At 45.7% G+C, this 122,691-nt stretch overlaps 1 long non-coding RNA gene across 1 annotated transcript; it reads right to left on the bottom strand.

Annotated features, from left to right (window-relative positions):
• Nucleotides 1-62,506: 62,506 nt before the first annotated feature.
• Nucleotides 62,507-111,819, bottom strand: LOC143809251 (uncharacterized). Its single transcript, XR_013222174.1, has 3 exons — nt 111,208-111,819; nt 68,113-68,265; nt 62,507-62,781 (listed from the first exon to the last, which is right to left on the bottom strand). It is a non-coding gene; the product is annotated as an uncharacterized LOC143809251 (long non-coding RNA).
• Between the last annotated feature and the right edge of the window lie 10,872 nt (nt 111,820-122,691).

Here is a 122,691-nt window from a genome sequence, read left to right as displayed (position 1 = left end):
TCGGTCTCCGAGTTAACAAGTTGTAAGCAAAACAAAAGTGTAAAATTTCAAGAATGGCTGAAAATTTTAAAATTCAAATTTACTTGTACTAACAAGCACTGTCTGGCAATACTCATTTATGAAGATGGGAATAACCCTGACACATGTGGGAACACGGAATCCAATAGATTGCTAACAGAATTGACATAAAGTGGTCTAAACTATGGAGTAGAGATGAGCAAACTCGAACAGTAAAGTTCGGGGTCCATACTGAACACCTACTGTTCAGGCATGGACCTCGAACACAGACTTCACCAGAAAGTCCGTGTTACTGTTCAAGTTCGGACCCCACCCCCCAAACATGCACATGACAGCGCGGAAAACAGTGCCTCTGATTGGTGGTAAAATTATTACCGCCAGTCACACATCCACGGTTCCCACGCTGTCAAATGACAGCGTGGGAGCAGGCGGAGGCTGATGAGATTATTCATCAGCCGGTGCCTGCGTTCTAAATAAATAATTAAAAAAAAATTCTGTGGGTTCCCCTGTATTTTTGATAACCACCCAGGCAAAACTGACAGCGACCCTCAGCTGCCAAGCTGTAGCAAGGCTGGTTATCAAGAATAGAAGGGTCCCCACGCTGTTTTTTTAAAGATTATTTAAATAAATAATAAATGGCGTGTGGTTCCCCCCATTTTTGACAATGAGCCAAGCTAAAGCAGACAACTGGGGGTTGGTATTCTCAGGCTGGCAAGAGGCCATGATATCCCCCCATCCTCCAAATAGCAGTCCCAGAAAAGCCACATCTATTCGATTCACCAATTCTGGATCTTTGCTCGGCTCTACCCACTTGCCCTGTAGCGGTGGCAAGTGGGGTCCATATTTGTGGGGTTGCTGTCACCTTTGTATTGTTCGGTGACATGAAGCCCATGGGTTAGTAATGCAGAGGTGTCTATAAGACACCTATCCATTACTAATCCTATAGTTGTATGGTAAGTAAAGACACAGCCAGAATAAAGTCTTTTATTTGAAATAAAAAAAATACTCTTTTCCCTCTTTATTTAAAAATAACAAACACAGTAATACTCACCTAGCGCCCATTTCATTGAAGCCCTCGTCTCCTATGAAAAACAACCATATCCCTCACCTGTCTGTCGTTCTGTCCCACGCCATAATTTATATTTATATCTGGGGATAAACAGCTTTCAACCTGGACGGTGTCATGATGCGACTGTCCAGGCTGACAACCACTGATGAATGAGCTGCTGCAAGTGCAGCATCAGTGACTAGCGGTAATGTCATTTGAGGTTACTACGGGTTACTGAGACTACGTTCCCAGCCGGTGGTGATCTTCAGTGAGATCACTGCTAAAGTGAGAAAAAGTCTCACGGTACAGTGCTGAGCTCAGAGACTTCACCGGGAAAAATTAGAGATTTCTCCCGGTGAACTGCGGTGAACTCACCTCTGCACCGTGAGACTCTTCCTCACTGTGTTTGCAGTAATCTCACTGGAGGTCACCGCAGTTCAATGGCCCTGCTGGGAACGCAGTCTCAGTAACCCGCGGTAACTTCAATTATGTCACCTGTGTTCACTGATGCTGTGTTCGCCTCAGCTCATTTCTCAGTGGTTCTCAGTTTCTACGGCCGCATCTCTTTTTTTAAATTCAAATAAAAGACTTTATTCTCTCTGTGTTTTTATTTACAATACAACAATAGGATTAGTAATGTATAGGTGTGTTACAGACACCTCTCCATTACTAACCAGTGGGCTTGATGTCACTGGCCAATACAAAGGTGACATCAACCCCACAAATATGAACCTCACTTGGCACCGCCCCCCCCCCCAAGCCAGAATTTAAATTTAAATAGATGTGCCTTTTCTGGGTGACTGCGGGCTGCTATTTTTAGGCTGAGGGTGGCCAATGTCCATGGCCCCTTAACAGCCTGAGAATACCAGCCCCCAGTTGTCTGTTTTATCTTGGCTGATTGTCAAAAATGAGGGGGACCCCACACCATTTTTAAAATTATTTATTTAAATAATAAAAAAAACGGCGTGGGGACCCCTCTATTTTTGATAACTAGTTTTGCTAAAGTTTACAGCTGAGGGTTGCAGCTTGCAGCTGTGAGTTTTGCTTGGCTGGTTATCAAAAATACAGGGGAACCCACACCTTTTTTTTTTTAATTTATACTTAGAATGCAGGCACCGGTTGATGAATACTCCCACCAGCCGCCGCCTACTCTCGCTGTTATTAACGGCAGCAGGTGTAGGCTGATGGGAGCTGTAGTTCCCAGCTGATGCCAGTGACAGGAGGTAAAATTTTACCTCTGATCACAGCTGCGGGCTCACGCTGTTCTTTGACAGCGTGGGAACCGTGGCTGTCTGATTCATTACCTTCGATCAGAGGCAGTGTTTTCCACGCTGTCATGCTTATGACAGCACGACAAGCACTGGATATTCATACCCGCAATTCAAGTGAATGGGGTCTGGGTACTGTTCTGGTACCCAAACCCAATCTTTTTTTTAACTGTTCGGCCGAACTCGACGAACCTGAACATCCAGGGGTCCTCCCATCTCTACTACGGAGCAGAGTCTAAGGCTGGTCATACACATTAGATAGTTGTCAGCCAATCACACCAATATATATGCACGCTCATGTAACATGCACCTCAGTAACAAGATTGGAGCAAAGGTTCTCATACAATTCGGAATTTAGAAAATGGCGAAACCTGCTTCGCCCATGTACATGGGGGACTACCAACTGCTCCCATAAACATTATATAGCTCTCTGGTCCTGCCAATTTCAGCAGGTTCTAAACACATTTAACACATTTAACTCTTTATACTTAAACCCCCACCTGCCTCTCCAAAGTGGCCTAGATTTTCCCACAAGGAATTCACGGGTCACTACCCCTGGAGTAGTCTTCATTAACAATGGCTGAGCATTGTAGAAGAGCATGATAAACTAAATCGTAGTACCAAGAGAGTAGTTGGCATACATAGTTTTCCATGGTCAGGGCAGGCAGAGTTCTTTCACAATGTGTTTTGGCTCGGCTCACCTTCGGAGGTGGATCTATTAGGTGCTCAAGCGAGGTAGTCGTGGGCGAGTTGTTGATCCCACTCTACAGACTACACGTGTCCCCTTCCCGGTGTGCTGCTATGTGTGGGGTGCATCACATTTACTTCTGGCCTGCCGGCATCCATTGGCTCCAGGTTTTCCTGTTCTGGAACCTTGGCAACAATCAATCCGGGGGACACAAGATTTGTAAAAACAATCAAACTTTTACTGGAACGGGCATATAGGATAAGGCCCAACAGGTTGTCGTCTTTCCCACAGGTAACGGACAGAACTTCAGCCCTTGTTCTGGGTATAGGTAGAGTGTCCCTCTTGCTATCTTCACTAGCACATGAAGTCTTTTCCACCAGTAGCAGTGCACCCGGATTGTAACACCTCCCTCCTCATATAGTCTGAGTCCATCTTTCCCTGTAGCTTCACAGGCTGAATGCGCCCAAGGGCCCAATATCCATTTTGAGGTTCCCCAGGCTGGCAGACCTAATCACACGGAAGGTATTTTTGGCAATCCACTGCCTCAAATATTAGGCCCACGTTGTCCCTGGCAGCCCAATGCGTGAGACCACTGTTGTCACTTCACACTATTGTCCTGCACTGAACTGTCACTTCCTGAACATGGCACTAACTCTCCGTTCCCCCTTCACAAACTGGGCCTGCCATTACAGTTAACGTTGCCCAGGCTAGGCTGCATCTCCAGTGGGTGTTACTTTTGACAACATTGCTTGCATGAATATAAAATACATTTAACCCCCTATAGTATCAGGGAGCAGACCATCAGCTCTACCACTGATACAGATCCTCCAAGGTCCAGGTGGGCACACGGACCACAGGCGTCAGTGCAGTAGGCAGGTGAGACACGTAGGACTGGAGTAGTTGAAGGACTGGAGTAGTTGAACGACTGGAGACTGCAGGCAAACAGGAAACTTGGAAGCAGGCAGTAGAACCACTCAAAGGCTACAAGACAGACGACTGGGAAGCATGCTGTAGAGGCACTGAAAGGCTGAAGGCAGACGGGAGACCAGGAAACAGGTAGCAGAGGTACCGGAAGCTGCAGGCAGAGAGGACTTAGGAACACTGAAAGTCCTAATACTATGACAGATGTAGGTGTCTTGGTAGACCTTATACATGCCCAGGCAGACAATCACATGGAAAGACGATGGTCCACCTGCAAAGCCCAATGTGGAGGACAACAGAGTTTAGCAGACCAGGATCAGGGGAGCAAAGCTCAGATACAGGACAGGTGGGTAACACAAAGGAATACAGGCTGAAGGTCAGGGCAGGTGGAGGACATGTAAAGATGGTCTGGAAACAAGTCAGAAGAAAAGCTCAATCAGAAACGTCACACCTAAGAATGTCAGCAGGGGATTACAGGTTCCTCTTTTCTCTGCGTATCAGGCTGCTTTCACACATCAGGTTTTTTGTTTCAGGCGAATTCCGGCTCTTCCGCGAAAAAATGGAATTGAAAACCGGAGAAACCGGATCCGGCTTTTCCCCCGTTGAATATTATTGGCGCCGGATGGCCCAGCGTTCCTTACGGTGTGATGCCGGATCCGGCGTACATTCGATTCTGGCATCTTGAAAAAACGTCTACTGTAATGTTTTTTGTCTCCGGCGAAAAAGCCGGAAAGGCCGGATCCGGCCTTTCCGGCTTTTTGCAACAATGCATGTCTATGGACGCCGGAAAGCGCCGGATCCGGAAAAAGTCAGATCCGGCGGCCGTATCCAGCTTTTTACACTGAGCATGCTCAAAAACCTATGGTCAGCCCCCTGGACTATATATAAAGCAGGGCCATGAGGCCTTCATCCATTTCCAGCCAAAAAGCAGAAAAGCCAACACCCTGCCACACCCTGCCAAGACGGAAGGAGCCAGAAACCTGCCAGAGAGCCTGAATCCTGCCAGAGAGCGTGCCAGAGAGCCTGAATCCTGCCAGAGAGCCGAGAGCCTGCCAGAGAGCCTGCCAGAGAGCCGAGAGCCTGCCACAGAGCCGAGAACATGCCAGAGAGCCTGCCAGAGAGCCGAGAGCCTGCCACAGAGCCGAGAGCCTGCCAGAGAGCCGAGAGCTTGCCACAGAGCTGAGAGCCTGCCAGAGAGCCTGCCACAGAGCCGAGAGCCTGCCAGAGAGCCTGCCACAGAGCCGAGAGCCTGCCACAGAGCCGAGAGCCTGCCACAGAGCCGAGAGCCTGCCACAGAGCCGAGAGCCTGCCGGAGAGCCGAGAGCCTGTCACAGAGCCGAGAGCCTGCCACAGAGCCGAGAGCCTGCCAGAGAGCCTGCCACAGAGCCGAGAGCCTGCCAGAGAGCCTGCCACAGAGCCGAGAGCTTGCCACAGAGCCGAGAGCCTGCCACAGAGCCAAGAGCCTGCCAGAGAGCCGAGAGCCTGCCAGAGCCGAGAGCCTGCCAGAGAGCCTGCCAGAGAGCCGAGAGCCTGCCAGAGAGCCTGCCACAGAGCTGAGAGCCTGCCAGAGAGCCGAGAGCCTGCCAGAGAGCCTGCCACAGAGTTGAGAGCCTGCCAGAGAGCCTGCCACAGAGCCGAGAGCCTGCCAGAGACCCGAGAGCCTGCCACAGAGTTGAGAGCCTGCCAGAGAGCTTGCCACAGAGCCGAGAGCCTGCCAGAGACCCGAGAGCCTGCCACAGAGCCGAGAGCCTGCCAGAGAGCCTGCCACAGAGCCGAGAGCCTGCCACAGAGCCTGAGTGTTGAGTGTGTGTGTGTGTGTGTGTGTGTGTGTGTGTGTGTGTGTGAGTGTGTGAGTGTGTGCGTGTGTGTATCTATAATGTATTTTTTTATGTTTCATTGTAGGAAGCTGATGAAGCTGACTCCCCAGTAGAAGAGGTGCTCCCCGAAGAAGAGGGAAGGGGTGGAGAAACACATGGAGAGGTCTCACAATTGGTATGTATCTGTCATGTATTGCGGAAACACACCCTACACTACACACAAAACATAACACGAGATACTTACAACAAAACACATAGAAACTGATACTTTCAAACCTCACACAACACATACAAAACTTATTATAGATATCACATGGCACACAACACATAGAATGGCTACCAACAAGCACATAATTTTTTTTATTTTTCTTCTAGAGTTCGGAATCTGGTGCCCAAGCAAGAGGTCCTTCCAGTGGCTCCCAGGGTCGTCGGCGTGAATCTCGTGGCGGCCGTCGCCGTGTAGGTTTTTTTTTTTATTTTTTTGGGGGAGGTTAGCAATGTTTCAAATTTGGTGTGAATTTTTTTTTTCCTCTTTTCAAACAGGTTTCACGGCGTGCTCCAGATTCTGACGTGAGGAGGTCGGCCTTGATATTGACCTCCTCATCGATCTTGTCCGAGACAGGGAGCCGCTGTGGAACATGGCTGACCGCCGCCATGCTGATCTCTCAGTGACCCGTCGACTCTGGGAGCAAATCTGCCGTGAACTGATACCGAGGTGGGAGGACCTTGATGTTCGGGCCCAGATTCAAGAACGTAAGTATCCTCAGTTCAGTTTTGGTGATGCATTCTAAAATGCTGTTTCTAACCAAGTTGTCTTTCTCCTTTTTTAACAGGTGAGCAGATTGTGAAAAGGTGGGTGTCGATCAGGGATCGCTTTAAGAAGGAGTTCAACAAAGAGATGCGGGCCCCGAGTGGATCTGGAGGACGCAGGAGCACGTACAAATATGCAAGGGCCCTGTCATTCCTCAGGTCAACGATGGTCACCCGAAGGTAAATATTACCCACCACATGCACTAATTTCAATTTCATAAATAAAAGTATGCTCGAGATGCATACACTTCTGGTAACGATGCGTTCAGAAGCAAGACAGTCACCGAACAACACTTTTTTTCAGTCGGTGCTTGAGCAAATGGAGACGCTACTTCTCAGCAGATGCAAGTAATGGAATCCTGCCAGTCTACTCTAGCGCTCATTGCCTCTAGAGCAGATAGTCTTTCCAACCATCCTCCAACTGGCCCCCCTTCCTCAACTGTCCATCACTACAGCCAGTACCATCCTCCTGACCCGTACCGCCAAACTCACCGTGCCCCATCCCGCCCACCTCACCATCATCCACATCGTGCCCCGTCCCAACAGCCACAACACTTACAGCGTTTCCGTGCCCCTTCCCACCAGCCACACTACCAGCCCCGTGCCCCTTACCACCATCCACACTACCAGCCTCCCGCACGTGACCCTTCCCACCAGCCACACTACTAGCCTCCCGCCCGTGCCCCTTCCCACCCATATGATGATCCCGACCCATACAACTTCCCATCTACTTCATCCTCGCCTCCTCTCCCTGCCCACTTCCAACAGCCTCTATCACCCTCTTCCCAAACATCTTCTCCACACATCACTCCTTCTGCCTCCCAAACCTCACAAAACATTACCTACACCCCTCCATCCTACCAAATTCCTAACCCCAATCCCACTTTCTTGTCCACCCACTCAATAGCTTTCTCCACTCCTTCACCCCTAACTATGGAACATTCCTCACCACCACCACATTCCTCTCTCCGCACTCCCACTGTCGAAGTGTCCCTATCCGACAGTCCCTCCGACAGTATCTCCACCCCGACGTATGAAAACATTTAGTTACCTGTATGTTTTTTTGGTTGTTTAATAATGTTAATAAAACTTTTTGGTTGAAAACTCTCTTGTATTTATTAATTAGGTACAAATAACACTTTTGTTAAACAAGGTTTATTGGTAACAGCTAAAGTACTTTGGGTACAAACCAAACAGATACACATCTTGGTTAAAAATTAAAATCAAACAGGTACCCAACATTGCTAAAAGGAAAACCCAAACAGGTACACAACATGGGTAAAAGGTAAAAACCAAACAGGTACACAACATGGGTAAAAGGTAAATACCAAACTGGTACACAACATGGGTAAAGGTAAAAACAACAGGTACACAACATGGGTAAAGGTTACAGTTATTACTAGGTACATACAAATTGTTTAAACTCTCTCATCCTGCCAGTGTATTCTTCCTTGGGGTGAAATAAAATATTCTGCAAAGTGATCCCGTATTCTGGAAACTGTGGCAGAACTTCTGTATGTTTGGCTGCTATAATCCATCAAGGTGGTTTCGAAAGAGTGGTCCTCAATGGAAAGCTGTTCCTTGGATATAACATAATTGTGTAGGACAACACACGCTTTCACCACCTCATCCACAGTGTCTGTCTTCAAGTTAATGGATGCCAGTAGAACTCTCCATTTGGCGGTTAGGATCCCAAACGCACACTCCACCATTCTCCTTGCTCGTGTGAGTCTGTAGTTGAAAATTCTTTTAGTATTGGTTAAACCACGGCCGGAGTAAGGTTTCAAAAGATGCTCGGAAACTTGAAAAGCTTCATCCCCAACACATACAAATGGCATTGGTGGCTCAGAGGTTTGAGGCAGTGGTCTTGGGGGGGGGGGGGGGAATTTAAAGGTTTGTCCATATAAATGCCGCCCCATACAAGACAGTTTGAAAACTTGCGAATCATTAGAACGGCCATACGCCCCAATGTCCACCGCAACAAATTTGTAATCCGCATCAGCAATGGCCATCAGCACTATGGAAAAATACTTCTTGTAGTTGAAATACTGAGATCCAGAACCAGCCGGTTTCACAATACGGATGTGTTTCCCGTCCACCGCACCCAAGCAATTGGGAAACTGGCACACTTCCAGGAATCTGTCAGCTACTTCCAACCATGTCTGCATTGTGGGATGTGGAATGTATTCTTCATGCAGAGTCCCACAGTGCACGGCAAGTGTGCCTCACTATTCCTGATATGGTTGAAATGCCCAGTCTGAACTGAAAATGTAGTGAAGACAGGGATTCACCAGTTGCTAGGAATCTGTGGACAAAAGCAATGCTGAAATTACTGCAAATTCAAAATATCAACGAAAGTGCCCTACAAGAGTTGATTCAAAAAGAATGCTTACCGAAGAGTGACCATCAGACGCTCAGCCGGGGTAATGGAGAATCGGCAATAGGTATCACTCCTTCTTATCAGATGTTCAACCCGCTCCACCAATATATCAAAGTTCTCCGCTTTCATCCGAACATAGCTGAAAAACTTGTCAGGGTCACCTCGAAGCTCCATATACAAAGTGGAAAAGACTCCCCGGGTCATTCTCTGTGCCGTGATGGGGTGGATCCACAAACGGCGTCGTCGCAGACGCATGACACGCTGTCTCTCTTGCTCTTTCTCAATAACAATTGCTTTCAATCGATTCGCCTCTGTGATGAAATCCACGTTGTTCTGCAGAATTTTTGCAATAATGCCGTCCATCTTGCTCTGTATCTTGTTCCTCTCCAACCCGTCACAGATGTTAGGAACACTGTATATATAGTTTTAAAGCTGGCCAAACACCGTTTTGCCTTTCAGGGGGCGTTTTTAAAAGCCAGATCCGTAAAAAAACGGAAAGAAAACCGGACGAACCGGATGACAACCGGATGAGACGGATCCGGTTTTTCGCCGGATCCGGACACCGGATCCGGACACCGGATCCGGCGAAAAACCGGATCCGTCTCATCCGGTTGTCATCCAGTTTCCAAAAAAAAAACGGATCCGGTGATGCGGCGCGACGCCAGAACCGGCATCCGGCAAAAAACCTGATGTGTGAAAGCAGCCTCAGCCATTTAGGTAGCTAATACGAAATGAAAAGAACACTAGTTACTCTCTAACTTCATTATGGATAAGTTCAAATTAATTCCCTGAGAGTTGTGAAGAGCCATGGCTGCAGGGAAAAATGCATATGCTCAATTATAGACCCGTGAAATTTTATACATATTCTATCCACATTCTCTTACCTTTATGCATAAAATACCTTTAGAATAGAAATGTAAAAGTGTTTTCCAAGAGTACATATTAATGAACTACTAAGCATTTTGCTAACGATCATATGTTAATAAATTATGATTCCAATGTAAAATTACCCCTTTTTATGTATCACTAGGGGAAATCTGCAACCAGTCACAGTTTTTACATTCAGCAGTGCATCCATGCATGGATGCAATATATGGACTCACTATGTCCATTCTGCTGCATAGAGATGGATGTTAATTTAGGGACACCCCTATTCTTTGACATTCCCATGCCCTAATATAACATGTGAATAAAGGTTGTAATGATGGCAGAGTCCCTTTATATGGTTATTATACTTAGAATCGGTGCATAAGTCAGTGCTAGATGCAAATACATAAAACTTTAATATATCCTTTTAGGGGAAAGTGGCCTTTGACTGTCCAGCAGTATGTATTTCTCCTTTGTCTTGACTGCAGTCTTTCTCAGAAACCTCCTTAGTTACTAAAATCTTGTGAAGCAGCAAGGAGACAGAGAGGAAAGGGAGCGGTTGCAGTTTCTTACTCAGTGTTTTTCTCAATCAGGAAAGGAGACAGGAAGGAGGGAGATGCGGCTGCAGTTTCTTACTGAATGTTCTTGTGGAACAGCAGGATAGACAGGGAGGAGGGGGATGCAGGTGCATTCCCTCACTCAATGTTCTTATGGAGCAGCAAGAAAAATGACAGGGAATAGGGGGATGCAGCTGTAGTTTCTTACTCAATGTTCTTGTGGAGCAGCAGTAGAGCTAGAGAGGGGAGTATATGGCTGCAGCGCCTCACTCAATGTTCTTGTGGAGCAACAGAAGAAACAGGAGGGGGATGTAACTGTAGGTCCTTACTCAATGTTCTTGTGGAACATCAGGAGGGACAGGGAGAAGGGGTATGCCGCTGCAGTTTCTCTCTGTGTTCTTGCTTTGCAGCAGGAAGGACGGGGAGGAGGGAGATACAGCTGCAGTTTCACACTCAGTGTTCTTGCTTGAAAGCAGGAGGGAAAGGGAGGAGGGGATGCAGCTGCAGCTTCTAAACTCAATATTCTTGTAGACCAGCAACAGAGAGCAACCTTCTGAGTTGGCTCAGAGATACTATTTGCAGTTTATGCATGTTATACCCAATATTTCTGGCACCAAACTTTGTAATATTAGATACACTATGGTCAGATTGGTTAGATTTTAAGTTATTTCTTAGTTATTGTACATCTGTTTTGCGGTAAACTGGATGACAACCAGTATGGCCTATATTATAAGTTTCTTAGTGGTTGTCATGCTGTTTTTTTTTTTTTTTTGTATTCTGAATGGCACATTGTCCAGCTATGCTGTGATGTGTAGAGCATGTATCACTGTGTAGGTCGATTTATCTGGAAGGAGCCTAGGGCGATTGAATAACATCTCCTATGGGAACTATAATTGTGGGCATGGTGCTCATCATCCACATTTTCCCGTTACAGATATTAAGTAACTAATATGGCTCCAGAGTTCCTAATTACTGGCATTTTCTTTTATATTAGTGGAAATGCTACTTAACTGTTTATGTATACATCACTAACACTTCTAAAACAGAACATCATGTGATTTTCTGCATAATTTGCATTTTTTTGCAAATAGTGCTTATTAATTACTTATTGCTTAGTGTTGATTAATTACTTATATCTTTCTAGAGGTCTGAGCATAATTTTTCTGTTACAGACCCCCAGCAGAGACTAAAGATAGCTTCACACTTAGCGACGCTGCAGCGATACAGACAACGATGCCGATCGCTGCAGCGTCGCTGTTTGGTCGCTGGAGAGCTGTCACACAGACAGCTCTCCAGCGACCAACGATGCCGAGGTCCCCGGGTAACCAGGGTAAACATCGGGTTGCTAAGCGCAGGGCCGCGCTTAGTAACCCGATGTTTACCCTGGTTACCAGTGTAAAATGTAAAAAAACACAGTACATACTTACCTTCGCGTCCCCCGGCGTCCGCTTCCCTGCACTGACTGAGCGCCGGCCCTAACAGCAGAGCGGTGACGTCACCGCTGTGCTGTACTTTTACTTTACGGCCGGCACTCAGTCAGTGCAGGAAGCGGACGGCGAGGGACGTGTGACAGACATCAGAGGGTGAGTATGTACTGTTTGTTTTTTTTACTTTTACGATGGTAACCAGGGTAAACATCGGGTTACTAAGCACGGCCTTGCGCTTAGTAACCCGATATTTACCCTGGTTACCATTATAAAACATCGCTGGCATTGTTGCTTTTGCTGTCAAACACAACGATACACGGCGATCTGACGACCAAATAAAGTTCTGAACTTTAACCAATGAACAGCGATATCACAGCAGGATCCAGATCGCTGCTGCGTGTCAAACACAACGATATCGCTATCCAGGACGCTGCAACGTCACGGATCGCTAGCGATATCGTTTAGTGTGAAGGTACCTTTAGAGACATTCCCATCTTAGACATCTATGACATATCCATGGGTTGTAAATGTCTGATGGATATCGGTTCCACCTGTGACGCCCACATAGGGAGAAAAAGTACAATCTTTAACTTTTTTTTTCAAACTTAAAAACCATTTTATATTTTAATCTTAATTTTTTTTTAAAGTTTTTCTAAACTAATGGTCACCTAAGCGACATCGTTCCTCTCTCTGGTCCCACATCATTTATTTACTAATTTCCATAAAGACGTCACAAGAACATCACAGAAGAGCGCAATATATATTATTTAACTCATGCTTTCAAGTGTATACTTTTGTAGCATGACTCATAGTTTTGATAGGAACTATTTAGGGTTTCACTACTTGAAACTAGTTGTTTTATATACTACCATGGCATTTTAATTCACCGACTCGAGTGTTTTCTATTCATACCAATAAAGAAGAGTTTTTGAATCGTCGTGGAGCTGGATTTTTCTTTCTTTGCAACTATCCTACAATACCCATTTATGAAGATGGGAATAACTCTTTAAGTCATTAGTAATCTTTAAAAATCACTGTGAGGACACCATATTTATTCTTAATTATGCCAGACAATATTGTTCAGTAGGTCAAGGGACATGAGCCATTGTTCACATGAGCCTTTAAGTTGACTCTTGTTGTATGTTAATCTGTGGAATGCCAGCTAATTATGTATTGTATCAGCCCCTGCAGTTTACTAGTCTACACAACTTAAGGTACCGTTACACTAAACGACTTACCAACGATCACGACCAGCGATACGACCTGGCCGTGATCGTTGGTAAGTCGTTGTGTGGTCGCTGGGGAGCTGTCACACAGACAGCTCTCTCCAGCGACCAATGATCAGGGGAACGACTTCGGCATCGTTGAAACTGTCTTCAACGATGCCGAAGTCCCCCTGCGCTTAGTAACCCGATATTTACCCTGGTTACAAGTGAACACATCGCTGGATCGGCGTCACACATGCCGATCCAGCGATGACAGCGGGTGATCAGCGACCAAAAAAAGGTCCTGATCATTCCCATCGACCAACGATCTCCCAGCAGGGGCCTGATCGTTGGTCGCTGTCACACATAATGAGATCGTTAGCGGGATCGTTGCTACGTCACCAAAAGCGTGACGTTGCAACGATATCGTTAACGATATCGTTATGTGTGACTCAGCCTTTAGAGGACAAATATGCATGTTCATTGAACAATAGGACAATGAGGGATTACCTGCCCCACATTCCTCCAATCCTGTGGGAGAATGCCATGAATGTGAGCTGTGGGTATAAAAGTGGCCTGTCTCCCTCTTTAGAGAGACTGTACAGGATATCAGCCCAAGGAACCATGACTCCAGTTGGTGGAATACAGATCTGCTCCACTGTCCATTACTGATCCCATGAAGACGTTGGGAGAACCCAGGTTGGGACTGTATAATATGATGTTACCAGCTGGAAATACGCGCTACGGTAGTGGTATTCATTATCTGTAGGAGCTTGGGCTGTGACTGCAGACTATACCAGCAGGAGATACGAAATCTGTGGGCCAACCCAAAGTTGGGAGACTGTTATGATCCGGTGACCTTGGAGCCGCATGAGACTTTCTCAGGACTAGGTGGAACCTGTACTGACCACAAACCCTAAACTGTCACCGCAACTAGAAGTAGCCGTGGGGTGTACCTAACACATCCTAGACACCTCGACACAGCCGGAGGACTAAATACCCCTATAGATGGAAATGGGAATTCTATCTTGCCTCAGAGCAGAACCCCAAAGGATAGGCAGCCCCCCACAAATATTGACTGTGAGTATTAGAGGAAAGACACACGCAGGCAGAAATCAGGATTTAGCAAAAGAGGCCACGCTAGCTAAATAGGAAAGCATAGGACAGAATACTAAGCGGTCAGTATTAAAACCCTAAAAATATCCACAGCAGATAATACAAAAATTCCACCATCTAACTAAAGACATGCAATGTATATCTGCATCTCCTGAGAATCCAACTAGACTGAAATATCCAAACACAGTCTAAGCTGGACAAGAAAAAACATTGAATAGTACTGAATTGTAACGCACACAGCAAGTGTGCTGTAGAAACAAAACCAGACACTTATCTTTGCTGATTTGGCAGCAGGGCTGGAGGAACCAGAGATGCAAAACCTCCAAGAACAATGGACAACTGGCAAGGGCTAATGAATCCTGCACACCTTAATATCCCAGTCAGAGCTGCAATCAGCAGGGACACCTGCCCAGGATTGCAACCCAGGGACAACTGCATTACTACCAACAACCACCGGAGGGAACCCAAGAGCAGAATTCACAACAGTACCCCCCCTTGAAGAGGGGTCACCGAACCCTCACCAGAGCCCCCAGGCCGATCAGGACGAGCCAGATGAAAGGCATGGAACAAATCAGCAGCATGGACATCAGAGGCAAAAACCCAAGAATTATCCTCCTGGCCATAACCCTTCCATTTAACAAGGTACTGAAGCCTCTGCCTCGAAAAGCAAGAATCCAAAATCTTCTCAACCACATACTCTAACTCCCCATCAACCAACACAGCGGCCAGAGGATCAACAGAGGGAACAACAGGCACCACATATTTCCGCAACAAAGATCTATGGAAGACATTATGGATAGCAAAAGAAGCCGGAAGGGCCAATCGAAAAGACACCGGATTAATGATCTCAGAAATCCTATAAGGACCAATAAAGCGAGGCTTAAAGTTAGGGGAAGAAACCTTCATAGGAACATGACGGGAAGACAACCAGACCAGATCCCCAACCCGAAGCCAGGAACCAACACACCGACGACGGTTAGCAAAACGTTGAGCCTCCTCCTGAGACAATACCAAATTGTCCACCACATGAGCCCAAATCTGCTGCAACCTGTCAACCACAGAATCCACACCAGGACAGTCAGAAGGCTCAACCTGCCCCGAAGAAAAACGAGGATGAAAACCAAAATTACAAAAGAAGGGAGAAACCAAGGTAGCCGAACTAGCCCGATTATTAAGGGCAAACTCGGCCAATGGCAAGAAAGCCACCCAATCATCCTGATCAGCAGACACAAAGCATCTCAGATAAGTTTCTAAAGTCTGATTAGTTCGCTCGGTCTGGCCATTTGTCTGAGGATGAAATGCGGAAGAAAAAGACAAATCAATGCCCAGCTTAGCACAAAAGGCCCGCCAAAACCGAGAAACAAACTGGGACCCTCTGTCAGACACAATATTCTCCGGAATACCATGCAAACGAACCACATGCTGAAAAAACAACGGAACCAAATCAGAAGAGGAAGGCAATTTAGGCAAAGGCACCAAATGGACCATCTTAGAGAACCGGGCACAAACAACCCAGATGACAGACATCTTCTGGGAAACCGGAAGATCAGAAATAAAATCCATTGAATATGCGTCCAGGGCCTCTCAGGGACCGGCAAAGGCAAAAGCAACCCACTAGCACAGGAACAACAAGGCTTGGCCCGCGCACAAGTCCCACAGGACTGCACAAAAGAACGCACATCACGTGACAAAGAAGGCCACCAAAAGGACCTACCAACCAAATCTCTGGTACCAAAAATATCAGGATGGCCGGCCAACACAGAACAATGAACCTCAGAAATCACTCTACTAGTCCATCTATCAGGAACAAACAGTTTCCCCACTGGACAGCGGTCAGGTTTGTCAGCCTGAAATTCCTGAAGAACCCGTCGTAAATCAGGGGAAATGGCAGAAAGGACCACCCCTTCTTTCAGAATGCCGACCGGTTCAAGGACCTCAGGAGAATCAGGCAAAAAACTCCTAGAGAGGGCATCAGCCTTAATATTCTTAGAATCCGGAAGATACGAGACCACAAAATCAAAACGGGAAAAAAACAAGGACCATCGAGCCTGTCTAGGATTCAGCCGCCTGGCAGACTCGAGGTAAATCAGATTTTTATGATGGGTCAAGACCACAATACGGTGCTTAGCTCCCTCGAGCCAATGTCGCCACTCCTCGAACGCCCACTTCATAGCCAACAACTCCCGATTGCCGACATCATAATTGCGTTCAGCGGGCGAAAACTTACGGGAAAAGAAAGCACACGGTTTCATCAAGGAACCAACAGGATCCCTCTGAGACAAAACGGCCCCTGCCCCAATCTCAGAAGCGTCAACCTCAACCTGAAACGGAAGAGAAACATCTGGTTGACGCAACACCGGGGCAGAAGTAAATCAGCGTTTAAGCTCCTGAAAGGCAGAGACAGCCACAGAGGACCAATTCGTCACATCAGCGCCTTTCTTCGTCAAATCGGTCAAGGGTTTAACCACACTGGAGAAGTTAGCAATGAAACGGTGATAAAAATTAGCAAAGCCCAAACATTTCTGAAGGCTTCTGAAGATGTGGGTTGAATCCAACCATGAATGGCCTGAACCTTAACCGGATCCATCTCTATAGATGAGGGAGAAAAAATAAAGCCCAAAAAAGAAACCTTCTGCACTCCAAAGAGACACTTAGACCCCTTCACAAACAAAGCATTATCACGAAGGATCTGAAATACCATCCTGACCTGTTTCACATGAGACTCCCAATCATCGGAAAAAATTAAAATGTCATCCAAATATACAATCATGAATTTATCAAGATAAGTCCGGAAGATATCGTGCATGAAGGACTGAAAAACAGATGGAGCATTAGAGAGCCCGAATGGCATCACAAGGTATTCAAAATGGCCTTCGGGCGTATTAAACGCAGTTTTCCATTCATCACCCTGCTTAATACGAACAAGATTATATGCCCCCCGAAGGTCAATCTTAGTAAACCAACTAGCCCCCTTAATCCTAGCAAACAAATCGGAAAGCAGAGGTAAAGGGTATTGAAACTTGACCGTGATCTTATTCAAGAGGCGATAATCAATACAAGGTCTCAAGGAGCCATCCTTCTTAGCAACAACAAAAAATCCTGCTCCCAACGGTGAAGAAAATGGCCAAATATGTCCTTTCTCCAAAGACTCCTTAACATAACTCCGCATGGCGGTATGTTCAGGCACAGACAGGTTGAAAAGTCAGCCCTTAGGAAACTTACAGCCTGGAATCAAGTCAATAGCACAATCACAGTCCCTATGCGGTGGAAGGGAACTGGACTTGGGCTCATCGAATACATCCTGAAAATCAGACAAAAACTCTGGAATTTCAGAAGTGGAAGAAGAGGAGATTGACATCAAAGGAACATCATTATGAACCCCCTGACATCCCCAACTAGTCACAGACATAGACTTCCAATCCAACACAGGATTATGTGCCTGCAACCACGGAAAACCCAGCACGATAGCATCATGTAAACTAGATGGGCATTTCCTGAAGGAAATACATGGTGCTTGAACAGCGCTGCCAGCTGCCAATGAACCTCAGGAGCAAGTCTGGCATGCAGGGCCCTGCCCCTGGGAATCCAATTTGGCCCCTTGGTAGCCACTTTGATGTGCGGGGCCCCTTGTTAGCAACTTTGGCCCCTTGGTAGCCATTTTGGCATGCAGGAATCCTTGGTAGCCACTTTGGAGCACACAGTCTCTCGGTAGCCACTTTGGCCACATCCTCTTATATACAGACATCACTCCTCTATACAGACACCACTCCTATATACAGACACAACTCCTACATACAGACATCCCTCTATATACAGACACCACTACCATATACAGAGATCCCTCTATATTCAGATACCACTCCTATATACAGACATCCCTCTATATACAGACACCACTACAATATAGAAGACATCCTTCTATATACAGACACCACTCCTATATACAGACATCCCACTATATACAGACATCCCCCTATATACAGACACCACTCCTATATACAGACATCTCTCCTATATACAGACATCCCTCTATATACAGACACCACTCCTATATACAGACACCACTCTTATATGCAGGCACCTCTCCTATATACAGATATCCCTCTATATACAGACACCTCTCCTATATACAGACATCCCTCTATATACAGACAGCACTCCTATATACAGACATCCCTTTTTATACAGACAGCACTCCTATATACAGACATCCCTCTTTATACAGACACCACTCCTATATACAGACATCCCTCTATATACAGACACCACTCCTATATACAGACATCCCCTATATACAGACACCACTCCTATATACAGACATCCCTCTATATACAGACACCACTCCTATACACAGACATCCCTCTATATACAGACACCACTCCTATGTACAGACATCCCTCTAAATACAGACACCACTCCTATATACAGACATCCCTCTATATACAGACACCACTCCTATATACAGACATCCCCTATATAAAGACACCACTCTTATATACAGACATCCCTCTGTATACAGACACCACTCCTATATACAGACATCCCTCTATATACAGACACCACTCCTATATACAGACATCCCTCTATATACAGACATATCTCCTATATTCAGACATCCCCCTATATAGAGACACCACTCCTATAAACAGACATCCCTCTATATACAGACAACACTCCTATATACAGACATCCCTCTATATACAGACACCACTCCTATATTCAGACATCCCTCTATATACAGACACCACTCCTATATACAGACATCCCTCTATATACAGACACCACTCCTATATACAGACATCCCCCTATATACAGACACCACTCCTATATACAGACATACCCCTATATACAGACACCACTCCTATACACAGACATCCCTATATATACAGACATCTCTCCTATATTCAGACATCCCCCTATATACAGACACCACTCCTATATACAGACATCCCACTATATACAGACACCACTCCTATATACAGACATCCCTCTATATACAGACATCTCTCCTATATACAGACATCCCTCTATATACAGACACCACTCCTATATACAGACATCCCCCTATATACAGACACCACTCCTATATACAGACATCCCCCTATATACAGACACCACTCCTATATACAGACATCCCTCTATATACAGGCACCACTCCTATATACAGACATCCCTCTATATACAGACACCACTCCTATATACAGACATCCCTCTATATACAGACACCACTCCTATATACAAAAATCCCCTTATATACAGACACCACTCCTATATACAGATATCCCCCTATATACAGACACCACTCCTATACACAGACATCCCTATATATACAGACATCTCTCCTATATTCAGACATCCCCCTATATACAGACACCACTCCTATATACAGACATCCCTCTATATACAGACACCACTCCTATATACAGACATCCCTCTATATACAGACATCTCTCCTATATACAGACATCCCTCTATATACAGACACCACTCCTATATACAAACATCCCCCTATATACAGACACCACTCCTATATACAGACATCCCCCTATATACACACACCACTCCAATATACAGACATCCCTCTGTATACAGGCACCACTCCTATATACAGACATCCCTCTATATACAGACACCGCTCCTATGTACAGACATCCCTCTATATACAGACACCACTCCTGTATACAGAAATTCCCCTATATACAGACACCACTCCTATATACAGATATCCCCCTACATACAGACACCACTCCTATACACAGATATCCCTATATATACAGACATCTCTCCTATATTAAGACATCCCCCTATATACAGACACCACTCCTATATACAGACATCCCTCTATATACAGACACCACTCCTATATACAGACATCCCTCTATATACAGACATCTCTCCTATATACAGACATCCCTCTATATACAGACACCACTCCTATATACAAACATCCCCCTATATACAGACACCACTCCTATATACAGACATCCCCCTATATACAGACACCACTCCTATATACAGACATCCCTCTGTATACAGACACCACTCCTATATACAGACATCCCCCTATATACAGACACCACTCCTATATACAGACATCCCTCTGTATACAGACACCACTCCTATATACAGACATCCCTCTATATACAGACACCACTCCTATATACAGACTTCCCTCTATATACAGACACCACTCCTATATACAGACATCCCCCTATATACAGACACCACTCCTATATACAGACATCCCTCTATATACAGACACCATTCCTATATACAGACATCCCTCTGTATACAGACACCACTCCTTTATACAGACATCCCTCTATATACAGACACCACTCCTATATACAGACATCCCTCTATATACAGACATCTCTCCTATATACAGACATCTCTCTATATACAGACACCACTCTTATATACAGACATCCCTCTATATACAGACATCTCTCCTAAATACAGACATCCCTCTATATACAGACACCACTGCTATATACAGAAATCCTCCTATATACAGAAACCACTCCTATATACAGTCATCCCCTTATATACAGACACCACTCCTATATACAGACATCCCTATATATACAGACATATCTCCTATATTCAGACATCCCCCCTATATACAGACACCACTCCTATATACAGACATCCCTCTATATACAGACACCACTCCTATATACAGACATCCCTCTATATACAGACATCTCTCCTATATACAGACATCCCTCTATATACAGACACCACTCCTGTAAACAGACATCCCCCTATATACAGACACCACTCCTATATACAGACATCCCCCTATATACAGACATCACTCCTATATACAGACATCCCTCTGTATACAGACACCACTCCTATATACAGACATCCCTCTATATACAGACACCACTCCTATATACAGACTTCCCTCTATATACAGACACCACTCCTATATACAGACATCCCCCTATATACAGACACCACTCCTATAAACAGACATCCCTCTATATACAGACACCACTCCTATATACAGACATCCCTCTGTATACAGACACCACTCCTTTATGCAGACATCCCTCTATATACAGACACCACTGCTATATACAGACATCCCTCTATATACAGACACCACTCCTATATATAGACATCCCTCTATATACAGACATCTCTCCTATATAGAGACATCCCCCTATATACAGACACCACTCCTATATACAGACAACACTCTATATACAGACACCACTCCTATATACAGACATCCCTCTGTATACAGACACCACTCCTATATACAGACATCCCCCTATATACAGACACCACTCCTATATGCAGACATCCCTCTGTATACAGACACCACTCCTATATACAGACATCCCTCTATATACAGACACCACTCCTATATACAGACTTCCCTCTATATACAGACACCACTCCTATATACAGACATCCCCCTATATACAGACACCACTCCTATATACAGACATCCCTCTATATACAGACACCATTCCTATATACAGACATCCCTCTGTATACAGACACATCTCCTTTATACAGACATCCCTCTATATACAGACACCACTCCTATATACAGACATCCCTCTATATACAGACATCTCTCCTATATACAGACATCTCTCTATATACAGACACCACTCTTATATACAGACATCCCTCTATATACAGACATCTCTCCTAAATACAGACATCCCTCTATATACAGACACCACTGCTATATACAGAAATCCTCCTATATACAGAAACCACTCCTATATACAGACATCCCCTTATATACAGAGACCACTCCTATATACAGACATCCCTATATATACAGACATATCTCCTATATTCAGACATCCCCCTATATACAGACACCACTCCTATATACAGACATCCCTCTATATACAGACACCACTCCTATATACAGACATCCCTCTATATACAGACATCTCTCCTATATACAGACATCCCTCTATATACAGACACCACTCCTATAAACAGACATCCCCCTATATACAGACACCACTCCTATATACAGACATCCCCCTATATACAGACACCACTCCTATATACAGACATCCCTCTGTATACAGACACCACTCCTATATACAGACATCCCTCTATATACAGACACCACTCCTATATACAGACTTCCCTCTATATACAGACACCACTCCTATATACAGACATCCCCCTATATACAGACACCACTCCTATAAACAGACATCCCTCTATATACAGACACCACTCCTATATACAGACATCCCTCTGTATACAGACACCACTCCTTTATGCAGACATCCCTCTATATACAGACACCACTCCTATATACAGACAACACTCTATATACAGACACCACTCCTATATACAGACATCCCTCTATATACAGACACCACTCCTATATAGAGACATCCCCCTATGTACAGACACCACTCCTATATACAGACATCACTCTATATACAGACACCACTCCTATATACAGACATCCCTCTATATACAGACACCACTCCTATATACAGACATTCCTCTATATACAAACACCACTCTTATATACAGACATCCCTCTATATACAGACACCACTCCTATATACAGACATCCCTCTGTATACAGACACCACTCCTATATACAGACATCCCTCTATATACAGACACCACTCCTATATACAGACATCCCTCTTTATACAGACATATCTCCTATATTCAGACATCCCCCTGTATAGAGACACCACTCCTATATACAGACATCCCCCTATATACAGACATCACTCCTATATACAGACATCCCTCTATATACAGACACCACTCATATATACAGACATACCTCTATATACAGACACCACTCCTATATACAGACATCCCGCTATATACAGACACCACTCCTATATACAGACATCCCCCTATATACAGACACCACTCCTATATACAGACATTCCCCTATATACAGACACCACTCCTATATACAGACATCCCTCTAAATACAGACACCACTCCTATATACAGACATCCCTCTATATACAGACACCACTCTTATATACAGACATCCCTCTATATACAGACACCACTCCTATATACAGACATCCCTCTATATATAGACACCACTCCTATATATAGACATCCCCTATATAGAGACACCACTCCTATATACAGACATCCCTCTATATACAGACACCACTCCTATATACAGACATCCCTCTATATACAGACACCACTCCTATATACAGACATCCCTCTATATACAGACACCACTCCTATATACAGACATCCCCCTATATACAGACACCACTCCTATATACAGACATCCCCATATATACAGACACCACTCCTATATACAGACATCCCCCTATATACAGACACCACTCCTATACACAGATATCCCTATATATACAGACATCTCTCCTATATTCAGACATCCCCCTATATACAGACACCACTCCTATATACAGACATCCCTCTATATACAGACACCACTCCTATATACAGACATCCCTCTATATACAGACATCTCTCCTATATACAGACATCCCTCTATATACAGACACCACTCCTATATGCAGACATCCCCCTATATACAGACACCACTCCTATATACAGACATCCCCCTATATACAGACACCACTCCTATATACAGACATCCCTCTATATACAGACACCACTCCTATATGCAGACATCCCTCTATATACAGACACCACTCCTATATACAGACATCCCTCTATATACAGACACCACTCCTATATACAGAAATCCCCCTATATACAGACACCACTCCTATATACAGATATCCCCCTATATACAGACACCACTCCTATACACAGACATCCCTATATATACAGACATCTCTCCTATATTCAGACATCCCCCTATATACAGACACCACTCCTATATACAGACATCCCTCTATATACAGACACCACTCCTATATACAGACATCCCTCTATATACAGACATATCTCATATATACAGACATCCCTCTATATACAGACACCACTCCTATATACAGACATCCTCCTATATACAGACACCACTCCTATATACAGACATCCCCCTATATACAGACACCACTCCTATATACAGACATCCCTCTGTATACAGACACCACTCCTATATACAGACATTCCCCTATATACAGACACCACTCCTATATACAGACATACCTCTGTATACAGACACCACTCCTATATACAGACATCCCCCTATATACAGACACCACTCCTATATACAGACATCCCTCTATATACAGACACCATTCCTATATACAGACATCCCTCTGTATACAGACACCACTCCTTTATACAGACATCCCTCTATATACAGACACCACTCCTATATACAGACATCCCTCTATATACAGACATCTCTCCTATATACAGACATCCCTCTATTTACAGACACCACTCCTATATACAGACATCCCTCTATATACAGACATCTCTCCTTTATACAGATATCCCTCTATATACAGACACCACTCCTATATACAGACATCCCCCTATATACAGACACCACTCTTATATACAGACATCCCTCTATATACAGACACCACTCCTATATACAGACATCCCTCTATATACAGACACCACTCCTATATACAGACATCCCTCTATATACAGACACCACTCTTATATACAGACATCCCTCTATATACAGACACCACTCCTATATACAGACATCCCCCTATATACAGACATCACTCCTATATACAGACATCCCTCTATATACAGACACCACTCCTATATACAGACATCCCTCTATATACAGACACCACTCCTATATACAGACAATCCCCTATATACAGACACCACTCCTATATACAGACATTCCCCTATATACAGACACCACTCCTATATACAGACATCCCTCTAAATACAGACACCACTCCTATATACAGACATCCCCCTATATACAGACTCCTATATACAGGTCAGAGTTGTGGGTCACTTACTTTTCACACACGGGGCCAGGGGGGGCACTTACTTTTCACACACGGGGCCGGGGGGCACTTACTTTTCACACACGTGGCCGGGGGGCACTTACTTTTCACACACGGGGCGGAACTTAGTTTTCACACACGGGGCCGGGGGGCACTTACTTTTCACACACGGGGCCGGGGGGCACTTACTTTTCACACACGGGGCCGGGGGGCACTTACTTTTCACACACGGGGCCGGGGGGCACTTACTTTTCACACACGGGGCCGCACTTACTTTTGCACACGGGGCCGGGGGCGCACTTACTTTTGCACACGGGGCCGGGGGCGCACTTACTTTTGCACACGGGGCCGGGGGCGCACTTACTTTTGCACACGGGGCCGGGGGCGCACTTACTTTTGCACACGGGGCCGGGGGCGCACTTACTTTTGCACACGGGGCCGGGGGCGCACTTACTTTTGCACACGGGGCCGGGGGCGCACTTACTTTTGCACACGGGGCCGGGGGCGCACTTACTTTTGCACACGGGGCCGGGGGCGCACTTACTTTTGCACACGGGGCCGGGGGCGCACTTACTTTTGCACACGGGGCCGGGGGCGCTCTTACTTTTGCACACGGGGCCGGGGGCGCACTTACTTTTGCACACGGGGCCGGGGGCGCACTTACTTTTGCACACGGGGCCGGGGGCGCACTTACTTTTGCACACGGGGCCGGGGGCGCACTTACTTTTGCACACGGGGCCGGGGGCGCACTTACTTTTGCACACGGGGCTGGGGGCGCACTTACTTTTGCACACGGGGCCGGGGGCGCACTTACTTTTGCACATGGGGCCGGGGGCGCACTTACTTTTGCACACGGGGCCGGGGGCGCACTTACTTTTGCACACGGGGCCGGGGGCGCACTTACTTTTGCACACGGGGCCGGGAGGGCACTTACTTTTCACACACGGGGCCGGGGGGGCACTTACTTTTGACACACGGGGCCGGGGGGGCACTTACTTTTCACACACGGGGCCGGGGGGCACTTACTTTTCACACACGGGGCCGGGGGGGCACTTACTTTTCACACACGGGACGAGAGGGTGTCATAGTCACTTTATTCTGATGTTTGACTTTGATAAATGATCATGTCCTAAAATGGACACCGTACATTTGCATAGCTGCCATCTTTGGAAGGTCAAGTTCGGGGTAATGGAAAGTTCGCCATTATTTCCTATGGGAAATTTTTTTTTTAAAATGTGATTTAAATAAAATCTACATATCGGATCGACTATAAAAGTCATAGCACACCTGTCCCCACCGAGGCCTTCGAAACGCCGCCTGAACGGGGTCTCTGCGCCGAGCGGTTCGGGCCGCATTAATTGCGGAAAACGCGGAGAAGAAGAAGAATAAAATATAAGAAATCGGATTACAATATGTTGCTTGAACCTAGGAGGGTTCAAGCACCATAATTATGCAACACCAGAAATCGACAATCTTCCTGATGGGCTGGCGCCATGCACATGGTCACCTGTGTCCAGAACTGGGGCTTATTTTTAGCCAAAGGTGTAGCATCAATGCCCTTTACAGGAATAGGGTTCTGCAAGGACTGCAAGGGAAAACCACAATGCCTGGCAAACTCAAAGTCCATTAAGTTCAAGGCGGCGCCTGAATCCACAAACGCCATGACAGAAAATGATCATAATGAGCAGATCAAGGACCCAGATAATTAAAATTTAGGTTGTACAGTACTGATGGTAAATGAACTAGCGATCCTCTTTTTACGCCTAGGGCAGACTGAAATGACATGAGAAGCATCGCCACAATAAAAACACAACCTATTCTGACGTCTGAATCCCTGTTGTTCCGTTCTAGACAGAATCCTATCACACTGCATTGACTCAGTCATCTGCTCTGAGGACAACGCCACAGCGAGCACAGTTCTGCGCTCCCGCAAATGCCGATTAATCTGAATGGCCAGAGACATAGAATCACTCAGACCGAAAGGCGTGGGAATCCCCACCATAACATCTTTAACGGATTCAGAAAGACCCCTGAAAATTGCCGCCAAAGCATCATCATTCCATTTAGTCAACACAGACCATTTTCTAAATTTCTGACAATACAATTCTGCCGCTTCTTGACCCTGAGACAGGACCAACAAGGTCTTCTCCGCTTGATCCACAGAATTTGGTTCATCATATAATAATCCTAAAGTCTGAAAAAAGGCGTCTACATTAAGCAAAGCTGGATTCCCAGATTCCAGGGAAAATGCCCAATCCTGAGGATCACCACGCAGCAGGGAGATGACAATTTTAACCTGCTGAATGGAATCACCAGAGGATCGAGGTCTCAGAGCAAAAAACAGTTTACAGTTGTTTTTAAAACTCAAAAATTTGGACCTGTCCTTTTGTGAATTCTGTTCTCGAACTCCCTCCGGTGGTTATGAATGGTACTTCGGCGAGTTCTGTCCATGGACTCCCTCTGGTGGCTGTGAGTGGAGCTGCTGGTTCTGAGGTTCTGTCCTCAGCTGACCTCGTTTAGTCCTAGGCTGGCTGCTCTATTTAACTCCACTTAGATCGTTACTTGATGCCAGCTGTCAATGTCCTAGTACTGGTTCAGTTTGCTCTTGGATCTTTCAGGTGACCTGTCTACTCCAGCAAAAGCTAAGTCCCTGCTAGCTTATTTGTTTACCACTGTTTTCTTGTCCAGCTTGCTATCATGATTCTGCCTTGCTAGCTGGAAGCTCTGGGATGCAGAGTGGCACCTCCACGCCGTGAGTCGGTGCGGGTTCTCTTTTGCACACTCTGCATGTTTTTTTTGTAGTTTTTTATGCTGACCGCAAAGATATCTTTTCTCTCCTCAAGTCTGTTTAGTTAAGTCTGGCCTCCTTTGCTGAAACCTATTTCATTCCTGTGTTTGTGACTTCCATCTTAACTCACAGTCAATACGTGTGGGGGGCTGCCTATTTCTTTGGGGAATTTCTCTGAGGCAAGTTAGGCCTTATTTTCTATCTTTAGGGGTAGTTAGCTCTTAGGCTGTGAAGAGGCGTCTAGGCAGAGTCAGGTACGCTCCACGGCTATTTCTAGTTGTTGTGATAGGATTAGGGGTTGCGGTCAGCAGAGCTCCCACTTCCCAGAGCTTGTCCTGTATTACTAGTTTGCTCATCAGGTCATTCCTAGTGCTCCTAACCACCAGGTCATCATAACAGTACAGCTGGCCCGGTAAAGTGTTAATGTATCTCAATAGAGGGATAAAGGAAGTTCTGAGACCATTTTTTTTTTTTTTTCTCCTCTGCAGCGTGTTTTGTTTTTCTTTTCCCCTAAATCTCTGGGTGGTTCAGGACACAGGTGTAGATATGGACATTCAAGGTCTGTCCTCTTGTGTGGATCAACTCACTGCAAGGGTACAAGGCATTCAAGATTATGTAGTTCAGAACCCGATGTTAGAACCGAGAATTCCAATTCCTGATTTGTTTTCTGGGGATAGATCTAAGTTCCGGAATTTCAAAAATAATTGTAGACTGTTTTTTGCGTTGAAACCCCGCTCCTCTGGTGACCCCATTCAGCAAGTAAAAATCATTATTTCTTTGCTACGTGGCGACCCTCAAGACTGGGCATTTTCCGTTGCGCCAGGAGATCCTGCATTGCGTAATGTAGATGCGTTTTTTCTGGCGCTTGGGTTGCTTTATGATGAACCAGATTCAGTGGATCAGGCAGAGAAAATCTTGCTGGCTTTGTGTCAGGGTCAGGATGAAGCGGAGGTATATTGTCAGAAGTTTAGAAAGTGGTCTGTGCTTACTCAGTGGAATGAGTGTGCTCTGGCGGCAATTTTCAGAAAGGGTCTTTCTGAAGCCCTTAAGGATGTTATGGTGGGATTTCCCACGCCTGCTGGTCTGAATGAGTCTATGTCCTTGGCCATTCAGATCGATCGACGCTTACGTGAGCGCAAAACTGTGCACCATTTGGCGGTATCTTCTGAGCAGAGGCCTGAGCCTATGCAATGTGATAGGACCTTGACCAGAGCTGAACGGCAAGAATACAGACGTCAGAATGGGCTGTGTTTTTACTGTGGTGACTCCACTCATGCTATCTCTGATTGTCCTAAACGCACTAAGCGGTTCGATAGGTCTGCCACCATTGGTACGGTACAGCCAAAATTTCTTTTGTCCGTTACTCTGATTTGCTCTTTGTCATCCTATTCTGTTATGGCATTTGTGGATTCAGGCACTGCCCTGAATTTGATGGACTTGGAGTTTGCCAGGCGCTGTGGTTTTTTCTTGGAGCCCTTACAGTATCCTATTCCATTGAGAGGAATTGATGCTACGCCTTTGGCCAAGAATAAGCCTCAGTACTGGACTCAATTGACCATGTGCATGGCTCCTGCACATCAGGAGGATATTCGCTTTTTGGTGTTGCATAATCTGCATGATGTGGTCGTTTTGGGTTTGCCATGGCTACAGGTCCATAATCCAGTATTGGATTGGAAATCAATGTCTGTATCTAGTTGGGGTTGTCAAGGGGTACATGGGGTGTCCCATTGTTGTCAATTTCGTCTTCCCATCCTTCTGAAGTCCCTGAGTTCTTGTCAGATTACCGGGATGTATTTGATGAGCCCAAATCCAGTGCCCTACCTCCTCATAGGGATTGTGATTGTGCTATTGATTTGATTCCTGGTAGTAAGTTTCCGAAGGGCCGACTGTTCAATTTATCTGTGCCAGAACACGCCGCTATGCGGAGTTATGTAAAGGAGTCCTTGGAGAAAGGGCATATTCACCCGTCGTCGTCACCGTTGGGAGCAGGGTTCTTTTTTGTGGCCAAGAAGGATGGTTCTCTGAGACCTTGTATAGATTACCGCCTTCTCAATAAAATCACCGTCAAATTTCAGTACCCTTTGCCGCTACTGTCTGATTTGTTTGCTCGGATTAAGGGGGCTAGCTGGTTCACCAAGATAGATCTTCGAGGGGCGTATAATCTTGTGCGTATTAAACAGGGCGACGAATGGAAAACAGCATTTAATACGCCCGAGGGCCATTTTGAGTACCTGGTGATGCCATTCGGGCTTTCTAATGCTCCATCTGTGTTTCAGTCCTTTATGCATGACATCTTCCGAAAGTACCTGGATAGATTCATGATTGTATATTTGGATGATATTTTGGTCTTTTCGGACGATTGGGAGTCTCATGTGAAGCAGGTCAGAATGGTGTTCCAGGTCCTTCGTGCTAATTCCTTGTTTGTGAAGGGGTCTAAATGTCTCTTTGGAGTTCAGAAGGTTTCATTTTTGGGCTTCATTTTTTCCCTTTCTACTATCGAGATGGACCCTGTTAAAGTTCAGGCCATTTATGATTGGACTCAGCCTACTTCTGTGAAGAGCCTTCAGAAATTCCTGGGCTTTGCTAATTTTTACCGTCGCTTCATCGCTAATTTTTCTAGTGTTGTTAAACCATTGACTGATTTAACCAAGAAAGGTGCGGATGTGTTCAATTGGTCCTCTGCGGCCGTTGAGGCTTTTCAGGAGTTGAAGCGTCGTTTTTCTTCTGCCCCTGTGTTGTGTCAGCCAGATGTTTCGCTCCCGTTTCAGGTCGAGGTGGATGCTTCTGAGATTGGAGCAGGGGCTGTTCTATCTCAAAGAAGTTCTGATGGCTCGGTGATGAAACCATGTGCTTTCTTTTCTAGAAAGTTTTCGCCTGCTGAGCGCAATTATGATGTGGGCAATCGAGAGTTGTTGGCTATGAAGTGGGCGTTCGAGGAGTGGCGACATTGGCTTGAAGGAGCCAAGCATCGCGTGGTGGTCTTGACGGATCACAAGAATCTGACTTATCTCGAGTCTGCCAAGCGGTTGATCCTAGACAGGCTCGATGGTCGCTGTTTTTCTCCCGCTTCGATTTTGTGGTTTCGTACCTTCCGGGTTCTAAGAATGTGAAGGCTGATGCCCTTTCAAGGAGTTTTGTGCCTGATTCTCCGGGAGGTCCTGAGACGGCTGGTATTCTCAAAGAGGGGGTAATTTTGTCTGCCATCTCCCCTGATTTGCGGCGGGTGCTGCAGGAGTTTCAGGCTGATAGACCTGACCGTTGCCCAGCGGAGAAACTGTTTGTCCCTGATAGATGGACTAGTAGAGTTATCTCTGAGGTTCATTGTTCGGTGTTGGCTGGTCATCCTGGAATCTTTGGTACCAGGGATTTGGTGGCTAGATCCTTTTGGTGGCCTTCCTTGTCACAGGATGTGCGTTCTTTTGAACAGTCCTGTGGGACTTGTGCTCGGGCTAAGCCCTGCTGTTCTCGTGCCAGTGGGTTGCTTTTGCCCTTGCCGGTCCCGATAAGGCCCTGGACGCATATTTCCATGGATTTTATTTCAGATCTCCCTGTCTCTCAAAGGATGTCGGTTATCTGGGTGGTTTGTGATTGCTTCTCTAAGATGGTCCATTTGGTGCCTTTGCCTAAGTTGCCTTCCTCCTCTGATTTGGTTCCGTTGTTTTTCCAGCACGTGGTTCGTTTACATGGCATTCCGGAGAACATCGTGTCAGACAGAGGTTCCCAGTTTGTTTAGAGGTTTTGGCGGTCCTTTTTTGCTAAGATGGGCATTGATTTGTCTTTTTCTTCGGCTTTCCATCCTCAGACAAATGGCCAAACCGAACGAACCAATCAGACTTTGGAGACATATCTGAGATGCTTTGTTTCTGCTGATCAGGATGATTGGGTTTCCTTCTTGCCTTTGGCTGAGTTCGCCCTTAATAATCGGGCCAGCTCGGCCACTTTAGTTTCGCCTTTTTTCTGTAATTCTGGTTTCCACCCTCGTTTTTCTTCAGGACAGGTTGAGCCTTCGGACTGCCCTGGTGTGGATTCTGTGGTGGACAGGTTGCAGCAGATTTGGACTCACGTGGTGGACAATTTGACATTGTCCCAGGAGAAGGCTCAATGTTTCGCTAACCGCCGTCGCTGTGTTGGTCCCCGACTTCGTGTTGGGGATTTGGTTTGGTTATCGTCTCGTCATGTTCCTATGAAGGTTTTGTCTCCTAAGTTTAAGCCTCGTTTCATTGGTCCTTATAAGATTTCTGAAATTCTTAATCCTGTGTCATTTCGTTTGGACCTTCCAGCTTCTTTCGCCATCCATAATGTGTTCCATAGGTTGTTATTGCGGAGATATGTGGCTCCTATGGTTCCCTCCGTTGACCCTCCTGCCCCGGTGTTGGTTGAGGGGGAGTTGGAGTATGTGGTGGAGAAGATTTTGGATTCTTGTATTTCGAGATGGAAACTTCAGTACCTAGTCAAGTGGAAAGGTTATGGTCAGGAGGATAATTCTTGGGTGGTTGCCTCTGATGTTCATGCTGCCGATCTTGTTCGTGCCTTTCATTTGGCTCGTCCTGATCGGCCTGGGGGCTCTGGTGAGGGTTCGGTGACCCCTCCTCAAGGGGGGGGTACTGTTGTGAATTCTGTTCTCGAACTCCCTCCGGTGGTTATGAATGGTACTTCGGCGAGTTCTGTCCATGGACTCCCTCTGGTGGCTGTGAGTGGAGCTGCTGGTTCTGAGGTTCTGTCCTCAGCTGACCTCGTTTAGTCCTAGGCTGGCTGCTCTATTTAACTCCACTTAGATCGTTACTTGATGCCAGCTGTCCTAGTGTCCTAGTACTGGTTCAGTTTGCTCTTGGATCTTTCAGATGAACTGTCTACTCCAGCAAAAGCTAAGTCCCTGCTAGCTTATTTGTTTACCACTGTTTTCTTGTCCAGCTTGCTATCATGATTCTGCCTTGCTAGCTGGAAGCTCTGGGATGCAGAGTGGCACCTCCACGCCGTGAGTCGGTGCGGGGTCTCTTTTGCACACTCTGCGTGGTTTTTTGTAGTTTTTTATGCTGACCGCAAAGATACCTTTTCTATCCTCAAGTCTGTTTAGTTAAGTCTGGCCTCCTTTGCTGAAACCTATTTCATTCCTGTGTTTGTGACTTCCATCTTAACTCACAGTCAATACGTGTGGGGGGCTGCCTATTTCTTTGGGGAATTTCTCTGAGGCAAGTTAGGCCTTATTTTCTATCTTTAGGGGTAGTTAGCTCTTAGGCTGTGAAGAGGCGTCTAGGCAGAGTCAGGTACGCTCCACGGCTATTTCTAGTTGTTGTGATAGGATTAGGGGTTGCGGTCAGCAGAGCTCCCACTTCCCAGAGCTTGTCCTGTATTACTAGTTTGCTCATCAGGTCATTCCTAGTGCTCCTAACCACCAGGTCATCATAACACTGTCCCCAAAAAACAAATCAGGAGTAGGAATCTTAGGCTCTAAAACTGGAGTCTGAACAATATAATCAGAAATACCCTGTACACTAGCAGCAAGCTGGTCTACACGAGAAGCTAATCCCTGAACATCCATGCTAGCACAAGACTCCTCAGCCACCCAGAGAAAAAGAGGGAAGAAAAGACAAAGCAGGCTACAGAAAAAAAAAAGGCTCTTTCTTCCCTTCGTCTGAGATGCATTTAACTCATTGTTGGCCAGTTGTACTGTTATGATCCGGTGACCTTGGAGCCGCATGAGACTTTCTCAGGAGTAGGTGAAACCTGTACTGACCGCAAACCCTAAACTGTCACCTCAACTAGAAGTAGCCGTGGGGTGTACCTAACACATCCTAGACACCTCGACACAGCCGGAGGACTAAATACCCCTATAGATGGAAATGGGAATTCTATCTTGCCTCAGAGCAGAACCCCAAAGGATAGGCAGCCCCCCACAAATATTGACTGTGAGTATTAGAGGAAAGACACACGCAGGCAGAAATCAGGATTTAGCAAAAGAGGCCACGCTAGCTAAATAGGAAAGCATAGGACAGAATACTAAGCGGTCAGTATTAAAACCCTAAAAATATCCACAGCAGATAATATAAAAATTCCACCATCTAACTAAAGACATGGAATGTATATCTGCATCTCCTGAGAATCCAACTAGACTGAAATATCCAAACACAGTCTAAGCTGGACAAGAAAAAACATTGAATAGTACTGAATTGTAAAGCACACAGCAAGTGTGCTGTAGAAACAAAACCAGACACTTATCTTTGCTGATTTGGCAGCAGGGCTGGAGGAACCAGACAGAGATGCAAAACCTCCAAGAACAATGGACAACTGGCAAGGGCTAATGAATCCTGCACACCTAAATATCCCAGTCAGAGCTGCAATCAGCAGGGACACCTGCCCAGGATTGCAACCCAGGGACAACTGCATTACTACCAACAACCACCGGAGGGAACCCAAGAGCAGAATTCACAACAGGAGACAGTGGGTATCGCCTGGTATGGGGGCAGTGGAACTAATGGCCCGGGTTGGGATCTTGTGTACTGGGGGCATTGCATTATGCCGATCTACCCAGAGTTGCTGTAAGACCGTGGTCTCCAGGAATAAAAATAGTTACATCGTTAACCTGCCTAGGTGATTATTACAATCCACAACCTTAAAATCCCCTTTGTAAACAATCCTGTTTTTGAAACCTATAGTGCTCTCAAACTAGTCCTCCGTACATAGTTATAGCTGTCTTTGGCACGCTTTCTGTATAGTTTAGTACCACGTGATTTCCCAGGATAGACTTTGTGATTTGGTAAGTGGGAACCATAAGGCTGTGTTCACATGCTGCATATTTTCTGCAGCAAAAACTTGCTTTCTTAGCAGTAAAAACACAGTACAAATCGCTTGTTTTTCATCCTTTTTGCTGTGTGTTTTTAACCATGGTTTTTGTTGCTGATTACATGTGTGATCTGTCGAAAGTGCATGTGTCTCGCATAACGTCCATGGGGGTCATGCAGATCTCACTGCTGCCACCAATATGTCACAGCTAAAAGCCATGGAGGTCACGCAGATCCCACCACTTACCACTTTGTCATAGGTGACACCGGATAGAACACACAAATCTCACCACTGCCACCAATATGTGAGGGAAACACAACTCTGCTTCCTCCAATCATCAGGACAATTCCACAATTGGCTGACAAGTGATGGACGAGACCGTGACTGCTTCCACTACTAGGCCAGTTATTGGAGAATTCACAGTGAACGTATGGTATATACACCTCTGTCTATCCAATGCATGAATATGTATACTCCAGTACAGTCACTGCCAGCTCCACAATAACACAAAAAGGAACCAATACTAGTTGCCACCACCAATCTTTTATACAGGCTGATTGGACACCCATTACAGGTAGCGTATAATTTAAGCGGTGCGGTTTACAGAGCAAGAGGAACAGAGCTTTTAAATGTTATTTATTTAATCCAAAAAGATATGCAGTGTTTATAAAAATATACAAAGATGATACAAAATGGGAGCAAAACAATTCTTTATATACAATTACATACACTAAAAAGAAATAATGAAAGAAATTTACTAAACCTGATATAACAGAAAACAGTGGATGGAAGCATTCCAATTGGGAATATGGACCGCCCTCACAGCAAACTATGACTTCCACAACGAACAATGACGCAAACCTGAATACTGCTTTTTATTAGCTCCAGTTTATGCTCACATATCTCTCCTTGATGAGCTTATGTGGGGGCTGTTTGTGAGTTGTGCTCAACCCTTCAGAATTTCATGAGATCCTCATCTTGCAGGATATCTTCGCTCTTGGAGGATCCAGGTAATAGGTATTGTCTTCATATTTCTTACCACGATTTTACTTTTACATATGGATAAAACATCACCTGTATAGCATCAGCTATCGGACTATTATTAAGTTGGAGGCGTTCTAACGGCCTAACAGTGATGTGAGTGAATGCATTATGTTTGTCCCTTCTCTATGACGCCTAGAATCTATCTCCTATAAATATCGGATCAATGTAAAACCCCAATATTCGTATCTAGACAACAGAGACAAAAAGTCTGGAACACGCTCAGAAAAATTGTTTGAAACGAGTATACTCCTACCTTGAAACAAAGGAATCCCCTACACTTCTCCACCTCTACATAAACAGATCTCAAGCTTACTGTATTTTTTCCCAGCAGATATCCTGTTTTAATCACCTGTTCACGGCAGGAGGTTTGTGCTTCAAAGGAGGTTGAAGCATAATCTCTCTTTCTATTTCCCCTGCTTTAATTAGTTTCACCCTAGCTATAATTAGTCCCACTTCAAAGGAGTTTGGAGTGTCAGCTCTTCTCTAGTTATGATTAGTTTTCTCTCTTCCCCATATGCTCAATGTAAGGGGGACATGTCCCCTCCCTGCAGATGTCTTATGGATTTTTATTTTTCTATATGACAACAACATATTTAATAAATTTAGTGTTATTCACCAAAAACGCTGAAGGAATTGACATGCTGCAGATTTAAAAAATGCTGTGTACATGGGATTTCAGAAATGTCATCGCTTTTGCTAGTACTGTAAAAAGCAGCTTTTAATCTGCAAAAAAAGCAAGGTGTGAACATAGCGTAAGGGTGATTTTTGTTGAAATCCCCATTCCCCAAAACATGCTCTTTCAGTGTCAGCTTTTATGTGTCCAACTTAGAAAAGTTGCATATTTCATAGGTCAAATCAGCCAAACTTTGTTTTAATGTTATGATAGTTGAAAGACAGATTTGTAAATGGAGTTAAATGAAGATTATTTGCGCTAGACTGGTCCTCCGTCTAAATACCACGTCAGGAAATCTGTTTGGATCTGTAGTCTCCAGCTGGTATAGAGGCGGCTCTGTACACTGTCTGCTCATGCAGGTGCCATGCTCTGCGACCTGTCATCAGCAGCAGCCCTCGCGCTTCTCAGACTCCAGCATGGCGCATACTCTATGAGCACCCGCCTTCTGCTAGTGAAAGCTGGAGATGGGAAAAGCAAGATGGCACTTCTAGCCTCAGGCACAGACTCGGGGAGAATGCCGAGGCAGCTCCAGTATAACATATTCTAAACGAAGTATTTCATTGGAAAAATATGGCACATCCGCACTGTAATACATCGCTCATTCTGATTATACTCATAGGCATATATGAGGCTGTCGAGTGTGGGTGAGGAGGCTCGCAGCCAGTCCATGTATGAGGGTCCATACTCTGATCGCAAAACAGAGATGTGTGAACCCAAACCTAAGTATACACCAAGAGTTGTAAGATGTTCAAAAAATTAATTCATAAAAACAAGCTGGCTTCATAAAACAAGTTTTTGTTTCATCTGGCTTCCCCTCTAGTGCACTCCCAGGTTTGTTTGTTTTTAAGCACTATGCAGCAAGGATGGAAAATTGTCTGAGAGTGGACAACCTCTTTAAGGGCAGGTTGCTTGGCAGAAGTTATAGCTGTAAATGACTGTCCTTATTCACTCCTTAAGTACAAAATCAAAACATATTTAACATATTTTTTGCATATTTGCCTCCCCACATTTTACGGGTTTTTAGACTATTTTGTGATGAGTACTTAAGACCTTTTTTTAAAATTTTGCAGCATTTTTTTTTCATCTCACTAGCTTTTGATTATTATCTTTTTAAAATCTGCTAATAAACTAGTACATTATGCCTGTGCATAATAATATACTGGGGCATCTGTTAGGGCACACTTAAAGTATGTCCTCACAGGGTAGCCCTGGGAGCCCCAGGCATTTCGTACAAAAGGGTAAAGCCAGATGACTGTGTCATCAATGTTTACAGCAAGGTAGAAATGGAAGGCCCTTGTAGTGAAATAAATTACAGTCCGTTCAAAAGCAGGCTGTAAAATATAGCAGGTTCACAGGGTGAGGTGGATGCCCTAATCCCGAGGTCCGGGTGGGCACATGAGCCACGGTTGTTGATGCAGCAGCTATGTTGAGCACGGGGAACACAGACAGCTGAGGGACTAGAAACCGCAGGTAGGTGGAATGCTGAAAACCGCAGGCAAGCGGGAGACGTCCAGGAAACCACAAACGAGCATGCAGACACGTAGAAGGCAAAATAAAGTTTTAATAAAGTCCTAGAAACCGCAAGTGGTCAGAAGAAGAAAACCAAAAGTTTTAATAAAGTAATGGAAACCACATCAGGCGAGATGCTGGAAACAACGGACAGGTAGAATACGTCTAGGAGACCACTGGCAAAGAGGTGGGATCCTGGAAAATGAAGGCAAGCAGGAAACATCCAGGAGACCACGGGCAAGCAGGCAGGATGTTGGAAACTTCAGGAAGGTGGGAGACATCCAGGAGACCACAGACAGATTGAGAAGTTACTGAACACCTCAGACAGATTGCAGAGTTACTGAAGAACGCAGGCAGACTGGATACTCAAGGACTGCAAGCTGCAGGCAGACAGGGGGCATTATGGAGACACAGATAGGTAACAAACAAAACTCCGGAGTAACAAAAAAGTCCAAATACCATGGAAGCTGTAGGTGGCTAGATAACATTCTGGAAACCACCGCACACGCAACAGATGTCCTTGAAGACTAGGAACTGGTAGGAGACCAAACTCTGAAGTAACTAGAAAGTCTGAAAGCCAAGGAAGCCGCAGGCAGATAGGAAAGGTCTAACAAGCAGGGCCGGACTGGCCATCGGGCACTTCGGTCCAGTGCCAGTAGTGGGCCACTGCACATCGACTCACTCCCCCCACCAGCGCCGCCACATTCAACTATACTGGCGTCTATGACGCCGGTACAGTTGAATGCCATGATGGAGGAGAGAGCGTCTGCTGACGCCCCCTCTCCCATCATTCCCTCCTCTGCCTCTGACACTGCGGTTGCGCGCACTCACTGTGTGCCAGGCAGTGCAGCAGCAGCCGCCGAGACAGGAGCAGGGAGCAACGCGGGCACAAGGAGAAGTGAGGAGTGTTTTTTTGTTTTGTTTTGTTTTGTTTTTACTGAACTGTGGGGCCATTCTCGGGGGGGGGGGGAGAGATGCTGACTGTGCTGTATACTACTATGTGGGCTGTGCTGTATACTGCTAAGTGGGCTGTGCTGTATACTACTACGTGGGCTGTGCTGTATACTACTACGTGGGCTGTGCTGTATACTAGTATGTGGGCTGTGCTGTATACTACTACATGGGCTGTGCTGTATACTGCTACGTGGGCTGTATACTGCTACGTGGGCTGTGCTGTATAGTGCTACGTGGGCTGTGCTATATAATGCTACGTGGGCTGTGCTGTATATTGCTACATGGGCTGTGCTGTATATTGCTAGGTGGGCTGTGCTGTATACTGCTACGTGGGCTGTGCTGTATACTGCTACGTGGGCTGTGCTGTATATTGCTACGTGGGCTGTGCTGTATACTGCTATGTGGGCTGTGCTGTATACTGCTATGTGGGCTGTATACTGCTATGTGGGCTGTGCTGTATACTGCTACGTGGGCTGTATACTGCTACGTGGGCTGTGCTGTATACTGCTAAGTGGGCTGTGCTGTATACTACTACGTGGGCTGTGCTGAATACTACTTTGTGGGCTGTGCTGTATACTACTATGTGGGCTGTGCTGTATACTACTACATGGGCTGTGCTGTATACTAGTATGTGGGCTGTGCTGTATACTACTACCTGGGCTGTGCTGTATACTGCTACGTGGGCTGTATACTGCTACATGGGCTGTGCTGTATATTGCTAGGTGGGCTGTGCTGTATACTGCTACGTGGGCTGTGCTGTATACTGCTACGTGGGCTGTGCTGTATATTGATACATGGGCTGTGCTGTATACTGCTATGTGGGCTGTGCTGTATACTGCTATGTGGGCTGTATACTACTATGTGGGCTGTGCTGTATACTGCTACGTGGGCTGTATACTGCTACGTGGGCTGTGCTGTATACTGCTACTTGGGCTGTGCTGTATACTGCTACGTGAGCTGTGCTGTATACTGCTACGTGGGCTGTGCTGTATACTGCTACGTGGGCTGTGCTGTATACTGCTACGTGGTCTGTGCTGTATACTGCTACGTGGGCTGTGCTGTATACTGCTACGTGGGCTGTGCTGTATACTGCTACGTGGGCTGTACTGTATACTGCTACGTGGGCTGTGCTGTATACTGCTACATGGGCTGTATACTGCTACGTGGGCTGTATACTGCTACGTGGGCTGTATACTGCTACCTGGGCTGTGCTGTATACTGTTACGTGGGCTGTGCTGTATACTGCTACGTGGGCTGTGCTGTATACTGCTACGTGGGCTGTGCTGTATACTGCTACGTGGGCAGTGCTGTATACTGCTACGTGGGCTTTGCTGCATACTACTGTGTGGGCTGTGCTGTATACTACTACGTGGGCTGTGTTATCTGCTATGCGGGTTGTGCTATATACTATGCGGGCTTTGATATATACTATGGGGGTATATTCTATTCTATGGGGGAGGCTGTGTTATATACTCTGGGGGGTATATTATATACTATGGGGGAGGCTGTGTTATATACTATGGGGAGGCTGTGTTATATACTATGGGGGACCACATTATATATTATGGGGAGGTGGGCTGTATTATATTCTATGGGGGGCTGTATTAGATTTTATGAGGGATGATTGCATCATTCTCTTTGATGGGGCTGCATTATATTCTATGGGGAGGTGGGCTGTATTATATTCTATTCAGGGCTACATTATATTCTATGGGGGGCTGTATTATATTTATATTCTATGAGGGATGATTGCATCATACCCTGAGGGGGCTACATTAAACTATGAGGGGGGCTTCATTATTTTCTATGGGGGGTTACATTATACTCTGTGGGGTGGCTGCATTATACTCTGTGGGGTGGTGGCTGCATTATACTATATGTGGGCTGCATTATACTGTATCGAGGACTATGGGGAATACGTTATACTATATGAAGAACTATGGGGTGTATTATACTATGGGAAGTGAATTGTACTACATGGATGACTATGGCGGGGCATTATACTATTTAGAACACTATGAAGAGTGTATTATGCTATATGGATGACTATGAGGAGTGTATTATACTATGTGGAGGAAAGAGCAGTGTATTTTAATATATGGAGGACTATAGGGAGTGTATTATACTATATGGAGGACTGTGGTGCACATTATAATATATGGAGGACTATGGGGTGTATTTTACTAAACAAGTAAAATGCTGCATATTCAGATTGTTTTTGCTGTAACAAAAATCATTATTCTCAGCAGCACATCGCCGGTGTAAACTGTAGATGTGCTGCTGATAACATGATACTATATGGTGATCTGTTAGGGTACCGTCTCACAGTGGCACTTTGGTCGCTACGACGGTATGATCCGTGACGTTCCAGCGATATCCATACGATATCGCTGTGTCTGACACGCAGCAGTGATCAGGGACCCGCGCTGAGAATCGTACGTTGTAGCAGATCGTTTGGAACTTTATTTTGTCGCTGGATCTCCCGCTGTCATCGCTGGATCGGTGTGTGTGACACCGATCTAGCGATGCGTTCGCTTTTAACCAGGGTAAACATCGGGTTACTAAGTGCAGGGCCGCGCTTAGTAACCCGATGTTTACCCTGGTTACCATCGTAAATGTAAAAAAAAACAAACAGTACATACTCACATTCCGGTGTCCATCAGGTCCCTCGCCGTCTGCTTCCCGCACTGACTGTGAGTGCCGGCCGTAAAGTAAAAGCAGGTCCCTGGTTACCCGGGGACTTCGGCATCATTGGTCGCTGGAGAGCTGTCTGTGTGACAGCTCCCCAGCGACCACACAACGACTTACCAACGATCACGGCCAGGTCGTATCGCTGGTCGTGATCGTTGGTAAATCGTTTAGTGTAACGGTACCCTTAGTGATCTATTAGTGATCGTTCTGTCCCATCATTATTCCTCAGCTGGTGGAAAGAGGCCGGGAAACAAGCGTTGAACAACTTCAGTATTGTCGATCAAACTCATTTAGCGGCCTGAACTCAGCGCATGTAAATACAACTGAAATGCTTTTGTGTGATATGCAATATGTTAGCATTTGGGGCCCCATTATAAACTTTGCCTAGGGCCCCACTTTGCCTAAAACCGGCCCTGCCTACAAGTGTACAAAGATATTATACAGTCACCATGTGACAAGTGGGCCTGTGTAACTTCAAATGCCAGGGCTGAATTTTAGTCCCTGTCCGGCCCTGCTAACAAGTCTTAGAGCAATATCAAGACAGTTGTGAGTGTTGGGAGGCCTTTTATAGGCCCAAGAAATACAACACATGGGAGCACACTGTGCTACTTGCAAAAAGTAAAAGGTAAAACTTGGAGCACAAAAAAATCTCATGGACCGGGGTACGTGTGGTAACACAAGCTTTTTGCAAAGCACAATCTCCTCATCATGTTGAGGGGAAAACTGTTCAATGTTCCATAGAATAAACTGTATTCACCCTAAAACTCCTGCAGTCTTCAATGAGAGAACATAATTTGTGAGATATTTGATTTTTTTTTGCATGTTCTTCTTCAAGGAAACTTTTGTATATTGTAGTATAAAAGTTTGCTAAATGCATGCCCCCAATTAAAATGAATTACATGTGTATTAAGGATTTCTATGTACCATATAAAGTTATTTACTTGACCTCTTAAAGAAAAAAGTAAGATCAACAATACAAATCCATGGACACCTTTATATCTTCTATCTGTTATTGCATTCCTGACAAATCAGTGTTTTAATTTACAATGCAAATGAGGCGTTAAGTGCTCTGGGCGTGACAAAATACTTCCTAACCTTCTGCCTCCTTAAGTCCTGCCCAGCTTGATTGACAGCTCACTGTTTGTGTGACTTCTGGCTCCAGGCACAGAAATCAGACAGTGAACTATCAATCAATTTAAAGAGGCTGTGCTGTGCGGGGAAACGAACTGGGGAGGTGGAAACTTCGGAAGTGCTTTGTCACGCCCAGAGCACTTACTTAACACCTCATATGCATATAAATTAAAATGCTAACATCTTGGGAATGCATCAAGGGATAGGAGATACAAACATATAATTGGATCTAGCTTTCAAAGACCTGCATGCCGGTTTGAGGGGTGATGTTTCTGGCAGAATCCATTTAACCCCTTAATAACCTATTATGTATGTCTCCGTCAAAGGACCTGCCCCTGCCTTTGATGCGGGCTCGCACTACGAGCCCACATCTATGTCTGCACATGATGACTGATTTAATGATCCATTATGTGCCTTTAACAGCCTGTTACTGTTAACCAGTTAAATCCCGCTGTCAATCTCTGACAGTGGGAGTTAACACGCATGCGTCACTCATCCCCCCTGAGATCGTGATTTCAGCTATTCATAGTCCATAATAGTCCCCTTAGGACAGAGGTGTATCTAGCCTTTCCTGCACCTAGGGCAAAGGATCAGTTTGGCGCCCCCCCCCCCCCAACCTGCCCCATTTGAACCTTAACTCTATTGAAACTGTATGACCAAGCCAAGGTACATTCCTGAATCCCCATTATGTTAAAATAGATACCAATAAAAGTAAAATTAATTGAGACAGCGGTAGGTTGTGTTTTTGAATATCCATATTGAATCAGGAGCCCCATATAATCCTGCATAAAGGTTAATAATGGCCCCATAAAATCCTCCATAGACACATTTGCCCAATATAGTGCTCCACAAACGTTGATTATGGCCCCATAAGATGCTCCATAAATATATTTGCGCCATGTAATGCTACACAAACGTTAATTATGGCCCCATAAGATGCTCCATAAATATATTTGCCCCATATAGTGCTGCAGAAACGTTGATTATGCCCCATAAGATGCTCCATAAATATATTTGCCCCATATAGTGCTGCAGAAACGTGGATTATGGCCCCATAAGATGCTCCATAAATATATTTGCGCCATATAATGCTGTACAAACGTTAATTTTGGCCCCATAAGATGCTCCATAAATATATTTGCCCCATATAGTGCTGCAGAAACGTTGATTATGCCCCATAAGATGCTCCATAAATATGTTTGCCCCATATAGTGCTGCAGAAACGTTGATTATGCCCCATAAGATGCTCCATAAATATATTTGCCCCATATAGTGCTGCAGAAACGTTGATTATGCCCCATAAGATGCTCCATAAATATGTTTGCCCCATATAGTGCTGCAGAAACGTTGATTATGCCCCATAAGATGCTCCATAAATATATTTGCCCCATATAGTGCTGCAGAAATGTTGATTATGCCCCATAAGATGCTCCATAAATATATTTGCCCCATATAGTGCTGCAGAAACGTTGATTATGCCCCATAAGATGCTCCATAAATATGTTTGCCCCATATAGTGCTGCAGAAACGTTGATTATGCCCCATAAGATGCTCCATAAATATATTTGCCCCATATAGTGCTGCAGAAGCGTTGATTATGCCCCATAAGATGCTCCATAAATATATTTGCCCCATATAGTGCTGCAGAAACGTTGATTATGCCCCATAAGATGCTCCATACAGACACTTGACCCATTTGCTGTTGCTGCGATAAAAAAAAAAAATCACATACTCACCTCTCCGTCGCTCAGGCCCCCGGCACTTTCAATATTCACCTGCTTCTCGTTCCAGCGCCGCTCCATCTTCAGCACTGACGTTCAGGCAGAGGGCGCGCACTAACTACGTCACCGCGCCCTCTGACCTCAGCGTCACTGCTGAAGACAGAGCAACGCCGGAACGAGAAGCAGGTGAATATCGCGCAGCGCTCCCCTCCCCGTTATACTCACCTGCTCCTGGCGCGGTGCAGTCCCTGCTTCCCCGGGGCGGCGCTGCAGCTTCTCCCTGTACTGAGCTGTCACCGTTACCGCTCATTACAGTAATGAATATGCGGCCTCCCCATGGGAGGTGGAGCCGCATATTCATTACTGTAATGAGCGGTACCATGTGCCCGATTAGTATAGGAATAAGCTGGGGCGCTGGGGAACCGGAGATCTGCAGGGACCGCGCCGCCAGGAGTAGGTGAGTATCTCAGTGTGGGGGCGGCAAAATGCCGCCGACGAGGAGCCTTCTTGGACCGCCGCATCATCAGACGGCCCGCTGGCGCCCCCCTGTCGGCTGCACCCGGGGCACATGCCCCGGCTGCCCCCCCTGGATACGCCACTGCCTTAGGAGACTTGAATCTGCGATTGTCTGAAAGCAGCTTCAAGTCTCCTAAGGGAACTATTAAATGACGTAAAAAGTTTGAAAAAAAGTTATTAAAAAAATGAAAAAAAGCAAGTTCAAATCACCCCCCTTTTGCCCCATTAAAAATAAAAGATCGAAAAATGCACATATTTGATATTACTGTGTTCGTATAAGTCCGAACTAACAAAATATTAAACAAATTAATCCGATCGGTAAATGGTGTAACAAGAAAAAAAAATCAAAGTTCCAGAATTACTTTTTGGGGGGGCCTCTGCAACAGTGCAATAAGAGGCGATCAAAACATCGTATCTACCCCAAAATGGTATAATTAAAAATGTCAGTTCAGGGCGCAAAAAATTATCCTCACAGCTGTAGATCGCTAAAAATGAAAACGTTACGGGTCTCGGAAAATGGCGACACAAGTGAAATTTCTGAATTTTCTTTTCACCACTTAAATTAAAAAAACCCTATACATGTTAGGTATCTGTTGTGAGGCAGGTTGTGATCATATGGTCGATATGTTTCCCCCCAGGATGCAAACAGAGTCTTATTAAACCCGCTGGAGTGTTTTCTGTTCACAGCAGAACGCCTGTGAATCACAAGGCAAAATAAAAGAGAGTGGATTGGGTCCAAGTAGCTGACCCAGTCAGATTTTCAGGAAAACCCATCAAGGGCTTTTATTTTTAGAGTGATTTGCGTGTTTGGTAGTGGGGTGAATCCCTCTCTCCACTCTGAGGTTTTGGAATTAGCTCTATGGCCACGATTCCATTTAGATCTGTCAGTTTTGCCTTGGGTGACTCAGTTTGGAGTTTTCAAGCTGCAGAGCAGGAGGCTCTGTACAACCCAGGTCTGTGTGGAGCTAACACAGAGCCAGGGACTTAAAGGCGGCTGATGCACCCAAGCGGCACGGCGGTGTCAGGTTTTGAACACGGACTGTATTTCTGGAAACCCGGCAGCAATCCAGAGGATATCACTCCTATGTGTGAGTCTGAAAATAAAGACACTGTTTATGTTGAACTTCTTGTGGTCCCTGCCTATCTGTTTCACTGCACCAACCCCGCTGCACTACACTGTGTACTCATGCTGTCCTGGAGAATCATATTGCCTCATCAGTTTTACCATATAGTGAATATGGTAAATAACAAAAAAAAACAACAAGCAATTGTGGAATTGCACTTTTTTTTGCAATTTAAACTCACTTGGATTTTTTTCTCATTTTAGAGTGTGTCACATGATAAATGAATGGGGTTCAAAGTACAACTCGTCCTGCAGAAAACAAGCCCTCATACGGCTATGTGGACGGAGAAATAAAAAAAAGATATGGCTCTTGTAATAATGGGAGGAAAAAATAAAAGGGCAAATACAGAAAATCACAAGATCAAGAAGGGGTTAAAGCATGGCTACTAATCTAGGTAAATTATCAGAATAAGCCATCACATGTATGTAAATCTATATATACAGTATAATTATCCAATCAACTACCAAGAGCCTACTGCCCCATATAAAGTCATGACACTTATTGCTGAACAAGTGTAATTTTATTAATGCATAACATACATCGATAATAAATACATGTGATAACAAAAAACAGGGATGAGGATTAGGTAAATAACTCAGAAGGACAACCAGCCACATGGGAATATACACATAATGTAATGGGCATTTTGAATATAAATAACCCTGACGGTTAGAATCGCCCAAGCTGTAAAATATACTGCTGGATGTAGGTAAGAAGGAAGCCAGGGAAAGGCCAATATAGCTAATAAAAATAGCAGCAAATAGTAACAGCCAATATGTGCTCTGCCTATCCCAATCGCTCCTAAGTACCTCTAATATTGCAGCAATGCCCATAAAGTGCATAAGTGATTAAAAGCCATAGCGTCTATTGGGCTTACCCATGTGTGTTCCAATGTGGTCAGTGTCCAGCGGAAGGCCCCGACGCGCGTTTCGCGTGATGTGCTTCTTCGGGGGGCTGTGTGGAGACTGAATGTGTGATGGTTAAATAGGTGCATGCCACTGTAACAGCCAATTAACACGCGACCTGTGCGGCGCATGCCGGAGGGACCCCACGCTATGCACGCGACTCTTCCGGCCATCACAGCGGCGCACAGAAAGGGAGAAAAGCTCCCGTGACGTCAAGAATCTGCGCGATGCTGCTGTGTGATGCCTTAGGAGGCGCGGCCAGCCGGAGACCCCACCACGCACGCGCACCATCGCGGTTGCCATTTTGGATGAGGGAAGCTGTTCGGGCACAAGCATAGAACAAGCGGCAGCAAATATGGACCCAAAAAACCAACGGTAAATCATGAACGGTGCATTTGCGAGATATAAATTAACTACACTGCTCGTTGTATGCCCTATTACATGCAAGCAGTGTATATACATAGAGAAAAAACATATGTACCATTACACACAGAAGTATAAAGCATAAAGTAATGGTGTATAACATGTAATTGCGGCCAAAGTGGAGATAAGTTTCTTTCTCATTACGGCAATCATGGTGGAAAGATCCCCATATGATGGCAGCTCCAGGTGTCGAATAGTTGCTCCCATGCATAATTCTTAGACATCTCTTGAACTGATGCACCGAACATAAAAGTGTAGATGTAAAAACACAGTAGATAGATGACAAACCAATCACTATAAAAAAGAAGGGGGAGGTGAGACAACAGAATAAATACAACATACACTAAATTAAAAACACAAATAGAGAATGAGGATTAATGTACAACACGACTTAAAGGAATGGAACGAAAGACAACTTCTCATTCAGGCCATTAGGGGCCATTGTCCCCAATGACACTATTCATCGACACTCAATTTGTGATAGTGTTTTCTTAAGGTCAGCCGGCAGACAAGGGAGGGAATGTGGTGGTCTGGCCTACGGTGAAGTATGAAAGGGAAGCTTTTCGCCAGCTCCGGGATCGGGAGGCGTACACACTGCTGACTACCAACCCAGTATCTGGCTACTCCGGTACTCTATTTGCCATCTTGGATCGGGCCCTGACACGGGGGATCATATCAAAAAAAGTGTTTGATGGCTTAATGGTGCAATATCCTGTGATTCCTACCTTCTACCTGCTGCCGAAGGTTCACAAAGATGCGTTGGAACCCCCGGGGCGTCCGATTGTCTCTGGCATGGGAGGACTATGCGACCCGGTTTGTAAATTTATCGAACACTATTTACACCCATTGGTGGAGTCGCTCCCCTCCCATGTCAGGGACACTACGGACGTCCTGAGGAAACTCAACGGTCTCACACTAGAACCCGACATGGTATTTGCAACGATTGACGTCGAGTCTTTATATACTTGTATTAAACATACGGATGGGTTGGAGGCTGTGGAGTTCTTCTTACGCAGCAGTAACATGGACCCCCTGATGTGCACTCTGATCCTGGAGCTTCTACATTTTGTATTGACTCATAATTTTTTCACGTTTAAAGATCGATATTACTTACAGAACCGCGGCACTGCCATGGGCGCGGCGTGTGCGCCCTCGTACGCTAACCTCTTTCTCGGTTTTTGGGAGAGGGAGGTTTTTGGCGAGGGGGCATCCGCCGCTTCCCATGTGCAGTGCTGGTATCGGTATATCGATGACGTGTTGTTGATTTGGCAGGGTCCTGAGTGTGGCCTCGTGGACTTCATTCGTGGACTAAATCACAATAATCGCAATATCCGCCTTACACACAGGGTAGCTGTGGATAATATAGATTTTTTAGACATTAAAATCTGCAGATGCACAGATGGGGAGATACAGACTGATGTTTTCAGAAAAGAAACATCAGTCAATGCTCTGTTACATTCTACCTCAGCACATACTAGGGCCACTATACGTGCCATACCGATTGGCCAGTTTCTTCGTATGAAACAGATTTGTTCCACGGATGGGGTTTTTGAGTGCCAGGCTCGGGATCTTTCCTGTCGCTTCCGGGATCGGGGGTACAGCAGGAGGTCCATTAAAAGGGGATATCTTCGAGCCAGAGGTACTCCCAGAGATCGGTTACTCTGCGGACCTCCCAGGTCGGTCCCTCAACAAAGAGATCAACCCTTGAGATTTATCTCCACATTTAATAACAAATGGGACGACATTAGGGAGGTTCTGCAGAGACACTGGTCTGTACTAAAAACAGAACCCACCCTAAACAAAATTCTGCCCGACCGTCCTCTTATGACGGCCAGGAGGGGGAGGAGTATCAAAGACCAGCTGGTGAGGAGCCACTACAGCCCAACCATCCCGAGAATTTTTGGAGCAGGACCACCGAGGTGGGGCTGCTACCCTTGCGGGTCTTGCAAAGCATGTAGTAACATTGTACGGGCTACCACGTTCTCGGCAGCGGGTGGGGGTAGGGAGTACAGGATTACCAGTTACATCTCTTGTAGTACCACTTATGTGGTCTACTATGCCACTTGTACATGTGACCTCATTTATGTGGGTCTGACTTCACGTGAACTCCGTGTCAGGGTCCGTGAGCATGTCAGGGATATTGTGTCAGCTAAGGAGGTGATTGATGTCTCGGAATTGAAAACACTACCGAGGCACTTCAGGGCATATCATGACTGCAACCCAGGGGCACTTACTGTTCGTGGTATTGATAGGGTCCACTCGGGTATCAGGGGTGGTGACCTTAAGAAAACACTATCACAAATTGAGTGTCGATGGATAGTGTCATTGGGGACAATGGCCCCTAATGGCCTGAATGAGAAGTTGTCTTTCGTTCCATTCCTTTAAGTCGTGTTGTACATTAATCCTCATTCTCTATATGTGTTTTTAATTTAGTGTATGTTGTATTTTTTCTGTTGTCTCACCTCCCCCTTCTTTTTTATAGTGATTGGTTTGTCATCTATCTACTGTGTTTTTACATCTACACTTTTATGTTCGGTGCATCAGTTCAAGAGATGTCTAAGAATTATGCATGGGAGCAACTATTCGACACCTGGAGCTGCCATCATATGGGGATCTTTCCACCATGATTGCCGTAATGAGAAAGAAACTTATCTCCACTTTGGCCGCAATTACATGTTATACCATTACTTTATGCTTTATACTTCTGTGTGTAATGGTACATATGTTTTTTCTCTATGTATATACACTGCTTGCATGTAATAGGGCATACAACGAGCAGTGTAGTTAATTTATATCTCGCAAATGCACCGTTCATGATTTACCGTTGGTTTTTTGGGTCCATATTTGCTGCCGCTTGTTCTATGCTTGTGCCCGAACAGCTTCCCTCATCCAAAATGGCCACCGCGATGGTGCGCGTGCGTGGTGGGGTCTCCGGCTGGCCGCGCCTCCTAAGGCATCACACAGCAGCGTCGCGCAGATTCTTGACGTCACGGGAGCTTTTCTCCCTTTCTGTGCGCCGCTGTGATGGCCGGAAGAGTCGCGTGCATAGCGTGGGGTCCCTCCGGCATGCGCCGCACAGGTCGCGTGTTAATTGGCTGTTACAGTGGCATGCACCTATTTAACCATCACACATTCAGTCTCCACACAGCCCCCCGAAGAAGCACATCACGCGAAACGCGCGTCGGGGCCTTCCGCTGGACACTGACCACATTGGAACACACATGGGTAAGCCCAATAGACGCTATGGCTTTTAATCACTTATGCACTTTATGGGCATTGCTGCAATATTAGAGGTACTTAGGAGTGATTGGGATAGGCAGAGCACATATTGGCTGTTACTATTTGCTGCTATTTTTATTAGCTATATTGGCCTTTCCCTGGCTTCCCTCTTACCTACATCCAGCAGTATATTTTACAGCTTGGGCGATTCTAACCGTCAGGGTTATTTATATTCAAAATGCCCATTACATTATGTGTATATTCCCATGTGGCTGGTTGTCCTTCTGAGTTATTTACCTAATCCTCATCCCTGTTTTTTGTTATCACATGTATTTATTATCGATGTATGTTATGCATTAATAAAATTACACTTGTTCAGCAATAAGTGTCATGACTTTATATGGGGCAGTAGGCTCTTGGTAGTTGATTGGATCATTGTATTTGGGGAGTTTGCCCCCCCGTTTCCCGTGCAGAAGTGCTATGGGCACGTCCTGTCACAGGGTTTGTTTGAGTACATTTTACGTCCACAGATTCGGTTTTTGTAAAGTGTTAATATCTTTACTTTGTATTTTCACAGCCTCTCCCACCGATCGCATGGATCATAGAGCCCGTGAACAAAAATGGCTCACTAAATTGGATGAGGTTTTTGGTGATAACTCATGTGTGGCTTTTAAATCCAGAGAAGTAGAGGATTCTGTTACAAAACTCAAATTTTTATTAAACAAAAAAACACGACTTTGGTGGAATAAGGCCTTTTTAGAACGTTATATCAGCAAAGGCCTAATCCCGAGAGGGTTGCGGATTCAAGTATTCCCGTCATTTACTATGGCTGATGAGCTCCTTAGAAAACAATGGGAGGAATTATCATCGAACTGCTCTAGAGGGTATATGGAGTTGTTGGTGAAATCAAACTCGACCTCTTTACAAGAAGTAGAGAATGAGATCAGTACCATTCAGGAGGAATTTTTTGGCACCCTCTCTGCGGATGCTAAAACAAAATTACACGAGGAATTAGAGGGAGATTTTCAAAAGTGGGAGAAAGATATCGTTGCATCAAAGACAAAAAAGTATCAACGTGATGTATTGGACTATAAGAACGGTCAGGTGTATAGATGGAGGAAGAAACAGGCCATTCAGACCAAACCGCAGTTCTTTCTCATCCGCTTCATCTATGGATGAAGAACTAGCGGGTGCAAGTCACTCCAGTAATACCCTAAATGAGAGATTGGGACTGGGTAAACCCGGAAATTACAAAGGGAAGAATAAGCGTCGTTTTACTCCACCCCAATCCCGGGAGAAAAAATCTAAATCAACAAATAGCCTGGAGGTAATTAACCTGTCTGAACGAGTGTTGTCTGAGGATCAGATACAGGTTCTAGGTCTAGGGTTAACCTTTGTCCCCACTAACAATTTTAACTATTTTACAGCTATGAAAGACACACAACTTTTTTTAAGGAAGGTCATTCTACGAAAATTGCATGCGAAACCTTCTGACACGTTTAACCCTGACACTTCCCTGGAACAAGAGGCGTTGGAGGCCTTGGAGGGGCTTGCAGCAGAAAACGATCCACCAGCCACAGGTATCTTCCCCGCTTCCGTTATGCCTAGATGCACCACATTCCCTCCCTTTTCCTTGTGTCCCCAGATCGATATTTTCAACAAATTGGTATTGGAGGATTTTTAAAAAATTCCAAGGGATAGGAGGGGTGACAATTTGACGTTTGCACAACGCCGGGCCCTTAAAGAATTGGGGTCGATGCGTGATGTCGTGATTAAGCCGGCAGACAAGGGAGGGAATGTGGTGGTCTGGCCTACGGTGAAGTATGAAAGGGAAGCTTTTCGCCAGCTCCGGGATCGGGAGGCGTACACACTGCTGACTACCAACCCAGTATCTGGCTACTCCGGTACTCTATTTGCCATCTTGGATCGGGCCCTGACACGGGGGATCATATCAAAAAAAGTGTTTGATGGCTTAATGGTGCAATATCCTGTGATTCCTACCTTCTACCTGCTGCCGAAGGTTCACAAAGATGCGTTGGAACCCCCGGGGCGTCCGATTGTCTCTGGCATGGGAGGACTATGCGACCCGGTTTGTAAATTTATCGAACACTATTTACACCCATTGGTGGAGTCGCTCCCCTCCCATGTCAGGGACACTACGGACGTCCTGAGGAAACTCAACGGTCTCACACTAGAACCCGACATGGTATTTGCAACGATTGACGTCGAGTCTTTATATACTTGTATTAAACATACGGATGGGTTGGAGGCTGTGGAGTTCTTCTTACGCAGCAGTAACATGGACCCCCTGATGTGCACTCTGATCCTGGAGCTTCTACATTTTGTATTGACTCATAATTTTTTCACGTTTAAAGATCGATATTACTTACAGAACCGCGGCACTGCCATGGGCGCGGCGTGTGCGCCCTCGTACGCTAACCTCTTTCTCGGTTTTTGGGAGAGGGAGGTTTTTGGCGAGGGGGCATCCGCCGCTTTCCATGTGCAGTGCTGGTATCGGTATATCGATGACGTGTTGTTGATTTGGCAGGGTCCTGAGTGTGGCCTCGTGGACTTCATTCGTGGACTAAATCACAATAATCGCAATATCCGCCTTACACACAGGGTAGCTGTGGATAATATAGATTTTTTAGACATTAAAATCTGCAGATGCACAGATGGGGAGATACAGACTGATGTTTTCAGAAAAGAAACATCAGTCAATGCTCTGTTACATTCTACCTCAGCACATACTAGGGCCACTATACGTGCCATACCGATTGGCCAGTTTCTTCGTATGAAACGGATTTGTTCCACGGATGGGGTTTTTGAGTGCCAGGCTCGGGATCTTTCCTGTCGCTTCCGGGATCGGGGGTACAGCAGGAGGTCCATTAAAAGGGGATATCTTCGAGCCAGAGGTACTCCCAGAGATCGGTTACTCTGCGGACCTCCCAGGTCGGTCCCTCAACAAAGAGATCAACCCTTGAGATTTATCTCCACATTTAATAACAAATGGGACGACATTAGGGAGGTTCTGCAGAGACACTGGTCTGTACTAAAAACAGAACCCACCCTAAACAAAATTCTGCCCGACCGTCCTCTTATGACGGCCAGGAGGGGGAGGAGTATCAAAGACCAGCTGGTGAGGAGCCACTACAGCCCAACCATCCCGAGAATTTTTGGAGCAGGACCACCGAGGTGGGGCTGCTACCCTTGCGGGTCTTGCAAAGCATGTAGTAACATTGTACGGGCTACCACGTTCTCGGCAGCGGGTGGGGGTAGGGAGTACAGGATTACCAGTTACATCTCTTGTAGTACCACTTATGTGGTCTACTATGCCACTTGTACATGTGACCTCATTTATGTGGGTCTGACTTCACGTGAACTCCGTGTCAGGGTCCGTGAGCATGTCAGGGATATTGTGTCAGCTAAGGAGGTGATTGATGTCTCGGAATTGAAAACACTACCGAGGCACTTCAGGGCATATCATGACTGCAACCCAGGGGCACTTACTGTTCGTGGTATTGATAGGGTCCACTTGGGTATCAGGGGTGGTGACCTTAAGAAAACACTATCACAAATTGAGTGTCGATGGATAGTGTCATTGGGGACAATGGCCCCTAATGGCCTGAATGAGAAGTTGTCTTTCGTTCCATTCCTTTAAGTCGTGTTGTACATTAATCCTCATTCTCTATATGTGTTTTTAATTTAGTGTATGTTGTATTTATTCTGTTGTCTCACCTCCCCCTTCTTTTTTATAGTGATTGGTTTGTCATCTATCTACTGTGTTTTTACATCTACACTTTTATGTTCGGTGCATCAGTTCAAGAGATGTCTAAGAATTATGCATGGGAGCAACTATTCGACACCTGGAGCTGCCATCATATGGGGATCTTTCCACCATGATTGCCGTAATGAGAAAGAAACTTATCTCCACTTTGGCCGCAATTACATGTTATACCATTACTTTATGCTTTATACTTCTGTGTGTAATGGTACATATGTTTTTTCTCTATGTATATACACTGCTTGCATGTAATAGGGCATACAACGAGCAGTGTAGTTAATTTATATCTCGCAAATGCACCGTTCATGATTTACCGTTGGTTTTTTGGGTCCATATTTGCTGCCGCTTGTTCTATGCTTGTGCCCGAACAGCTTCCCTCATCCAAAATGGCCACCGCGATGGTGCGCGTGCGTGGTGGGGTCTCCGGCTGGCCGCGCCTCCTAAGGCATCACACAGCAGCGTCGCGCAGATTCTTGACGTCACGGGAGCTTTTCTCCCTTTCTGTGCGCCGCTGTGATGGCCGGAAGAGTCGCGTGCATAGCGTGGGGTCCCTCCGGCATGCGCCGCACAGGTCGCGTGTTAATTGGCTGTTACAGTGGCATGCACCTATTTAACCATCACACATTCAGTCTCCACACAGCCCCCCGAAGAAGCACATCACGCGAAACGCGCGTCGGGGCCTTCCGCTGGACACTGACCACATTGGAACACACATGGGTAAGCCCAATAGACGCTATGGCTTTTAATCACTTATGCACTTTATGGGCATTGCTGCAATATTAGAGGTACTTAGGAGCGATTGGGATAGGCAGAGCACATATTGGCTGTTACTATTTGCTGCTATTTTTATTAGCTATATTGGCCTTTCCCTGGCTTCCCTCTTACCTACATCCAGCAGTATATTTTACAGCTTGGGCGATTCTAACCGTCAGGGTTATTTATATTCAAAATGCCCATTACATTATGTGTATATTCCCATGTGGCTGGTTGTCCTTCTGAGTTATTTACCTAATCCTCATCCCTGTTTTTTGTTATCACATGTATTTATTATCGATGTATGTTATGCATTAATAAAATTACACTTGTTCAGCAATAAGTGTCATGACTTTATATGGGGCAGTAGGCTCTTGGTAGTTGATTGGATCATTGTATTTGGGGAGTTTGCCCCCCCGTTTCCCGTGCAGAAGTGCTATGGGCACGTCCTGTCACAGGGTTTGTTTGAGTACATTTTACGTCCACAGATTCGGTTTTTGTAAAGTGTTAATATACAGTATAATTGTCTAAGGGGTACTTCCGTCTTTCTGTCGGCAACTTCCGTCACGGAAATCCCGCGTCGCTGATTGGTCTCGCCAGCTGCCTGTCATGGCTGCCGCGACCAATCAGCGACGGGCACAGTCCGATTAGTCCCTCCCTACTCCCCTGCAGTCAGTGCCCGGCGCCCGCATACTCCCCTCCAGTCAGTCAGTCACCGCTCACACAGGGTTAATGCCAGCGGTAACAGACCGCGTTATGCTGCGGGTTACTCACTCCGTTACCGCCGCTATTAACCCTATGTCACCAAGTTTTTACTATTGATGCTGCCTATGCAGCATCAATAGTAAAAAGATCTAATGTTAAAAATAATTAAAAAAAAACAAAACCTGCTATTCTCACCTTCCGTAGTCCGACGATGCGCTCGAGCCTGCAGGTTCCGGTGCTATGGATGCTATGCGAGAAGGACCTGCCATGACGTCATGGTCATGTGACCGCGACGTCATCACAGGTCCTGCGCTCATACCAACCTTGGGACCGGAAGCTGCCACGTACACCGCACACAGGCGACAGGACTACAAGGGGCCCTCGGAAGGTGAGTATATGTTTATTTTTTTGTTTTTTAACCTGTGACATACGTGGCTGGGCAATATACTACGTGACTGGCCAATATACTACGTGGCTGGGCAATATACTACGTGGCTCTGTGCTGTATACTACGTCGCTGTGCAATATACTATGTCACTGGGCAATATACTACGTGGCTCTGTGCTGTATACTACATCGCTGTGCAATATACTACGTGGCTCTATGCTGTATACTACGTCACTGGGCAATATACTACGTGGCTGGGCAATATACTACGTGGCTGGGCAATATACTACGTGGCTGGGCAATATACTACGTGACTGGGCAATATACTACGTGGCTGGGCAATATACTACGTGGCTGGGCAATATACTACGTGACTGGGCAATATACTACGTGACTGGGCAATATACTACGTGGCTGGGCAATATACTACGTGACTTTGCAACATACTACGTGGTTGGGCAATATACTACGTGGCTGGGCAATATACTATGTTGGCTGGGCAATATACTACGTGGGCTGTGCAATATGCTACGTGGACATGCATATTCTAGAATACCCGATGCGTTAGAATCGGGCCGCCATCTAGTAAGTAATAAGACTAATCTTAACCAGTGTCACCGATTTGCTATATTTTTCACTATTTTATCCATTTGAAAGCCCTTTTGTTCTCATTATATCGAGTTCAATTGCTTAAGTGAAGTACATGAACTAAATCATGGTGAAATTGCCATTTAGCTGCTCGGAACCTTAGTTTTGCTATGTTTTTGTTCAAAAACGTGTTTTGACTGCGACACGAGATTACTTGCTGTTTGTCTCTTACATTTTCAACTCGTTTTTCCCTGGGCGCGCAGAGAGCTTGTCCTGTTCTTGGTGATCAGTCATCTGCTCCTCCGTAAGACATGAGAACTGGCAGCCTGTTGACAGTTACACAGGAAAATGCTGTCCAAAAGTTAAAAAAATGTACACTTTTATGGTACTTGATCTGTGACACCAGTAGAGCACACGGTGGCTCAGTGATTAGCACTGCAGCCGTGTAGAGCTGGGGTCCTGGGTTCAAATCCCAAGGACAGCATCTGCAAGGAGTTTTTGTATGTTTTCCCAGTGTTCCCGTTGGGTTTCCTCCAGGTTCTTCAATTTCCTCCCACACTCCAAAGGCATACTGATAGGGAATGTAGATTGTGAGCCTCAATGGGGACAGTGATGATAATGTCTGTAAAGAATATAAGTAAGCGCTTTATAAGTAAGCAAAAAAGTGAATAGTGCATATGTTGTGATGCGCCATAGTTACTTAAGGATCAGTTGGGTCTCCACTGGTGCAGGACTACTTAGGCACCTTTTGGACCCTTGTGTCTAATTGTATGGGGACCCCCTTCTTGTAGTAACAGCCCATCCTGGTCTCCTTCTTGTAGTAATGCCCCATCTTGGTCACCATATTTTAGTAATGTCTCCATATTGTTGTTATGCCCCATCCTGGTCCTTATCTCGGAGTAATGTCCCCATCCTAGTCCTCATCTTGTAGTAATGTCTCCATCCTGGTCCTCATCTTGTAGTAATGTGCCCAGCCTGGTCCTCATCTTATAGTAATGTCCCCCATCCTGGTCCTCATCTTGTAGTAACACCCCATCATGGTATCCTTCTCATAGTAATGTCCCATCGTGGTCCCCTTCTTATAGCAATGTTCCATCCTGATCCCCTTCTTATAGTAATGTCTCCCATCTTAGTCCCCTTCCTAGAGTAATGTCCCATCCTGGTCCCCTTTCTATAGTAATGCCCCATCCTGGTCCCCTTTCTTTAGTAACATCCCATCCTGGTCCCCTTGTTATAGTAATGCGCCATCCTGGTCCCCTTCTTATAGTAATGCTCCATCCTGGTCCCCTTCTTATAGTAATGCCCCATCCTGGTCCCCTTCTTATAGTAATGCCTCATCTTGGCTCTCTTCTTATAGTAATGCCCCATCCTGGTTCCCTTCTTATAGTAATGCCCCATCTTGGTCCTTTTCTTATAGTAATGCCCCATCCTGGTCCTCATAGTATTGTTCCATCATGGTCCCCTTCTTACAGTAATGCCCCATCTTGGTCCCCTTCTTATAGTAATGCCCCGTCCTGGTCCTCTTCTTATAGTATTGTCCCATCCCGGTCTCCTTATAGTAATGCCTCATCTTGGTCCCCTTCTTATAGTAATGCCCCATCCTGGTCCTTATCTTATAGTAATGTCCCCCATCCTGGTCCCCTTCTTATAGTAATGTCCCATTCTAGTCCCATTCTTTTAGTAATGTGCTATCCTGGTCCCTTTCTTACAGTAATGTCCCATTCTGGTCCCGATATTATAGTAATGTCCCCTATTGTGCCTTTCTTCACATACACATAAAAGAATTAAAAAAGATTCTTCTCACCTGTCCTCTGTTCTCTCGGCATCCGTTCTGCACATGCGACCCGCAGGCACTGTAGACCCCTTGACAATCGCAGCCCATTCCAGGGGCCACCGACATCAGTGCTTTATTACCGTTGAATGTGCGTCCTTAGAGGACTATGGGGAGTGCACTATAATGTATGGAGGTCTATGGGGAGTGCAGTATACTCTATGGAGGACTATGGGGTGTGCAGTATACTGTATGTAGGACTACAGGGAGTGCAGTATACTGTATGGAGGACTATAGGGTGCATTATACTATATAAAAAGCGATGTAGGGCCCAGTACACTATATGGAGAGCTATGTGAGGTCCCTTATACTATATAGAAGGCACTGTGAGGCCCAGTGTTCTATATGAAGGGCTATATGAGGCCCATTATACTATATAGAGTGCGGGGGACATTATAATATTTGGAGGGCTATGTGGAAGCCTTTATACTTCATGAAGGGCTGTGTGGGGCGATTATACTGTATACAAGCAGTTATACAGTCTGAAGGTTGGTCTGGGGTCCATCATATTGTGTTGAGTGCTGTGTGGATGTGGAGGCGATTATACTGTTTGGAGGGCTAGTGGGGGCCATTATACACTGTGGAGCGGTGTGGGTCCATTATACTGTATGTAGGCCCATTATACTGCATGCAGGGCTGTGTGGGTGTCACAGCTGAGGGATCTTACTGTATTAGGGTCAGCATACTGTGCGGGGGAAATTAAGGTGAGATATAGTAGGGTCATACTGTGTATATGATGAGTACTGTGGGGGTGGCATACAGTGTTTGTGGGCCACTTTTGTTGGTATCATACTTTATGGGTGCAATGAAAGGGGAATCTAGGGCTCCAGTAGGAGGAAAATTACTTTGCAAAGTTGTGAGATATGCTCTTCTGTGACCCTGCTGAATATACTTTTTTTTTTTTTTTTGAGGGGGGTGCAATTGGAACTTTGCCTATGAGGCACCATGAATTCTATGGACGCCCCTGGGATAGACCATGTACCCGTTGAAGTCTATACTGTATGTTCACATGTCCATGTTTTTTTTTTCCAGATCGGGTGTCTGCAAAAAAAAAGAAAAACAAGACCTGTCCATTTTTTATCTGAGTCACCGGTAACACCGGACAGCACATAGAGGACATCTGTTTGTCATCTGAGTAATTTCCCTTTTTTACTATTTAAGTGGGTAGTAGATGTTTGGAAATAAGAAAGTTTGGAAATCCAAAAATATGGCGAATACACTGATGGGAAAAATGGACACAAAACAAAAATGGATGAAAATTGGATCCAAGTTTTTTTTGCTTGCATGCACAAACAATGGACGTCTGAATGAGGCCTAGGGCCAAATTCACACTTTAGTCTATTTTTTTGTGTAGAAAAAACAATCTTTTTTACATTAGTGTTCTAAATCAGATTTTTATCCATTTTTGGATAACGTGTCCTTTTTTACTTTCTTTTGTGTCATCCGTTTTTTCTTGTATGCAACAAAAAAAGATGTCAGTTTCCTAAGTTATTCCTAGCCAATAGTAAAAAACAAAACAAAACAGAACCTAGATGCACTACGATGACTCTTTTTTTGTTGCTGATCCATTCATTTAAAAAGTATGCAAATATGATACAGAAAAAAAAAGGATTGTGAAGAGTATGTGTCAGTCCTTACTGCAGTCTGGGCATTCTGTTCTCATGAATTAGGGAAAGGAGAGTGAATAGTGTCTGACCTAAATAGTGGAGCTTTTATAACAGTGCAACACTATGCAAACTAACGGAAAGAGGAATACATTTTTTTTTAATGAAACATGATTATCAACATTACTGGCGGGCACTCCATTATTTGCAGTGATATTTCATGCTGTAATGTTGGTTGCAGGGCATGAAGGTTTAAAAATAATACTGGATCATATTAGTTTTACATTACAAATGATAAGATATGACTACATATTATATTTTATTATACTTCCTTAAAATAAAAGAGTCGATCACTTCTCCTGACAGGGTATAAAATGTCAGAAATCTTTTTTTCTTTTTTTTTCTGGAAAGTCCTAACACACAGCGCCTTTCAGGTGTCCTTGCCGGTGACAGAGCAGCAGAAGAAAATGTGCTTTTTGATACCATATCTGGAGATACAGAACGAGCTTCAAGGTCGGGAGTAATACCATGGTTCATAAAGAAAAAAAAAATCCCAAAGATGCGTTTTAAAAGCCAAGCCACGGAGAGCGCCTAAAAAGAATTCACTCTCCATTTATATTTTCCATTTTTTGAAAGCAGGCGTTAAATCATACACTGTGGACATCAGATAAGAGAAGGAGGCATCGGAACATTTTAATGCTTGTCTTAATACAAAAATATACCCGCCGCTTCCGCTCCAACATCTGCCATAAAAAGTTTTGGAACGTGGTATAAAATAGGACTTTGGAGCAGCTGTTTTACAGTTTCAAGGTCATGATAGCAGAAGAGCTGCAAGAAGCTGAAAAATACGACGGATAGAAGAAAGGGCGAGATATATAGAAGAAGAAAACAGTATATATGTACTGAGTGCAATGGTTGACTCATAGGCACAATTTGACGGGTGTGTCCATTTTTAATCTTCATAGTTTCCACTAAAAGATGAAAGCATGAGCAATGAGATTGTTTTAAAATCAAGTTATCTGACTTGAAAATATTCATATCATGGAATGAGACTCATCGGGGTAGGACAGCATGACAACCCGTTGTGACTGAGCATTAAAAAGACCAGGGAGTGACAGTTCGTGGGTCGGAATAATGTTGGACTTGAGCTCCTTAGAGTGAATAGTCAGGCAACCCCTTCTGAATACTTTTGTTTCCCCCCCTAGTAAAATAACACACTCACCTTCGGTGCCAGTGCTGTTCTATTATAGAAGGCTAGAAACTTGAAAACTGCATAACTACATCAAATCCTGTCCAAAGATCAAATTTTTGGACCTACATGCAAATGACTTAGATTTCTTACATCAGTGTTGTAAGACGCGTGGTCTTCAATGTGCACAGTTCTACTGTATAGATACGTGAGTGAACATAAGAAGACATGTCCATGGAGCCATAAGGTCTCTCCCTTCATTGTATAAATTATTAATAATCAGCATTTTAGTACTCAGTACTTAAAAAAAAAAAAAAATTAGTGTAGTAGATGTGTTAGTGTGATCAATGGCGGATTGTTGTCAGCACCATGGACAGAGCCTCGAAGGCTGACATGTGGCTTGTAAATCTCTTCCACTTGTTCTACTAAACTAACAATCTAGTTCTCTGTAACTCCAAATATGTGATCATATCTAAAATGTAGTGTAGGAGTCACCATGGTAAAAAGAGGACCCTGATGTCCTTTTACCGTACCTTCTAGTTTCATGTATGTATTTTGGGGATTTTGACTTTTTCCAGCAGTTCCGAAGACAGTGAATGGAGCGATGGTCAAACATGTGCAACCTCAGGTTTCATTCATGATGAGGCTGCTGCTCGGGTTCCAGAGCTTCATTCTCATGGCCCAACTGTTGGTACCTCCAACGATCAATAAGTTATCCCCTATCCAATGGATAAGGGATAGCTTCATATTTTGGGAATGACCCTTTAACACTTGAGGCAGATCATGAGCATACATCAGTGGAACAGCTGCATTTGTTGTTGGCACATGAATTTTGGGATAGTCTAGTTCAGAAAAGCAATTTCTTTGTGCAGTTTTAGGTCATTTTGAGTTAATAGAGGGGATCTTTTTGGTAATTATGAAGAGCATTTACAATTTATAGCTGAACGCTGGCTTTCCCAGCAGGACACTTTGCGGTTTGCATGTTGTCATGGGACTCATCTAATTGGTAGGAATTGTTCAAAGTAAAGACCCTTTTCCCTGTGACCTCAATAACTTTTCTTGATAAGAGATTTAAACTCATGAAGATGTTTAACCTAAACCAAAGAGCTCAAAGCATCTCACTGCAAGGGTCATTTAGGATTTTTATTTTACAAAATTAGTAAAGGAAGGGAAGATGGTAAAATAAAATGAATAACGTATAAAAAAAAAAGGTAAATCCATCCTGTTACAGAATGGGGGTTCACGAGGTGAGGTGGGTCCACTAAGCTCAAGGTTCGGGTGGGCAAATGGGCATTATTGCAGCAAACGGATGAGGCAAGCAGGACACAGATGGCTGAGGGACTGGAAACCACAGGTCATCAGGAGACTTCAGAGGCAGTTAGGATCCTGGAAACTGCAGGCAGGCAGGTGATGTCCCGGAGAGAATCGGGATGCTGTTGTGGCCAATGGAATGGGACATGGAAATAAATTAAATACATTATCATTTTGACCCTTTGTGGCTTTAAGGGGATTGCCTAAGGCTTAAAAAAACGTAACAAAAACAGTGCCACACATGTCCACAGGATGTTTGCGGTTCTGTAGCTCAGTCTCATTCACTCCTCGTTACCAGATGCAACCTATGAACCAGTATGATGCTGTTTCTGGAAAGAAATCAGCCGTGTTTTTTTTTCTAATTCTCAAAAACCCAATAACAGAGTGAGTTATGAAAAGATAAGAAAAGTTACAGCGCCCTCTTAAAATTCAATTAATGAATAAAGAACTTGCACAGTATTTCACGATACATTCAGCTCGGTAGATGATCCCCACAGCATCTGTAACTCATTTCTAGATACCTTGTATAGGCTGAAGAGAGAACGAAAAGGATGCGAGGTCGGATCACACCCCCTCTATAAAAATGCTAAAGTTTAGCAGTATTTTTGTGTGTACCGTGAGTCTGTCAAAGTCTGAACTCTCCCTCACATTTCGGCTGTGGACAAATGCCCCGCTGTGGGCTTGAAATCCTCTCCCATGGAACAAGACAGTGTAATGAATTGTAAGCAGATGGCTCTATGGAGAGTTACAATTCATGCTTTGCTGATCTGTCTGCCTCAGTCAGAGGAGATATAACATACCAGATTTTACATGTCCGCTCTGTGAAACTTAACTCCTGAAATGCTGCACAGCTCGGCTCTGCTAGCATTCTAGACCTGAATCGACTTTTGAAAAAATTCCCAAATTATTCTAATGTACATGACATAACTACAGCATGTTTTACCGTACATGAAACTAATACATAGATAAATTTAAAATAAATATAGGTAGATATTTATGCAACATAAACATTATTGCAGAAATATACACTGCTCAAAAAAAGGGAACACTAAAATACCACATCCTAGATATCTCTGAACGAAATATTCCAGTTGCAAATTTTTATTCATTGCATAGTGGAATGTGTTCAGAACAATAAAACATAATTATCAATGTAAATCAAAATGAATATCCCATGGAGGTTTGGATTTGGAATGATACTTAAAATCAAAGTGGAAAATCAAATTACAGGCTGATCCAACTTCAGTGGAAATACCTCATGACAAGGAAAAAATGCTCAGTATTGTGTGTGGCCTCCACGTGCCTGTATGACCTCCCTACTGTACAAGGCCTGGGCATTCTCCGGATGAGTCGGCGGATGGTCTCCTGAGGGATCTCCTCCCAGACCTGGACTAAAGCATCCGCCAACTCCTGGACAGTCTGTGGTACAACGTGACGTTGGTGGATGGAGCGAGACATGATGTCCAAGATGTGCTCAATCGGATTCAGGTATGAGGAACGGGCCGGCCAGTCCATAGCTTCAATGCCTTCATCTTGCAGGAACTGCTACATAGTAACATAGTAACATAGTTATTAAGGTTGAAGGAAGACTTTAAGTCCATCTGGTTCAACCCATAGCCTAACCTAACATGCCCTAACATGTTGATCCAGAGGAAGGCAAAAAAAAAACATGTGGCAAAGAGTAAGCTCCACATTGGGGAAAAAATTTCCTTCCCGACTCCACATACGGCAATCAGACTAGTTCCCTGGATCAACGCCCTATCAAGGAATCTAGTGTATATACCCTGTAACATTATACTTTTCAAGAAAGTCATCCAGTCCACTCTTAAATTTTAGTAGGGAATCACTCATTACAACATCATACGTCAGAGAGTTCCATAGTCTCACTGCTCTTACAGTAAAGAATCCGCGTCTGTTATTATGCTTAAACCTTCTTTCCTCCAGACGTAGAGGATGCCCCCTTGTCCCTGTCTCAGGTCTATGATTAAAAAGATAATCAGAAAGGTCTTTGTACTGTCCCCTCATATATTTATACATTAAAATAAGATCACCCCTTAGCCTTCGTTTTTCCAAACTAAATAGCCCCAAGTGTAATAACCTTTCTTGGTATTGCAGACCCCACAGTCCTCTAATAACCTTGGTCGCTCTTCTCTGCACCCGCTCTAGTTCAGCTATGTCTTTCTTATACACCGGAGACCAGAACTGTACACAGTATTCTAAGTGTGGTCGCACTAGTGACCTGTATAGAAGTAAAATTATGTTCTCCTCATGAGCATCTATGCCTCTTTTAATGCATCCCATTATTTTATTTGCCTTTGTAGCAGCTGCCTGACACTGGCCACTAAATATGAGTTTGTCATCCACCCATACTCTCAGGTCTTTTCCATTGACGGTTTTGCCTAGTGTTTTACAATTAAGCACATAGTTATACATCTTATTTCTTCTGCCCAAGTGCATGACCTTACATTTATCCCATTAAAGCTCATTTGCCATTTATCAGCCCAAGCTTCTAGTTTACATAAATCATCCTGTAATCTAAAATTGTCCTCCTCTGTATTGATTACCCTGCAGAGTGCTGACACACTCCAGCCACATGAGCTCTGGCATTGTCCTGCATTAGGAGGAACCCAGGGCCAACCGCACCAGCATATGGTCTCACAAGGGGTCTGAGGATATCATCTCGGTACCTAATGGCAGTCAGGCTACATCTGGAGAGCACATGGAGGGCTGTGTGGCCCTCCATAGAAATGCCACCCCACACCATTACTGACCCACTGCCAAACCAGTCATGCTGAAGGATGTTGCAGGCAGCAGATCCCTCTCCATGGCGTCTCCAGACTCTGTCACATCTGTCACATGTGCTCAGTGTGAGCCTGCTTTCATCTTTGAAGAGCACAGGGCGCCAGTGACAAATTTGCCAATCCTGGTGTTCTGTGGCAAATGCCAAGCATCCTGCAACGGTGTTGGGCTGTGAGCACAACCCCCATCTGTGGACGTCGGGCACTCAAACCATCCTCATGGAGTCGGTTTCTAACCGTTTGTGCAGACACATGCACATTTGTGGCCTGCTGGAGGTCATTTTGCAGGGCTCTGGCAGTGCTCTTCCTGTTCCTCCTTGCACAAAGGCAGAGGTAGCGGTCCTGCTGCTGGGTTGTTGCCCTCCTACGGCCCCCTCCACGTCTCCTGGTGTACTGGCCTGTCTCCTGGTAGTGCCTCCAGCCTCTGGACACTACCTCGACAGACACAGCAAACCTTCTTGCCACAACTCGCATTGATGTGCCATCCTGGATGAGCTGCACTACCTGAGCCACTTGTGTGGGTTGTAGAGTCCGTCTCATGCTACCACGAGTGTGAAAGCACAACCAACATTCAAAAGTGACCAAAACATCAGACAGAAAGCATTGGTACTGAGATGTGGTCTGTGGTCCCCACCTGCAGAACCACTCCTTTATTGAGGGTGTCTTGATAATTGCCAATAATTTCCATCTGTTGTCTATTCCATTTGCACAACAGCATGTGAAATTAATTGTGAAACAGTGTTGCTTCCTAAGTGGACAGTTTGATTTCACAAAAGTTTGATTTACTTGGAGTTATATTGTTGTTTGTGTTCCTTTTATTTTTTTGAGCAGTGTATTTCATATACTGTATATTATTATGAAACTGTTATATAAAACATATACATTACTGCATATATAAACATTATATATAATGTTACTTTTAAATCAAACATAAATTTTTACACATATATTACATATAAAACCAAAATGAGCAAATAAGTAAATAAATATTAATAGTACATGTAAATAACATAGGGTACCGTATATACTCGAGTATAAGCCGAGATTTTCAGCCCAAATTTTTGGGCTGAAAGTGCCCCTCTCGGCTTATACTCGAGTCACGGTCGGCGGCAGGGTCGGCGGGTGAGGGGGAGAGGGCGCTGAGGCATACTTACCTGCTTCCGGGGCTCCTGGCGCTGTCCCTGCAGTCCCACGGTCTCCGGGTGCCGCAGCTCTTCCCCTGTTCAGCGGTCACGTGGGACCGCTCATTAGAGAAATGAATATGGACTCCACTCCCATAGGGGTGGAGCCGCATATTCATTTCTCTAATGAGCGGTAACGGTGACCGCTGATAGAGGAAGAGGCTGCGGCACCGAAGACCAGCTGTCCGGGGGAAGGAACGGGACGCCGGGAGCAGGTAAGTATTACATATTCACCTGTCCGCGTTCCACACGCCGGGTGCCGCTCCATCTTCCCGGCGTCTCTCCGCACTGACTGTGCAGGTCAGAGGGCGCGATGACGCATATAGTGTGCGCCGCCCTCTGCCTGATCAGTCCGTGCAGAGAGACGTCGGGACGGGACGCTGAGGAGCTGCAAGCAAGAGAGGTGAGTATGTTGTTTTTTTTTTATTGCAGCAGCAGCAGCAATGGCACAGCTTTCTATGGTACATCTATGGGGCAATAATGAACGGTGCAGAGCACTATATGGCACAGCTATGGGGCAATAATGAACGGTGCAGAGCACTATATGGCACAGCTATGGGGCAATAATGAACGGTGCAGAGCACTATATGGCACAGCTATGGGGCAATAATGAACGGTGCAGAGCACTATATGGCACAGCTTTCTATGGTACAGCTATAGGGCAATAATGAACGGTGCAGAGCACTATATGGCACAGCTTTCTATGGTACAGCTATGGGGCAATAATGAACGGTGCAGAGCACTATATGGCACAGCTTTCTATGGTACAGCTATGGGGCAATAATGAACGGTGCAGAGCACTATATGGCACAGCTTTCTATGGTACAGCTATGGGGCAATAATGAACGGTGCAGAGCACTATATGGCACAGCTTTCTATGGTACAGCTATGGGGCAATAATGAACGGTGCAGAGCACTATATGGCACAGCTTTCTATGGTACAGCTATGGGGCAATAATAAACGGTGCAGAGCACTATATGGCACAGCTATGGGGCCATAATGAACGGTATGGCGCATCTATTTTTATTTTTCAAATTCACCGGTAGCTGCTGCATTTTCCACCCTAGGCTTATACTCGAGTCAATAAGTTTTCCCAGTTTTTTGTGGCAAAATTAGGGGGGTCGGCTTATACTCGGGTCGGCTTATACTCGAGTATATACGGTACTTAGTTAACACTGTTTTGAGGAAAAAAAAAAACAAACGTAAAAGCAATCCCACCCCGACAAGGTGACCCAATCGGGACTATATTATGTTATTTTTTTATATAAAACATACACATTATTTCATATATAAAATCTAGGGTCCTGTCAAAGAAAGGTCACCTTGCCATAGTCCTTGGGCACACATGAATTGGGCAGTTTTTGTTCTAAGTACTTTCTCTTTAGTGCGTTTTACCTGCGGATTTTTAAGATTCTGCGTGGAAAAATCCGCGCACGAATCCGCAACAGGTGCACATAGCCTAAAACAGCTTACCTGGGTTATTGATATATCGCTGGATTCAGTGCACCCGATGGTCTGTTTCTTTGGCATATATGGCATAGCAGCGGCACACAGCTGTGGGTACATCGGTTTTTGTGGGTATAGTGGTGCCGTGTTTTTTTCTTTTTATATTGAACACTAAAACTGCTTCAGTAAGTGCATGAACAAGGTAGATAAAACAGCCTGTCAGCATGACGTTTGGGAGAAAAGGAAGCAAGATAAGATATTAGAGTAAATTACAAAGATTTATAAAATTGCAAAGACTGCTTAATAATTTACATAAAAAAGAGAAGTTTAGTTACTCTTTAAGTTTGTGATAACCAATATGGCCACCCTCTAATCACCTGCAGGTTTTGCCACAAAGCTTCTTTAGTCTTCTCAAGAGTAAAATTGCCTGTTGTGCTGAGATACAAGCTATACTATATTTCTGTGCAGTTTTGCTTCTCTGAATAATAGGAAAGTTAGTTGTCAATCACTGGAAGAGCTGTAATGGCATCTCTATTAATTATCATCCAGCTTTAAAGGGGTTGTTCACTATGGGAAACACATTTTCAAATAATCTTTTAGAAAATCCTGGGGTCTATGTTTAGGAACATCATGTCTTTGACAGATTGAAGAGGATTTCTCACTTTGGAGGACCAAGCATGTCTATGCAATACACACACAATCTGTTGCTTTTAGTTGGACCTGTGTAATACTTCATTTCACCTGTTGGTGTGCTGCAGGGGAATTGAACACTTGCTGCCAGGTTTCCTAAGATACTGGTGATTCCAGCAATAGTACAACTAGAGATTAATTTATCAGTTCATGAATATGTAAAAAAAAAATACAGGCAAAAGCAAGCTGATTTTAATGAGACTTTTATTAACACTGGAAGACCCAGAAATTTCGAGCTCCCCCCTGAAGTCCTGAAAGAGGGTCAAATGACCCTTGGTCCAAACTGACAACTCTGATGGCTCCAATTAGCATCCTTTCATTTGTAAATGTGGCCATTGCCTGAGGAATCTGCAGGGGGCAATTGTGTTGATCCACCTCAACAAAGGTCTTGTAAGGGTACCGTCACACAGTACCATTTTCATCGCTACGACGGCACGATCTGTGACGTCGCAGCGTCGTATGATTATCGCTCCAGCGTCGTAGACTGCGGTCACACTTTGCAATCACGGCGCTGGAGCGATGCCGAAGTCCCCGGGTAACCAGGGTAAACATCGGGTTACTAAGCGCAGAGCCGCGCTTAGTAACCCGATGTTTACCCTGGTTACCAGTGTAAACGTAAAAAAAATAAACAGTACATACTTACATTCCGGTGTCTGTCCCCCGGCGTTCTGCTTCTCTGCACTGTGTAAGCACAGCGGCCGGAAAGCAGAGCGGTGACGTCACCGCGTCACCGCTGTGCTCGCTTTCCGGCCGGCAGGCGCTCACAGTGCTGAGAAGCTGAGACGCCGGGGGACAGACACTGGAATGTGAGTATGTAGTGTTTGTTTTTTTTACGTTTACGCTGGTAACCATGGTAAACATCGGGTTACTAAGCGCGGCCCTGCGCTTAGTTACCCGATGTTTACCCTGGTTACAAGCGAACACATCGCTGGATCGCTGTCACACACAACGATCCAGCGATGTCAGCGGGTGATCAAGCGACTAAAGAAAGTTCCAAACGATCTGCTACGACGTACGATTCTCAGCAGGGTCCCTGATCGCTGCTGCGTGTCAGACACTGCGATATCGTAACGATATCGCTAGAACGTCACGAATCGTACCGTCGTAGCGATGAAAATGGTACTGTGTGACGGTACCCTAAGGGTATGTGCACACGTCCGGATTTCTTGCAGAAATTTCCTGAAGAAAACCGGAAATTTTCTGCAAGAAATCCGCATTTTTTTTTTGCGTTTTTTTTCCGGTTTTTTTCGCGTTTTTTTTAGCATTCTGCAAGCGTAATTAGCTTGCAGAATGCTAAAGTTTTCCAAGCGATCTGTAGCATCGCTTGGAAAACTGACTAGTTGGTCACACTTCTCAAACATAGTGTTTGACAAGTGTGACCAACTTTTTACTATAGATGCTGCTTATGCAGCATCTATAGTAAAAGATAGAATGTTTAAAAATAATAAAAAAATTTAAAAAATGGTTATACTCACCCTCTGCAGACAGCCGATCTCCTCAGCGGCGTCCGTTCCTATAGATGCCGGTGTGGTTCAGGACCTTCGATGACGTCGCGGCTTGTGATTGGTCGCGTGAGTCACATGAGCGGTCACGCGACCAATCACAAGACAGCGACGTCATCACAGGTCCTGAACCACATCATCTATAGGAACGGAAGAGAAAGCATGCACCGGAGAGGCGGGAACACTTCGGGGCCATCAGAGGGTGAGTATATCACTATTTTTTATTTTAATTCTTTTTTTTTTTACTAATTATATGGTGCCCAGTCTGTGGAGGAGAGTCTCCTCTCCTCCACCCTGGGTACCAACCACACATAATCTGCTTACTTCCCGCATGGTGGGCATAGCCCCGTGCGGGAAGTAAGCAGATCAATGCACTCCTAGGTGTGCGGAATCCCCGCAATTCCGCATTTTAATGAACATGTTGCTTTTTTTTCCGCGATGCGATTTTTTCGCGGAAAAAAATGCAACATTTGCAGAAAAAATGCGGAATACCCTGTAAATAATAGGAGGCATATGTAAGCGTTTTTTTCGCGTTTTTATCACGTTTTTATAGCGAAAAAATGCGAAAAAAACGCGAAAAATCCTGAACGTGTGCACATGGCCTAAGAGAGCATAAACAAAAGAATGTAAGCTGCTCCTGAGTGTGTCTGCCCACCCCCCAGCTGCATTGTTGTGCAGGGGATATGCATAAGGTTGCTAACACCTTAGCAAATTTGCATGCAGCCTTTTGTGCTGTGGGGGATAAATAGGTGACTGCTTCACAAGAATCACAATGCAGAGAAGGCACACCTGTCTTCAGGTTAGATTTTTCAAATTACCTATTTTTATTTCCTGACTATCTTTTTTAGGCTAGGTTCACATTTGAGAGAATTTCAGTTCCCTGCGAATCCAGCAGGAAACTTAGAAATTTTCTCAGCCTCCGCATGTTCCCCGCATGTGGGTGAGCGGGGAACGCGGTCCCTAGCAATCCGCTGTGTTTACTGGTTACCAGCTACACAGTGGGCTGCTGGGAGTGCGATTCGCACCCCCGCATTCCCCCTCCCCAGGGAACACATGTTGAGGAGTTCTCTGTGCGGGGGGGATGCAGGGGTGCGAATCGCACTCCCCGCAGCCCGCTGTGTAGCTGGTATCCAGTAAACTGCGGGTTGCTAGGGACCGCGTTCCCCGCTCTCCCGCATGCGGGGAACATGCAGAAGCTGAGAAAATTTCTAAGTTTCCTGCTGGATTCGCAGGGAACTGAAATTCTCTCAAATGTGAACCTAGCCTTTAGAACCAAAACAAAATGTTAATTTGAAATTATTTATCTTGCAGATGAGGAGACTCCTCCTCTACCACAAAAGAGAGCTCGGTTGGCGAGTGAGCCGACAGAGACGGCAAAAGATGGCACAGTGTGGCGTGAATTACAAGTGGGGAAACATCTCCATTTCACCCCAATAGAACCGTACCCTACAGATGGAGAGCCAAGTGCTAAGGCCATACGAAGTGTCCGGAGTCACCTTCAGAGCTTCCTCTGTTTTATCACTCTTGACATGCTTCGTAGCATTCAAGAATGGACTACTCAACATGGACGTCACACGGAGCAGGTGGATTGGTTCATGGGTCTCCCGAAACTAATGGCATTTATTTCAGTCATTATCTTGCGGGGGGTGACCAAGGTTCCATCACTACGTGACAGCTGGTCAGCAAACCTGGCAAACCCAAGGGTCATTGCAACTATGACCCAAAATCGCTTCCAAGACATCATGCAACACCTACGCTTTGATGACATGTTCACACGCAGTGAGCGAGTGGAGACAGATAAGTCTGCTGCAATCTCCGATGTGTGGAGTTCGTTTGTCACCAACTGCATCGCATCCTACAACCCTGGTCGACACATCACTATTGATGAACAGCTTTTCCCATCAAAGACTCGCTGCTGTTTTCTGCAATACATTGCAACAGAACCAGACAAGTTTGGCATCAAGTTTTGGGTGGCTTGCGACTTGAAATCAAAGTACATCTGTAATGTCCTCCCATATCTTGGCAAGGACCCCAGTCATCCCAGCGGGGAGAGACTGTCCGAAACTGTAGTGATGAGGCTGATGGAACCATTCATGGACAAGGGCAGAACTGTAACCACAGACAATTTCTTTACATCATTGTCACTTGCACAACGACTGCTTAGCCGGAAAACCACTATCTTCGGCACAGTCAACAAGAGTCGCCGGGAAATTCCTCAATCCGCTAGACAGATGGACCGCACTGAATTCACCACTCAGGTGTTTTCAACCACTGGTGTCACGCTGACAGTGTATGCACCCAAACGAAAGAAGGCCGTCTACATTCTCAGCAGCATGCACAGCGTGGTTGAGACTGAGGATACCAACAAAAGGAAGCCAAACGCGGTCACATAATACAACCACACAAAGTGCGGTGTGGATGTAATGGACCAAATGGTGCAGGAGTAATGCGTGCGTGCAGGAACACGGAGATGGCCAGTCGCTGTGTTCTACAACATGATTGACATGGCAGCACTGAATGCTCATGTTCTTTATCAGGCATGCACTGGGGTGCAGGAGAGACGGGTGTGCAGCGCCCCAGAGTCCTGGTCGTTGCAGTACTGATGCTCCGCCGCTAAGGGAAGTGATGGTACGTCTGATGGCACTTAAGGAGTTCACCTGACCAGGTATCACAGACACCAATACACTTCACAGACTGGCCTCCAGGGGGAGCAAAGGGTACTATGTATTAGGCCACTCCTCACAATCTGGTAAAACTGGGGGTTGGATAGGAAGTTAGTTAGAAGCTGACTGGGTTGGAACCAGGCAACATCCTGTGGCAGGGGGTGTTGCGGGGGAAAGATTCAGGGGGGTCCCTGTCAGGGGTGGGATCCTGACAGAGGCCTAGCGAACAAGACACAGCGTTAAGGAACCGCGCCTGCACTACATTGCGGCGGTATCTCAAGAAAGGACAAGAAGCGAGGTTTATTGTGAAGAGTGAGAAACGAGATCACAGCAAAAAGGAGATAACACCAGTAAGGGTACCGTCACACAGTGCCATTTTGATCGCTACGACGGCACGATTCGTGACGTCGCAGCGATCGTATGATTATCGCTCCAGCGTCGTAGACTGCGGTCACACGTTGCAATCACGGCGCTGGAGCGATGCCGAAGTCCCCGGGTAACCAGGGTAAACATCGGGTTACTAAGCGCAGGGCCGCGCTTAGTAACCCGATGTTTACCCTGGTTACCAGCGTAAACGTAAAAAAAACAAACCGTACATACTCACATTCCGGTGTCTGTCCCCCGGCGTTCTGCTTCTCTCCACTGTGTAAGCAGCAGAGCCGGAAAGCACAGCGGTGACGTCAGACGTCACCGCTGTGCTCGCTTTCTGGCTGGCCGGCGCTCACAGTGCAGAGAAGCTGAGACGCAGGAGGACAGACACCGGAATGTAAGTATGTACTGTTTGTTTTTTTTTACTTTTACGCTGGTAACCACGGTAAACATCGGGTTACTAAGCGCGGCCCTGCGCTTAGTTACCCGATGTTTACCCTGGTTACAAGCGAACACATCGCTGGATCGCTGTCACACACAACGATCCAGCGATGTCAGCGGGAGATCCAGCGACGAAAGAAAGTTCCATACGATCTGCTATGACGTACGATTCTCAGCAGGATCCCTGATCGCTGCTGCGTGTCAGACACTGCGATATCGTAACGATATCGCTAGAACGTCACGAATCGTACCGTCGTAGCGATCAAAGTTTGACTGTGTGACGGTACCCTAAGAGTCGTGCCGTAAGATCGAGGCAACATCCTACTGAGGCGCGTAGCCGGTGGCCGGAATGCCGAGGAAGTATTGGGCTCCAAGCATTACTTCAAACCAACGGCAGGACAGTTAATTATAGGTTGGCTGTCTCACCTAAATCACCTAAGCAGACATAGGGGGCAACTGTGGGAGAGGGGCGTCACTAGGGTCCCGGAAGAACTCCAGGCCTGCCCGTCATACGGGTGCGTCCTAGCCATATCATCTGGGGGACGGAGAAGAACATCAGAACAGATATAAGTTGTGAGAAAGAACATCAGAAACAGACACAACAGTTGTGAGGACTATCCCGTGGTGCTCAGCAGGGAAGTACTACAACACACAGGCGCTAGAAGGTAGGCACAGATTTCCACCTGCGAAGGGAACTCTGGAGGTGCCTTCGGACCGGCCGGTCTCAGCCAGCCCTGTTAACAGTACTCTGGATTGAGGATCCTGAAGCCTTCAGTAAAGAGGTAAAGAGACTGCAACCCTGTGTCCTCGTTATTCACCGCGACCTACACCATGCACCATCATCACACCGTTCATTGGACGCCCCTTAGCAGGGTCACGGACCGGGTCTAGCCACCGTGACAACCCCAGAACTGAGACAGAGAGGCCCGGTACCGAGTACCCCGCGGCCCTGCGTCTGGGGGCGCTCCAGGTGGACTTCCTGGTTGAGCTTGCAAAAGAGTTAGGTGGCTCTCATGTGACTGAAAAGAAGGCATGCAAGGAGAAACTCCTTCGACAACAACCTTCCACACCCAGCCCTGGCAAAAGGGCGAAGTGTCAGGTCAACCATCGATGCACGAACAATTGTGGAACTGACAGATGTGTTGACTGCTACAAATACACGTGTGGCAAATGTACCAGGGACATACCCAGGCAGTGCCAGGTATGTTCCGACAGTGCAGACAGACTGCTGAGTGAGTGCTGAAATGCTAGTCACACAAGAAGGACATGCCACTCACACACACACACGCAGCCCCCCACTGCAGCCTATTGTAAATACAGTGCCTACAAGTAGTATTCAACCCTCTGCAGATTTAGCAGGTTTAATAAGATGCAAATAAGTTAGAGCCTTCAAACTTCAAACAAGAGCAGGATTTATTAACAGATGCATAAATCTTACAAACCAAAAAGTTTTGTTGCTCAGTTAAATTTTTATAAATTTTAAACATAAAAGTGTGGGTCAAGTATTATTCAACCCCTAGGTTTAATATTTTGTGGAATAACCTTTGTTTGCAATTACAGCTAATAATCGTCTTTTATAAGACCTGATCAGGCCGGCACAGGTCTCTGGAGTTATCTTGGCCCACTCCTCCATGCAAATCTTCTCCAAGTTATCTAGGTTCTTTGGGTGTCTCATGTGGACTTTAATTTTGAGCTCCTTCCACAAGTTTTCAATTGGGTTAAGGTCAGGAGACTGACTAGGCCACTGCAACACCTTGATTTTTTGCCTCTTGAACCAGGCCTTGGTTTTCTTGGCTGTGTGCTTTGGGTCGTTGTCTTGTTGGAAGATGAAATGACGACCCATCTTAAGATCCTTGATGGAGGAGCGGAGGTTCTTGGCCAAAATCTCCAGGTAGGCCGTGCTATCCATCTTCCCATGGATGCGGACCAGATGGCCAGGCCCTTTGGCTGAGAAACAGCCCCACAGCATGATGCTGCCACCACCATGCTTGACTGTAGGGATGGTATTCTTGGGGTCGTATGCAGTGCCATCCAGTCTCCAAACGTCACGTGTGTGGTTGGCACCAAAGATCTCGATCTTGGTCTCATCAGACCAGAGAACCTTGAACCAGTCAGTCTCAGAGTCCTCCAAGTGATCATGAGCAAACTGTAGACGAGCCTTGACATGACGCTTTGAAAGTAAAGGTACCTTACCGGCTCGTCTGGAACGGAGACCATTGCGGTGGAGTACGTTACTTATGGTATTGAGTGAAACCAATGTCCCCACTGCCATGAGATCTTCCCGGAGCTCCTTCCTTGTTGTCCTTGGGTTAGCCTTGACTCTTCGGACAAGCCTGGCCTCGGCACGGGAGGAAACTTTCAAAGGCTGTCCAGGCCGTGGAAGGCTAACAGTAGTTCCATAAGCCTTCCACTTCCGGATGATGCTCCCAACAGTGGAGACAGGTAGGCCCAACTCCTTGGAAAGGGTTTTGTACCCCTTGCCAGCCTTGTGACCCTCCACGATCTTGTCTCTGATGGCCTTGGAATGCTCCTTTGTCTTTCCCATGTTGACCATGTTTGAGTGCTGTTCACAAGTTTGGGGAGGGTCTTAAATAGTCAGAAAAGGCTGGAAAAAGATAATTAATTAATTAATCCAAACATGTGAAGCTCATTGTTCTTTGTGCCTGAACTACTTCTTAATACTTTAGGGGAACCAAACAGAATTCTGGTGGGTTGAGGGGTTGAATAATAAATGACCCTCTGAAAAGACTTTTCCCAATTAAAAAAAAAAATAAACAAAGAAATAACATTCTTTTTTGCTGCAGTGCATTTCACACTTCCAGGCTGATCTACAGTCCAAATGTCACAATGCCAAGTTAATTCCAAATGTGTAAACCTGCTAAATCTGCAGGGGGTTGAATACTACTTGTAGGCACTGTATGTGTGGAATTGTTTTATTCCTTGTATTTTTTTATTATTTTTATAACAGAACTAAAAAGCATGGAAACAAATAACAATTGTTCTTTTGTATATTTTTCACACTGAAATTTCAGTCCTCTTGTGTGATTTTTGCGCAATTTTTTTTCGCTAGTGTGCTTGAGGCCTTAAGACACAAATGCTTCTGGTCATTACTCACAGGTGTACCTTGCTCTAAAAATTTCTAATTCTCTATTTAAAATATATAAAAAATGATTCATTGTTTCAGTGCTTTTTTTCAGTGTCGGAGTGGGGTTGGCGGGTGAGGGGGAGCTGCGGCTGTCACATACTCACCTGCTCTTGGCGCAGTCCCTGCATGTCCGATGGTCTCCGGGCAGCTCTTCTTGTATTCAGCGGTCACATGGTACTGCTCATTAAAGTAATGAATATGCACGCATATTCATTACTGTAATGAGCGGTACGTGACCGCTGAACACAGGAAGATGCCGCCGGCTCCCGGAGACCATCTGACAGTGAGACGCTGCCAGGGACCACGCCGGGAGCAGGTGAGTATATCGGGGGAAGTGAGCATTGCGCGATAGTCACCTTCCTCGTTCCACCGCTGCGCGCTGCTCTGTCTTCCGTCCTCTGGCTGTGACTGTTTAGGTCAGAGGGCGCGATGATGCGATTAGTGTGCGCACCGCCCTCTGCCTGAACAGTCAGTGCGGAGGATGGAAGACAGAGCAGCACGCAGCAATGGAACGTGGAAGGTGACTATCGCAAGTGCCGGGGGCCTGAGCGAAGAGAGGTGAGTATGTGATTTTTTTTATTTTAATCGCAGCAACAGCAAATGGGGCAAATGTGTGGAGCATCTTATGGGGCTACAATGTATGGAGCCACAATGTATGGGGCCACAATGTATGGGGCCATAATGTATGGAGCCACAATGTATGGAGCCACAATGTATGGAGCCACAATGTATGGGGCCACAATGTATGGAGCCACAATGTATGGAGCCTCAATGTATGGGGCCACAATGTATGGGGCCACAATGTATGGAGCATCTCATGGGGCCATAATGTGTGGAGCATCTTATGGGGAATAATGTTTTGAGCATTTTATGGAGCCATAATGTATGGAGCATCCTATGGGGCCATAATGTATGGAGCATCTTATTGGCCCATAATGTATGGAGCATCTTATTGGGCCATAATGTGTGGAGCATCTTATTGGGCCATCAACCTTTAGGCAGCATTGCATGGGGCAAATGTTTCTATGGAGCATCTTATGGGACCATTATTAACCTTTGTGCAGCATTATATGGGGCATATTTTAATATGGAGCATTATATGGGGCGTATTTTGTATGGAGCATCTTATGGGTCCCATCATGAGCTGTATGGAGCATTATATGGGGCTCCTGATTCAATATGGATATTCAAAAACACTTAACCTACTGATGTCTCAATTAATTTTACTTTAATTGGTATCTATTTTTATTTTTGACATTTACCGGTAGCTGCTGCATTTTCCACCCTAGACTTAAGGTACCGTCACATTAAGCGACGCTGCAGCGATATCGACAACGATTCCGATCGCTGCAGCGTCGCTGTGTGGTCGCTGGAGAGCTGTCACACAGACAGCTCTCCAGCGACCAACGATGCCGAAGTCCCCGGGTAACCAGGGTAAACATCGGGTTACTAAGCGCAGGGCCGCGCTTAGTAACCCGATGTTTACCCTGGTTACCATTATAAATGTAAAAAAAACCACTACATACTCACCTTCTGATGTCCGTCAGGTCCCTGGCTGTCTGCTTCCCGCACTGACTGTGAGCGCCGGCCGGCCGTAAAGTAAAAGCAGAGCACAGCGGTGACGTCACCGCTGTGCTGTGCTTTACGGCATAATGCATAACACAGTGCGGGGCGGGGATTCAGTAACAGGGTGGCCGCACTGCCCGCACAGGCGCAGTCAGGCACCCGGCATCTGAGCTATGATGGTCAATGAACACTGCGCCTGCCCCAGGCAGGCACGCACAGCGCAGGCGCCGGATTTAAGAAGAACAGCGCGCAGGGGGCGGCGACCATCGCCCCAGAAGAGATGAGTGACGGCAGCTGGGCGCTTCACAGAGGAGGCTTCAGACCCGCCTCCAGGTACAAAGATAGGTATTTAGGGAAAATTATAAAACGCTTTATTGAGGGAATAACAGAAGCAAAAACTAAAAGAGCCACCTTGTTAGACTACAGCATTACTGCTGCACAAGGTGGCTCTTTTAGTTTATAATGGCTGGAGGGGGTGACAGTGGCCCTTTAAGCAATGCCAGTGGCATGCCTTAAAGAGATTGTTCAAAATGTTATTGGCACAGGTTAATAGAACCACTGTGTCCTGGTAGAGAATTGGTCAAAGACACAATGAAATCTTATTTCATACAAACTCTAGGCACCATTTTTTAGGTCATAAAACATCTTTAACTTCCCGAAAGTGATCATACAACACCCAAGATGTCTGATAATTGACACAGTAAATGTCAGTCAGCTCCCAGTGCTTGCGGACCATATACTGTGGAGTATACAAAGAGAAGCTATATACCATTAGTCATAATGTAACACCCAACGTCGTACTTCTGCCTGGCTTGCGCCGACTTTCCGAGCTTTGCATGTACAAGGCTGATCTGACGTCTTGTGAAATTTATTTAACAGAACAGGTCATTGATTTGCCTCAGTCCTGACTCACATCTCCTTGTATCCCAGGGCAGATTATATTTACAAGTGATGGTGATGAATTTGCTGCTTGAAATATATTACCATAATTTTACATATTAAAAGGTCCTGTCTCTTACTGTCATATTGTGCGCTGAGGTTCAATACAAATGAAAAGATGGAGTGCTGCAGTGTGCACAGGGGAATGCCGGCAAGGTTTTCTGTGCATCGTAGGCAACCATATCTTAAGGGCCGTGGCAACCAGAAGTCTAAGGATCTAAGGATCACACCTAGCAGATGAGGACTTTTTCTTATTTTGCATTTGTAGGTAAAAAAAAAATTCCGCAACTTATTACAGTAGCAGCAAAGAGAATAATTTAACAAATCTCATTCATAGGGTCTGGAAATTGAACTGTCGCACAGAGTTTGATTCCATGTCATTTAAATTGTTTTCTCTGCAAAACAATATGTAAAATTTGTGGCAAAATGCAATACATGCCACGGACTCACTGTGGATTGCCATTTGAGAAGTTTTTTTCTGGCTATTTTTCTCCAGAAAGGTTCCTGAAAAGCGCTTTCCCCTAAAAAAAAAAGTGTGAAAAATTCTTCCCATTTATTTCTATTGTCATTGCACTTTGCTGTTCATATGTCCAGTCCTCTGTGTGGTTTTTTTGTGCTTCTGATTTTGAAAAATGCTTAGTGGGGAAAAAAGTCTGGATGCATGATTCTTCCTTGCAGTGACTAGATGGTGGCCCGATTCTAACGCATCTGGCATTCTAGAATATGTATGTAGTATATATCACAGCCCACATAGTATATAACACAGCCCACGCAGTATATAACACAGCCCACGTAGTATATAACACAGCCCACGCAGTATATAACACAGCCCACACAGTATATAACACAGCCCACGTAGTATATTGCACAGCCACGTAGTATATAACACACCCCACGTAGTATGTAGCACAGCGACGTAGTATATAACACAGCCGCGTAGTATATAGAACAGCGACATAGTATATAACACAGCCCATGTAGTATATAACACAGCCCACGTAGTATATAACACAGCCCATGTAGTATATTGCACAGTCACATAGTATATAACACACCCCACATAGTATATAGCAATATGGGCACCATATCCGTGTTAAAAAAACAATTAAAATAAAAATTAGTTATATACTTACCTTCCGGCGGCCCCCGGATCCAGCACAGGCCTTTAGCGATGCTCCTCGCGACGCTCTGTTCCCAGTAATGCCTTTCGGCAATAACCTGTGTTCATGTAGCGGTCTCGTGAGACCGCTACGTGATCTCGAGTCATTGCCGCAATGCATTCTTGGGACTGGAGCGTAGCGAGGAGCGGGAAAGGCGCCGGAAGGTGAGAATGTAATGGGTTTTTTTGTTGTATTATTTTTAACATTATCTATTTTTACTATTGATGCTGCATAGCTGTGAGACCGTTAGGGAAATTGTATGCAAGGTCTGTTATGTATCCCCTAGAACAGGGGTGTCAAACTGCATTCCTCGAGGGCCTCAAACCATGCGTGTTTTCAAGATTTCCTTAGCATTGCACAAGGTGCAGGAATCATTATCTGTGCAGGTGGTTAAATTATCACCTGTGCAATACAAGGAAATCCTGAAAACATGACCTGTTTGCGGCCCTCGAGGAATGCAGTTTGACACCCCTGCCCTAGAATGTGAGTAGAAGCATATTGAACCCTCTGGAGAGCATTGTAATTACAGCTACAGCTCTGGTTGCAATGCAAAATAAAACTAAGTCAAGTTATTTGACCAGGTTAGATTTAGGAAAACCAGACATGGGCTTTTATTTTTAGAGAGACCTATTGGATTAGTAGTGGGATGGATCTCTCCCTCGACTTCGGGTTTTGGAATTGGCCCGTGTCCACGATTCCCAGTTACACTTTCAGATTAGCTTTGGGTGTGTCAATGTGTTGTTTGCAAACATCTGAGTAGGGAGCTCTGTGTAGTACAGGTCTGTGTTAAAACTGAACCAGAGCCAGAGAAGGCAATACAATAGATGCACCCACAAGTGATACGGCGGTGCAGTTGCCCACGGCAATTGGTTTGGTACGGTCTGTACTGGATGACCCGACTGCGATCCGAAAGATAACGTTTGCTTTTACTTTGTGAGTTTTGAAAATAAAGACTTTTAAGTTGGACTAACCTGGGTCACTGCCTCTTTACCGCACTGCGTGAACACTGCTGCATAAAAAAAATCTGTGTGCACATTGCCTTAATCCGCCAATGAATTTGTAGAGGAAAAATCTTCTGTTAATCCCCTGTGAATAATCGTGCCCATAAAGTAGATTCCCTATAAACCTACAGTACACTCTGGAATATTTTTAGAAATTGCCTTAAGAGGTTGTCCACTACTTTTTCATTAATGACCTATTCTTAGGATAGGTCATCAATGTCTGATCAGTTGGGGTCCAACATTAGGCACCACCGCCAATCTGCTGCAGTTGGTGTCGGCGGCAGAAGCTGCCGGCCAGAATCGCTCAATTGTGGAGCTGCTCCTTCTTCTGATATGGCCACAGCACAACTATTCATCCGCCTCCTTTTCAAATCAGCTGACACAAAGAACAGCTTGTTGGTGTCAGGAGTCAGACCCCAACCGATCAGACATTGATGACCTATCCTAAGTATAAGGTCATCAATGAAAAAGTAGTGGACAACCTCTTTAAATAGAGATCCCCTAGCTGAAAATCGATATTTGCTCCATGCAAACATGTATGCTCCATGCATACAATGTCTCTCTGCTGACATTCCCACCATCATCATGGGTGACTTCAACATCCCTATTGACACCCACCAGTCGGCAGCCTCCAAACTCCTATTGCTCCCTTCATTTTTTGAACTTACTCAGTGGTTCTCCTCAGCCACCCACACAGACAGACATACATTAGACTTAGTCTTCATCCGTCTCTGCTCCCTATCTAACTTCACAACTTCCCCTCTCCCTCTATCTGACCACCATCTACTCATGTTCTCATCACTGTCCTCCTCACCTGTCACCCATTTCCACCAACTTATGCACCCCCGCAGAAACCTCGCCCATCTAGACACTCGCACACTCACTGACTCTATTCAACTGCTGTCCTTCATATCTTCACAACACAGACACTGCCACTAGTTTCTACAATGCCATCGACTCGGTCGCCCCTGTCATGCATAGCAGAGTGCGACGAATCAATAGACAACCCTGGCACAATAACATCACTAAAATGGTTCGGCAAGTATCCAGAAGCAGAGCGGCATTGGAAGAAAATGCATTCGCAAGATGACTTCATCACATTCAAATCAGCTCTCACCTCTGCTAAACAGGCCTATTTTACATCCCTCGTATCTTCCTTATCCCACAACCCCAAACAGTTGTTCAACACTTTTAACTCCCTCCTCCGCCCACCACTGCCCCCTCCGACTTCCCTAATCTCTGCCGAGGACTTTGCCATGCCCTTCAAAAATAAGATAGACCAAACAAGGCAAGTCTTTGTTGTCCGACCACAACAATCCCTTTGTATACTAGACCAATGCCCTAACCCCATAACTTCCCTCTCCAAAATAACTGTAGGAGAGCTTGCTCATCTTCTCTCCAATCACATCTCACCACTTGTGCTCTTAACCCCATTCCACCTCCTCCCCAACCTCACCACCGCACTTATCCAATCCCTAACCCATCTCTTCAACCTATCACTAACTTCTGGTACCTTCCCCTCTGCTTTCAAACATGTCACAATCACACCTATCCTCAAAAAGCCATCCCTTGACCCGAGCGCTATGTCCAGCTATTGCCCCATATCTTTGCTCCCATTTGCTTCCAAGCTCCTTAAGCAGCATGTCCATGGAGAACTTTCCATCTAACTCGTTCTTCGACAACCTCCAATCTGGCTTCCGTCCCCACCATTCCACTGAGGCTTCCCTGATCAAACTTATTACCGACTTACTTACAACCAAAGCTAACAGACAATTCTCTATACTCCTCCTTCTTGACCTGTCCTCTGCCTTCGACACAGTTGACTGCTGCCTCCTACTACAGTTCCTCTCTTCCTTTGGTGTCAAAGACCTTGCCCTATCCTGGATCTACTCATACCTGACCAACCACACCTTTTGCGTTTCCTACTCCCACACTACCTCCTCATCTCACCCTTTCTCTGTTGGAGTCTCTCAAGGCTCTGTCCTAGGACCCCTTCTCTTCTCAATCTATACCCTTGGTCTGAGACAACTCATAAAGTCTTATGGCTTCCCGTGCCATCTATATGCTAATGACACTCAGATCTACCTCTCTGGCCCAGACGTCACCTCTTTGCTATCCAGAATCCCGGAGTGTCTATCAGCCATATCCTCCTTCTCCTCTCGCTTTCTCAAACTCAATGTGGACATATCTGAACTAATTGTCTTTCCTCCATCTCTCATATCTTCTCTACATGATCTATCAAAATAAATGAAATCACACTTTCCCCTGTCCCAGAAATCTACTGCCTTGGAGTAACTCTTGACTCTGCACTGTCCTTCAAACTGCACATCCAAGCTCTCGCCACCTCCTGTTGCCTCCAGCTCAAAAATATTTCCAGGATCCGCCCTTTCCTCAACCCTCCCTCTACCAAAATGCTTGTGCATACTCTAATCATTTCCCGCCTCGACTCCTGCAATATCCTCCTCTGTGGCCTACCTTCTAACACTCTCTCACCTCTCCAGTCTGTCCTTAACTCTGCTGCCTAACTAATCTCTCTCCTCGCTACACTCCTGCTTCTCCTCTTTGCAAATCCCTTCATGGCTCCCAATTTCCCAGTGTATCCAGTTTAAACTACTAACACTGACCTACAAAGCCATCCATAACCTGTGTATATTTCCGAACTAATCTCCCAATATTTTCCCTCACCTGATCTCCGGTCTTCCCAAGACCTCCTTCTCTCCTCCACGCTTATTCGCTCCTCACCCAACTGCCTCCAAGATTTCTCCCGAATATCCCCCTTCCTCTGGAATTCTGTGCCCCAACACGTCCGGTTAGCCACCACATTTGGATCCTTCGGACGGAACCTAAAAACCCATCTCTTCAAAAAAGCTTACAACCTGCAATGACCACGCGGCCAACTCAGCACCATCGGAGCTACTGCAACCCCCGACCTACTGTCTCCTTCCCCATAATCCTGTAGAATGTAAGCCCACAAGGGCAGGGTCATCTTCCCCCTGTACCAGGCTGTCATGGTTAGTTTGTTTACTTTAAGTGATATTTGTATTTTGATGTAACCCCTTCTCATGTACAGCACCATGGAATCAATGGTGCCATATAAATAAATAATAATAATAATCTAGAGAAGTGATCTATATTGTAGTAATACGTTTGCCTCTGTTGTCAGGAGTCGCTTCCATGACCCTGTGGGCAGCACTGACCTAAATGTTAGTGCTAATCATTGCTCCTCCTGTCAAGGGAATTACCTCCTCTACTTGGTGACATCATTACACAGATGCCTTATTGGATGTGAACCTGGTCTGTTTGACACTTTTGCTTTACATCTCTGCATAACACCCCACCCTGTTAACTTGACTTTGATTATCCTAATAACAATGACCCTGTCGATTGATTCTACTATTGTCTCCTTCACTCTTGTACTGACCCAGTTTGCTGACTGCTTTACTGTCAACTTGCTCCACCGGCCAGCAGTTTCCCGATGCAACCTTGGGGCCTCAGCTGCAAAGGCCAGATGTATGTATATACTAAAGCAAGGGTGAGCAATTAATTTTCCCAAGCGGTCACATGAGAGACATTGACTGTTCTATAGGATTGAACCAACCAGCCAAACTTAATTCTTCTTATTATTTTACATTTTTATGACCTATTTTAGATTTTAGAAGAGGAAATTAGAAAAAAAACATTGAAGCAAAAACTGTGGAGCTGTGGTAAATTCTGTTCTAATATCCCCTATTCCGGTGTATATATATCTCCCCAATCCAGGTATACATGGTCCCCTCATCCCCATCCTGATATGCATGGACCCCTCATCCCTATTCTGGTATGCATGGCCTCCTCATCCCCTGGTCCCCTCATCCAGATACTGGTATACTGGTATACATTGTCACCACATCCCCATCCTGGTATATATTGTGCCCTCATCCTCATCCTGGTATGCATAGCCTCCTCATCCCTATCCTGGTATGCATGGCCCCCTCATCCCTATCCTGGTATGCATGGCCCCCTCATCCCTATCCTGGTATGCATGGCCCCCTCATCCCTATCCTGGAATGCATGGCCTCCTCATCCCCCTTCCCCCCCATCCCCTGGCCCCCTCATCCCCATCCTGGTATGCATGGTCACCACATCCCCATCCTGGTATGCATGGTCACCACATCCTCATCCTAGTATGCATGGCCTCCTCATCCCTATCTTGGTATGCATGGCCTCCTCATCCCTATCCTGGTATGTATGGCCTCCTCATCCCTATCCTGGTATGCACGGCCTCCTCATCCCTAGCCTGGTAGGCATGGCCCCCTCATCCCTATCCTGGTATGCATGGCCCCCTCATCCCTATCCTGGTATGCTTGGCCTCCTCATTCCCCTGCCCCCCCCCTCATCCCCTGGCCCCCTCATCCCCATCCTGGTATGCATGGTCACCTCATCCCCATCCTGGTAGGCATGGCCTCCTCATCCCTATCTTGGTATGCATAGCCCCCTCATCTCTATCCTGGTATGCATGGCCCCTCATCTCTATCCTGGTATGCATGGCCTCCTCATTCCTATCCTGGTATGCACAGCCTCCTCATTCCTAGCCTGGTAGGCATGGTCCCCTCATCCCTAGCCTAGTAGGCGTGGTCCCCCTCATCTTTACCTTGGTAGGCATGGTCCCCCTTATCCCTATCATGGTATGCAGGGCCACCATCTCTGTCCTGGTATGCATGGCTCCGTCCCCATCCTGGTATGAATAGCCCCCATCATCCCTATTCTGGTATGCATGGCCTCCTGATCCCTCGACCCCTTCATCCAGATCCTGGTATGCATGGTCACCACATCCCCATCCTGCTGTACACTACCGTTCAAAAATTGAGGGTCACCCAGACAATTTTGTGTTTTCCATGAAAACTCATACTTTTATTAATCAAATGAGTTGCCAAATGAATTGAAAATCTAGTCCAGACATTGACAAGGTTCGAAAAATAGATTTTTGTTTGAAATAATAATTTTCTCCTTCAAACTTTGCTTTCATCAAAAAATGCTCCCTTTGCAATTACAGCATTGCAGACCTTTGGCATTCTAGCAGTTAATTTGCTGAGGTAATCCGATAAATTTCAACCCATGAATCCAGAAGCCCCTCCCACAAGTTGGTTTGGCTTGATGGGCACTTTTTGCAAACCATACGGTCAAGCTGCTCCCACAACAGCTCAATGGGGTTGAGATCTGGTGACTGCGCTGGCCACTCCATTACAGATAGACTACCAGCTGCCGCTTTCTTCCCTAAATACTTCTTGCATAATTTGGAGGTGTGTTTTGGGTCATTATCCTGTTGTAGGATGAAATTGGCTCCAATCAAGCGCTGTCCACAGGGTATGGCATGGCGTTGCAAAATGGAGTGATAGCCTTCCTTATTCAAAATCCCTTTTACCTTGTACAAATCTCCCACGTTACCAGCACCAAAGCAGTAAAGTATCAGTTGTGCAGCAGGGCCTCCTAATTCTCTTTGTACTCTGGTTAGAGCCTGTTTGTGCTCTTCTCTGAAGGAAGTGGTACACACTAGAGCTGAGCAACTTTTAATTTTTTCGGATCGAGTCTGGTTTCGCGAAACCCAACTTTGTCAAAAGTCGGGTTGGGTGAAATCGGCCGATTATTGCGAAAAGTCGGGGGCCGACTGAAACACGAAACCCAATTCAAGTCAATGGGGATTCAAAGTCGGCAGTGAGTGGAGGACAGGAAAACACCTACAGTGCCCATTTTAATGCCAAAAACATCAATTCTTATTACTTAAGCTTATCAATCTTAATTTACTTTAGATTAATAGTTAGGCATTGAAAACAGGGGGTCATTTGGCTAAAGTTGTGGGGGGGTAGGGCTGGCTCAAGATTTTCGTGGGCCCAGGAAACGCGGAATACGTCATGGCGGTGGAGCAGGGAGAGGTAAATATTTCAACTTTGCAAGTGCTGTGATCCTGAGAAAGCAGGGGGGGCCCACTCGTTGGCACTGGCACAGGGCCCCTCATAGTACGGCGGTGTGTTTCACGGCGGGTGGCGCCTCCCACTGGCAGAGAAACTTTTGCGTACTATGAGGGGCCCTGTGCCAGTGACGTCGCCAACGAGTATGCCCCCCTACCTGATGAAGGAACCTGCACTTTCATCTGCACCTTCCTCTTTGTCCCCGTGTAAGGTGGTATAGTATGCGGGAAGGGGAACCTGACTTTCAGCAGGGTCAGATTCTGGCTGTGTAGAGTGCAAGGGGAATGTAGTGGTCTGGGTCAATGTACCAGCAGACTCATCTAGCAGTGGCTGGGCAATGGGCAGAATGAGCAGGAAACACAGATATAGGCCCAAATAATAAAGTAGGCTAAATGCAGTTCAAAATTGGTAACAGGACTAAACAGGCGGCATTGCTTTGTTCAGTGGAGGAAAACTGTAATGAGTGGCAGACACAGTTAGTAGGCCCAAATAATAAAGTAGGCTAAATGCAGTTCAAATGTGGTAACAGGACTAAACAGGCGGCATTGCTTTGTTCAGTGGAGGAAAACTGTAATGAGTGGCAGACACAGTTAGTAGGCCCAAACAATAAAGTAGGCTAAATGCAGTTCAAATGTGGTAACAGGACTAAACAGGCGGCATTGCTTTGTTCAGTGGAGGAAAACTGTAATGAGTGGCAGACACAGTTAGTAGGCCCAAACAATAAAGTAGGCTAAATGCAGTTCAAATGTGGTAACAGGACTAAACAGGCGGCATTGCTTTGTTCAGTGGAGGAAAACTGTAATGAGTGGCAGACACAGCTGGTAGGCCCAAATAATAAAGTGGGCTAAATGTCTGCCAAAAAATTGTTCATAAATAAACAGGCGACATTGCTTTGCTCAGTGTCGGAAAATTGTAATGAGTAGCAGACTAAGTTAGTAGGCCCAAATAATAAAGTGGGCTAAATGTCGGCCAAAAAATTGTTCATAAATAAACAGGTTGCATAGCTAGGTACAGGGGTGGGCTCCTCTGCTGAGTAGCAGACAGTGGTAGTAGGCGCAAAGTATTAACTGGTCTAAATGGAGGCCAGGGCCCCTGTATATTTTAACTATCATCTATCATTTCAACAAATTTGTATTGGCTGTGCCATTGAAGGATTTAACAGCACAGACTACACAGTGGTGGAGCAGGGAGAGGTAAGTATTGCAAGTGGTAGAGCACTGTTCGAGCTGGGGGGGAACACTCTCTCGTGGGCGGCGGTACTGGCACAGGGCCCCTCATATTACGACGGTGTGTCTGACGTTGGTTGTGCACCACCACCATCAGAGACACTTCATTGTACTATGAGGGACCCTGTGCCAGTGCCGTTGCCTGTCCAGGCAAACGGCACTCGCACGGGTGCTTGCGCCAGGTGGTGACCACAGCCCTGTGGGGGGAGTCAGCCCATTTAGGGAGGTATAAAAATGGCCTATGGTGGACATTCAGCAGCTGCAAATGGAGGAATTGGAGAAGTCAGTAAGAGGAGGCCAAAAGCAAGATATTTTTCAGGCAAGTTACATGTCAGCAGGGGACGGTGGATCAAAATAATTTGAAATCCATGATTGGTTCATTTTAATGAAGGTTAGATCATCAACAATTTGGGTAGCCAGACGTGTCCTTTTTTCGGTCAGTATTGAACCAGCAGCACTGAAGACTCTTTCTGATAGCACACTAACAGCAGGGCAAGCGAGCTCCTGTAATGCATATTCTGCCAATTCAATTCAGTGTCTATTTTAGATGCCCAGTAATCAAAGGGGAATTACCTGTGAGGGAGAACATTGATAAGGGAGGAAAAGTAGTTCGTAACCATACTGGACAAATGCTGTCTCCTGTCACTTTGAATCGATGCAGCAGTACCTGTCGTGTCAGCGGTCATTGCGAAATCACTCCACAACCTGGTCATAAAACCCCTCTGTCCAACATAACTTCGGATTTGTGCACCTCTAACACTTCTGCCATGTTGCCCCCTACGGCTCGTGTGAGAACCATCACCGCCGCTGTGTGCTGGGAATGCCTGAACCAAACGGTCTACAAGAGTTGCTTGTTTGGTAGCCAATATTTGCTCAAGGTTCTCATGTGGCATGATATTTTGTAATTTTTCTTTATATCGTGTTTCCTGGAGGCAGGCCAACCAGTAATCATCATCGGTCATCATTTTGATAATGCGGGGGTCCCTTTTTAGGATACGCAAGGCATACTCAGCCATGTGGGCCAATGTTCCAGGTGTCAATTCATTGCTTGTGCTGGGTTGAGGAGCACTTTCTTGCAAATCAACATCACTTGTGTCCCTCAAAAACCCTGTACCTGACCTTGCAATGCCACCAGTTTCTATTGCCCCCTGAGAAGCATCCTCCTCCCATAAATATTCATCCCCATCATCCTCCTCCTCCTCTTCGTCCGCCTCTTCGTCCAGGAGAGTTCCCAGAGCAGATAATGGCTGACTGTCATCAAGGCTTCCCTCCTCCTCGGCTGCAGACGCCTGCTCCTTAATGTGCGTCAAACTTTGCATCAGCAGACGCATTAGTGGGATGCTCATGCTTATGATGGCGTCGTCTGCACTTACCAGCCATGTGCATTCCTCAAAACACTGAAGGACTTGACAGAGGTCTTTTGGCTTCGACCACTGCACATCCAAGTGCCTGCCCGTGTATGTGTATCCTCCCACAGCTTAATTACAGCACGCCTCTGTTTGCAAAGCCTCTGAACCAAGTGCAGTGTGGAGTTCCACCTTGTTGCAACGTCGATTATTAGGCGGTGCTGGGGAAGATTCAGCGATCGCTGATGGTTCAGCATACGGCTGGAGTGTACGGGCGACCGGCGGATGTGCGAGCAAAGTCTTTGCACCTTCAGGAGCAGGGCTGGTAACTCCGGATAATTTTTGAGGAAGCACTGCACCACCAGGTTCAAGGTGTAAGCCAGGCAAGGTATGTGTTTCAGTTCTGAAAGGGCTATGGCAGCCATAAAATTCCTTCCGTTATCACTGACTACCTTGCCTGCCTCAAGATGTACACTGCCCAGCCATGACTGAGTTTGTTACTGCAAGTACTCGGCCAGTACTTCCGCGGTGTCTGTTGTCGCCCAAACACTTCATTTGTAACACAGCCTGCTGACGCTTACCACTAGCTGTTCGATAATGGGACACCTCGTGTGCAACACTGGCAGCTGCGGATGGAGTGGTCGTGCGACTGCCCTCTGTGGATGAGCTTTCGCTTCTGGAGGAGGAGGAGGAGGGGTGGCGAACGCCTACAGCCAACTGTTTCCTAGACCGTGGGCTAAGCAGAACTGTCCCACTATGGCTGTCTTCTGTGGACCCTGCATCCACATTAACCCAGTGTGCCGTGATGGACACGTAACGTCCCTGGCCATGCCTACTGGTCCATGCATCTGTTGTGAGGTTCACCTTTCCACTGACTGATTGCCTCAGTGCATGGACAATGCGGTCTTTGACATGCTGGTGGAGGGCTGGGATGGCTTTTCTCGCAAAGAAGTGCCGACTGGGTAGGTCATAGCGTGGTACTGCGCAGGCCATCAGGTCTTTGAAAGCTTCGCTTTCAACCAACCGGTAGGTCATCATCTCTAACGAGATTAGTATAGCAATGTGGGCGTTCAAACCCTGTGTACGCAGATGAGAGGATGAGTACTTTCTTTTCCTAACGAGAGTCTCTTGTAGGGTGAGCTGGACTGAAGAGCTGCATATGGTGGAACTAGCGGTGGTGGACATGGCGGATTGAGAGAGGGTTGGTGATGGTATTCTTGATGTTGGCCTACATACAGTGTTTCCTACAAATAACCTTGTGATTCCCTGACTGCTTTGGCCTTGCGACGATACCTCCACATTTGCTGCTGGTGGTGTCCTAACCGGTGGGCTTACAGTGAGGGAAGCAATGTAGCGTTGCTGACTACCTTCATTTAGCAGGTGCACCAATGGTACGGGACGTTTGGTAGTTAGTCAAGGCTTGCAAGTGCATGCTGGTTAAATGTCTAAGCATGCACGTTGTATTTAAATTTTGAAGATTCTTCCCTCTGCTAAAGATCTTTGAGCATTTCTTACAGATAACTTTTTACTGATCATTCGGATCTTGGTTAAAAAATTGCCACACTACACTCTTCCTACTATGGAATACCTTTTCAGGCATTGCACGCTGTGCTACTTTCACCGGATGGCCACGCTGTCCTAAAACTGTTTTTGTTTTTGACAAACGTTTTTGTCCTGATACGGGCCTGCCAGATGACAGCTCTTGCGATGTAGATGGCTTCTGCGTATCATCCTCCTCCGCTTCTGAGCTACTGGCAGCGGCACCCTCTTCCCCCAATGGCTGCCAATCTGGGTCAACAACTGGGTCATCTATCACCTCCTCTTCAATGTCATGTGCACCTTCCTCTGTGTCACCGTGTAAGGTGCTATAGCGTTCGGGACGTGGCACCATAGTCTCATCAGGGTCAAATTCTGGCTCAGTACACTGCGAGGGCAATGTAGTGATCTGAGTCAATGGAACAGCATAATAATCTAGCTGTGGCTGTGCATCAGTGCACTCCATGTCCGATTCATCTTGTAATGGTCAGTTAACAATTTCCCTTTCTAACCCAGGCACGGTATGTGTAAAGAGCTCCATGGAGTAACCTGTAGTGTCGTCTGACGTATCCTTCACTTTTGGTTTGGGTGGAGGACACAAGGAAACGTCTTGTTCCTGACCGGGAGCATCCACTGACGAGTCGCTGCTTTTATATTTGGAACTTTCTGAAGAGGAGGCGAAAGAGCTAGAGGCTGAGTCAGCAAGGAAAGCCAAAACTTTTTCCTGCTGCTCCGGCTTTAAAAGCTGTTTTCCTACTCCCAGATAAGGGAGCCTTCGAGGCCGTGTGTAGCCAGACGATGACGCTGGCTCAGCACCTCCAGCCTTAGGTGCTATTGTGCTTTTGCCACTACCACCAGATGCACCACCACCACCACCACCACCATCAGTACCAGCTGGCAACCACCGCCCACGGGCTCTTCCACCAGACTTCCTCATTTTTTTGAAAATCAAACTGGAGCGCCCCCACGTTAAGGGCAATGGGGCACTCGGTACCGGGTCCCTCTCGATTCTGAGGATGTCACGGTGGCCCGACCCGGTCCGTGGCCCTTTGAGGGGCGTCTGTTGTGAATTCCGTTCTCGGACTCCCTCCTGTGGTCATGAATGGTACTTTGGTTAGTTCTGCTCTTGGACTCCCTCTGGTGGCTTTGAGCGGAACTGCTGGTCACTGAGGTTGGCTGTCTCAGCTGCCCTCGTTTATTGATATGCTGGCTTCCCTATTTAACTCCACTCAGATCGTTACTTCTTGCCAGCTGTCAATGTCTCAGTATTGGTTCAGATCTCTCTTGGACTTCTCTGAGGACCTGTCTACTCCAGCAGAAGCTAAGTCCTTGCTAGTTCATTTGTTGTTACTGCTTCCTGAATATATTTCTTGTACTGCTAAATTCTTGTCCAGCTTGCTATCATGATATTCCCTTGCTAGCTGGAAGCTCTGGGGGTGCAGAGTTGCACCTCCACACCGTGAGTCGGTGTGGGGGTCTTTTTGCATACTCTGCGTGGTTTTTATAGTTTTTTGTGCTGACCGCATAGTTCCCTTTTCTTTCCTCTGACTATTTAGTGAAGTCTGGCCTCCTTTGCTAAAACCTGTTTCATTCCTGTGTTTGTGACTTTCCTCTTGACTCACAGTCAATATATGTGGGGGGCTGCCTTTTCCTTTGGGGAATTTCTCTGAGGCAAGGTTAGGCTTCTATTTCTATCTTTAGGGGTAGCTAGCTCTTAGGCTGTGAAGAGGCGTCTAGGGAGAGTTAGGTACGCTCCACGGCTATTTCTATTGTGTGTGATAGGAGTAGGGTTTGCAGTCAGCAGAGTTCCCACTCCCCAGAGCTTGTCCCGATTTCTAGTTTACTCATCAGGTCATTCCGGGTGCTCCTAACCACATGGTCCATAACAGGCGTCCAATTAAAGGTGTAGTTTGTCTGGTGTTCGTGACGCCACCTGTGGTACTCGGTCAGGGTGACCGACGCTGCTTAGGGGTCCACTGGGGTGATGGAATGGCAGCTAGATGATATACCTTCTCACAGGTGAAGTATGTCCCCAGGGCTTCCCGGATGTATAGGTGGTGATGGTGGACGATGTAAGGCGCATTGAATAACGAGTACACAAAGGTTGCAGTCTCTTTACCTTTTACTGAAGACTTCAGCATCCACAGTTCAGAGTACCGTTCACAGGGCAGGCAGAATCCGGCCGGTCCGAAGGCACATCCAGAGTTCCCTTATCCAGGTGGAAATCAGTAGCCTTCCTACTAGCGCCTGTGTGTTGTAGTACCTCCCTGCTGAGCACCACGGGATAGTCCTCACAACTTTTGTGGATGTGTCTGATCTTCTCTCTCTCTGTCCCCCAGATGATATGGATAGGACAGCCCGTATGATGGGGTAGGCCTGGAGCTTATTTATAGGGACCCTAGTGTCGACCCTCTCCCACAATTTGCCTCCATGTCTTCTTAAGTATTAAGGTCGGGTAACCAACTTGGAATTGACTGTCCTGCATGTCTCTGAAGTAATACATAGAGTCAATTACTCCCTCGGTGTTCCGGCCACCGGCTACGCGCCTCAGAAGGAGGCTGCCGATCTTGGGGCAGAACTCCTCCCGGTATTATCTCCTTATGCTGTGACTTCGTTTCTCACTCTCCACAATACAATTCCTTTCCTCTCCTTTCTTAGGATGCTGCCGCAATGGGTGCAGGCGCAGCTCCGCAACGTTCTGTCTCGTGCTTGGCCTCTGTCAGGATCCCAACCCTGACAGGGACCCTCTGTCTGCAGCTCAGATGTTCCTCCTTCTCCCCCTGTCTGCTTGACAGGTCCTTTCTGGGTCAAACCCAGGCAGCTTCTGACTGACTTCCTATCCAACCCACCAGTTAAACCCGTGTGTGAGGAGTGCCCTAATAGATAGAAGCAAGGCTCCCCCTGGTGGACTGGAGTGTGAAGTGTAGTGTGTGACTTGTGATACCTGGTCAGGTGAACTCCTTTAGTACCATCAGACGTAATATCACTCCCCCTGGTGGAAGAGCTACATTACTGCAACGACCAGGACTCTGGGGTGTTGCATAACCAAAATAACAACCGTTATATGGTACTGTAAAGTGGCTGGCTGATATACGACAAACTAACAGGACTGAAGTATATCCACTTTGTGAGAATTTGAATCTCACTTTTTTTTTGGAGACTGAACCAAAACTCAGGCCCAGTGTATAAAACAACACAATGTAAATGGCAGAAAGTGGCTGGAAGATATATGAAAAAATGCAAGGACTGTAGTACAATTTCAATCTCCCTACAATGATCTCAGGAAAAGTATGAAGCAATAAAAAGGACTGCTACACACAAAAGTGTGGACAAATAAACAAGATAACTGTGCAGAAAGGAGCAACAGGATTTTTGCTTTTAAGAAAGCAGTTGGTTTGCACAGCAGCGTGCAAACAGCAATACAACTATCAGGGAGCCTTATAAGGCAGCCTAATAAGCTACAGAGCTGATGCACAAAAATATAGCCTACACTGTCCCTGCAAAAAAAAAGGTGGTGTTGGACAGTGGAAATCGCTATAGCACAAGCAGTTTGGGGGTTAATCTTCCCTCCCTAACTATATCCCTTCTTCTGATGAAGCTGCAGCAACCTCTCCCTATGCTAAGATCGGCAGAAGTAAGATGGCGGTCGGCGTGCACGCCCCTTTATAGCCCCTGTGACACCGCAGAAAGCAAGCCAATTACTGTCATGCCCTTCTCTAAGATGGTGGGGACCGAGACCTATGTCATCACGCTGCCCACACTCTGCTTCCTCCTTCATTGGCTGAAAAATGGTGCTGAAAGCGTCATATGAAACGCGACTTTTGCGCTCAGATCGGCGACCTCATGGCCGATCCCACACTAGGATCGGGTCGGGTTTCATGAAACCCGACTTTGCCGAAAGTCGGCGATTTTTGAATTTGTCCGATCCGTTTCGCTCAACCCTAGTACACACCGTTGTAGGAAATCTTCAGTTTCTTGGCAACTTCTCGCATGGAATAGCCTTCATTTCTAAGAACAAGAATAGACTGTCGAGTTTCACATGAAAGTTCTTTTTTTGTGGCCATTTTGAGAGTTTAATTGAACCAACAAATGTAATGCTCCAGATTCTCAACTAGCTCAAAGCAAGGTCGGGTTTATAGGTTCTCTAATCAGCCAAACTGTTTTCAGCTGTGCTAGCATACTTGCATAAGGGTTTTCATGGGTATTCTAACCATCCATTAGCCTTCTTACACAGTCAGCAAACACAAAGTACCATAAGAACACTGGAGTGATGGTTGTTGGAAATGGGCCTCTATACACCTATGAAGATATTGCATTACAAACCAGACGTTTGCAGCTAAAATAGTCATTTACCACATTAACAATGTATAGAGTGTATCTCTGAATCATTTAATGTTAGCTTCATTGGAAAAAAAACTGTGCTTTTCTTTAAAAAATAAGGAAATTTTTAAGTGACCCTAAACTTTTGAACGGTAGTGTATATTGTCTGTTGTGAATTCCGCTCTTGGGCTCCCTCCGGTGGTTGTAAGTGGCACTTTTGTGAGTTCTGCTCTTGGGCTCCCTCCGGTGGTTTTAAGTGGAATTGCTGCTCCTTGGATTTAGTAGTCAGCAGCTGCTTCCACTGATCGTCTTTCTGGCTCGGCTATTTATCCTGGCTCTATCCTTCAGCCAGTGCCAGTTGTCAATGGTTCCTGGTTGGATTCACATCTCTCTTGGATTTCCCTGATATTCTGTCCAGTTCAGCAAAGATAAGTCCTTGCTTTGTTCTTTTGCAGTCCACTTTTTGTGGACTTAATCGTTCAGCACTTTCTATGTTTTTTCTAGTCCAGCTTGTCAGTATGGATTTATTCAGTTAAGCTGGAAGCTCTGGGAAGCAGATTTACCCTCCACACCTTTAGTCAGGTGTGGAGATTTTGTAAACTCTGTGGTGGATTTTTCTAGTTTTTTAATACTGACCGCACAGTATTCTGTCCTGTTCTATCTATCTAGCTAGAGTGGCCTCCTTTTGCTACATCCTGGTTTCATTCTGTGTATGTCATTTCCCTCTCCACTCACAGTCAATATTTGTGGGGGGCTGTCTGTCCTTTGGGAATTTTCTCTGAGGCAAGATAGCTTTCCAGCTTCTATCTTTAGGGGTAGTTAGTCCTCCGGCTGTGATGAGGTGTCTAGGGAGTGACAGGAACATCCCACGGCTACTTCTAGTGTTGTGTTAAGCTCAGGAACTGTGGTCAGTACAGGTACCACCTCCTCCAGAGCACGTCCCATGTTGCTCCTAAACCACCAGTTCATAACAGTACAACTGGCCAAAAATGAATTAAATGCATCTCAAAAGAAGGAAAAAAAAGTTCTGAGCCATTTTTTTTTTCTGTAGTCTGTTTTTTTTTTCTTTTCCTCTTAATCTCTGGGTGGTTCAGAATTTTGGCGCTGGCATGGATGTTCAGGGTTTGTTTTCTCATGTGGATCAACTTGCTGCAAGAGTACAGAGTATCCAAAATTATGTTGTCCAGACTCTGGCTTTAGAGCCTAAAATTCCTACTCCTGATTTGTTTTTTGGGGACAGATCTAAGTTTTTTAACTTTAAAAATAACTTCAAATTGTTTTTTGCTTTGAAACCCCGTTCCTCTGGTGATCCCATTCAGCAGGTTAAGATTGTCATCTCTCAGCTGCGTGGTGACCCTCAGGACTGGGCATTCTCCCTTTGATTCAGGGAATCCTGCATTGCTTAATGTAGACGCATTTTTTCAAGCGCTCGGATTATTGTATGACGAACCTAATTCTGTGGATCATGCAGAAAAAACCTTGTTGGCCATATGTCAGGGTCAGGAAGCGGCAGAATTATACTGCCAGAAATGTAGAAAATGGTCTGTGCTCACTAAATGGAATGAGGATGCTCTGGCAGCAATTTTCAAAAAGGGTCTTTCTGAAGCCCTTAAAGATGTTATGGTGGGGTTCCCCACGCCTGCTGGTTTGAGCGAATCTATGTCTCTAGCCATTCAGATTGATCGGCGCCTGCGCGAGCGCAAAGTTGTGCACCATATGGCAGTGTCCTCTGAGCGGAGTCCTGAGCCTATGCAATCTGATAGGATTTTGACTAGAGCAGAACGGCAGGGATTCAGACGTCAGAATAAGCTGTGTTTTTACTGTGGTGATTCTACTCATGTTATTTCTGATTGCCCTAAGCGTACTAAGAGGGTCGCTAGGTCTGTTACCATCAGTACTATACAGCCTAAATTTCTCTTATCTGTGACCCTGATTTGCTCATTATCATCCTTTTCTGTCATGGCATTTGTGGATTCAGGCGCTGCCCTGAACTTAATGGACTTGGAATTCGCCAGGCGCTGTGGTTTTTCCTTGCAGCCTTTGCAGAGCCCTATTCCTTTGAGGGGCATTGATGCTACACCGTTGGCCAAAAATAAACCTCAGTATTGGACTCAGCTGACCATGTGCATGGCTCCAGCACATCAGGAAGATTGCCGTTTTCTGGTGTTGCATAACTTGCATGATGTTGTTGTACTGGGTTTTCCATGGTTACAGGAACATAATCCGGTGCTGGATTGGAAATCTATGTCTGTGACTAGTTGGGGTTGTCAAGGGGTACATTGTGACGTTCCTTTGATGTCAATTTCCTCTTCCCCCTCTTCTGAAGTCCCTGAGTTTTTGTCGGATTTCCAGGATGTATTTGATGAGCCCAAGTCCAGTTCCCTTCCTCCACATAGGGACTGTGATTGTGCTATTAACTTGATTCCTGGCTGTAAGTTCCCTAAGGGCCGACTTTTCAATCTGTCTGTGCCAGAGCATGCCGCCATGCGGAGTTATGTCAAGGAGTCTTTGGAGAAGGGGCATATTCGGCCGTCTTCGTCACCATTGGGAGCGGGATTCTTTTTTGTTGCCAAGAAGGATGGCTCCTTGAGACCCTGTATTGATTATCGCCTTCTTAATAAGATCACGGTCCAATTCCAATACCCTGTACCTTTGCTTTCTGATTTGTTTGCTCGGATTAAGGGGGCTAGTTGGTTTACTAAGATTGACCTTCGAGGGTCATATAATCTTGTTCATATTAAACAGGGTGACGAATGGAAAACTGCATTTAATACGCCCGAAGGCCATTTTGAATACCTTGTGATGCCTTTCGGGCTTTCTAATGCTCCTTCTGTATTTCAGTCCTTCATGCATGATATTTTCAGCAATTATCTTGATAAATTCATGATTGTGTATTTGAATGATATTTTGATTTTTTCCGATGATTGGGAGTCTCATGTGAAGCAGGTAAGGATGGTATTCCAGATCCTTCGTGATAATGCTTTATTTGTGAAGGGGTCTAAGTGCCTATTTGGAGTTCAGAAGGTCTCTTTTTTGGGGTTTATTTTTTCTCCCTCGTCTATAGAAATGGATCCTGTTAAGGTCCAAGCCATTCATGACTGGATTCAACCCACATCGGTGAAGAGCCTTCAGAAATTTTTGGGCTTTGCTAATTTTTATCGCCGTTTCATTGCCAACTTTTCCAGTGTGGTTAAGCCCCTGACCGATTTGACGAAGAAAGGCGCTGATGTGACGAATTGGTCCTCTGCGGCGGTTGAGGCCTTTCAGGAGCTTAAACGCCGATTTACTTCTGCCCCTGTGTTGCGTCAGCCGGATGTTTCTCTTCCTTTTCAGGTTGAGGTTGACGCTTCTGAGATTGGGGCAGGGGCCGTTTTGTCTCAGAGGAATTCTGATGGTTCTTTGATGAAACCGTGTGCCTTTTTTTCCAGAAAGTTGTCGCCTGCAGAGCGCAATTATGACGTTGGCAATCGGGAGTTGTTGGCTATGAAGTGGGCATTTGAGGAGTGGCGACATTGGCTTGAGGGAGCCAAGCACCGCGTTGTGGTCTTGACTGATCATAAGAATCTGATTTACCTCGAGTCGGCCAAGCGGCTGAACCCTAGACAGGCTCGTTGGTCCCTGTTTTTCTCCCGTTTTGATTTTGTGGTCTCGTATCTTCCGGGATCTAAGAATGTTAAGGCTGATGCCCTCTCTAGGAGTTTTTTGCCTGATTCTCCTGGAGTCCTTGAGCCGGTTGGCATTCTTAAGGAAGGGGTGATTCTTTCTGCCATCTCCCCTGATTTGCGGCGGGTGCTTCAGGAATTTCAGGCTGATAAACCTGACCGCTGTCCAGTGGGGAAGCTGTTTGTTCCTGATAGATGGACTAGTAAGGTAATTTCTGAGGTTCATTGTTCAGTGTTGGCTGGTCATCCTGGGATTTTTGGTACCAGAGATTTGGTTGCTAGGTCCTTTTGGTGGCTTTCCTTTTCGCGGGATGTGCGTTCTTTTGTGCAGTCCTGTGGGACTTGTGCCCGGGCCAAGCCTTGCTGTTCCCGCGCTAGTGGGTTGCTTTTGCCTTTGCTGGTCCCTGAGAGGCCCTGGACGCATATTTCCATGGATTTTATTTCGGATCTTCCTGTTTCCCAGAAGATGTCTGTTATCTGGGTGGTTTGTGACCAGTTCTCTAAAATGGTCCATTTGGTACCTTTGCCTAAATTGCCTTCCTCCTCTGATTTGGTTCCATTGTTTTTTCAGCATGTGGTTCGTTTGCATGGCATTCCGGAGAATATTGTGTCTGACAGAGGTTCCCAGTTTGTTTCTAGGTTTTGGCGGGCCTTTTGTGCTAGGATGGGCATTGATTTGTCTTTTTCTTCGGCATTCCATCCTCAGACTAATGGCCAAACTGAGCGAACTAATCAGACCTTGGAAACCTATTTGAGATGCTTTGTGTCTGCTGATCAGGATGATTGGGTGGCTTTCTTGCCGTTGGCCGAGTTTGCCCTTAATAATCGGGCTAGTTCGGCTACTTTGGTTTCGCCTTTCTTTTGTAATTTTGGTTTTCATCCTCGTTTTTCTTCGGGGCAGGTTGAGCCTTCTGATTGTCCTGGTGTGGATTCTGTGGTGGACAGGTTACAGCAGATTTGGACTCATGTGGTAGACAATTTGACGTTGTCTCAGGAAAAGGCTCAATATTTTGCTAACCGCCGTCGGTGTGTTGGTCCCCGGCTTCGGGTGGGGGATTTAGTCTGGTTATCTTCTCGTCATGTTCCTATGAAGGTTTCTTCCCCTAAGTTCAAGCCTCGGTTTATTGGTCCTTATAAGATTTCTGAGATTATCAATCCGGTGTCTTTTCGTTTGGCCCTTCCAGCCTCTTTTGCCATCCATAATGTTTTCCATAGATCTTTGTTGCGGAGATATGTGGTGCCCGTTGTTCCCTCGGTTGATCCTCCTGCCCCGGTGTTGGTTGAGGGGGAGTTGGAATATGTGGTGGAGAAAATTTTGGATTCTCGTTTTTCGAGGCGGAGGCTTCAGTATCTTGTCAAGTGGAAGGGTTATGGCCAGGAGGATAATTCTTGGGTTGTTGCCTCCGATGTCCATGCCGCCGATTTGGTTCGTGCCTTTCACTTGGCTCGCCCTGATCGGCCTGGGGGCTCTGGTGAGGGTTCGGTGACCCCTCCTCAAGGGCGGGGTACTGTTGTGAATTCCGCTCTTGGGCTCCCTCCGGTGGTTGTAAGTGTCACTTTTGTGAGTTCTGCTCTTGGGCTCCCTCCGGTGGTTTTAAGTGGAACTGCTGCTCCTTGGATTTAGTAGTCAGCAGCTGCTTCCACTGTTCGTCTTTCTGGCTCAGCTATTTATCCTGGCTCTATCCTTCAGCCAGTGCCAGTTGTCAATGGTTCCTGGTTGGATTCACATCTCTCTTGGATTTCCCTGATATTCTGTCCAGTTCAGCAAAGATAAGTCCTTGCTTTGTTCTTTTGCAGTCCACTTTTTGTGGACTTAATCGTTCAGCACTTTCTATGTTTTTTCTAGTCCAGCTTGTCAGTATGGATTTATTCAGTTAAGCTGGAAGCTCTGGGAAGCAGATTTACCCTCCACACCTTTAGTAAGGTGTGGAGATTTTGTAAACTCTGTGGTGGATTTTTCTAGTTTTTTAATACTGACCGCACAGTATTCTGTCCTGTTCTATCTATCTAGCTAGAGTGGCCTCCTTTTGCTACATCCTGGTTTCATTCTGTGTATGTCATTTCCCTCTCCACTCACAGTCAATATTTGTGGGGGGCTGTCTGTCCTTTGGGAATTTTCTCTGAGGCAAGATAGCTTTCCAGTTTCTATCTTTAGGGGTATTTAGTCCTCCGGCTGTGATGAGGTGTCTAGGGAGTGACAGGAACATCCCACGGCTACTTCTAGTGTTGTGTTAAGCTCAGGAACTGCGGTCAGTACAGGTACCACCTCCTCCAGAGAACGTCCCATGTTGCTCCTAAACCACCAGTTCATAACAATTGTCCTCTCATCCCCATCCTGGTATGCATAGCCTCCTCATCCCTATCCTGGTATGCATGGCCCCCTCATCCCTATCCTGGTATGCATGGTCCTCTCATCTCTATTCTGTTATGCATGGCCTCCTCATCCCACGGTCCCCTCATCCACATCCCGGTATGCATGGTCACCACATCTCCATCGTGGTATGCATAGCCTCCTCATCCCTATCCTGGTATGCATGGCCCCCTCATCCCTATCATGGTATGCATGGCTCCCTCATCCCTATCCTGGTATGCACGGCCTCCTAATCCCTATCCTGATATGCATGGCTCCCTCATCCCTATCCTGGTATGCACGGCCTCCTCATCCCTATCCTGGTATGCATGGCCTCCTCATCCCTATCCTGGTATACATGGTCCCTCATCTCTATCCTGGTATGCATGGCCTCCTCATCCCACGGTCCCCTCATCCACATCCTGATATGTATGGTCACCACATCCTCATTCTGGTATGCATAGCCTCCTCATCTCTATCCTGGTTTACATGGCCTCCTCATCCCTATCCTGGTATGCATGGCTCCCTCATCCCTAGCCTGGTATGCATGGCCTCCTCATCCCTATCCTGGTATGGATGGTCCCTTCATCCCTAGTCTGGTATGCATGGCCTCCTCATCCCTAGCCTGGTATGCATGGCCTCCTCATCCCTAGCCTGGTATGCATGGCCTCCTCATCCCTAGCCTGGTAGGCATGGTCCCCTCATCCCTAGCCTGGTACCCATGGGAGTAGAGAGCAGTGAATATTCATTCCCGTAAGTAGCGGACACACTTCAGAACCCAGCAGCTGCAGGAAGTCGGCGGCTGCAGCTAACAGTGTGTACGTTATTAAATAGAATGAATATTCACTGCCCTCCACGCCCATGGCCGTGGAGTGCATTGAATATTAATTTCTCTTTAGCAGCGGACACAGGGGTTAGCCGCAGCAGCCGTCTCCTGCCTCCTGTGACCCACTGCTCCCCCGCTGCTTCCCTACCTCCCCATCAACAGCCAGAGCAGGTAAATCCAAACTATAAGACGCACCCCCCCCCCTCATTTTTCTCCACAATTTTGGAGGAGAAAAGTGGGTCTTATAGTCCGAAAATACGGTAATTAACTGCTTTTTATAAAGTTTATAAATCATACTTACACAGTATTATTCCCCCCCGCCTCATACACAGTATGATACCCCCACACACATTATGATGTCCCCACAGCCCCTCGCACTGTATGATGTCCCCACACACAAATATGATGTTCTGCGGTCCCTCACAAAGTATTATGGCTCCCCTACATAATATTATATCCCTGATCTATAAGGAGTGCGATATTGGGGTTAAGCGCAGTTTCACTGGAATTTTGATATTATCAGCAGTACGGTAATTTATTTTCCTTAACTAAATGAATATTATTGACCCATTTAAAAAAAATGAGCAAAATATGCAGTAAAACAAGAAGACGGGGATTTAATGATTTATTAGGGAGATTGCTGAGGGCTGTCTGTCACAATGCTTAGTGACACTGCTGCCACTTCTTTCTGTAAATGAGTGATCCTTCCGGGTGCAGCCATTATAGCAATTCTCATCTGCACTGTCATTTCACCCTCATTCCTTACTATGTTTTATTTAGTTTGCCAATAGTAAAATGATGCCAGGCTGACATTGATTGTACTCCCTAGAAAATAGTTTTCAAACTTATATAGGGTTAATATTGAACATAATACCGGTGGCAAAAAATAGCTTGGAATATAGTATGTACCGTATATTTTAGTTTTTTGTTAATTATTTATACCAATTAGAATAATTTTCTGCATTACACCATGTTGTTCTCATTAATCCAGTTTATATCTGCCACATCAGACTGCAACTCATCTCCCTAATATCAGTAATGTATCCATAACAGACTAGTCTAGCCCAATTCCCTTCATTGCCAATTTGACTTATCCAGGGTTTTTTTTTAGACTTCGGGCTATGACTACCTGTTCTTTACATGATATTCAATATTAACACATAATGACATTACGCCATGATTCCGCCATTACATTAGCATTTTATAGTGCATGAGGGTATTCATAAATCCGACACTCACAGTCCTAACACGGACCACCAAGTCTAGACCAGTGGCGGGTCTCGTGACCCAAACTCAACAGCCTTATATAGGCCTATAAGGTGGTTGAGTTGGGGTCAGAACACCCATGGCTGGTCCAGATGTTGCGGTTCTTACTCAGAGATGTCAAACCAGCCTTAGGAAAAAAAATCAACCAAATTAAATTTAGGCTCAGTTCACACACAGCTTTTTTTTAACATGCATTTTAGTGCGGATCTGCTTCAATATCCACATCAAAGTGTATTTAAAGTGTTTTCTTATGTGGAGTTTGAAGTGGATCCGCTTTAAAGTCCACATCCAAAAACTATGTGTGAAACTAGCCATAGTGCTAAAGTAAATATATGTAGAAGAGAGTGAAGAACACCATAGAAATATATCAAATATACTTCCAAAAATTCATAAAGGAAAACTAAAAAACCTAATAGCACATTGAACCTAACATAAAATCTTTTCTCAATATACAGTAACATGTACTGTAGGGGCAGACGTACTTTTTCGAGAGTCCAAATTGTGGCATCCCGTTTAAGACCTAATTATTTTGTGTTTAAAATAATATTTACGCCTTACTCAGAGAGTTGCTTTAATTATTGTATTGTTAACATTGTTACTTATGACTGTTGTGTTTGAAACTGTTAATCTGTAAAGCGCTGCAAAATATGTTGGCACTATATACATAAAGATGATTATTATTAATATTTAAGAGTGGGTGTGAAATCACTCACCAAAACACTGTCCAACTAAGAGGTGGTGTAAAGTTGGGCTAAAATATTACTAACCATATTTTTTTTCTTCTTTACCTTGTGTAAATGCCGTTGTTCTCCTGAATCCAGCGATGTTTTTCTTTTCTTCCTGCGCCTCTCCGTTCCTGAGATATGGCCCCTTCTCTGTATATAAATCTCATCTTTTTAAGCCAAGTGGGCGTGGTTTTGGACTCTTTTCTGTGGGCGTCTTCCTGATGACCACGCCTAATTGACTTGAAAGACCAGATTTATCTACAGGGAAGAGAGGGCCATATCTCAGGAACGGAGAGGCGCAGGAACAAAAGAAAAACATCGCCGGATTCAGAAAAACAGTGGAATTTACATCCAGTAAAAAAAGTTACATTTATAGCAAATTACAGATCATGTTTAAGGAATACCTTCTCTAAGTTTACATTTTGTAGAAAATAGACAGGATTAGTAGGAATACCTTCTCTGAGTTTACATTTTCTAGAAAATAGACAGGATTAGTAAAACTGCACTGTACTGCTGAAGAATATGAATCATTTCATGCCTCATATAGCAATGGGTTGCACTCCATAAAATAATAAAAGTACAGTACAAACCGTATCAACTCAAATAGGCCGGACTTGATATAGATTTTTTTTCTACTTGAAAAAATTATCATTCTGCCTCTAATCTACAGTACAGACCAAAATTTTGGACACACCTTCTCATTTAAAAATTTTTCTGTATTTTCATGACTATGAAAATTGTAAATTCACACTGAAGGCATCAAAACCATGAATTAACACGTGTGGAATTATAGACTTAACAAAAAAGTGTGAAACAACTGAAAATATGTCTTATATTCTAGGTTCTTCAAAGTAGCCACCTTTTGCTTTAATGATGGCTTTGCACACTCTTGGCATTCTCTTGATGAGCTTCAAGAGGTAGTCACCGGGAATGGTTTTCACTTCACAGGTGTGCCCTGTCAGGTTTAATAAGTGGGATTTCTTGCCTTATAAATGGGGTTGGGACCATCAGTTGTGTTGAGCAGAAGTCTGGTGGATACACAGCTGATAGTCCTACTGAATAGACTGTTAGAATTTGTATTATGGCAAGAAAAAAACAGCTAAGTAAAGATAAACGAGTGGCCATCATTACTTTAAGAAATGAAGGTCAGTCAGTCCAAAAAATTGGGAAAACTTTGAAAGTGTCCCCAAGTGCAGTTGCAAAAACCATCAAGCGCTACAAAGAAACTGGCTCACATGAGGACCGCCCCAGGAAAGGAAGACCAAGAGTCACCTCTGCTTCTGTGGATAAGTTTATCCGCGTTACCAGCCTCAGAAATCGCAGGTTAACAGCAGCTCAGATTAGAGACCAGGTCAATGCCACACAGAGTTCTAGCAGCAGACACATCTCTACAGCAACTGTTAAGAGGAGACTTTGTGCAGCAGGCCTTCATGGTAAAATAGCTGCTAGGAAACCACTGCTAAGGACAGGCAACAGGCAGAAGAGACTTGTTTGGGCTAAAGAACACAAGGAATAAACATTAGACCAGTGGAAATATGTGCTTTGGTCTGATGAGGCCAAATTTGAGATCTTTGGTTCCAACCACCGTGTCTTTGTGCGAAGCAGAAAAGCTGAACGGATGGACTCTACATGCCTGGTTCCCACCGTGAAGCATGGAGGAGGAGCTGTGATGGTGTGGGGGTGCTTTGCTGGTGACACTGTTTGGGATTTATTCAAAATTGAAGGCACACTGAACCAGCATGGCTACCACAGCATCTTGCAGCGGCATGCTATTCCATCTGGTTTGCGTTTAGTTGGACCATCATTTATTTTCAACAGGACAATGACCCCAAACACACCTCCAGGCTGTGTAAGGGCTATTTGACCAAGAAGGAGAGTGATGGGGTGCTACGCCAGATGACCTGGCCTCCACAGTCACCAGACCTGAACCCAATCGAGATGATTTGGGGTGAACTGGACCGCAGAGTGAAGGCAAAAGGGCCAACAACTGCTAAGCATCTCTGGGAACGCCTTCAAGATTGTTGGAAGACCATTTCCAGTGACTACCTCTTGAAGCTCATCAAGAGAATACCAAAAGTGTGCAAAGCAGTGATCAAAGCATAAGGTGGCTACTTTGAAGAACCTAGACTATAAGACATAATTTCAGTTGTTTCACACTTTTTTGTTAAGTATATAATTCCACATGTGTTAATTCATAGTTTTGATGCCTTCAGTGTGAATTCACAATTTTCGTAGTCATGAAAATACAGAAAAATCTTTAAATGAGAAGGTGTGTCCAAACTTTTGGTCTGTACTGTATATCTTGTTACTTTCTGAGTTAGGATGGAGCCAATATACAGGACAAAACCTAAAGGTACCTTCACACATAACGATTTTGTTAACGATATCATTGCAATGTCACGCTTTTGGTGACGTAGCAACGATCCTGCTTAACGATCTCGTTATGTGTGACAGCGACCAACGATCAGGCCCCTGCTGGGAGATCGTTGGTCGTAGGGGATGATCAGGACCTTTATTTGGTCGCTGATCACCCGCTGTCATCTCTGGATCGGCGTGTGTGACGCCGATCCAGCGATGTGTTCACTTGTAACCAGGGTAAATATCGGGTTACTAAGCGCAGGGCCGCGCTTAGTAACCCGATATTTACCCTGGTTACTGTTGTGAATTCCGTTCTGGGGCTCCCTCTGGTGGCCTTTAGCGATATGGCTGGTCTTGGCTGGGCTCAGCTTCTTCATTTCCTGCTATGCTGAGGCCTATTTAATTCACCTGGCCCTTCATTTGTTGCCTGCTGTCGGTGTATTCAGTCCTGTTTCTGAGAGCTCCTGAATATTCCTTGTGACCAGTCTCCTGCTGGAGAAGTTAAGTTTGTTTGTTCATTTTGCTCATTATTTCCTTGAAAACGTTTCTCTGTATATGATGAGTTCAGTCCAGCTTGCTTATATGTGATCTTGCGCTTGCTGGTTAGTTCTGGGGTGCAGAGTGCGCCCCTCACATCGTGAGTCGGTGTGGGGGTTCTTGTATTCTCTGCGTGGTTTATTTTTGATAGTTTTTGTACTGACCGCACAGACTCCTATCTATTTTCAGTCTATCTAGTGTTAGCGGGCCTCATTTGCTAAACCTGTTTCATTTCTACGTTTGTCTTTTCCCCTTAACTCACCGTTATTATTTGTGGGGGGCTGACTAAATCTTTGGGGTTATTCTCTGAGGCAAGTGAGGTCTTTGCTTTCTCTCTAGGGGTAGTCAGTTTCTCAGGCTGTGAACGTGGCGTCTAGGATTTTAGGAACGCTCCACGGCTGCCTTTAGTGTTTGTGGATAGGATCAGGATTGCGGTCAGTATAGTTTCCACCTCCCCAGAACTGGTCCTATATTCTGGTCACATGTGTCAGGTTAGTTTTGAGATCCTACCACCGGATCATAACAGGTTACCATTGTAAAAGTTAAAAAAAACAAAAAACAGTACATACTCACATTCCCATGTCTGTCACGTCCCCCGGCGTCAGCTTCCCGCACTGACTGTTAGCGCCGGCCGTAAAGCAGAGCACAGCGGTGACGTCACCGCTGTGCTCTACTTTACGGCCGGCGCTGACACAGTCAGTGCGGGAAGCTGACGCCGGGGGATGTACTTGCACTTAGTGACCCGATGTTTACCCTGGTTACCCGGGTGCTGCAGGGGGACTTTGGCATCGTTGAAGACAGTTTCAACGATGCCGAAGTCCTTCCCCTGATCGTTGGTCGCTGGAGAGAGCTGTCTGTGTGACAGCTCCCCAGCGACCACACAACGACTTACCAACGATCACGGCCAGGTCGTATCGCTGGTCGTGATCGTTGGTAAGTCGTTTAGTGTAACGGTACCTTAAGATAGAAACAAAATGAGCAAAACCCTGCAGTTAGTAAATAGTAATGGTACATATAAATAACACAGGGCACTTAGTCAGGGCCGGCGTCAGCACCCGGCGCACCCGGGCAAGTGCCTGGGCCCTGGCGAGACGGGGGGGGCCCACTCACGCTGTCATAGATACAGCACAAGCATCTTCTCACTCAGTCAGTGCAGCCAGGCATAGTTAAATAGTTACATAGTTACATAGTTATTAATGTTGAAGGAAGACTTTAAGTCCATCTAGTTCAACCCATAGCCTAGCATGCCCTAACATGTTGATCCAGGGGAAGGCAAAAAAAACCCATGTGGTAAGAGTAAGCTCCATCATGGGGAAAAAAATTCCTTCCCGACCCCACATACGGCAATCAGACTAGTTCCCTGGATCAACGCCTTATCAAGGAATCTAATATATATACCCTGTAATATTATACTTTTCCAGGAAGGTATCCAGTCCCCTCTTAAATTTAAGTAATGACTCATTACTCAGGCAGGCACATAGGGGTTAAGAAATCAGCCAGCGTGACTGTTTGTGGGCGGAGAGCACGTTCTCCTGCTCTGCTCTTGGCCCCTGGCTGCACTGCTAAACTGCAGATTCTGGAGGAGCTCCTACCCGGCGCCTGAGTGAGTGCAATGATATCCCTGTATTCTGGGGTTCTGGGTGAGCTGGGCGGCTGCAGGTTGCAGCTGAGATGCTGAAGTATACACACTGCACAGTACCACTCCCCCTGTATATATATATACTGCACAGTACCACTCCCCCTGTATATATACACTGCACAGCACCTCTCCCCCTGTATATATATACTGCACAACACCTCTCCCCCGGTATATATATATATATATACTGCACAGCACCTCTCCCCCTGTATATATATACTGCACAGCACCTCTCCCCCTGTATATATATACTGCACAGCACCTCTCCCCCTGTATATATACATATATATACTGCACAGCACCTCTCCCCCTGTATATATATGGTATATACTGCACAGCACCTCTCCCCCTGTATATATATATATACTGCACAGCACCTCTCCCCCTGTATATATATATATATATATATATATATATATATATATATATATATATATATATACACTGCACAGCACCTCTCCCCCTGTATATATATACTGCACAGTACCACTCCTCCTGTATATATATACTGCACAGCACCTTTCCCCCTGTATATATATACTGCACAGTACCACTCCTCCTGTATATATATATATATATATATATATATACAGTATATACACACTGCACAGCACCTCTCCCCCTGTATATATATACTGCACAGCACCTCTCCCCCGTGTATATATATATATATATATATATATACACTGCACAGCACCTCTTCCCCTGTATATATATACTGCACAGCACCTCTCCCCTTGTATATATATACTGCACAACACCTCTCCCCTTGTATATATATACTGCACAGCACCTCTCCCCTTGTATATATACTGCACAGCACCTCTCCCCTTGTATATATATACTGCACAGTACCTCTCCCCCTGTATATATATATACTGCACAGCACCTCTCCCCCTGTATATACTGTATATACTGCACAGCACCTCTCCTTCTGTATATATGCACTTCACAGTACCACTCCTCCTGTCCTGTATATATAAACGGCACAGTACCACTGCTCCTGTTCTGTATATATACACTGCACAGTACCACTCCTGCTGTCCTTTATGTACACTGCACAGTACCACTCCTCCTGTCCAGTATATATACACTGCACAGTACCACTCCTCCTGTCCTGTATATATACACTGCAGAATTTACAATAGCTATCACTCATGTAAGAAGTGAAATCTGGCATTGTACTATACCTATATTTCTCTGCCATATCTGTGCATCATAAATCATGGTATGTGTTAAAGGGGCCCACTGAGACTCTTTCGCCCGGGGCCCTCAAAAACCTGGAGCCGGCCCTGCACTTAGTAAACACTGTTTTTGATGAGAAAAAGCGTGAAAGGCATCCCACCACGACAAGGTGTACCCAAATCAGGACAGTCCCATACTGTAATAATAAAACTTTTAGGATGCATAATGTATGGGGCAACGTTTGCGTACCTACAATTCATACAAGCAGCAGTGGGGGCTCCGTGCACACAACTCTACAGGTCTAATACAGGACATAGACCAAAAACAAATTGTCTGAATGCATTCAGTTCACTCTGAGCAAGATGAATGACAATATTGATATGCAGCACAGATCTTTGCAAATTGGAATCATCATTACGAAAGCTATAAAGCACATTTGCACTATAACCATTTGCAAAAAAAAATAAAAAATAAAGCATCTGTAAGTCGAGGAGATTACCGTAATTGAAGCGTTACATGCTCAGTGCATCTAAACCAGTGTAACGGGTTAATGACAGCAGAGTGCGGCGAAAGAGCTTTCCAGTATGACTGTGTTTTGTAAGTCCCTGATCTCTTTCAGCTTCCCAGGTGTCTCTGGAACCATCTGTTTCAAGAGCATCTTTTTTTTTTCTTTTTCTTTTTTTCCAACATTCAGCATTTTACACGTCCCCACAGACAACACTCACCATGTCTTCCTATTGTCTTTGGCGATTCTGAATTTGCTGAGCTTGGCCTAGAGGGAGTAGGTGCCACTGGTGGATGGGGGGTGAGTGTGTTGGAGGGGTGATCTTCTGCACTGAGCAAAGTCACAGATCTGTAGACAAAATATATCTGTTAAAGAACCGCTCAATATATTCCATCTCTTAAAATAACTAAGGATGTGCCCATGTATAAAGCTGCAGAGTTTGCCGAATCCCTATTCCTTTAAATTCCCATTGCCTCCAACAGATTGTTACATTGACTAATGAACGTCATGGTTACAAAGGCTTAGATTATTACATGTGCCAAGTTGCATACTTTTTATAAAGGTAAATGTGAGTTTAGAATACAAATGATTTCACTAGATTTTTTTTTTATTATTTAAACTGCGTATCTCCTCCAATTTCTGCTGCTTCACTTTTTCAGGAGCAGTTTTTCTTTTTTTTCTGTGCCCCTCCATTCCAAAGTTATGCCGCCCGGTAATCAAGATGGAAAGTTTCCCTTCAACCACCTTGGTGGGTATCATAGAACATCTCTGTGGGCATTGGCTTTCTCACCTCTGACACTGGCCAATCAAAACACAGCCTGTCATAGAGGGGAAAAAGCCAATGCCACAGAGAAGATCACAGCTGCAGCCTGGCTTAGCGTGACCTCACTCCACAGTCGCTGTACTACTTCCTCCTATTGGAGCATAGAAGAGCTGGAGAAGAGGAGTGCCAGACCTGACTACGTTAAAGGCTATGCACTGTGCGGCTTTTCTCCTGTGCTCCTGTTCTCCAGCACTGCTTCTTTCCTGTGCGCTGGTTTTCCAGCACTGCTGCTCTCCTGTGCTCCTATTCTCCAGTACTACTGCTATTCTGTGCTCCTGTTCTCCAGCACTGCTGCTCTCCTGTGCTCCAGTACTGCTGCTCTCCTGTGTTCCAGCTCTCCAGAAGTGTTTATCTCCTGTGCTCCAGCAATGCTGCTCTCCTATACTCCAGTTCTCCAGCACTGCTGCTGTCCTTTGCTCTTATTTTCCAGCACTGCTGATCTCCTCCTGTTCTCAGCACTGCTGCTCTCATGTGCTCCCATTCTCCAGCACTGCTACTCTCCTGTGCTCCCATTTTCCAGCACTGCTGATCTCCTGTTCTCCAGCACTGCTGCTCTCCTGTGCTCCCATTCTCCAGTTCTGCTGCTCTTCTGTGCTCCCATTCTCCAGTACTGATGCTATCCTGTACTCCCATTCTTCAGCTCTGCTGTTCTCCTGTGTTCCCATTCTTCAACACTGCTGGTCTCCTGTGCTCCGATTCTCCAGCACTGCTGCTCTCCTGTGCTCTGGTTCTCCAGCACTGCTGCTCTCCTGTGCTCTGGTTCTCCAGCACTGCTGCTCTCCTGTGCTCTGGTTCTCCAGCACTGCTGCTCTCCTGTGCTCTGGTTCTCCAGCATTGCTGCTTTCTTGTGCTTCGGTTCTCATGCACTGCTGCTCTCCTGTGCTCCAGTTCTCCAGTAATGCTGCTCTCCTGTGCTCCAGTTCTCCAGTAATGCTGCTCTCCTGTGCTCCAGTTCTCCTGCACTGCTGATCTCCTTTGCTCTGGTTCTCCAGCACTGTTGATCTCCTGTGCCCCAGCAATGCTGCTCTCCTGTACTCCGGTTCTCCAGCACTGCTGTTCTCCTGTACTCCTGTTCTCCAGCACTGCTGATCTCCTGTGCTCCAGTTCTCCAGCACTGCTGATCTCCTTTGCTCTGCTTCTATAGCACTGCTGCTCTCCTTTGCTTCTGTTTTCCAGCACTGCTACTCTCCTGTGCTCCCGTTCTCTACCACTGCTGCTCACCTGTGCTCCGCTTCTCCAGCACTACTGCTCTTTTGTGCTCTGGTTCTCCAGCACTTCTGGTCTCCTTTGCTTTGGTTTTCCAGCACTGCTGGTCTCCTGTGCTTCTGTTCTCCAGCACTGCTGCTCTCCAGTGCTGCGGTTCTCCAGCACTGCTGCTCTTTTGTGCTCTGATTCTCCTGCACTGCTGATCTCCTGTGCTCCGGTTCTAAAGCACTGCCGCTCTCCTGTGTTTCGGTTCTCCAGCTCTGCTGATATTCTATGCTCCGGTTCTTTAGCATTGCTGCTGTCCTTTGCTCTTATGTTCCAGCACTGCTGATTGCCTCCTGTTCTCCAGCACTGTTGCTCTCCTGTACTCCCATTCTCCAGCACTGCTGCTCTCCTGTGCTCCCATTTTCCAGCACTGCTGATCTCCTCCTGTTCTCCAGCACTGCTGCTCTCCTGTGCTCCCATTCTCCAGGACTGCTCTCCTGTGCTCCAGTAATGCTGCTCTCCTGTGCTCCAGTTCTCCTGCACTGCTGATCTCCTTTGCTCTGGTTCTCCAGCACTGTTGATCTCCTGTGCCCCAGCAATTCTGCTCTCCTGTACTCTGGTTCTCCAGCAATGTTGCTCTCCTGTACTCCTGTTCTCCAGCACTGCTGATCTCCTGTGCTCCAGTTCTCCAGCACTGCTGATCTCATGTGCTCTGCTTCTCAAGCACTGTTGATCTCCTGTGCTCCAGCACTGCTGCTCTCCTCTGTTCTGGTTCTATAGCACTGCTGCTCTCCTGTGCTTCCGTTCTCCAGCACTGCTACTCTCCTGTGCTCCTGTTATCTAGCACTGCTGCTCTCCTGTAGTCTGCTTCTCCAGCACTGCTGCTCTTTTGTGTGCTGGTTCTGCAGCAATGCTGCTCTCCTGTGCTCCGCTTCTCCAGTACTGCTGCTCTCCTGTTCGCCATTTCTCCATCCCCAGCACTGCTGCTCTTTTGTGCTCTGATTCTCCAGCATTTCTGCTCTCCTGTTCACCATTTCTCCAACACTACTGCTCTCTTGTGCTCTGCTTCTCCAGCTCTTCTGCTCTTCTGTGCTCTGCTTCTCCAGCTCCTCTGCTCTTCTGCGCTCTGCTTCTCCAGCACTCCTGCTCTTTTGTGCTCTGGTTCTGCAGCAATGCTGCTCTCCTGTGCTCCGCTTCTCCAGTACTGCTGCTCTCCTTTTCAACATTTCTCCAGCACTGCTGCTCTTTTGTGCTCTCATTGTCCAGCACTGCTGCTCTCCTGTTCACCATTTCTCCAGCACTACTGCTCTCTTGTGCTCTGCTTCTCCAGCACTGCTGCTCTCCTGTGCTTCGGTTTTCTAGCACTGCTTCTCTCCTGCGTGCCGGTTCTCCAGCACTGCTGCTCTCCTGTGCTTTGGTTTTCCAGCACTGCTGCTGTCCTGTGCTCTGGTTCTCCAGCACTGCTGCTCTCCTGTGCTCTGGTTTTCTAGCATTGCTTCTTTCCTGTGCTCCGGTTCTCCAGCACTGCTGCTTTCCTGTGCTCTGGTTTTCCAGCACTGCTGCTCTCCTGTGCTCTGGTTTTCCAGCACTGCTGCTGTCCTGTGCTCTGGTTCTCCAGCACTGCTGCTCTGCTGCTCTCCTGTGCTCCCGTTTTCTTGCACTGCTGCTCTCCAGCACTGCTTCTCTCCTGTGCTCCGGTTCTCCAGCACTGCTACTCTCCTCTGCTCTGGTTTTCCAGCACTGCTGCTCTCCTGTGCTTCGGTTCTCCAGCACTGCTACTCTCCTGTGCTCTGGTTTTTCAGCACTGCTACTCTCCTGTGCTCTGGTTTTCCAGCACTGCTGCTCTCCTGTGCTCCGGTTCTCCAGCACTGCTACTCTCCTGTGCTCTGGTTTTCTAGCACTGCTTCTCTCCTGTGCCCCAGTTCTCCAGCACTGCTGCTCTCCTGTGCTCCAGTTCTCCAGCACTGTTGCTCTCCTGTGCTCCGGCGCTCCAATTGCAGGAAGGGATGTGTCCCTTTATGACATGACAGTGCTTTGATTGGTGGAGATTAGTAAAAGAGAACAAACATACGCCCACTGTGGAATACGCACAGCTGGTTGAAGGGAAAATTTGCATCTTTATTACCGAGGGATATAACTTTGGAATGGAGGGGCACAGAAGAAAAAGGCAAACTGTTCCAGAATTAATGGAATAGCGGAAATATGAGGAAGTATTCAATTTAAATAAATAAGCAAAATACAAACAGTGAAATGTTCTTTTCAAGGCTATGTTCATACAAAGTTTTTTTTCTTATTTTTTTACAGTAAAAAGTCCTTTTAAAAAAACATTTAAAAATGCTAATCTTTCCATTCCTTTCTGTGTAAAATCCACTTTGCTGTTTTTTTTCCTAAAGAGGTTTAGGTAAATGCTTTGTAGAATCCTCTCCAAACTGTCAAATCAAATGTCTTAAAGGAAAAAAAAAACTTCAGGGAGAAAACTTTTCAACACTGCTTCACGAAAAGAAAAGCTCCTGCAAAAACTGCCCCAAAAGGAGCAATTCCTGAACAGGCTTCCCCTTCAATATCTAGTCATTTTTGAACACCTTTAAAAAACGAAGTATGAACATATTCTAATAGGATTATCCCTATTATGGAATATGGACATTATGAAGGAAGGTCCACGGCACAGGCCAACCTCTGTAAGCCAGGTCGGAACAATGATTGCAAGCAGCAGTTCTTACTTTGTCAGACGTAGGAGAGGAAGTAGAAAACTGGGACAACAATAAGCTCTATAGGGTCTTATCCAAGTAAAAATGGGCAGATCAAAAAGGTAATGGTACTTAGCTGGTGTGACCACAACCACTAGAAATGCTCAAGGCTGCTGCAGACCCACGGCTAAGGTAATATCAGAAATTGAATAAATGGGTTAGTTCTGCACTGCCAGTATTAAAGGTGGAAAAGAAGAACTATATCCAGGAACGCGGTTTAATAGTCAATGCGTTTAGAACTTCCAAACTTCTTCATCAGGAGAAACCACAGTGTACTGCACGCTTTGTCTGGCACTGGTAACGGGCCACTGACTGGCATTAAGCGCTATGGCTACTTTTAATTCTAATTCCAGAAGTCCTTCTGGTAGGGAGTCCCTAGGGCAATGCTCTCTGCAAAAAAGTATCAATACAATTTTCGAAAGTTTGTAACTGTATATTGATTACCGTTACTTATACTAAATGTCTCTAGAAGGCGGAGAACGAATCCTAGAATGTTAGAGTTGGGAGGGACCTCCAGGGTCATTGTGTCCAAACCCCTGCCCAATGCAGGATTCACTAAACCATCTCAGATGTCTGTCCAGCCTCTTCCATTGAAGAAGAACTCGCCACCTCTCGTGGCCGCCTGTTTCACTCATTGATCACCCTCACTGTCAAAAAGTTTTTTCTAATATCTAATCTGTATCTTCTCCCTTTCAGTTTCATTCCATTGCTTCTCGTGTTTGTTGGGATGCTTTGTGTGCATGGAGTAAAAATCTTATAAAAGGGGCCGTCATTCGCACTAAAAAGGAGTAGACTGTAAGTCAGTGGTAAAGTGAGGGCTCGCAAAAAAAGGGGGAAAAAGTGTATGTTCAGCTCACGTGGTATATTCATATATAGATCGACAAGTGGTGCAAGGATGAAGATCCCCAGTAGGAATGGGATAAGCATTAAGTCAAATATGAAAAGAGTGATATATGAAAAGTGATATTTTATGGATCTGTTTAATAAAAGTAAAGTCCACTTTGAAGCAGTTTGGGGTCTTTGTGATGTTTATTGGGTACAGGAAGACTCCTGTGGATGGCCACCTCAATTTTGGCAGTAAGAAGCAAAGCTATACCAGTTATCTTCCTTATCTTTTAGAAGTAAGCTCACCTTTTCCCCTTTACGTCTTTACCTTGTCTTATGTGTGTATCTTTAAGCTATTAAGTTTTTGTATAAGCATTTCCATATTTCCATATTTTTATTTCTTAATTTTGCCTGTACTGTATAGTATTGCATTGGATTAACTGTAATTTGACTATTTTGTTTGGAAAAATGTTTGGATTTCTATTGTAAAATCTAATAAATATAAAGTAAAAAAAAAAAAGTAAACACTCATTTAAAAACAGGACATCTTGGAAAAAATAGCAAATTCCTACGCTTTTCGAGCCGGCATGTGTGAGCAATTTTTATCCATCATTGTAAAGGGGGTTCATTTGCTGAGGCCAGCTCAGAACATGGCCTCAGTGTTACACACCAGTTTTGGGTATCCCGATCTCCACTTCCTTTCTCCTTGGTCCCCTGCCCTCTGTTGCCCTCTAGACCTAGACCTATTTAAGGCCCATTGAAACACACACTTCTGTGTCTTGTGATCTCTGCTGGGTTCCATTATATCCCTACTGCTGACCTTGAGCCTTTACAGTCCTTGCTGCCCACATATCTTCCTGCTTGCTGCATCGACACCAAAGGTTCGTGTGCCCGCCCAGACCTAAGTCTTAGAAGATCCACCTCACCTGGTGAGCCCTAACACTCAGAACCATTCCTGCTGAAGAGCATTTGTGAGGTCAGACACTGATGTTGGGGAGAGGCTTACAATCTCTGTTCTAGTGCACCCAAAGGTGTTGGATGAGTTTGAGGTTAAGTATCTGTGCAGTCAGTCATGTTCTTCCATCAAACTCCTCCCAACCATGTCTTTATGGACTATGCTTTTTGTACTTGGCACAGTGATGATCAACGGAAAAGGGCTTCCCCAAACTGTGTCCTGCAAAGATGGAAGATACAATTGTCCAAAATATTTTTTAAGATTTCCTTTCACTGGAATTACGGGGTCTCAACCGACTCCTGAAAAAACAAGACAATACTATTATCCTTCCTCCATCAAACTGTCCAGCGTGCACAATGCAGTCAGGCAAGTAACATTCTCCTGGAATCACCAAACCCTGTCTCATCCATCAGACGCAGACAGAGAAGTGTGATCCGTCACTGCACAGAACACGTCTCCTCCAGATGTCAGTGGTGGTGACTTTACACCACTACGTCCGACACTTGGGATTGTGCTTGGTGATGGCTTGGTATGACTGCATGTAGCTGCTCGGCCATGAAGCTCCCAGTGGGGGACACAGTGTTTGATGATGATAAAACTCTGGACTCTGCAGTTATGGGGTCAGCAATGTGGTGGTGACTTTTCTGTCCTATGCTTCTCAGCACTTGGCCCCCCACTCTATGTTATGCTCTACGTTACGGGGTCTCCACTTCGTGGCTGAGTTGCTGCTGTTCCTTTTACTTCTCAAAAACATCTCTCATAGGTGATGGGGAAGATTTAGGAGGAAAGATATGTCATGAATGGACTTGTTACCCCGGTGGCTCCTATTACAGGACCGTGCTGGTATCAGTGAGCTATTCACCACCGGCTGTTCTGTCACGTGTTAGTGAAGACAGATTTGCATGGTGAGGGGCCGGGTGTTATAAACCGAGGGATGAGAGGGCCAGATTTTATACACCAGGAGCAAAGGGTTCGTATGTTATATATCGGGGAAGCAAGGGGCCAGATATTATAGACTTTGGGGGGGTGGATGTTATGCACCAGAGGCGGCATAGACAGAGGTTATACACCGGGCTGCGAAGGGCTGGTGGTCATACACTGGTGGGGCGAGGGACCAAATGTTATACACTGGGGGGTGTGTTATGATCCCAATGGCAGAGGATCTCTGATATTCCGGCAAGATAGCAAAAATATAAATACTGCTCTAGGGAGGTGGAAACTGGGCTAACCGCATACCTGATCCTGACACAAACAACTAAAAGTAGCCGGTGAACGTGCCTACGTTGGTTCTAGACGTCTCGAGCCAGCCGGAGAACTGACTACCCCTAGAGGGAAAAAATAAGACCTCGCTTGCCTCCAGAGAAATTGAACCCCAAAGATATAGAAAGCCCCCAACAAATAATAACGGTGAGGCAAGAGGAAAACACAAACGTAGAGATGAACTAGATTCAGCAAAGTGAGGCCCAATAGTCTAGATAGCAGAAAATAGATAGTGGACTATGCGGTTAGCAGAAAACCCTACAAAACATCCACGCTGAACATTCAAGAACCCCCACATCGACTGACGGTGTGGAGGGAGAATATCAGCCCCCTAGAGCTTCCAGCGAGTCAAAAATCAAATGTAAAGCAAGCTGGACAAAAACACTGAATAATGCAAACGATCCAAATTGTACAAAACAGACTTAGCTTTTCTTGCATGAGGCAGACTGAAAGGAATCCGGAGGAGACCAAATAGGTCTGGATACAACGATGCCAGGCAAGAGACTGAGTCCAGAGGAGACTCAAATAGGAAACACCCGCTGCTTAACGACACAGCTGGAGCTCAGGCCTGCAACAAGACATACCTAACACAATACCGTTAGTGACCACCAGAGGGAGCCCAGAAACACAGTTCACAACAGTACCCCCCCTTTGAGGAGGGGTCACCGAACCCTCACCAAGACCCCCAGGGCGATCAGGATGAGCAGCGTGAAAGGCATGTACCAAATCAGCCGCATGAACATCAGAGGCGACAACCCAGGAATTATCCTCTTGACCATAGCCTTTCCACTTAACTAAATACTGGAGTTTCCGTCTAGAGATACGAGAATCCAAAATCTTCTCCACCACGTACTCCAACTCGCCCTCAACCAAAACCGGGGCAGGAGGCTCAACAGCAGGAACCATAGGCACCACGTACCGCCGCAACAAGAACCTATGGAACACATTATGAATAGCAAAAGAAGCTGGAAGGTCCAAGCGAAAAGACACCGGGTTAAGGATTTCCAAAATCTTATAAGGACCGATAAAGCGAGGCTTGAACTTAGGAGAGGAGACTTTCAAAGGAACATGCCGAGAAGACAACCAAACCAAATCCCCAACACGAAGTCGGGGACCCACACCGCGGCGGCGGTTGGCAAACCGCTGGGCCTTGTCTTGTGACAATTTCAAATTGTCCACCACATGGTTCCAAATCCGCTGCAACCTATCCACCACAGAATCAACCCCAGGACAGTCAGAAGGTTCAACCTGACCCGAGGAGAAACGAGGATGAAAACCAGAGTTGCAGAAAAAGGGTGAAACCAAGGTGGCAGAACTAGCCCGATTATTAAGGGCAAACTCGGCCAGTGGCAAAAAGGTAACCCAGTCATCCTGATCAGCAGAAACAAAACATCTCAAATAAGTCTCTAACATCTGATTAGTTCGCTCGGTCTGGCCATTAGTCTGAGGATGAAAAGCCGACGAAAAAGACAAATCAATACCCATCTTAGCACAAAAGGATCGCCAGAATCTGGACACAAACTGGGATCCTCTGTCAGATACAATATTCTCAGGGATGCCATGCAAACGAACCACATTCTGAAAGAACAAAGGAACCAAATCAGAGGAGGAAGGCAACTTAGGCAAGGGCACCAAATGGACCATTTTAGAAAAACGATCGCACACCACCCAGATGACAGACATCTTCCGAGACACCGGAAGATCCGAAATGAAATCCATGGAAATGTGCGTCCAAGGCCTCCTTGGGATAGGCAAGGGCAAAAGCAACCCGCTGGCACGAGAACAGCAAGGCTTAGCCCGAGCACAAATCCCACAGGACTGCACAAACGAACGCACATCCCGGAAGGAACAAGGAAGGCCACCAAAAGGACCTGACCACCAAATCTCTGGTACCGAAAATCCCAGGATGTCCCGCCAACACCGAAGAATGAACCTCAGAAATAACTCTGTTGGTTCATCCATCAGGGACAAACAATCTCTCTGGTGGACAACGATCAGGCCTATCAGCCTGAAATTTTTGCAGCCCTCGTCGCAAATCTGGGGAAATGGCAGACAAAATTACTCCCTCTCTAAGAATTCCAGCCGGCTCAGAGACTCCCGGAGAATCAGGCACAAAACTCCTAGAAAGTGCATCAGCCTTCACGTTCTTCGAACCAGGCAGGTACGAGACCACAAAGTCAAAACGGGAGAAAAACAACGACCAACGGGCCTGTCTAGGATTCAGGCGCTTGGCAGACTCGAGGTAAATCAGATTTTTATGATCAGTCAAGACCACCACACGATGTCTAGCTGCCTCGAGCCAATGTCGCCACTCCTCAAATGCCCACTTCATGGCCAACAACTCCCGATTACCAACATCGTAGTTCCGCTCAGCAGGCGAAAATTTCCTTGAAAAGAAGGCGCATGGCTTCATCACGGAGCCATCAGAACTTTTTTGCGACAAAACAGCCCCTGCACCAATTTCAGAAGCATCAACTTCAACCTGGAAGGGAAGAGAGACATCCGGCTGGCACAAGACTGGCGCTGAAGTAAACCGACGCTTCAGCTCCCGAAAGGCCTCCACGGCTGCAGGAGACCAATTCGCAACATCAGAACCCTTCTTGGTCATATCCGTCAAAGGTTTAACCACGCTGGAGAAATTAGCGATAAAACGACGGTAAAAATTAGCAAAGCCCAAGAACTTCTGCAGGCTCTTAACAGACGTGGGCTGAGTCCAGTCATGAATGGCACGGACCTTAACTGGGTCCATCTCCACAGTAGAAGGGGAAAAAATAAAACCCCAAAAAGAAACCTTCTGTACCCCAAAGATACATTTTGAGCCCTTCACAAATAGAGCATTCTCCCGCAAAACCTGAAACACCATCCTGACCTGGTTCACATGGGACTCCCAATCATCAGAAAAAACCAAAATATCATCCAGATAAATAATCATAAATTTATCCAGATATTTCCGGAAGATGTCATGCATGAAGGACTGAAACACAGAAGGAGCATTAGATAATCCGAAAGGCATCACCAGGTACTCAAAATGACCCTCAGGCGTATTAAATGCCGTTTTCCATTCATCTCCCTGCTTTATGCGCACAAGGTTATACGCACCACGAAGATCTATCTTGGTGAACCAACTGGATCCGAGCAAACAAATCAGACAACAATGGCAAAGGATACTGAAATTTAACAGTGATCTTATTCAGAAGACGATAATCAATACAAGGTCTCAGAGACCCGTCTTTCTTGCCCACAAAAAAGAATCCTGCACCAAGAGGGGACGAGGATGGGCGAATATGTCCCTTCTCCAAAGACTCCTTTATATAACTCCGCATCGCGGCATGCTCTGGCACAGATAAATTAAAGAGTCGTCCCTTAGGAAACTTACTACCAGGAATCAAATCTATAGCACAATCACAGTCCCTATGAGGAGGAAGGGCACTGGACCTGGCCTCATTAAATACATCCTGAAAGTCTGACAAAAACTCAGGGATCTCAGAAGGAGTAGAAGAAGCAATAGACACCAATGGAGAATCGCCATGAATCCCCTGACACCCCCAACTAGACACAGTCATAGCTTTCCAATCCAAAACTGGATTATGGGCCTGTAACCATGGCAGACCCAAAACGACAACATCATGCATTTTATGCAGTACCAAAAAACGAATCACCTCCTGATGTACAGGAGTCATGCACATGGTCACCTGCATCCAATACTGAGGTTTATTCTCTGCCAATGGCGTAGAATCAATTCCTCTAAGAGGAATAGGATTTTCCAAAGGCTCCAGGACAAAACCGCAGCGCTTGGCAAACGACAAATCCATCAGACTTAAAGCAGCACCAGAATCCACAAAAGCCATAACTGAGTAAGAAGATAATGAACAAATTAAAGTCACAGACAAAATAAACTTAGGC

This window comes from Ranitomeya variabilis, chromosome 2, assembly GCF_051348905.1.
Source record: "Ranitomeya variabilis isolate aRanVar5 chromosome 2, aRanVar5.hap1, whole genome shotgun sequence".
In the NCBI taxonomy this organism is placed as follows: Eukaryota; Metazoa; Chordata; class Amphibia; order Anura; family Dendrobatidae; genus Ranitomeya; species Ranitomeya variabilis.
The sequence above is the reverse complement of the archived record's forward strand: the minus strand, read 5'-3'. Positions and strand labels throughout refer to the sequence as shown.